We start from the raw sequence: 144,179 nt of genomic DNA, 5'->3' as shown, positions 1-144,179 counted from the left end.
TTCAGCTGTCTTTTGAATGTTGTCAGGTATTCTGCATTCCAGATGAAAGCGGGGACATCGAACAGTGAACAAAAATGTTCTGGAGATTGATTTTGTGCCTCTCTGTGATGGTACCACCAGTCGCCGCTCATTTACCGATCGTTGGCTTCTGATAGGGATGTAGACTCGTAAGAGCGAGTGGAAGTAGGAAGGTACTGAGCCTGTGGTCTGAAAGCAAGTGTCAATTCCTTGAACTTGATTGCGAGCAGTGAGTTTTAGCCAGTGCAGAGAGATTATGAAAGAGGTGTGACGTGGGCCCTGCGTTCTGGATCATTTGTAGAGGTTTGATTGGGGCACACAATGGAAGTCCAGGCAGAAGAGCATTACAGTAATCCAGCCAATAAATTACCAGGGCCTGGACGAGAAGTTGTGTTGCATGCTCAGTTAGGAAAGGCCTGATCTTCCTGATGTTGTGTAGAGCAAACCTGCATGACCAAGCTGTCTTTGCAATGTGGTCTTTGAAGGTCAGTTGGACCTCAAAGATTACTCCAAGATTTCTAGCTGACCTTGATGGTGTAATAGATGATGTACTTAGCTGGATGGTGAAATCGTGCTGTAGAGACTGATTGGCAGGGAAAACGAGAAGCTCAGTCTTGGCCAGGTTGAGCTTCAAGAGATGTTCTGTCATCCATGCCAAGATGTCCGCCAGACAGCTTGAGATTCTGTGGGATCTTCTGGTTGAAATGATGGGTAGAGCTGTGTGTCATCAGCATAGCAATGGTGATAAGAGAAACTTAATGTAGTGTAAATGGAGAAGAGAATGGGTCCAAGAACTGAACACTGAGGAAACCCTGTGATCAGTTAATGTGATTTGGATACCTCCTCTCTCCAGGCAACCCTTAAAGACATACCTGTGAGAAAAGATTCAACCCAGTGAAGTGGAGTTCATGTGATGCCCAGGGATAAGAGGGTGGACAGAAGGATCTGATGATTCACAGTATCAGAGGCAGCAGACAGATCGAGAAGAATGAGAACTGATGATTTGAAATCAGCTTTTGCAAACCGCAGGTCTTTAGTGACTGACAGTAATGCAGTCTTGGTTAAACGGCCATTCTTGAAACCAGATTGGTTGATGTCCAGTTGGTAACTGTCTACAAATGACGTGTTTAATGTGATGTTTTTAAGCAGTGGGGTTACCCGAGCCTGCATAAATGCGGTAGGGAACATGCCAGTATGGCGAGATGAGTTGATGATCTGTGTGAGTGCTGGTAAAAGTGTAGGAGAGATGGCTTGTAGAAGCTGTGAGGGGATGGGATCTAGTGGGCCAGTGGTAGGGGAGGAGAAGTTTAGATACTTCTGCCTCAGTGAGGGGAGAGAAGGAGGAGAGAAGATTTCTGGAGCTGAGAACTGACTGCTGATGGTTGTTGTTTTGTCAGTGAAAAAATTTGCAAAATCATCAGCAGTTAAAGAGGTGGTGGCGGAGGGGGACAGAGGAGAGAGTTGAATGTTTTGAAAAGTGTGCGTGTGTTTGAAGCACTGTGTATCATGTTGTGGAAATATGAAGATTTAGCAGCATGAACTTCAACAGAAAAGGATGAGATCAGAGACTGATACATGCTCAGGTCAGATGGGTCTTTTGATTTGCGCCATTTTCTCTCTGCTGCCCTGAGTTTGGTCCGGTGTTCACGAAGAACATCACATAACCTGGGGTTAGAGGGAATAGCACTTGCTTGCCTAGAGGAGAGAGGACAGATATTGTCAAGGCAAGAAGTTAAAGTTGAACATAAAGTGTCCGTTGCGGTATCCATATCAAGAGATGAGAATTGTGTGGGTGAAGGAAGAGAGGATGACACAACAGAGGAAAGATTGGAAGGAGAAAATGAGCACAGGTTTCGTCTGAAAGTAACTGGTAGAGGGGTTGTTGGTGCATACATAGTAAGTTGTAGATTAAAAGTAATGAAGAAATGATTGGAAATGTGCAGAGGTTTCACCAAAATGTTGTCTGGGATGCAGTTTCATGTGAAAATTAGGTCAAGTTGGTTGCCTGATTTGTGAGTACTTGTGGTGATGAGCCGTTTGAGATCAAATAATTCTAGGAGAGAGAGGAAGTCTGTAGTATAAGGCTTCTCTAGATGTATGTTAAAATCGCCAAAGAGTACAAGTGGACTGCCATCCTCAGGGATTGAGGACAGCAGCACATTCAGCTCCTCTGCAAAGGTGCCCAATTGACCTTGGAGGCGATAAATTACTACAATGTGGATTTTAATAGGAGTTATAACTGTAATAGCATGAAATTCAAATTATTTTTTATTGCATAGAGAAGAGTGGATTGAATTTTTCCAATTGTGAGAAATTAGAAGACCTGTGCCCCCACCCCTCCCAGACTGGAGAGGAGTGTGATAGAAAGAGAAGTTGTTAGAGAGAGCAGCGGAGGTTGCTGAATCTTCTGGACGAATCAGGTCTCAGTCAAGCCCAATATATTGAGAGTAGATTGAGTTGCAAAGGCTAGAATGAAGTCAGCTATGTTGACTGCTGACTGCTGATAATTCTTCTGCTGAAGAATTATTAAATTAATACCTGGTTCTTCTCAAATCAAAACTAATGCGGGACAGTACACCACTTAAGTGCAATAATAACTAGCAATTAGAGTAACAAAAGGCAAGTAATTGCGCCTGACCACGGACACGGACACCACCATCTCCGGCACTGTCTCTGACATGGACACCACCGTCTCCAACACGGACACCGACACCACGGTCTCTGGCACGGACACCGGCACGGACACCATCACCGGCACGGACATAAGATGGCAGAAAACGTGAATTTGACTTTTTGACAAATTTGAATTTGACTTCACAGCATCCCTCCACCACCCCAGCACCTCACTCTTGGCTGGTTTTCTATCCCAGTCAAAAGGGGGGAGTACTCTGGGTTCGGGCCAAATTCCGAGTTCGGAGCCCTCTCCTGGACAGCACGCCAAATACACATAAATTACATTTACATTTATGCATTTGGCAGACGCTTTTATCCAAAGCGACTTACATTGCATTCAAGGTACACATTTTACATTTTTGTCAGTTCTTGCTTTCCCTGGGAATCGAACCCATGATCTTGGCGTTGCTACCTACAGGAAATTACTACATCTAATTTAATGTATGTGTGAACTCATGAAGCTATTATTAAAGTTTTCAGAACATTAGTTTTTTGTTGTTTTATTAACATTAAAGGGAAAGTTCCCCCAAAAATGAAAATTGTCATCATTGAGTCTCTCAAGTTTTTATTAAACCCAAATAAGTGTATTTATTCTAGTTTAACACTAGTTTATGAATAAATAATTAAAACATCTCCCTGCTATTTTTTTTTTTTTTTTTTTTTTGACACATTCATAATCATTACTTTTACTGGTGCCTTGCGGCAAGCTTTTAGTCGATTAATGGCTTAAATTAATGACTACTGGTCAACCTTAAAAAAAACTTTTGTCAGGGGCATCCTTAGTAAATTTTGCTGAAGGACATTTTGAGCGTTGATGACACCCTGAATTCATTCCGATTGATGAATCTGAATGCAGTGTTTACATGAATGCTAAACAAGTGATCAGGTTGATGTGCGCACTTATGTTGCAAGCTTCACATCAGAATAGATTTTTTGACATGCGTACACTGCACAAATATACAGAGGTGACCGAGAGAGCTCAACACGCTGCAACTGAAGAAAACACATGCAAACAGAAAAACACCAGCAAATTAAGAAAAAGTCCTCATCAGTTTCACAACACATGTGTGCTCCAAATATTCACAACACAACCAAATACAGAAACGCGCTGCAAAAGTTCACAACATCAAGACTTCGTAAAAGGGCATAATAGGACCCCTATAAAGTGTTTCAGTGCAAGTTGCTTTCAGTTAAGACGGCTGGTCCCAGCATGTTGGTTGCTGATTTCTTTTTAAAAATTTTACTGAATGCCTAGACAGTGGAAAATAAAGGCAGATGGATGTGTCCCGGCCAGTGTTTTAATAAAAAGGAAGTTCTTTTTGTCTTAAGAAAAATATATAAAACCTGTTATTGTTTGAAAATGCTTATTTCAATATCATGATAATATCATATATATTAGGTCAAATTCCTAAAAAAAAAAACCAACAATAATAATAATTGGGACACGGCTTAATGTCCATGGGAAAATGTGGGTCCCATGGCCAAACCAGTTGAGAACTGCTGGTACAGTATAAGTGACAATTTCAGATACAGCCGTAGTGTCTTAGTGACTGTTCAAAGTCTTGTTTGTTTAATATTTCCAGTTGTAAATATTGTAAATAAATAAATAAATAAATAAATAAAAATCAGCTTGCCCATTTATTTGTAATTTTACTTATAATGGTAGTAATTCTGAGTTTACAGATTTAACCAATAAAAGCAAGACTTTGCACTCATGATGTGGCCTAATGCTGCGTGACCTTGAAATGGAATGGGAATATGACATCTGTGAAGAACAATCCTCTTCATACAGGCCTCTGGTAAACTTGTTTGGGGTCACAGTCACACCATGCAAGAAAAATCTGTTCTGTCAAAAACAAACTAGTGTGTATGTTGTGCGATCAAAAATGGATGATTTCATATTCAAATGACTAATTATCCCATGCTTTATTTTACTTGTCACTGAGTTAATTTTTTTTAATTTATTTTAATATCATTGTTACTGTGAAGATGTTTCATTCAAAAGGAATTGATAAAACAAAACTCTATAATAAATATGTGGCCAAGACACAAACTGAACAAATATATTCAAGCTCTACAACTATGATGTCACAAAGACATTCTATAGAACTCTCCTGAGCAAAAGTCCCCACAAAGACAAAATCCTGAGGTGACTTTAATCAGAGTTTGAGGTGAGAAGACTGAATACATTTACAGTCCTGAGAGAACATGGAGAACATAAGAGCAAGAGCCTTTGACGTGTTTGATGAAGCACGTTTACTGGGCGAACACACTGACATGATCATCAAGTCAAATGACAGAGAATTTCAAGTGCACAAGATCATCATGTGTGGCTGCAGCTCCTACTTTAGGTGAGAAGAAGCATTTAAACTGCAATTGTGTGCAAATTACCTAGAAAGAATTATAATCATTCATATAATTTCCACTGCTAACATCAAACTGTTGAAACTGCCTAAGCTGTCCAAATATATAAATGCATGAAAATGAATGAGTGTATTGCCAGAAAAAAAAAATTAACTACGGTATCTAGGAAAAACCTTTCTTGAAATGTAATTCTTCATTTGAATGGAATTGAAGTGACAATGAATGGTGAAACTAATCTGAAATTAAAATGTAAATAACGAAAAGTTATTTTATTTTTGCTCATTATTAATGCCAGTATTTCTTTGTCAAATGTGTTCACAGGGCTCTTTTCTCCAACAACTGGAACAGCCCAGCACAACAATTCTGTGAAATTAAAGGAATATCCCAAGACATCATGCCTCTTATTATCCAGTATGCGTACACAAGATCTGTGCTCATAACTCAAGAGAATGTGTTGGAGCTCTTGGTGGCGGCTGAAATGATCTTAGTGTCAGGTCTTGTAGATTCCTGCTGTCAGTTCCTGGAGTCACAGTTATGCCCAGAGAACTGCATTGGCATCTGCAAGTTTACAGAGGACTTTTACTCCTGCTCAAAGCTTCGCTGTAAAGCAAAGCACTACATCCTGCAGCACTTTGAGGAGGTTCTGCACGTATCTGAGGAGTTCCTGGAGCTCTCCCTGGAACAGCTTGAGGAAATCATTGATGAGGATGAGCTGAATGTCAAACAGGAGGAGGTGGTTTTTGAAGCCGTCCTCCACTGGATTAATCATGCACCAGAAAACAGGAGGCAACACATTGCCGTGCTTCTGCCAAAGGTAAAACAGAGATTTTTGTCTTGTTTTTATTACAAATATCTTAAAACTCTTAAAATCGAGATACATTTTGTGCTATTATTTTAATGCTAGTTAAATGTAAGAAATTTTGTTTTGTGGTTTTGCCATTTTGGAAAACCTTTTTCGTTGTTGAACACCATATAACTGCTTAGTAACAGTAACAAGTCTCTGAAAGTCTAAACTCTCCCTTGTGCTTCAGGTTCGATTGGGGTTGATAACATCAGCCTACTTCATCAATAATGTAAAGTGCAATGCACTAGTGATGGAGAATGAAGCCTGCATGCCTGTTATCATCAATGCAATGAAGACTTTGTTTGACCTCAACATGGATGAATCCACCAACTCAGAACTCATGCATCAACTGACACGTCCACGTCTGCCCTCATCGATCCTATTGGCCATCGGAGGATGGAGCGGCGGCAATCCCACCAATGAGATTGAGGCATATGATGTGAAGGCAGACTGCTGGGTCAGTGTGACTCAAGAGGATGAGCGTCCCAGAGCCTATCATGGTACAGCAGTCCTGGATGAGTTTGTCTACTGTATTGGTGGTTTTGATAGTGTGGAGTATATCAACAGCGTGAGGAAATTCAGTCTTATCACTCAGACTTGGCATGAGGTGAGTAATGCTGTAGGTCAACATGTAACTTTAATTTAGCACAAAACAGTATTGTGGTACAGTGATGGTACCGGATTGCACTTTGATATGGACTATAGTGCTGAATGATGTGCTGTACGCCACATTACTTCAAAGAATACCACTGTATTACAATATTACATGTCTAAAAAGTGGTAAAACCATGATACATTTTTTGTTTGTGTTCCAGCAATTGTTGTAGCTTATAATAATATAATATAATATAATATAATATAATATAATATAATATAATATAATATAATATAATAGTAGAGAAACATTATCATGTCAAAAAAATACCATTACAAAATATAATAATAGTAATACCATTGTATTTATTTGCAACTTATAGGACAGAACCAATGAGATGGTGTATTGATGAGTGTTCGCACACTGATGTATTTGGTGTGTTGTAGGTGGCTCCCATGTATGAACGCCGCTGCTATATTAGTGTTGCTGTTCTGGACGGGCTCATTTATGCCATTGGTGGTTTTGATGGACAACAACGGCTTAAAACAGTAGAGCGCTACGATCCAAACACCAATCAGTGGACAATGATGGCACCCATGAATGAACTGAGGAGTGACGCCAGCGCCACCTCACTGCAGGGCAGGGTAAGAGCACTTACCCATGATTCCACACTCTTCTGCTGGAGACTCTTAATGCCTGTAAAGCATGAAGGAAAGGGGAAATAGAGATATGGCATAAGGAATAGTGTTAATATGGAAAGGAATATCATAAAATTTACTGTGTTTTAAACACTGGTTTTCTGATCAATCTGTGATGATTGTGCACAAACATCATGCATGTTATTTTTGTGTTTGTCAGATTTATATCTGTGGTGGTTTTACTGGGAACGAGTGTCTCTTCTCTGCTGAGAGCTTCAACCCTGAAACAAACCAGTGGACTCTCATCGCTCCCATGAGTAGCCGCCGCAGTGGTGTTGGTGTGATCGCTTATGCAGATCTAGTGTATGCTGTGAGTATTAAACACATATCAGTGTTATAGTTTTAATCTATGATAACCATGACACAAATACAGAAATATGGTATTATAGTATTACAATAATAATGCAATCACAGTTTAAAGGTTGCACTTATATAAATGCATGCATTGATGTGCATATACAACTGCACAGAATACATAAATAAAAAGTGTATTTATTTAAAGGTTGGTGGTTTTGATGGTGCCAGTCGTTTGCGGAGTGCGGAGGCCTACAATCCGCTGACTAACATCTGGAGTGATGTTGCATCAATGTCCATCCCACGCAGCAACTTTGGCATTGAGGTGAGATGCGGACAGTTAATATCTGTATCTGGTGAAACTATGAAATAACATTACAGTAATGATTTGATGATAATGAATAAGCAGGGAAAACATTTATAAGTGGAAAGTTGCACCCTAAAATTGTTGAAGTCTTCAAAGATCAATGTGTATTTTTTTTTTACTATGTTTAATTGAAGTGTTGCATCTATAAGATTTATTCATGTCAAGTTGAAGACTTTAGCTGAACATTATTTATTTTCCTATTTACCTTCCTCAAAATCCAGGTAGTTAATGGTCAGTTGTTTGCTGTCGGAGGCTTTAATGGATTCAGCACGATCTCTGATGTGGAGTGCTACGATGAGAAGACAGATGAATGGTAACTTCCACAAACACTAAATCTTACAGATCATTTTACACTGCATTAGATATAAATATAAGTCTATAAGTCTAATACAGACTATATTTCATTGCATTCCTTGCATCTGTTTTCTATACAGGTTTGATGCAAATGAAATGGCCATTTCCCGCAGTGCTCTGAGCTGTTGTGTAGCATCAGGATTGCCTAACATGGCACAGTATGCTGCCCTACGAGACACCGTACAGACACAAGACGAGTCTGACAGTGAATGATCTCCTTCTAGCAGATCTGACAGTCTGACTACAAATGGAGAGTCATGTTTCCTGAATAAATGCATTCAAAAAAAGAGGCTGTATTCTAAATGTTAAACTTTCTCTCAGGTGTAGTTTTGTTCATTTAAAAAATGAAACCTTGCAAGGGATCTCAACAGCTCAACAAACCAAAATATAATATTGAGAACTCTGTTTACTGAGTAAACTATTTATTGCTTTATTAAACTTTTTAATTATCACTGTCATTTATTGGCTTCTTTTATGTGATTGTTTATTGTGTATGATTGATTAAATTCATTAATAGTCTTTGTTAAACTCTGTTTGATTGTGTTTTTATTCCTATAGGCATAATCTACCCATGTAAATATAACTATTGTGTTACGTTAAACAGTCGAGCCTATACAATAATTTTTGCAGTGTCATTATTGACTTCTGAAAATAATAATGATGATGATGATGATAATAATAATCATAATAATAAGCATTATTATCATAAATACACACACATGCACACAGTCATATACATTCTCAGTCTGAACAATTAACTATTTAGGCTATCAATAAAATATAAACAAACACTCAATATTAGCAAAATATTCAACAAGGCGTGAATACAGATATCTGCAGAAGCACCAAATCCATCAAAATTAGCCTATGGATTATATATTTCTACTTCCATGTGACCCAATTTTCTAAACCAAATATATTTCATATCTACCTAAATGTATATGAAACATGAGTAGAAGGGTCCCATACTTGGCTGTAAAAGGCCGTTTAGCTCCATCTAGTGTTTGAGATATTACTATGCATTGGCACTGTTTTGGTACAGACTGACCTCACTTTCTGTATTTTTAAATTGGTGGAGAAAACCATGAAAATGTTGTGGTTTCACAGACAGGCAACATCAGCTTGCTTAGAGCTCAAACTTGTCTTCCTGAACAAGTGCAGTAACGTGAGACTGCAGTAGGTCAAACCTTCTCCCTGGAGTTTGTCCCATTGTTGGTGGCTGGACGACCCCTCCTAAGAACCAGCGCCAGCATCATGATGGATAAAAACAAACTCAGCCGTAGAGATACTTTGAGAGCCTTTGGGCATCCAAGCTACCATCAGTCCATGCTTAGAGGTAGGAATGGGTTTGAAAGCATTAATTCTGTCTAAGAGAGCAGAGCATTCAGAAGATAGACTCCAGGGCTTTGTGCTGTCTGGAATTAAATCTCCCGGGACACGCAGAGTCTGACCGTACACCAACCGCCATTGTCTTTGAGGCCAATGATACTGCTTCCGGCCACCTGGTGGTTCGATCCACATTAGTTAGAAGGTGAGTAATCCCCAGGGAGGGGAACAGTGGACCCACCAGGTTGATGTTAACATGATCATAACATTGCTCTGGTACCATAGAAGTTTCCAGTGGCGCTTTGATGTCTCTCTTCACTTTATCCCGCTGACATGACACACAAGCTGAAACCTAGTTTCGAACATCCTTTTTCAATCCATGCCACACAACTATGTTATGTGTCAAACACATCTGCTATTTTCAAACTTGACATAGCTGTTCTGTAAGCCTGCACCTCGGGGTCGGATTGCTGGTCAGCTGCTAACTGGCAAAATCCATACTCATTCTGCTTGCACAGTGGCCCTGGAAATCTGCCACGATATTGTTTTTTCCGTCTATGTGCAAGATATCCATCATGATCTCTGATATGAAGGCCAGGTGGCGTTATTGTCATTATGACCAGGGCTCAGAAACTTTAGATATAGTATGAACCAAGAGTTTATGACCCACAAACGCTGTGAAAACACATCCTTCCAAAAAGAAACAAAAGTGTCTTACTGCCAGGTCCAGCGTGAGCAACTCTCTGCTCATATGAGCGAAGCTGCCAACTGAAAAATGCAAGGTGTTGCCAAACACCATCTACCAGCTGTTTGTGTACAGCACCCACCCGAACAGCAATCGCAGATGAGCTAGGTGCTCTTTCCTAGAGGCACTGGAAACTACAATGTTGTCCAAGTACAGAAATAATAAAAAAGCCAAGGTCTAGTAGGATGGAGTCCATCATGCCCTGAAAGGTTTGTGCTATATTTCCAAAAGTGAGTCCATGAGTCCAAAAGGCAAACTCGGCCATGGCAACAGGCAATTTCACTGGATCTAATCGACGGGCCCGGGCATGAACCTGTTTCTGGGATGTAGAGATACATTTAAATGACATCCCGTTCTTAATCCGTAGAGTTTAATATGGAGCTATAACAGCTTGAACTCTTCTGGGAAGGTTTTCCACAAGGTTTAGGAGTGTGTTTATGGGAATGTATGACCATTCTTCTAGAAGCACATTTGTGAGATCAGGCAATGATGTTGGACGAGAAGGCCTGGCTTGCAGTCTCCACTCTAATTCATCCCAAATGTGTTCTATTGGGTTGAGGTCAGGACTCTGTGCAGGCCAGTAAATTTCCTCCACACCACACTCGCTCATCCATGTCTTTATGGACTTTGCTTTGTGGACTGGTGCGCAATCATGTTGGAACAGGAAGGGGCCATCCCCAAACTGTTCCCACAAAGTTGGGAACATGAAATTGTCTAAAATGTCTTGGTATGCTGAAGCATTAAGAGTTTCTTTCACTGGAACTAAGGGGCCAAGACCAACCCCCTGAAAAACAACCCCACACCATAATCCCCCCTCCACCAAACTTTACACTTGGCACACTGCAGTCAGGCAAGTACTGTTCTCCTGGTAACCGCCAAACCCAGACTCGTCCATCGGATTGCCAGACAGAGAAGCATAATTCAAGACTTGGATGCAGCTGCTCGGCCATGGAAACCCATTTCATGAAACTCTCTATGCACTGCTCTTGAGCAAATCTGAAGGCCACACGAAGTTTGGAGGTCTGTAGCTATTGACAGCAGAAAGTTGGCAACTTCTGCACACTGTGCGCCTCAGTATGTACTGACCCCACTCTGTGATTTTACATGGCCTACCACTTAATTGCTGAGTTGCTGTTATTCCCAATTGCTTTCACTTTGTTATAATAGGCTACCACTAACAGTTGACCGTGGAATATTTAGCAGTGAAGAAATTTCACGAATGGACTAATTGCACAGGTGGCAACCTATCACGGTACTACACTTGAATTCAGTGAGCTACTGAGAGTGACCCATTCTTTCACAAATGTTTGTAGAAGCAGTCTGCATGCCTAGGTGTTTGATTTTATACAACCGTGGTCATGGAAGTGATTGGAACACCTGAATTCGATGATTTGGAGGGGTGTCCCAATACTTTTGGCAAAATAGTGTATGATGTATGACACCATGGCTGGTCACTGCTGAGGAGATTTTACAAAGTAAAAAAAATTACAGGAATTTTTACCCAGGAAATTTACAAAGTTGTCGGGTGAACTCGCAGTCATCCGTCAATGTGCTGGACAGAGTGGTTGTGAGAAAGGTGCTCCTTGAACCGGGTAAGACTTTGAAACCTTCTGCCGTGCCACCAGGGCTGCCAACTCTCGTGCACTGAGTGTGAGACTCACGCAATTGACACTTTTCACACGCTCCCACGCCACACATCCATTTTCTCACGCAGAGAAAAATCGCGAAGCTAAGAGGACACTGACACCGACAGACAAGACAAAGCTGGTTACTTTTGATACGAAACAAATTCCCAGCTCTCAGATTCTGTCAATTTAATTATGAATTTCAAACAATAAAATACCGTTTTGGCACTTGTATAAATGGGACATGACAAATCGCTGTAGCGCCTCAATTCAAGCGACTTGTGAACCGATCATCTTTTACTCTACTACTAGTTAATAGTAGCCTATATAAACACGAATGAACAATAGGTAGGCAGGCCTATGTTGAAAGATACATTAAAACTTATCAAAATGTATATGCCTCATTATGAAATGTCTATGACATGTATATGTCTATGAAACAGCTGGAGAACAAATAGGCTATGTCACATAACGTTACATTTAACGTTATTACCTCAGGAAAGCCCTTTAAAGGGTTAGTTCACCCAAAAATGAAAATTCTGTCAGTAATTACTCACCCTCATGTTGTTCCAACCGCGTAATACCTTCGTTCATCTTCGGAACACAAATTAAGATATTTTTGACATAGGCTGCTATTGTGTCCGAAACTTGCTGGCCCAGAAAAGTTATTAAAGAGATCGTTAATATAGTCCAAGTGACTCCAGTGGCTCAATCTTATGTATATCAAGCGACGAGAATACTTTTTGTGCGCAAAAACAAACAAAAATAACGACTTTATTCCACTATTCATTTCCTTCTCTCTGGACCTCTAGTTGGTTTGCGTAGTGTTTTTGCGCAGCGCGTCCATGTTACACGTCACCACGTAGGCTCACTATTGGCCGACGCCAGTCATGTGTGTGATGCGTGATGACGTGCAACACAGACGCGCAGCGCAAAAACACTACGAGGCCCAGAGAGAAGGAAATGAAAAGTGGAATAAAGTCGTTATTTTTGTTTGTTTTTGCGCACAAAAAGTATTCTCGTCGCTTGATATACTTAAGATTGAGTCACTGTAGTCACTTGGACTATATTAACGATATCTTTAATAACTTTTCTGGGCCAGCAAGTTTCGGACACAATAGCAGCCTATGGAGGATTCAGATATGGCTCAGATTTCATCAAAAATATCTTAATTTGTGTTCCGAAGATGAACGAAGGTCTTACGCGGTTGGAACAACATGAGGGTGAGTAATTACTGACAGAATTTTCATTTTTGGGTGAACTAACCCTTTAATGACCACAGCACGTTAGTTGGCTAAAATGAGCAATAGCGAGGAGTAGCCTATTTTACTAAATATGTGCACTATATTACATATTTATTATAATTTTACTTAGGCTATATCATTAAAATATAATTACGTAGTTATTATAATAAAAAAAGGATCATATTTCATTTGAGTTGTTATTTTTTTTTCTTGAGAAAAATTAACATGTAGGCATATACTGTACGTAATTTATCCAAATGAATCGATATTGAATCAAAATCGGAATCAAATCACAAGAATTGAATTGAAATCGTGAAATTTGTGTCAACCAATAATTAAATCAATAGCCTCGTTGTACCATGTAAACATTGTAACATGTTGTCACTTAGCTTAATAAAATTCTGTTTAGTTAACAAATGTTTTGACAATCACAATACTCTTTTTTTTATCACAGAGAGAGAGACATAGTTTTGTATTGTTCTTTTGTATTGTTTCAATGAACTTGTTTTTGAAGCATATTGCATGGTGTGGCCTCTGTTTTTGCTTCTTTTAGCCTACTAATTGTTACAACTCACCTCAGCATTTGTTACAGCATACCCCAGCAGCGGGGTAAATTGTAACAAAGGGACACCATGTATTTGACATCAATTCATGAGGGCTGTTACACTTTTACTCTTGGTTTATTTTGGGGTAAACAAATGTGGGTACCCCTCTATCAAAGTTTGAGCAGTCTTCTTTTTTTTCTTTTTTTATTCAGTGAGTTACAGAAACTGAAGCAAAGTGTTGCAAATTTACCCGGTCACTAGCGCGCACAGAAAGCCCACTCAGTCTCACATATAGCATGTGATCATGAATTCAGTTCTCTTTAGTGACAAAATGTGCTTCACGGTCAGATAGGCCAACACTACATGGATGAAAAGCGCATGGCAGAACGAGTGAAGGAGGCGCGCTGAATGAAAATGCACATTCACTCTCTGACAGCAGATGGCGCTTATGGAACAGTAGAAACCAAAAGCAGCCGTTTCCCCGGGGCTGTAGGCTACTTTCTGTTTCTGAGCAATACTTCAGTGTTGTAAACAGCCATTTAGATTTTTGTACTCGCAATGGTTATCTGAGCACCAAATACTTAATCGGCTATTTATTTTTAAATGTAAACATTTTTACATTCTAATCTGGACTATAACATGCCCTAGACCAGGGGTTCTCAACTCTGGCCCCCGCGATCCACTTTCATACAGCGTTTAGCTCCAACCTCAATAAAACACACCTGAACAAGCTAATCAAGGTCTTCAAGATTGCTGGTGTTTCCAACGTATGGTTTATGTTACCCTAATCCTAACCTAGCTTTCTTAGCCTGTTGGTTCCCAAGCCCTAGTTTTTATATTTTTGGATTAGCTTGGATCTAATTCCATACCAATTGTTCTCCTAAACCTACCCATATTAGCCCCATGGATTGGGAACTGAGTTCTCTTAATTCGAATGCCTTTTACTCTGGGCCCGATTCCCATTTGGGAGAATCTCCTTGTCAAGAGTATGTTATAGTCTAATATGCATCGGCCCCTGCCCTTTTCCTCAGTATCTCTATTACAAACCTCCCTTGACGAGTTCTAGACAGGGTGGAGTTGTTGTCATTTTCAACACCTAACCCTAACCCGAAGACCACACATACACACTACCCCATCCTATACAATTCAAAGGAACCAGTTAAAGGGTTAGTTCACCCAAAAATGAAAATTCTGTCAGTAATTACTCACCCTCATGTTGTTCCAACCGTGTAAGACCTTCGTTCATCTTCGGAACACAAATTAAGATATTTTTGATGAAATCTGAGCCATGTCTCACTCCTCCATAGGCTGCTATGTGACCGAAACTTGCTGGCCCAGAAAAGTTATTAAAGAGATCGTTAATATAGTCCAAGTGACTCCAGTGGCTCAATCTTAAGTATATCAAGCGACGAGAATACTTTTTGTGCGCAAAAACAAACAAAAATAACGACTTTATTCCACTATTCATTTCCTTCTCTCTGGACCTCTAGTTGGTTCGCGTAGTCTTTTTGCGCAGCGCGTCTGTGTTACACGTCACCACGTAGGCTCACTATTGGCCGACGCCGGTCATGTGTGTGATGCGTGATGACGTGCAACACAGACGCACAGCGCAAAAACACTACGAGGCCCAGAGAGAAGGAAATGAATAGTGGAATAAAGTCGTTACTTGTTATTTTTGTTTGTTTTTGCGCACAAAAAGTATTCTCCTCGCTTGATATACTTAGGATTAAGCCACTGTAGTCACTTGGACTATATTAACGATCTCTTTAATAACTTTTCTGGGCCAGCAAGTTTCGGTCAGATAGCAGCCTATGGAGGAGTGAGACATGGCTCAGATTTCATCAAAAATATCTTAATTTGTGTTCCGAAGATGAACGAAGGTTTTACGCGGTTGGAACAACATGAGGGTGAGTAATTACTGACAGAATTTTCATTTTTGGGTGAACTAACCCTTTAACATATTTTCACAATCATTTAGTCATTATTTAGAATAGACTTTATGCAGATTTTACTATCCTTGTGGTTACATTTGGCCCCCACAATGTAATCAAAATCAGACCCACACACATAGGCTATTCATATTCACATTACCCTATTTTGTATCAAATGCAGGTGTGTGTGTGTGTGTGTATACTTTAAGCATGTGTTTAAGTGTCTGTGCTCATATCTCATAATAATTCAAGGCCGCTCTCCAACACAAGAACAAAAAGAATAAAACATCCTCCATTCATAGCCACCTATTTCATCTCACCCGATTCCGGTTCAGATTGATGTGACAGATGCCCTCAGATTGCTTGGAGCAGATTATTTACACCCTCCTTTTCAACTCCAAGTATAAATGTGTTTCGCTTGCCTATGATACTTTGACACATTCAAATAAATAGATAGGGGTCAGAGGTCAAGGCTTGGGATTCGCAGACCTATCCACCTCAGCTATTCTTTACGATAAAAGATGGCTAATCGGCTACACTCATGTCAGTTATAATGCTGTGTTCCAGAAACATTAGGATCAAGGGATTTTCCCATTTCCAACTTGAAAATAATGGAATGGCTCTCTAAAGGCCCATTCACACCAAGGACAATAACTACAGCTAATACATGTTTTAATAATTGTTATTATCCTATGGAAGTCCACACCACAGCTATAATGGTAAAAAAACGACACAGAGGAAAGATAATATTGGAATCACTTTCAAAATGATTTGTTTAGCTGATGAATGATAAAAACATTGACAGCCTATAAGAATCCAATCATTTTGAGAGCTTGAGCAGTTAAAGCAGCAGACGACTTAGACGGTATTGTTAGAGTTATCTTTATAGTTATTATACTTGGTGTGAATGGGCCTTAAAGTGGGCATGCAACAGAAGTTGTGATAGTATTTGGTGGATCATGCTGGATTTTGTGCTTTGTAACTTTGCAGATTGTTTACATGCACAAACAGCTATATATACGCACAAAAGGAGAGATTCAATAAAAAAAGGCATATCGGCTGCCTTTTAATTAGGCATTTGCATAATGACTGTTACTTGTATTGTAGTTTTGTCTGTTGATTACTCAGATTACAAATTCATTTGGCTTTTATAAAGATGACATAGAAATGCATAATTCTCAATCTGAACTGGTGAACAGCTCAGAATAGAACATTGTGGGTTGTCATCTATAAATGATGATAATTACGACATGGAATGAACGCAGCATGAGTTTATAACATTTTTTGCTTTTTGAAAGCTGTTTTTAAAGCGAATGTGAAGATTTCTTTTTCATGTTTGTGACATCTGTTTTTGCCATATTTTGAATAAGAACACGTGACCAGTGCTGGGTATCTGATGACATTTAAATTACATAATTAGATTTCCAAAAACTAGTACTTGTAATTAAATTATATTACATTTTAAAATACTAATATATTACATTTTAAAGTAATCAGACTACAGTTACACATAAATTTGATTAAATTGTATTGATTTAATTTAATTAAGTATTTAATTGATTAAATACTATTGATTAATTGATTATGCTATTCTCACACTGGCAGTAAATTATTCATAGCCTAATTCATTGATTCTCCCAACTACTACTTTTTTTATCTTTTAAATGTTCCTTTCTAAAAAATGATATACGGTACGTTCAGAAGATCTTCCAGGTTTGTGAAATTGCACACACAGACCAGACACTAGTCATGTGACTATCACTGATCACTGGATTTACAAAAATCATTGAGTGTTTTCTCAACATTGCAACACTGCATATCTAATCAGCTCCTGACAAACACATTAATTATTATTTGCATTATTACTCAGTGAGTCATTCAATGTATTACTGTCTTTGGAAGTTTGTCTTTCAAACAGATTAAAATGTACAAATTCTCATCATTTCATATTTACATGCAATGCAGGGATTCCCCAGCATTTTGTCAGCTGAACCTCTTTGACCTTATATATCTAGTGGACGTACCCCCTGAGATTTTAAAGGGATAGTTTACCCAAAAATTTTAATTCTGTCATCATTTACTTACCCTCAAGTTGTTCCAAACCTGTATGAATTTCTTTCTTCTGCTGAACGCAAAATAAGATATGTTGAAGAATAACAACAACTCAACAACTTGAGGGTGAGTAAATGATGACAGAATTTTTATTTTTTTTGTGTTAACTATCAATTTAAGTTAATAAATTCGGTCAATAATAAAATTAAGTTCACTGTTCTCTGGTGTTGGTTAATGGTCACATCATGATATGCAGGTACAATCTTTTTTAGTAAGCGTTTTATTTTGATTGTTTTTTAAAAATGTATTTGCATTTTAAATTTGTATGATTTAATTACTTAATATCTTTTCATCAAACTCACAAACCCCCTGCAGGTCCATCACAAAGTCTAGGAAACTTTAATGCAATATTTTAATGTAATATTTAATGCACTACATGTTGTTGATAACAAAGAATGGAATATATTCTCTTTCTCTTTGTATTTTTATATCAATATGGTACATGATTATCCTGTTCAAATCAATGTGATAAATGAGTTAGTCAAAAGTAATCTAAAAGTCAAAAGTAATCTAAAAGTGATCAAAAAACTCTCTACAGAGTTCACCTGCATGTGCAGCGAAACAACATATCACTGACAAGCAACGCATATTGAATTGAATAATAAATGATGCATGAATTATAGTTTTAGATGTTAATAACTCAACATTTGGACTAAAATATATGTTTTCCAATTAAAGCTTGTTGTCTGGACTAAGCCTGCTGTCTGCAGCATTACTTTTGTAATACATCAAGCGTTCAGATTTAAATAGGTTAGTAGTTTATTCGAGCTCTGGGCACATTACGACTTCCATGACCTTACTGTAATTCTCGTTCCCTAGAAAACCGCAATTTCTCATTCCTGCTCACTATATCCGCTGCCCTCAGCTGCACTACCTGTAAACTAGCATGTTTTCGCTTGTGAGTGTTTATGGATAATACAGTCTACAGGGGTTGGCAGCTCATTACTCCACATTGCAGTCATGACCTATAGCGTATTAGTCATATACGAATTGCAGCAGTTGAGAATGGGGGTGGTGTGGGGGGGGTGTGGTTGCCCTAAAGCAATGGATTGAGTAAACAGTGTTGTTGCTGACAACATGGGTACCAATACCAAGCTGCTATTATAGTTTGACACCAGAAGAGGTTAATGACCTCACCGATGGCTATTGTGAATATGCAAACAGACAATGAGAACTGTTAACAAGGCTGGCAGGTTTAAATCAGTGCATTTGACTAGTCACATTTCAGTTTCTGGCTTTATCGAATTTGAACTATGACCTGTTGGGAATATAAGGATTTTTAATGTTTAATTGGTTTTAATTCGACTTTTAAAAGACACAGTACTACATACTTCTATCACGTGTCACTTTAGAGACATCCGGAAATATTGCTGTTGGTGTCTAGATGCATGTTCAGTCAATACCCCAAGTTTGATAGGACTCAGTCAAACATAATTTCAACTCAGGAAACTGGAAAATTACTTCCACAAAAGACACATTTTCTGATAGACCTATAAAAAAATGTTAAAAGCATTTTTCATTTTAGCTTGAAAAAGGATATTTAAAAAGTTACAATTTATCGATACTTTTCTTAAAATGAATAAATTTTTCCTAAAAAGAATCAATACTTTTTTGAATACTTTTCTTAAAAATCTATACTTTTCTTAAAAAGAATCGCTACTTTTCCTAAAAAGAATCGCTACTTTTCCTAAAAAGAATCGCTACTTTTCCTAAAAAGATTCGCTACTTTTCCTAAAAAGAATCAATACTTTTCCTAAGAAGAATTGCTACTTTTCTTAAAGTGAATCGATACCTCTTCTAAAGTGAATTGATACTTTTCCTGAAAAGAATCAATACTTTTGGTAAAGTGAATCGCTACTTTTCTTAAAGTGAATCGCTACTTTTGGTAAAGTGAATCGCTACTTTTACCAAAAAGAATCGCTACTTTTCGTAAAGTGAATCGATATTTCTCTTAAAGTGAATCGATACTTTTCCTAAAAATAATTGCTACTTTTCCCAAAAAGAATCGCAACTTTTCTTAAAGTGAATTGCTGCTTTTCCCAAAAAATAACCGCGACTTTTCCTTAAAATGAATCAATACTTTTCCAAAAAAGAATTCTCCAGGTAATTATATCCAGTGCTGTGAAAAAAGGCTATAAATCTCCACCTTCAACATCCTCACACGCAATATAGCCTACTAGCCGGAACACCTTCTTTATGTGTACAGATGTGACGTAATGACGCAAAGACATGCTTGAATTTCCCACGGAAATCCACCAGTACCACTGGAATTAAAAACATTATTACAAGCTTACCGTTTTGATCGAGCTAAAGCAAGCAGATAGTTTTGAACACTGGCTGGTTATGTACTTGCTCAAAAATTTATTTGGGATAATTTTTAACCTAAAAAAGTTACGGAATGCAGTTTTAAATTGAATCGATACTTTTCCTAAAGTGAATCGATACTTTTCCTAAAGTGAATCAATACTTTTCCTAAAAAGAATTGCTACTTTTCCTAAAGTGAATCGCTACTTTTCCTAAAGTGAATCGATACTTTTTCTAATGTGAATCGATACTTTTTAAAATGAAACACTAACAATTTAATAATAAAACAAACACAAAACGTAAGTAAAAACACACACATAAACAGAAAAGTCCAGGCCTGGTCCTCTCTCGTCCTACACTGTCGTCGCTCTCTTATTTTATGCTTACGCTCCTCTGTGGTTTTGCGAAAGCGAAGAAGTGTTGCAAGATGGTCCCGGCGGAGAGAGCATGCTCTTATGTGCGCTGTACCAGAGTTTGTTTAGAACTGGACCGAGACCACCTCTTCAGCTGGTTCTGAAGAGTACAGTACGGTTGTTTGGTCCGCACCCGAGTGCGATTGCTGTATTCACACCTGCCCAAAAAATCCGCACCAAGGGGGGAAACGAACTTGAGTTCGATTTAATCGAACCAAACAATACAGGTGTGAATACACACTATTTTTTCTTTTCTAAGAAGGCTGGATGGATCATCAGCTGTCTGTTAGTAACTCAGTCTTGTTATAGGCCTACTATTGAAACTATCGTGGTGCAATTACAAATAACTATGTGGTGAGAAAACGAGAAGCAGTTGGTTTTCACGCTTGCATAGATGAAATTTGTCTAAATGAACATATGAAATGTACATAATTTCTCAGCACTAATTAAAGATGATTTATAACGGTAGAATAAACAATGAGCAGATGTTAGATTACAGTTTGATGGCATTGAAGTGATTTAGGTTGGTAGTTATTGTCATTATTATTCAGTATAATTCCATCACAGTCCGTACTGTGGTGTGGGAGTCTGAAAGGCCTCAGTGGAGCGTTAACACACACATATATACACACGCGCACAATCTCGCTCATAGTATGTGCAATATATCAGTGGTGACAGGCTGAGAGAGATGTGTCTGCTTCTTTATTAGAATGTGTAATTGATTTACTGACCCTTGTATGGGCCATAAGACACTATCATTAGTCACAGAGTAGGAGTTAACACGCGTGCGTGAGGATATGTGTCCGCAGTGACGCTTCGAATGTGTGTGTGTGTGGAACGGGTTCCAGCATAGGACGTTGGACACAGTCATTAGTCAGACCGGACTCTTTCCCAGCAGTGACACACTGGGGAATCGGTAGAGAAATTCTGCACTAGCGAGGATGGATTCAGCCCTCTGTATCCCTCTGTACGGCACTTTTGTGAGTGTGTCTATGAGCTTGGTTCAGTTCACAGATCTGAGAACAGTGCTTCACTGCATTAATCACAGAGTCTTTTCACTTAGCGGACACTCAACATTAACCGCAGACTTAATAAAAACACTGCCAATAACGAGCTTCTTGATGTAATGGAAATGATGATAAAAGAGCATGAAGGACGGCTGTTTATTTCCCAGGGTTCCTGGTTGTCCCTGATCGTTCTGAAGCACCTGGACTCAGAATTCCTGATTTAAGTCTTTAAGACTCTTGATATCATTAGTACTGCTCTACCAATCATTAGCCCTCTACCTTTGTGCTATGGACATGAAAGATAGCTCAAATCATCAAATGTGGCTTTCTGAGGAAAAATGTATCAGTGTTGGGGGTAACGCATTACAAGTAATGCGAGTTATGTAATCAGATTACTTTTTCCAAGTAACTCGTAAAGTAATGCATATCTTTTAAATTTGCAAGAAAATATCTGAGTTACTTTTTCATATAAGTACCGCAAGTTACTTTCAGTAACTAATGCCGAGTTCAGACTGCACGATTTTCAAAGTAGTCGGGTCACTGTTCTTTTCACACTGCATGACTATCCAGGGTAACATTCAGTTGCTGGTGTGTTCACACTGCACGATGCATCGGCGACAGGAGGTTTCACACTGCATGACTTTCAGGAGGAAGAATCGCCGACAACTTCTGTCTGGTCCACAAACTACGTTTCGCAACCACACACACGCGAGAAGTGATAAGGAAATAACGCAAAATCCAGCGTGCGTAAGACCGCAGTTCTCGCGCGAGTTTGAAATTGTTATTAAAAATGATAGCCTGCAAGAAGCTTGCGATCCAAATTACCTGTGCACTGATTTGCAGCGAAAAGGGGAAAAAGAAAAACATTATGCATGAGGAAATGGCTGGGAAGACAAGGGGAGCAAGGACTGTGTGTTCTGCAAAGAGAGTTGGGGGTAAATAAATCATTTTGCAATGTGCTGCTGTTGCTGCTGTTCAAGCAAATGTTTGTGCTTTGTTTCTGTTTGATATAATTGTAAATATATCTATTAAAATACTGATATTGTGGTCTATAACTCCTCCCCGAACTCCCCGCTGCTCTGTATATTGCTCTCTCATTGGCTGTCGGTCATCGCCGATGTAGTTTTCAGTCAGAACACTTCACACAGCAGGATTTTGAATCGCCGACAGGTCCAGATATTTAGCATGCCAAATATCTCACGGGCGTCGGCGACTCGTCGGTGATTCTCTCAGATCGCGTCTTTGCTCATTCACACTGTGTGATTGTCACTCGCGTGAACGAGCACCGATTTGCCTGTGATTTCGGGCATTTGTCGGCGATTTCTCAAAACCTGTCGGCGAGCCAAAATCGGGGCTAAAATCATGCAGTCTGAACTCGGCATAAGCAACACAATTAGTTACTTTTTAGTGAGTAACACACTTTTTTTAATGCATTACTTTTTAAAAGTAACTTTGCCCAACACTGGTTACTAAGGTGATACAATGCACAATATTAATCTGAAAATACAATACCATTTAAAAGTTTGGGTTTGGCAAAAAAAAAAAGTTTTTGAAAGTCTCTTATGCTCATCAAGGCTGCATTTATTTTACCAAAATACAATAAAATACTAATATTGTGAAATTTTGCAATAAAAAATTACAGAGTGGGTGGTTGATATATGTAGATATATATGACAGATCTAAGTAATTACAAAGTCACATTCACCTTTTTACTGATTGTACTGTGCGTGTGTATGAGTGTGAGTTTGAGTGCATTTGAAAATAAAATATGCACAGTGACTTTTAACTTTGAAGCAGCTGGCTCTATCTCAGCCGGTCCTGCCTTTATCGTGTTCAAACACGATACATAATTCAATGCATAATTTACATTGATGGCAAATACAATCACAATATATATTTTATTATTAACAACACTGATACACATTGACTGCGATATCAAACCAGCACAGCATGAATATAAAATACAAACTGCATACAGGGAACTGAAGCTGAATTACAGGCTGTTTGCACACATTATGGCATATCTTAGAATCGGAAGTCAATATTATTAATCTCTCCATTATGAATACCAAATGAGAATCGAGCAAATCTCTAAACTCACAGGGATTACATGCAAGTGTAAATTTAAAGGAAGATGATGCATCTCAGGTGTAGAGTTCTATGTTAAAATGTTTTGCACACATTTTCACTTTAGATAATTTTGTTCTCATTAAAATGTTTTAAATAAGGGAAATAACACTAACCTTAGTAACCATCAAAACACAGTAACTGCATAGCAACACCCTAGCAACCAACCAGAACACCCTAGCAACCATCTAGCAACCACCCAAGTCAACCTGGCTGTACTGTCACATGCAAGAAGCACTCAGATTTTATCCACAAAATCTAAATTTACATTTGTCTTCACATTTAATTATTCCAGATAATTACATAGTTTGACATTTTCTCATGAAAATGATCTGTAAATATATATTTTAGATTTGAAGTAAAACATAGCAAGCAATAAATTTAACCGAAGTAGATCAATCTCTTAGGGATTAAACCGCATATTATGCCAAAATGTTAAATTGCACTTTATCCATTTAAAATGGACATTAATTTGAAATCTTCATGCTCCCGTAATTGCCTAGTAGTAAAAATAAGATATGAATCCATAAAATATGGAATCACAAAGCAGCTTCACAGATTAACATGCAATAAACGTTAAACATGGTCACAAAAGCAACAAACAAATAAAATGTCATTCTGTAAAGTCTGAGGGGAGAGGAGGTTCCTGCAAATATAAGCATAATCATTAGTTTGATATCACTAAGGACAACCATCTCGTTTAATATCCTTTAATGAAGCACATAAAACAGAATGGCGTTTCATAAAGTTGGTCTATTGGAAGGTCACCATGGAAAAGGATATTTCCAATATCAGTCTCTTGCTTGGATTTTATCCAGTTGGGAGGCGAGCTGGCATCCAAATTTTAAGCCTGGCAGTTATTTTTGGCATAAGTGAATATAGTATATACTGTATTAATGCCTAGTATGTTAGATATTTAGAAAAATAACTAAAAAAGTCCACATTTCAGGAAATGCAAAGTCTCCTACTGCTCTAATGATATGTTTTGACAACTCGGTGACAACATCTCATTTCATTGTATTTTTTTTATAAAGGTCATGAATAATGATTGAGCATAAAAAAATGAACACGATTGTTTTTCTAAGAATTGCGCCAGTCAGAATGGCACTGAAGTGAAACGGGCCTGATGAATGTGTCATGTGTGAGGTGAACTCCGTAAGTAATGACAGACGGAGGAGATGGAAGTACTCAAACCAAAACAGGCCTTTTTAATAATTCATCAGACATTAAATAATCCCTCTGACTTTATCAATGTTTCTCCATCTCTGAAAGCGCAGGATGACCTTTGGAAAATGTTAAATCTTTTTTATACGCGGCAGTGATGAGTCTGGCAGGAAAGGTTGAAACCTAAACAGTCCGTCAACTACAGGAAGTAGCCTACACACAAGAAATATTCACGCACACACATTCTCATGTGCTGACAGCCGAAGCTCAATCACTCCGACATAGATTCATTTTTCAGACTTTATAACGTGACAGCTGTCTGTCTTTTTCCAAAACTTAAAGTTACATGGAAGTCGAAATGCACTAACTGCAGAAAGTCTGAAACCTGAAGTTTACAGCAACGTTTTCTGGCTGACAGTATAGTCTAATGTATGCTTTTTAGCTATTTATCTACACACAGATCAATTAATGCACAAATAGGGAAAATAAAATTGGCAAAATACATTATTTATTTAAGTTGAGCAGAGTGGGGAATTTTTAATCAAACACTGCAAAACAAGTTTGCACAATAATGTGAAGTGGCCTACTGCGTCATGGGACATGCAGTTTTACAATTTATGTACGGTCTCATTAACTTGTAATTATGCCGGTCACATGTGAATATTGGCTGAATTTAAAGTAGGCCCATCACTACAAAATACAGAACACTTAGCGTAGAGTGTGCGGCGAGACATCCAACTATTTTCTTTGCTGTACATTTAATCATAATGGTAAATGAGATTCTAAGGGAAGCGGTAGTCCTTGGAGGCAAAGCTCTGTGTGCTTTACCATAAAATCACTCAAGCTCTCATCCTACCCTTCTCTCCCTTATCACATAAACATGACGACTGGGACTCCCTAGAATAGATAAAGCTAACGTTGTTTCATGCAGAGTGTTCTATTGTCCAGGTTACTGAACTTTAATCTTCAAATGCAACCGCACAAACTTTGAAAAATGCTTAGAGCTATAGAAACCGCTGGATATGTGAGTCGTCTGCGGTTGTACCTGTGTGTGTGTCTGTGTATGTGCAAGAGAGAGATAGAGAGAGCTAAAATGATGAAAAATATGACATTCTAAAGGCTACTGTGGTGCAGGATATTTAGACAGCCTTTGTCCAGACCAGCAGCCTGCACATTTATGGGTGGATATTGAATAGAGGCATGTTTGCATTTCCTTTGTGTACCGAGTCTTTGAGCAGCTTTAGCAGATCCTGGAGTCAAAATCCTAACTGAAGACTTTCCTGTTTTGTTTCACTGTTTTGTGTCCATCTCAAAATACGATGAAACATTTCAATTTAAAGTTTCCTGATAAAATTGGTGATTAATAGATGAATGAATTTGCTCGATTAAATCTTTCTCTTATTAGTTGGCTAGACCCTGGCTGCACTATGTTCCAAAGTTTTTTAATGTTTTTGAAAGTAGTTTCATAAACTGACCAATATTTTTATTTTAATATTCATTTGAAATGTAATTTATTCCTGTGTTGCAAGTCAGAATTCTCAGCACAATTACTCCAGTCTTCAGTGTCGCATGATCCTTCAGAAATCATTCTAATATGCTGTCACATTGTTTTGTTCAGTTTAGTCTTAGTTTCCATTCTCATAGACCTTATTCACACCAGCGCCATCTTTGATTTTTAACGGGAATGAAAGCAAACGAGAATGTGAGGGATAGACATACATCTCTCCAGAGGGTTGTACTGTTATTTAATGTGTTTTTGGATTGTTCTACTTGCGAAACATTGCAAAAATATCTTTCCAAGACATTTCAGTCGACAAAAAACTCGACAACATGAGCTCTGGAAATTATATATAAGTGATCTGGGAGCTTAATACTGCTTTTTACAGCAGATGTCATTGAGAAGATGGTAAGTATATTTGTCACAGCCTTGCTTTCATACCAATCATGGCACTGCTCTGAATAAGGTCTATTGTTTGTCTTGATTCTCGTCACCCATCAATTGTTATAGTTTTTATTTATTCTTACACCTGTTCCCTGTTGTTTGATTACCCACCCTCTGCATTTAAGCCCTAGTCGTAGTTAATAGTTAAAGTCCGCGTGAACCGGAAGTTGCAAACGACTTTTCTCCAGTGTTGTGACGTATTTCCCAGTGAAACGGAATATTGAACAGAGGGCAGGGTTTTACTCTAGCGCTCCTCCTCTCCATCTCTCGCTCATAACAGACTAACGGTTTGAGGGGAGTGGTTAAGCGTTTCCCAAACCAAGCCGTCAAGTCTACGTCATCAGGGAAGGTCCTCCAATGCAGAGGGGAGGGGCATTTTCAGATTTTGATTAAAGATTACGAAGCCAAAAAATTTTTTTGTGTGGATTGACTTGCATGGATGAATTGTTCACCACAAAACGATCAATTTAGGCAAACAAAGTAAGTATGGTCAATTTTGATTTCATGTGGACTTTAACAGTAAGAATTGGAGCCTAATCTAAAGTGTGACCAATGTTATTTGATCGTCTTTCTGCATCACGCATCTTTGTTGGAATCATCGCTACAGCTGACCTGTGACATATGCTGATTTGGAGCTCAAAAACATTTGTGCTGCCTAATATTTTTCAGGATTCTTTAATGAACAGAAAGTTCAAAAGAACAGCATTTATTAAAATATACATATATATATATATATTTACTGTCATTTGTGATCAATTTAATGCATCCTTGCAAGATAAAAGTAGTCATTTCTGTCAGTGTACTCCTAAAAATGGACAACTTTTCACTAATATATATCTGGGAAAATAATAAAATACAGATGACTGATCCCACACTACAGGTGTTTCACACTGCCATGTTTCAAGGCTTGGCTCTTCAATTTGTCCTACTCAAACTTCTAAAAAAATTTCAATACAGGAAAGAAACTGACAGTAAATAGAAAATATACCTGGAACGGTGCACAATGGAGATTATGCTGAATCGCAGTGTTTACTTTCATTTCAGCAGAGAAGCTCTTTTGTTTCCTTTCATTTAGCGTGATCCTATTAAATATTCTTCAGTGTCAGGTCATCTGCTAGACTATTTACTGGAGAAATGAACAATGATGGGTGGTTGGAAATTGCCTAGAGAAACTGGGACACAGGCCATCCACTTCTATAGAAATGTCATTAAAATCCATTGTAAAGAATCAGTGGGCAGTCAATAATGTAAAAATACATTTATTCAGATTAAAGTGACTTTCAGTTCACAGTCAAATATAAAACTGGCTGTCAGCTATTAGCAGCAATGAAACATGCGCCCAAATGAGTATACTTCTAGGAATACAGTATTGTGAATATGAACCAAATTAAGAATATGTTGCCATCTTACAATAGTAATACACATTGCCAAGGCACAAATGGACACGTTCAGCAGATGAGGCTTCTACACAGATGAAGGTACCAACCTCTATTTGTGCCATATACATCGATTTGATCCTAAAACCATGCTCCTTATGACCTCTTAACATCTCAGAGTCACTATCAATTCAGGTGAGGTAAGCATCAATATAAACATACATTGTATAACTATACAACTATAAGCATATTTCAAATGATTAAATATTGATTTTCCTGTATGAAAGTGTAGCATATGACTTTTTGATTTTCTAAAAGTGAGCTGTTAGTTTACAAATGTGATAATCTTAATATATCTACAAGATAGCATGCAGAGAATGATCTCTTACTTTTACAAAAGGAATTTGGTGCCCCTGCTTAGGAAGAATAGATCAGTTTTGCAGATCGCTTTAAGAAAGAATTGTATTGGGTTGAAAGAAACTACTACTTAAGAGCTGATAAAATTTTATTCTAAATGTTTTCAGTAGAGATTTTGATTTAATTTACACCTATAATTAATAATACCTTGATTAACACTTAAGTAATTGTTTATTTATATAGCTCAAATGTAAAACACCACAATAATAAAAAAAGGCATAAGCACCACAATAACAGGAAAAGTTGAGGGAGAAAATGGTATAATTATACATCTTATACAATTGATATTTCATCATTAAACCTTCCTTCATTTCAGACATTGGTGCAGTTTGGAATCTGTCTGGTCCTTAGCCGCTCTCCAACCCCAAGGCCTCCTAAACACACACACACACACACACACACACACACACACACACACACACACACACACACACACACACACACACACACACACACACACACACAAAGCAGAAATTCACAGTAATTGCAACCAACAGGCAAGGGCAAATCTGTGATCAATGCTTTCCACCTCAGTGTCATGGGATCAGTCCTTGATTACTGTGAATCAAAAACACTCATAAGACAATCACATTCCCTGAGAGCAGAGTAATAAAAGTAGAATGAATGAATTAGGGTCCATCCACTGACCTCACGCTTACAAACAACAGATAGCCACAAAACAAGCATGTCTCTCCCCATGCACCTTGAGCACCAAATCACATCTTTATAAACATTAAAGTGACAGAAAATGACTTAAAAGTATATTTTTTAAAAACTGTATTTTCAGATGATATATGAAATGAAAAGCCACTCAAGTGTACTTAAAGAGAGCACACTTTCATGACTGTTTCTGAACACACTTAAGTAAACTTTAAACAAGTAATAAAAACTGTTATAGTACAATTTTCTCACATCATGGGATCACAACACTAAGAGATAGTAAATTTTTTCCTGGATTTTTTTTTTTTTTGCGTTCCCGAGATTAGACCTTCCTTAACATAATGCCGAAAACCCGAAGTCTCTAGGTGGTCTGGTTAAGGCGTAGATAGAAGTGCAAGATTGGTGCGCACAGACAGAACAGAAATCATGAGTTAACAATCGCAATTTTGTCCGGTGGAAAATTGCGCTAAAAAGTGCACTTTGTAATAGTCAAGTACATCGTTTTTAACATACATCATGCTTTAAAGAACACTTATTTTGTAGTGTTGACTAACATACTAATGCACATGTAAAGTATTTGATTATAATTTTAACTGTAGTGTGTTACTTGATATTACATTTAAAGTTCATATAATTTAAATGTACTACATTGCAAATTCATCATTACAAATACAGTGAGGAAAATAAGTATTTGAACACCCTGCTATTTTGCAAGTTCTCCCACTTGGAAATCATGGAGGTGTCTGAAATTGTCATCGTAGGTGCATGTCCTGCAAATAAGTATTTGCAAATAAGTATTTGAACACCTGTCTATCAGCTAGAATTCTGACCCTCAAAGACCTGTTAGTCTGCCTTTAAAATGTCCGCCTCCACTCCATTTATTATCCTAAATTAGATACACCTGTTTGAGGTCGTTGCATAAAGACACCTGTCCACCCCATACAATCAGTAAGAATCCAACTACTAACATGGCCAAGACCAAAGAGCTGTCCAAAGACACTAGAGACAAAATTGTACACCCCCACAAGGCTGGAAAGGGCTACGGGGAAATTGCCAAGCAGTTTGGTGAAAAAAGGTCCACTGTTGGAGCAATCATTAGAAAATGGAAGAAGCTAAACATGACTGTCAATCTCCCTCGGACTGGGGCTCCATGCAAGATCTCACCTCGTGGGGTCTCAATGATCCTAAGAAAGGTGAGAAATCAGCCCAGAACTACACGGGAGGAGCTGGTCAATGACCTGAAAAGAGCTGGGACCACCGTTTCCAAGGTTACTGTTGGTAATACACTAAGGGCCCTATCTTGCACCCAGCGCAATTGACTTTGTACACCGACGCATGTATCATTCCTATTTTGCACCCGCGCAAAGCGCGCTTTTCACTCCACAGAAGCACGTCGCTAAACTAGGGAATGAACTTGCGCTCCCTGGGCGGTTCAGCGCAAAAAAGGAGGCGTGTTCCGGCGCAAACGTTCCTTCGTGCTATTTTGCAGGTTTAGAAAACAATTGCGCCACTAAGCAGGAAAAAATAGTTTAAAGTCAGTGGCGCGTTGCGCATGTTATTCATAAGCTATTTTAAGGGCGCATGCTTGGCCATAATCAATGTAGCGCGTGCACTACGCGCACTTTGATTCTCTCATCTACACACAGAAGCAGCAGTTTTCATTTTTGCAAATCATACATTATTACGATAGATAGATAGATAGATAGATAGATAGATAGATAGATAGATAGATAGATAGATAGATAGATAGATAGATAGATAGACAATTTCACGAGTTCACATGTTAATGAAATCTGATGTAATATTATAATGCGTATTTGGCTTGCTGTCCGGGGGGAGGGCTCCGAGCTCGGAATTCGGCCCGACCCCAGAGCACTCCCCCCTATGAATGTATAGATCATAGGTATCTATGAGCAGACCCATCTGAAAGTGAGGTGATGGGGTGGTGGCGGGATGCTGAGAAATTTGTCATGAGACAGGAGGTAAGGAAAGGCTTTATTTATACTGGCTTCTTCTTGTATTGATTGGATGATTACCTGAACATGCTCCTCCCGAACTTTGTTACATAAAACTTCATTTATTATAAAAGCATACATCTAGCTTACACATTTACCCAAATTATCATACGCCTTTTTAACCAAAGTTAATTTGGGCGGGTTTTTCCATCCCCAACGTCCCTGACGAGAGCGTTGCTCTCCTTGGCTGTGAACTGCTCCTGGCGCGCGCCTGGCAAATCCGCCGTTATGATAGAAATCTGCTTTAGAACAAGCGCGCCTGCTCTTAAAGGGAATGTGAGATGACGCTCTGATTGGTTTATTTCACGTTACGCCCAAACCACACCTATGAATAATGAAGCTCTTCAGACCAACCCATTTTAGATTTGCGCCTGGCGCAAGAGTCATTTATCCCGCCGGGAAAATAGCAACAGCGCCAAGACCCGCCCACAAAGTTACTTGCGCTTTGCACTTTGACACTTGCGTTTCAGATCGTTAAAATAGGGCCCTAAGACGTCATGGTTTGAAATCATGCATGGCACGGAAGGTTCCCCTGCTTAAACCAGCACATGTCAAGGACCGTCTTAAGTTTGCCAATGACCATTTGGATGATCGAGAGGAGTCACGGGAGAGAGTCATGTGGTCAGATGAGACCAAAATAGAACTTTTTGGTCATAATTCCACTAAACGTGTTTAGAGGAAGAAGAATGATGAGTACCATCCCTACTGTGAAGCATGGGGGTGGTAGCATCATGCTTTGGGGGTGTTTTTCTGCACATGGGACAGGGCGACTGCACTGCATTAAGGAGGGGATGACCGGGGCCATGTATTGCGAGATTTTGGAGAACAACCTCCTTCCCTCAGTTAGAGCATTGAAGATGGGTCGAGGCTGGGTCTTCCAACATGACAATGACCTGAAGCACACAGCCAGGATAACCAAGGAGTGGCTCTGTAAGAAGCATATCAAGGTTCTGGCGTGGCCTAGCCAGTCTCCAGACCTAAACCCAATAGAGAATCTTTGGAGGGAGCTCAAACTCCGTGTTTCTCAGCGACAGCCCAGAAACCTGACTGATCTAGAGAAGATCTGTGTGGAGGAGTGGGCCAAAATCCCTCCTGCAGTGTGTGCAAACCTGGTGGAAAAACTACAGGAAACGTTTGACCTCTGTAATTGCAAACAAAGGCTACTGTACCAAATATTAACATTGATTTTCTCAGGTGTTCAAATACTTATTTGCAGCTGTATCATACAAATAAATAGTTAAAAAATCATACATTGTGATTTCTGGATTTTTTTTTTTAGTCTCTCACAGTGGACATGCACCTACGATGACAATTTCAGACCCCTCCATGATTTCTAAGTGGGAGAACTTGCAAAATAGCAGGGTGTTCAAATACTTATTTTCCTCACTGTATGTAATTACAAATATGTTTAAATACATGACATTCAAGTTTCAATAGAAATTACATCAAAGTAAATTTTAGTGTCCAATAAATGCTTGTCAGTACATGCGGCAGTACACTTTATCCATATTTTTTAAATAATTATGAAATTACTTTGGTGTGTCAAAAAGCACTCTTTAGCTTAACTAATTGCATTTAATATATGAAACAATAATACATTTTAATTTAATTGTAAATAAAATGCAATTAAGTGCCTGAAAATCTTACGTTCAGTTCACACAAAGTGAAATTCTCTTTTTAGAAGTATTCTAAAGTGTACTTTTTTCCACAGATAGATTCCACAGAGTAGATAAATTTAACAACAACACAACAAAACCTAGAACAGGGCTGTCCAAACTCGGTCCTGGAGGGCCAGAGTTTGTCTCAACACACCTGCCTGGAAGTTTCAGGTGTGTTTAATTAGGGTTGGAGCTGAACTCTGCAGGACAGTGGCCCTCCAGTAGCAATATTAGACATGACCTAGAACATGCGTTGTGTATGGTTTGATCACTTCTCTCACCTGGGTTTTGAGCCTCCAGCTCTTTCTCCATCAGTTCTCTCGAAGGTGGCAGATGGCTGAAGCTGTTGTGTGTTCCAGTGTTCGTGGGAAACAGTGTGTGTGTGGTGTGTGTGCTGCATGACGTGAACGAAGTGGCTGTTGTACGTGTGCCGTTCTTCTCCTGTTCGACAGCACTGATCATCTCAGGCTCCTTCTCATGGGTATCCTCTGTCTCCACATGGATCCATGGGATTTTACTGAGCAGACAGAACCAAAAGTAGTGTTGTGGAAAAAAACTGGATGCACTTTTTTGTTGCTAATCCAAGTAGAGGAAACTGTTACTGATGCCAATAAATTAAGGTGATGATCATTTGTCAGCATTGGCTGGTTTTTCCAGGGCATTTGAAAATAACAGTCTGCCATAATTAGCCTAGATTTGTTGAGCAGAATTGGAGGATTTGGGAGAGGTGAGGCTTACCGTTTGAATTTGTAGATGAAGAGAATGGCCAATCCCACCAGGCCCAGAGAAACCAGTAAAAGCATGGCAGAGCCACTGGGGAGAACACTGGAGTCCACCAGAGGCGCTGCAGGCAGACAGCATAACTTTAGTTAGTCTCAATGTCTAGCTATCTCACAGTGTACTTGAAGTCTGTATATAATGCATATATATATATATATATATATATATATATATATTCATTATGTATAATCTATGAAAAATGCATTGTATGTACTTCATATTTAATTGCATGTTCTTGCAAAAAATGTATCATCTTAAATGAGTGATGGTTTCTTATAATTTGAATAGGTATTTTAGCATACAATGATGTGTGCTTATTTGAAGGATAGTGTTCTAAGGCCTCAATACTTTCCCCAAAAACCTTTAAATATAATTTCCAAAATGTGCTCCTTCGTGTGACAATGCATATATTTATTTGTCAAGGGAAACTTGTCCGATTAACTATATGTAACTATGTAATTATGGATATTATAAAATGACTAATTACTATGCTTAATCTTTCATACATTGGTTACATAGACTGATCATATTGAAACCGCTGTATCAAATACGATATAGCAAGTAGTTGAAAAACATTTATTTCAAGAATTTTATATTTATATGTAATGCCCATTTCATAATGTATTATGCCCATTAATGACAATCAAATAATTTAATCATTGCATAAAAAAGAACATTTTCGTTGAGATTTAACTGTTCTGACATTGTTAAAATTGCTGGGATTTTCACAATAACTCTTGCAATGAGTTCCTAGCAATGATTCTAAATTTTTCTTTTCTCAGAAATAATCTCTAAAAACAGAAATAAAGACAATGTGTATATGTTACTGCTATAACAACAACTGTGAAAACAAAAAAAATCGGTTGACCACAAATCTCTTTACTGTCTCTCAGAGCATGTCCATTTCAGTAATTCTAAAAACTGTCTCACTCGTTCACCACACTTACACACACACACACACACACACACACACACACACACACACACACACACACACACACGCGCGCGCACACTGCAGTCCATCCTTCAGCCCTTTGAGGGTTGACGCATGATGATTGTGACCTTTCGGCAGAATGCAGGAGGCAATCTGAACCTTTTCCTGTTCGGAGCAATGAAGACAAATGGCCGTGTCTGAAAAGGGTAGAATTATATGTGGCAGAGAGACACTCTTTATGATCCTGTAATGTCATTTCCAACTCACTATATTGGTCATGCTCAGACAGGCTCCGCATTATCAATATTAATCTAAAGTCCAGGGTAGAGTATCTGTTCTCTAGGATTTCTAGCACCAAGAGAAGTTTGAAGGATTTGACACAATGGAGCCTAAGCAAAGTAATCATTTAGTGTACCTTATATAACCACAGAAGCGTAAAGTCACCTCACATAACCACAGGCAGCGCTGTAATTTACCACAATGAGGCTGCAATTAAATGCAGAACACAATGCGGTAGACAGTTTAAAGGTGCCATGTGTAAGAATTGAGGTAAAAATATCCAAAAAATGAGCTACACGCATCAAAAGAATGAGAAGAAATAAGGGTGATGATGTCATTAAAAAAATTACAAGTTATAGTGCTGCAGAGATATCAACCTGAATTAGCATGCTAAATTACTAGCCACGGCCCGACAGGTGTCATAATACCAGTTTCGGCCATGGGAGGCGGTATGCGGGCAACATAACCACCAGCCAAACTGCAATACACGAATAACTCGCACGGCTTGTGGGCGTACTTGAACCTGATGTCAATCGTGTGGAAAGTACAGCCCACTACTACATTTCAGTTCAGGGAAGAGAGCGGAAGAATGGCTGAAGCCCTTGGCAAGAGACCCTTACCACCAACAACAGTGTTCGTGTTTTTTTACTATTAGCTATTAGTTATATCATAACTAACCTGCTCTGTCTAGTCTGTCGGTCTCCGTGTCCTCTTTGCTTCGCGATTTTTCTGTACGTGAGAAAATTGATGTGTGGCGTGAGAGCGTGTGAAAAGTGTCGGAGCTTGATTGACAGGCAATCTAACCAATCATAATCCGCCATCCGCCATTTTGTCCGACAAAGCAGTCAGGAGAGATAGCAGATTAACATGGGAGGATTTGAACTTGAAAAACGGAATGTAATGACGCCTTTCCGCGGTTTAAAACAACATTCCTTCTTATGTTCATTCATGTTTATTTGATGCTATAAATGAACTAGAAGGAAGAGATGATCAGTTCACAAGCAGCTTTAACTGATGCTCTACACTACAGCGATCTGTCAGACACATTTAAGAGCCACAAAACGGTATGTATCGTTTAAATTTCTTTTAAAAAATGACCAAATTTGAAAGGTGAGACTTTGTTTAATATGTTTAATATCAAAAGTAACCGAAAAGTAACCTGGTCTGTCCTGTCTGTCAACGTGCTGTCAGTCTCCTCTCTGCTCCGCGATGTATGTTTCACTGCGTGAGAACATCATAGACAGTATAAGAAGTGGACAGAGCCATCTCATTGGAACTCAATTGAGACAAGTGAAGCCCATTTTTAGCGATTTTTTTAGGACTTCCGTTCCTGACGCGCAGACTCAAACTGAGCTTGACGACGTAGATGTGACGTGAACAACCTGTCTGTCTTCTAGTGGCTGTGGCAAGAGAATTCTGAATCATTCCCTTCCGAATCTTGCAGAGACGGAGAGCGTGAGTAGGAGGTTTCCATGAGCTTGGAGCAGGAGAAACTTTTGCTAGGTATTCTGATTAATTATTTTGTCATTTTGCCTACACGTCCCCCCGATTGCCCGCGAGCTTCTCCTCCCGTCCATACGGTAATCTCTCTACTGTGCGACAGAGAGTCGCGTGGTTATGACGCAATCGTTAGCCTACTTTTACAAAAACTGCTTCTACGGGGCCATAACATAAGCTACAAGGTAATGGAGCCTTTTATACATTGTCGTGTTTCTTTAGAAATAAATAATGGACAAATGGAGTCTTCAAACGCCTCAGATATAAAGTTATTCGCTGTCAAAGTGACGCCAAAATGAATGGGAGTCAATGGAATGCTAACAGCAGGTGAAGTTCTGCTACAAGATGGTGGCACGCGGCCGGCTTCAACTTCCGGTCGACTTCCTTCCCGCTTGGAGAACATTGGTGTGGCTTGAGAGCAGCGTAGCTTGTCTGACATAGCGACAGTAACTAAGGGGGGCGGGTCTTTGCGAAGGGTCAATGCGTGTGTCTCACGGTGAATGCGTAAGAGTTGGCAGCTCTGGGCGCTAGCTTGGTCAACATCAGCGAATGCTGTCTGTCAAATGAATGTAATTCAAACTAACAATAAAAATGTAATATGAACAAAACGAATATGAACATATTCATTGGTAAAGGTGAAGGGGAGTAGCTTGAAGATGTCATATTTCAAAATCACTTGACATCAACCAGTGTTCCTCTGGAGTCAAAACGTCCTCTATTAGGAGTTGGCTCGGCTTCGGCTATGGCTCTAGGGTCGTTGTGAAGTTAGGGGCGGAGCATAGAGACTATGCCGTTTCTCGGTTGTTACTCTAGAGTAGACCAACTCAGTTTCTGGAGGTATACTGCCCCCATCTGGTATGGAATGTGGAGTATGAATAGATTTTTTGGCGGACATTACACAAGGCACCTTTAATGCAATTCAGAACAAAAGACAACAAGCTCTATAACCACAGACAGAACCAGTGAAATGCATTTTGTGTTCCTCTGGAAGAGTCATCTGAGAACACGGGTTGTCCTATTAAATCCTTAGGAACAGAAACTTGAGTTCAGGTCTTACCCAGTGTGAGCTGAGATAAAGACACAGTGACCCGTGTGTCAGGCTTCAGATCAAACTGGATCAGGTTCTGATTTAAAGCGTTCATGAAGACCTCCAACATCTGAAAACAAGAGGAAGATGATGGTGAGTGATGATGATGAATAGGAGGTCTAAAATAGTGAAGTGCTAATTGAAACCTGTTATTTTTCTAAATGATCTATAATGAAAAGCCTTGTATTAATCGACCAGATCATTATATTAAATATTTAATACGCAATGTTACAACATTAAAGCAGTAAATGTGTGTAAATTATTACTAAATTGATTACTAAAATCACGGTCATTAATTGAACATACACTACCGTTCACAAGTCTGAGGTCGGCAAGTTTTTTAATGTTGTTGAAAGTCTCTTATGCTCACCAAGGCTGCAATATTATGAAATATTATTACAAATATTACTGAAATAACTGTTTTTTATTTTAATATATTTACAAATTTTAATTTATTCCTGTGATGGCAAAGCTGAATTTTCAGCTATTCATTTTCATTACTCCATTCTTCAGAGTCACATAATCCTTTAGAAATCATTCTAATATGCTGACATCTTATCATTATCAATGTTAAAAACAGCTAGACTAATATTTTTGTGGAAATCAGGATTCTTTGATGAATTGAACGTTTAATGAACGACATTTATTTGAAATAGAAATCTTTTGTATAACATTATAAATGTATTCATTTCTGTCTGATTTTTTTTTACAGATCCCAAACTTTTGAACGGCAGTCTATTTGTGTTGAGTTTATCAAAACAATATTTATAAAGGCTGCAAAAAAGGCTTTATTTGTGAATAGTAATCATTCGTAAGCCACTTAAAATGTCTTTAAATGATCATATAAAATTGTTCATTCGGAAAGCCGTACCCTGTAGGTCATCACCCTATATTAGCTGAAAATGCAATAAAAAAATAGTGCTTGTTTTAGCATAAATTTTAATTATTGTCAAGTATTAATTTGACAGGAGTTTTTATTTCCCTTTATGGTTGCTAGGCATTACAAATTCAGCCCATGACATTTTTAAAGTAAGTGTATGTATTTTTCAGCAGGTTTATTCGCTAGTAATAAAGCCTGTTTTTATTGCCACTATAATTTATTTAGCCATCAGAGAATCATAATAGGTTATTTTAACAGATTGTATCAATCATCAGACCTTGTCATTTGAGGAGATCATAGCAAAGCATTTTATTTCAATGTGTGTGTGTGTGTGTGTGTGTGTGTGTGTGTGTGTGTGTGTGTGTGTGTGTGTGTGTGTGTGTGTGTGGTTCTTACCTTATCAAGCTGCTCCTCTGTGTGTGATCTGAATGCCGACTGGTTCGTCTCAGGTAGGATGAAGAGCTCAGCGGCAGTTGGAGATCCAGGAAACACAGACACCAACAACTGGTCCTTAGGGAAGCCACAAACCTAGAAAACACACACACACACACACACACATATTTTTCATCCACTAATAAACATTACATTTATCAGCATGCAACATTCATGACGGGATCTAATTCATGCATAAAAGCTAGTCAATCATTTCATGCCCGTTTGCACATTAATAATATCTCAGTTAATGTTTGCAAATCATAATAAGTCATTCTAGTGAATCTCGAGATGGTTGTAATATTTATGATATGATGTTGTGTAACCATACTGAAAGCACTGTTCAAGTTGAAAATGCAGAGGTATTGGGAGACCATTATATTTGTGCTTGAGCGACTCATTGTAATGGAGTTCTGCGGAGCAGTTCTTTGGCTCTGTTCTTTAATTGGCTGACTGGCTTTAGAGTCTCTCAGTTGCCGCATCAATATTCACTCTGAACTCCTGTGATTCACTCTTGCCAGTAGCACTACATTACCCTATCTCTCGCTCTCAGACTGAGGGGAAATCAGATGGATGCGTGAGAGCACGTAAAGCCTCTCAGCCAAACACAAACCTCGCCAGAGAGCCCAGAAAGAGCCATCAGGCTTAAAACCAGCAGCGTTTGAGAGAAAGGAAAGAGAATAGCTAAAGAGAGAGGAAGCGTGGTGAGCTATCAGCAGCCTTTCAAGAAATTTCATGAGTTCTTTTCAGTGACATGAACAGAGCACTCTAACAAGAACTGATGATGGACTTTAAGCTCAGTATACCTGAGAGAGCGTTGCCCTGACAACTCGCCCCACGTCCTGTCTCCACTCGGTAACCGACGGGTTGTGCTCTTCCAGGTTAGGAGAGAACGACAGCAGTAAAGAACGGAAGAAGTCTAGGAATGAGAGAAACAAGATGGAGGGATAGGAACAGGGTTTATTCTTTTGCAGAGAAGCTCTGCCTAAAATTCCTCTAAATTCTGAGTGTTTTCAATTCTTAGTGAAGCTAAAAATATCACATTCTGTATCTCAAAGAACACTGCAGTGTTCATGACTACAGGAGGTCTTCACCTTTGACAGTGATGATTTTCACATCCTGTAGGACTGTGCCTCCTGCCGACACCTGTACGGTGACGGAGTTAGGTCCCTCTCGTGTGAATGTGTGTGAAACACTTCCTTCCAGTGTGATCAGTGGCTAAAAACACACACATGTGAGACGTTCGGTTCAGATTTAGCTATGCAGAGAAACAGGAAAGTAAATCACAACTCTGCCTGATTTGTGAGTGGCAGAATCATTTATAGCAGAAACCAGTTACAGCCCTACATGACCAAACTCCCGCTGTGTTTCATGGTTCAGTAGTCATGCTTTTGATCTCGGGGCTTTCCGTAGATATATTGGTCTTGGAAATCTTGATCCTTTTTCCTAGTATTTCTTAACATGCCACTCCGTTTGTGAAATGTATTTGTAATAATATGGAGGGCATTGCTGATCTATTTTTGCTTGTTCTGGAACATGATGTTGGGCAGCAGCACTAAAATAGAATGACATTTATAAATGGCTTTTTAACATTCACATTCATTCAAAACAACGCGGTAACACTTTAATGCTGCCTAGTTTTCCATGGTAATGAAAGTAGTGAATACAAAAACATTGTACTTTTAGTCTATAATAGGTTAAGTTCATGCATTTACTTCACTTAAATTATTCACAAGTATATTCTTTTTTTAATATCCCTAACACACTGGAGGCTCTGCTTTTTGCCTGGCTGCACTCTTTGGTGTATATTATTACTTTATTAAACATTAAATGCAACCACAAACAAAAACAACTGGCTTATAAAACAAATCTGGACTGCAAAACTGGGAAACATTTTTGATGCATTTCAATGGAACTGTGTTCTGTTTGCATCACTCTAAAATAATCCTGATAATCAAATAAAACGATGCATAACCATTAAAAGCTGCACAACCACTTTTTGTGTTTCATATTAGAAATGTTAAGACCTGAACTGATTGATCTCATAGTGTGATTAGAAACATAATTCAGTGATGTTTGAAAGCATAATTAAATAGTGATTCATATGCCAATAATAAATCTACCCTAATTCTGCATGACACAAGAAACCAGAATAAAGTATGTGATAATCTTGAGAACATTAAGCAATAATTAAAACAGAGGCAAAAACTAAATGCCAGCAATACTGACAATATATTCTACTGTACAAAAGTTTGGAGTCTGTAAGATGTTTTCATGTTTTTGTAAGAAGTCTCTTATGCTCACCACAGCTGCATTTATTTGATCAATACAGTGAAACAGTAATATTGTGAAATATTATTCCATTTAAAATAATTGATTTCTTTTTCAATATATTTTCAAAAGTAATTTATTTCTGTGATCACAAAGCTGAATTTTCAGTAGACATTACTCCAGTCTTCAGTGTCCCACGATCCTTCAGAAATCATTCTAGTATGCTGATTATGTGCTCAATAACATTTCTTCTTATTATTATTCTTATCAGTTGAAAATGCTTGTGAAGCTTGATTCAGTGTGGAAACCACAATCGCCCCCCCCCCCCCCCTCTTTAATGAACAAAGCTGGAAAGAACAGCATTTATTTTAAATACAAATATTTTGTAACATTATAAAAGTCTTTAGTGTAATCAATTTAATTTGTCCTTGCTGACTAAAAGTATCAATTGCTTAAAAAAAAATATATATATATAAATCATAGACTCCCAACTTTGGAACGGTAGATTAAATGCCCAATAAAACGTTGCCTTATGACAAGAGATCTTAAAATTCTATCTGGGCTTTTTAACTGGGAGCATTTTCCGCTTGTGTTTTCCCAACTATGCCTGTCATTCAACAAACATTATTTTGACAGAGTTAGAATTTAGTTATTCTGTTTCTTTTGGTAGCAGGTGTTCTGCAAAGGGGAAAAACAGTGTACCTCCCCCACTTAAACGTGGCTTTGCTTTTTACTTATTAGACCTCAATCCGAATCCATCCTAAAACAGGTTTACCTCTCTGACCCTGGCAAACACAATATCTTTTGCAGAGCCTTTGCTTTGTTAGAGGTCAAAAGTAATACTGGAATAGCTGCCTAACTGATCTGGGCCTCTGGGCCACATGTATACAAATACTCAGCATTTGAACCTCTGTGCTGTTATTGAACCACCAGTAGAAGGTAGTGGTCTTGGGCTGACTGGGCCACAGCACTGCTGTCAGGTTGGCCTCTCTTCCTCTGATGACGACCACCGGTGTCGAAAGAAAGATACGCTCCACGGGACCTAACACGACACATCGGACGTGATATCCAATCAGACACAATATGAAGTCAATAACGATCACATTTAGCACCGTACACAACAGCAATTTCTGCTTCTACACATCCTTCATTGAGAGCTGGTTCAGAAATAGATAGTCTAGATGTGCAGTGAGTGGCATAGAGGTAATTTAGTGTGACAGCAGTCACTGTGACAGATAGTGTTTTTTTCTTTACAGTGATGGCAGTGGCTTCTTAAAGAAAATTCAAATTCTTAGAAATATATGAGTGTGGTCATGTACATACTAGTGATGTGCAGATAGACAGAGCTGCTGTCAGACCCCTGACTGTTCTGAGCATGTGCGGTGACCCTGAATATCCCAGCGACCCTGTACGTGTGTGTGATGCTGTCACCAAGGCGACTTATATTGGAGTATGACACTGAGATGCCATCTCCAAAATCCACATGGAGACTTGTAGACAACGAGTCACCCTACAAAAAAAACAAAAACAAGAAAAAAGCAGATATATTCTGTTTTCGAGAGACATTGAGGCTAATTTAGTGGTGCACAAACTGTGGTCCGTGAGTTGATTGGCACATAAAAAATTTAGATCTATATATAATATAGAAATAATAATAATAACTGACACTAAATAACACTGAATTAACCAGCTCATTACAATGAAATAAACCAGGTTCACTGTTAACATTTATTTTATGATAAATTAATAATGTAAGTCACAGTTATAGTAGTCAAGTAAAAAAATTATATCACAATACACATTGTTTCAAAGCAGTTATGTTTATGTTCTGTCTATAATGCATTAGTGCTTTACCATAAATAAAGTTTTACACTACCGTTCACGTTTAGATTGACGAAAGATTTTGTAATGTTTTTGAAAGAAGTCTCTTATGCTCATTAAAGGGATACTTCACCTCTGAAAAGATGAATGTGTATTTAAAATAGGTAATTTATGTAGAAGAAATGTGAAGAAATTTTTTAATTTGGAGCTTTCTAGACTGAGAAAAGCCAGAAAATGTATTTTTGGCTTATGTGGATGAAAGACAACAACTCACAGAATCCACTTGCTTCGCTGCCCTAGGAGGCCACGCCTACCGGTTAGAGAGCGCAGTTGAAAACAACAAGGTTAGGCTACCAGTGAGTCTCCGTGACGAGTCTGCCTGGGATTTTGAGATCGCCCAAAATGTCCAGGATTCGTTTTTTTTTGTTCTACAGTCGCCATTCATCATGTTTACTGTGGCGAGCAGGACGAGGCTGACGGCCGCGGGAGAATGGCGCGAGGCCGGTGGCTTCATTACTGAGACGCGCCGGTCTCGTATCTCTCACAGAGGTGCGGGAATTTTCTTAGCAATGTTAAAACGCACATCAACCGATCACTTGTTTAGCGTTCATGTAAACACTACATTCAGATTCACCAATCGGAATTAATTCAGTTAGATTGAAACAAAAGGTGTGCATGTAAACAATGAATGGCGACCGCAGAAAGCAAAAGCTGAATCCCGGACATTTTGAACGATCTCGGCCGCCGGACAAGTCAGGGAAAAGGAGGATGGTAACCCTTACTACTCAGCTTTCTCCACAGAACAAGAGCCTGCAAGCTTAGCTTCCAAAGAAAGACGGCTGACTGTGTGTACATTATGTGAGTGAGATCCCACCCTCTATGGGCGGGCTGAACACATGCGGAACAGCTCCTCCTACTGGCTGTAGTCTTTAGCCTCTGGCCAGAAAATCCTCCGATGACGCAAAATGACAATTTTTGCGTCATCGGAGGATTTTTTCCAGACAAAAAATACATAAATCTCTCCTCTCAGGGGGATATGAGGGTGGAAAGCAGGGTAATTTGAAAATACTACAGGTTTTCTACTAAGCTTAATGCTAAATCCTGAAGTATCCCTTTAAGGCTGCATTTATTTGATCCAAAATACAGAATGAATTTTCGGCATCATAACTCCAGAATTCAATGTCACATGATTCTTCAGAAATCATTACAATATGCTAATTTGCTGCTCAAGAACATTTCTAATTATTATCAATGTTGTGCTGCTCAATATTTTTCTGGAAACGTAATGCATTTTTTCAGGATTCTTTGATGAGCACAAAGTTCAGCATTTAAGTGAAGTAGAAATCTTTTGTAACATTATAAATGTCTTTACAATCACTTTTGGTACATTTAATTCATCCTTGCTAATTAAAAGTATTAGTTTCTTTAAAAACAAAATTAGTTCATTAGTTAATAGTTAATTTAATTGAAAAAATAACAAAACAGCAGTCTAGCAAATTGTGGATTGGTGGCTCAAGACAAGATTGATGAATGAGACTCCTTTATGAGATTTAGGGTTTTGGTTTTACTCTTGAAGTGGTCTCTCATGTAAAAATGTTTGAGAACCATTAATGTAAAGCACAACACCTTACTAAATGAATTACTTTGTGTGTGTGTGTGTGTGTGTGTGTGTGTGTGTGTGTGTGTGTGTGTGTGTGTGTGTGTGTGTGTGTGTGTGCGTGTGTGTGTGTGTGTGTGTGTGTGTGTGTGTGTGTGCAGCTGCTAACTCACATTTTGCAAAGCTACTCTGAAGGTGATGTTTGTTCCCAGTACAGCAGTGAGCTGAGAGTTGATGGTGCTCAGTTGTAGGCCACTTGGTGCTATGGGTTTACACTGTTGCATTCTAGGACTCAGTGTATCCTTCAGACCTTCTCTACAGTTATTCAACAGCACTCTCCTGTACCTGCACCGCCATGCACAAATACTTTAGAAAACATCTCTGTTACCAGCAGAAACACAAAAAGGGACATGTAGTTGATATACAAACAAAAAAAGTTTTACTCATTCTTATGCAGGCTATATATGGTAATCTAGGGCAGGACTGGTATTACTTCATAAACTAAACAGAAGATGTCACAAAGAGATTAATTTTGCATCTATGAATCATGCTGCAATGTGTATGTGTGCCTGTGTATCTCTGTGTATCTGTGTGTGTGTGTTACCCTGTGCTGTTGCGGAAACGCTGTCCGTGGCTGCAGGTGTGTGCTGGTAAATTGACATCATACCAGAATGCAGGTGCACATTTTCCACTGGCCTGTCTCTCAAACCCATAATCACTGCAAGGAAATCATAAAAACACATAAATTATTCAGTTTGGTTAAGCTCCTCTCTATAAGGCCACAGCAGTCTATAGAGAGAAGTGGCTTGAATATATACTATACAGAATGTACTTTACATACACTGCAAAATAAAGGTTTTTCAAGGTCTCTCTCATGCACCACAGGATTCACTAAAAACCTATTTTAAAATTTTCACTGTATTATTCGTGTTGTCTATATGAAAGCTTGCCATACATCAGCTGATTTATCTGTTTATACCGCAGCAGTTCAAATCACTAAATTGCACTCGGAGCAGGGTAATTTTTAGTATGAATTATATACTATTGTAGTATTTAATCATATTTTGAATGAGCTTTTATTTTTGATATTTTTGATTTTGCCATTTGTATTCATTATTTAATATTTCTATTTTGGCTTTATTTTTAATTTTAGTATTTTTTGTAATTCAACACAAACTTCAACTTTTATTTAAGTTTTTCATCTAATAGTTATATTTTATTTTATTTCAGCTATATTTCAATTCGAAAACTATTTTCAAAAGTTTTAGATACCAATAACAACACTGACTTGGAATTAGACTGTCAACCCTATTTTGGTATTTAATTGAAGTCATTATAGTAAATGTAGTGTAGAATATGGGAATAGAAAGCCTAAATTCAATCGGTTCATCATATAAAGTGATCGTGTCTCTTCAGAAAAATTGGTCTAAACCGCTTAATTAATATGGGTTAGTTTTACGATCTCTTTATGAACTTTTTGAAGCGTCAAATTTGTAGTTGCTTAGCTGTCAATGGAGGGACAGGAATCACTCAGATTTTATCAAAAAAGTTTGTGATCCGAACATGAACGAAAGTCTTAGACTTGAGCTGCGGGTTTACAACATTTAAACTGCTGCTGCGGATCAGGGCTAAACTCAGTAACACCAGCTCCTTCAGGCTAATCAGATCACTGCCACATTTATCATCCATTTAAATATTCATTACTTATTCATTTGGAGATAATTAATCATTTGACATTATGCTAATTTTGCGCGCCTCTCATTCGTATGTGTAATTTGCCTAAGAGCAGACGACTCTAATGGAGCCTGTGTGCGGTACAAGAGAGATTTATGTCGTCGTTATGATCAGCGCAGGAGTGTCTCTCCATGTGCATCATGGTGAGCTTGTAAAGACATATCCATCAGTATTGCGATATGATTATGAAAGGCCGATGTAAAACCAGGCTTTTACCTTGCCGCCTCAAGAGCAAACTAATTTAATGTAGCGACTGCAACATTATCATAAGCTGGACTGAGCAGACGTTTGACGAAGGACAGATGAAGAGAAAAACCTTGTTTTTTTACATTCAAATACCACTTAATTAATCTGTATAATTGGTTGGATCCCTGCAGCTTTTGTTCTCTGCATGCAACACTGAGTCCTTTGATCCGCAAGAGTTACTGTCACTCATTTCCTCCACTGGAAAAGCAGCTGCTCTGCATTTCCGCGTGTGTGCACGTATGCATGCCTGTGACTCACCACTCAAAGTCATAGAGGGTGCAGATGCAGGGCTCAGCTGAAACGACTCGAGAATACTCCCGACCCAGAGTGCAGCGTGTGCCAGGCTTCCTCTTCATATACACCTGTCTCTCTCCCATCACACACACCTCGCCCTAAAATGCACATAAATATGTCACTTATTCACATGATTTCCTCCAAAATAGGCTCGCAGTTTTCCAGTTACATTAGATGTTACACTCCTTCTGCTTAGCTAAGGATGGCTACAATAGTTTGTATGAATTTTAAAAGGAATTTCCTTCCAGAAAACAGATTTGACATGCAATTTAGGCTGACTCGGTAAAAACACAAGAGAGAGTCAAAGCTGATGGACAACATGTCACCAACATTATGGTGGTGGCTAGATCTGTTGCAAATCCATTACGACCATTCATTTCCATTCTGCTTGGGCATGAAACCCCAGATATGAAAATAGTCTCACGTGCCACCCTAATTACTAGCAAATTCAGTGCCAAAAGAAACTAATGTTGAATGTTGAGAGAACGAACAGCAAGGCTTGCTGATAAATGTGAGGTGACAACCTTGTTATGGAGGTGCCATGTCTGAAAGTCTCCGTCTGTGCATTTCCGCCCAAACAGGGAGCTGTAGTCAATCTTTATCAGCTGCCAGTCGGAGTGGTAACTAAAGTGCCCGAAGAATCTACGAGGACAGAGGTGCTTAAGTACAACAGGATTTGTTTACTTTTACATTCTTTACAGTTGCTAAGGGACCAAAAGGACACATTTTGCTATGGCAAATCTGTAAAGGACTAATAGGAAGTGTCAGTAAAACTACATTGCTGTCAGTACAAGTAAGTGTGCAGGATCCTAGTCCAGACCTGCAAAAGAAAAGATTTAATCTGATAATAACGATCCCAATCAAGTGAGGGTTCATTACTGACACCTCCTGGACTATTTAGACAAGTTTGTCTGAGAAGATGAGGTAAAATGATTCTTACGTAATGATGCGATTCTCAGTCTCTGGAGTCATCAAAACCCCGTCAACAAATAGAGGTGTAGATGAAAAGCTGAGTTTGTCCCACTGCCGGCCTTCATCCAAACTAATCCTAGACACACATACACAAATCTCTTTTCATTTCACTGACAAAGCACATTAGGTTCATATTCTGATTAATATAATGTACAGTGCACATTTGACAAAGACATAAAAATAGAAGATGCATTTGTTCAGCCATCTGAGAATATTTAGCAGATCCACAAAAACAAGTAATTGCGGAGTCACTGCATTAACATTTAATGTGGGCTGCATCTGCATAATTACATTAAAATCAAATCTAATATATGCTCATTGAAAAATATCAAGACAAAATTATTCACCATACCCCACTTGTGTTTACATTACACTCTAATCATTATTATCGTCATGTATAATGTATATTATGTCTCATTACACATTCAGTCCATTTTGCATTTCATTGTTCTGTTGCATCTCCTTATTCTGCTTTCCTTCTGTCCTTTGCATTACATTTATTATTTTGCTCTGTGTAAGTGCCTCTTCAGTGTGTTTTGTTTTCAGATCTTGTTCTTTCTATGAATATATTGTACTTTAAAGTCCCTGATTGTGTCAATGCCATTTATTCTTGTGTGTTTAGAGCCCTCCTGTTTGTCCTATTTTCTGAGCGTTGAATGTTTAAACATTACACATTAGTTATGCGCTAGTTGTGTTCTTGGGGATCTTTGTTTAGATCAAGTTAATTTAGGAGTAATTTGGTTATATACTTTCAATAACAAACTGCAGCTACCTGGCATTGCCGAGTCTGCAGAAAGTGCATTTCTGTATTCATGCTTTTAATAGTTAACAACATCTATTGTTTATACACTCCATCATTCAAAATTTTGGAGTCAGACTTATTTTAATGAAAATAATACTTTTATTCAGCAAGGACACATCAAATTGATCAAAAGTGACAGTAAATACATTTATATGTGAAGATTTCCATTTCAAATAAATTCTGTTCTTTTTAACTTTATATTCATCAAAGAATTCTGGAAATTTGTATCACAGTTTCCACAAAAATATTAAGCTACACAAATGTTTTCAACATTGAGCACCAAATCAGCATATTAGAATGATTTAAGGATTAGAAGGATTCAAAAGAAAATTGGCAGCTTTGCCATCACATGAATTAATGATATAATAGTAAATATATTTAAAATAGAAAAGTTATTTAAAAATCAAATAAGACTGCTGTTTTTACTGTATTTTGGATCAAATAAATGCAGCCCGGGTGAGCATAAGAGACTTCTTTCAGAACTGTTGAACGATGTGCATATCTTCACTTCACAATGCTTTTAAAAGCTAACTGTTTTCTGTATTTTATTGTTCAACAGAGGTAACAGTTTCTACATTATGGCATCTTGTAATGTAGAAAGGAAAGATTTTCTGGTGTGGTGTTTCTGTTGCTGTAGATATGGGTCAAAGTCACCCAAGTTGATGGCTGAACACCCGCACACACATCAGACTACTGTTCTAACATCAGCATCCCACAGGAGGATACAAATTATCTTCCGCAGCCTAATTGATCCTGACAACGTTTCAGAGCTTAGTACATCAAAGCCACGCGTGTGTGACGTGGCAGGAATAACATGTGAACGGAAGCCCACCGAATCCCACCTCTACTTCAAACCATAACCCTCCACAACATGAGCATAAAAGCCTTGGCAAACACAACCACCTGCACTACAAAGCCTTGACAGGCACTTTACGCTGAAAGGATTCCAAATGTTTGATATGATAAGACCTATTGCCTGCTGTTTATATCCAGTCCCCGTATAAAAGCTGACGTTTAAGCATGAGGGAACTTCAAAAACTTAGTCTGAATAAAAAATATCCCAAAAGATAGAGATGAACTGCAATGAACTCAAAAATGCATAATCTCTCTAGTGTTCTGTATAACATACATATAATTTGTGAAGGCAGAGCTTTTATTAATCTGTGTGTTTGTATGCATTTTATCTTACCATAAATGGCGTGTAGGTACAGCAGATTGTGTAACGGCTAATAAAGCCCCTCCGTGGTCCAAAAACCAGACACTGTGCTCCTCTTCAAAGATCTAAAGACAGTGTTTACAGAGTCAAAAACCTGCAAGGTAATTCAGCTTCCTGTCTCTTTGTGTTTTAGTTAATTTGACTGGTGATCAGAGACCAGATGCTTTTATCTTAAGACTACAATACAGTCAACAACTCTGAGCAGGTGAGCGGTTTACCTGTCTCCATGTGTTGCCGGCATCAGAGGAGATGAACATTCCTGTATTAGAGAAGGAAAGCTCGGGCCCAATGTTTCCTGAGAGGAAAAATACTGCTGTAACTCTGACAGATGTATTATTATTAACCATACATATGCTGGAGGAGGAGATTTTATTCTTTTTCACATAATAGAATATAATAGGATTCCAACAGGTAAAAAAAAAAAATCCTGCAACTGAAAAAGAGGTCTGTGATATTCTGCGCATTTGGGTAATTATGCAAACACAAGCAAAGAACATAAACAAAGCTCTATACTGCACTACAAAGGCAAAACTGTTGAATTTTAATTCATACATTTTCTCACATTTAATCAGAAACTGAGCACAGATGATCCAAATCTGTCAGTCACAAGACAGTTTGTTGTCTAAGACAGAGGTTTTTTAATTCCTTGACGCCAAATACCCCCCCATATGACGTTGCCCACATTATATTCTGTGACACTGTAAAGACAAAAAATCAATTGTTTCCAAAATTAAATAATTTGCTTCTATATTGTCACTCATGCAAATGTATGTATTTTTGTTTACAGCATTTCTGAGATAAACACATTTTTTGTGATGCATTATATATTTCATTAGTTTCTTAAGTACCTCAACACATTTTTAAATCTCTTTTTCGTCAAATATTTTGAGCCCCCTTTGCCGTCCCCATGGGGGTCCTTGGACACCAGCTTGAAAACCCCATGGCCAACGAGATCTGATTTAAGTCATTTAGGTTAGCTCAATTATGTAGTTACATTTTACCTTTTCACAGCAGTATAATATTCAATAAATAATCTATGATGTCCTGGAGAATTCCTCATGCACATTGTCTGGTGGGGTTAATGCCAGTTGGGTATGAGTGCCCTGACAGACCACAATCATCATGACGCCTGATGAAAAACATTTGGTAAAGCTGCTGGCATTGACAAAAAAAAAAAAAATCCCATATTTATAAACTCTGAGCATGGGAAAGTGATTGCGGAACAGCTGTCGGACATGACAGGCAATTATGAATGTGGAAGACACCGGTCATATTTTCTGCGTGATCTGCATGGCTAACTTTTTGAGCGTGCATCTATCTATACTCATGCAGGAAGCTATTTAGGCCTGAGTTTTGAAGATAACTTTATAATGAATCTGACAAGCAAAAGAACAGCGTGAAATGAGTTTTTGTTCCAATCATGCCAAACTCTGCAGCTGCAAAACAGAAAGATGTAACAACTTGAAATCTATGATGTGGCCACTTAAACTACATCTGCATTTAAAAGCACGCACATTTATATGCCTTCTTCACTCGAATTTATCAGAAACACTTGGGGGACCGTACTCAAGATGCCACAATCATAAAAAACAATAGAGGAAGTGGCACAGTTACACACACACCTGTGGCCACTATAATCCCTGGAGCGGAGTGTTTGGTGGAGATAGTGTCAGGTGTGTAGGGGTTTTCAGACATCTGCAGGTGAAGGTGCAGTGAGCACGACGGCTGAAAATTAGAACATTACACAGTATTAAATTATATTTCAATACATTAACATTTATCTACATAATCTCCCCTGCATCAACCGACTGTAGCATCAGCTTTCAAAAGCCGTGCAAATTAATCAGTTTCGGATCTCCGCGGCTTCTGTCCATATTTTTAGTATCCCTTACAATTAGTGTGACCCAGTTCTTGCGGAAACTAACAAAATCAAATATTTGATATTAGAGCTTCAAAAAATCATAATGTAATTACGCCAATTAGAATTCAGCATCAATACAGTGTCAAAAATGCAGTAAAACAAATGCAATCAATCCCCTAGTGATTCAAAACTATTTGCATATGCAAGTAAGCAGCAAACTATTGTTCTCACAAGTTGGCTGTGTGTACAAGCTTCTGAATTCTTGTTCTGAATTCTTCTTGGTTGTTTAAAGTTGGTAATAAGTCCCAAAATACCCAAAGTACAAGGACTGGAAAAAAAATGTTTCATCTTGTGTTTCTAAAGAATGACAACACATGTGCAAACACAGAACCCACTGTCTTTTGGTGCAGCAGAAAAAAAGAGTAATTAAGATTTTCTGAGATCTGCTGATAAGTCAACTCCAGTTGTTCAATGTATGTCTTAATTGAAATCACCAATCTTCCAGAACAGTGTAAAACATCAGTGAAAGTCATTACAAAGATACAGAGAAGGTAGTGTGTCTTAATCAAACCATCAGAAAGCACTGAATTCAGAGCTATCGTTTGGTAACTGGTGGCCACCCTCATCTCACTGTGAGACTAAAAGAGTTCCTCTTTACAGGGCTCCAGTGTAAAAATGCATCAAACGTGAAACGTGCATCAACACTGTAATGTCTTGTTTTCGCCTGACCACAGTCATGTAGGTGTGTCTGAGTATAATGCAATGTATATAGTGGGTGTATCTTCTTTTAATAAAAGTGGGAGTGGCTGTGGCTGCAGTGGTTGTGACACTGTACCAGGATCAACATTATTAATGGCTGTTTTATGTTAAATAGTATTTCACCTACTTTTATTTTGGTGATTTATGTCCTTTTTTTGGCAACGTCTACATGGAAACGTATACCTGCATAAATTTAGTCCAGCACTTCTCACCAAGTTGCAGTTGATGTCATGTCCTGTAGTGTCTTTAGCCGGAGGCTGTAGTAATCTCCATGTCTGGCCTTTGCTGTAGGTAATATATGTTTTCATCTGCATGTCTTCTTTTTTATTGGCTATGATCAGCCCACTAACACCTGCCACCTGTAGGACAGGAAAAATAATCCGAACTACTTAGATTTCCATTTCCCGTGTTCAATATAATATGAATAAAATATAATAAAATAATAATAATAATAATAATAATAATTATTATTATTATTATTATTATTTACATTTACATATATTAGTTGGTGTTCTTTGGCTAGAAGCCAAAAGAGGAGAGCGAAAGGATATCAGGTTCTACATTATTGCAGATAACCCTCTTTTCTCTTTGCATTTTTGCTTACACTACAGTTTCTGGATGTTTTCAGTTGCTCTCATTATCAGATTTTCTTCTTTCTTTGTATTTATAGTGTTTAATGTCGTAACTTCAAACATTGTTGTTTTGTGCTGCATTACACAGTTCCCTGTTCTACTTTAGAAAAATTCCTGGAGAAAGCCATGGTAATTGCAAAAGTTTTTCTAATTGCTTACAATGGCCTGGTTTCATACACAGGGCATAGATTAACCCAGGATTAGGCCTTAGTTCAATTAGGACATTTACGTAGCTTTTATAAACATGCCATAGAACAAAACATTACTGGTGTGCGACAAAACAATGGCACTGATATATTTTAAAACAGTTCAAACATGCATTTTAATCTGGGACTAGGTTTAAACCTTGTCTGTGAAACTGGGGGAATATGTATTTGTGAACATTCAAGATGGTACATTTTTTAATTAGCGAGCACCATCAGGCTACATATTCACAGACCTTGTAGACATCCACAATTAGGTTTCCTGCGAGACCGCGGGAGGTACGGAGGTTTGGGAGCGAGCGGGTGAAGTAGACTCCAGGTGTGTCAGAGATGTACAGACTGTAGGTGTCATTTTCGTTCCATTCCTGAACTGCTGCCAACACTTGCCCCTCATCTGTACTGACAATATGCATGTCCTGCATGGAGAACAGCTGTTAGAGCCACATACATTTCATCTGACAACTTTTTGTGACAGCTAGTGCTGTGTCATATATCTTACTTTGGGTAGACAGTATTTAGGAAGCTGTATGGTCCTAAAGGGCCCTCGCTGATAGGACACAAAGTATGTAGTTCTTCCTGCTGTGGTTAGCTGATACACACAAACAAGTCACAGACAGCATTTACAAGGACTTACAACAGAGATCAGCATTTTACACCAGTCAGAACTCATGCTTGCTTGTCTATCATAGAAGTGACTTTCCATTGCTCATGATCCTGTCAGTGCCATTTGCTGTGAGTAACATGTTGTCACAGAAACAGCGGTTTTCTGCTTATAAATGCTAGAGGGTGAAACTCTTGCAATTGAAAAAATGAAAACAAACGTATTGTAAAGTATAAGTAAAATAATTAAAATATATATAATAATATATATTTTTATTTTACAGTGCAGTTTACAAAATTACAATAGTAATATATTTTTGTTTTAGAAATATAATAATTGTATTATTATTATTATTATGCCCTTAAATTCCCCTTAATTTTGTAGGAATGTTTTCCAGTAGTATCGAAAATGTAACATCGATATTCTTCAAGCTGTTGTATCACAGTTAGAAATACCAGTATTGTGACAACACTATCTCACGCAATCCTTTTTACTTTTTGAAATGTTTTAGTTTTATTGTGCTTTTAAGCATTTCTTTGTCACAGGTTATTTCAGGTTTCAAAACAAAGATTATTGGAGTACATCTTTTATCTTCAAAATGTCATATAATTCAAAGTGTTACTTGTCATTTCATTGTAACTAGCAATTTCTGAGTGAAAATTGTTTTTCCCTGCGTATCCTTGTGGGGTTCTTTAACATCCACACTTATAATAAAGCTACAGCATTGTTGATTTTTTGACAATGCATAATTGCATATTTGAAGGATTAAATACATAGCTTTCTTTTAAGGCAAACGTACAACGTCAATTGTAGTCAAATTGTTGGACAAAGTTGAGACAATCGCATTATCTAGGTCTTTTAGTCTTCAAAACATTTTTAAAAAGCAATTTGGTAACAAAATCAAGCACCGCGTTAGTTCAAGCAGGCTATATAGTCAAGCTCGGCTATCAGCTGTCACTAGCCGACTGAAAAAAAAACAAAATACGCCCATATCAGCTGATTCAAATTCTAGGCACTCTACTGGCAACGCTCAAACAAGGCGCCTTACTTAAAGGGTTAGTTCACCCAAAAATGAAAATTATGTCATTAATGACTCACCCTCATGTCGTTCCAAGCCCGTAAGACCTCCGTTCATCTTCGGAACACAGTTTAAGATATTTTCGATTTAGTCCGAGAGCTTTCTGTTCCTCCATTGAAAGTCAATGGACGGCATACTGTCCATGTCCAGAAAGGCAGTACAGACCTCATCAAAGTAGTCCATGTGACATCAGTGGCTCAATCTTAAGTTTATCAAGCGATAAGAATACTTTTTGTGCGCAAAAAGTAAACAAAAATAACGACTTTATTCCACTATTCATTTCCCTTTCTCTGGGCCTCGAACTATTTCGCGTAGTGTTTCAGCGTAGCGCGTCTGTGTTGTACGTCACACGTAGGCTCACTATTGGCCGACACTGGTCATGTGTGATGCGTGTGACGTACAACACAGACGCGCTATGCAAAAACACTCACTCGAGGCCTAGAGAGAAGGAAATGAATAGTGGAATAAAGTCGTTATTTTTGTTTACTTTTTGCGCACAAAAAGTATTCTCGTCACTTGATAAACTTAAGATTGAGCCACTGATGTTACATGGACTACTTTGATGATGTCTGTGTATTGCCTTTTTGGACGTGAACAGTATGCCGTCCATTGGCTTTCAATGGAGGAACAGAAAGCTCTCGGACTAAATCTAAAATATCTTAAACTGTGTTCCGAAGATGAACGGAGGTCTTACGGGCTTGGAACGACATGAGGGTGAGTCATTAATGACATAATTTTCATTTTTGGGTGAACTAACCCTTTAAATGAAACTCAGTCTGCTTGCGTGGCTGCTTTCACTGCATGCTGCGTGCAACCCACATCCTCCCCAGCTCCTCCTTTAACTTGTGTTTAACTTAATCAATGTCATTCTGTTGCCATTGATGCATGCTCTGTTCTCAATGGGGATTTTTGCTGCACTCCCAAATTAAAATTTGTACCCAGTTACATTTTAAAACATAAAATGTGCCCAGAAGCTGCTGCTGTTCCCCATCTTAGCTTTCATGGGGCTCATGAAAAGGACGGGGAATTTAGAACAGAGCCATACCGCCAAATGTTTAAAAAAAAATAGCTAAACGTGCAATAAAAATGTAAAATGTATTTTTGCCTTGTGTATTTTCAGGACAAGTGGTCCTGACTGAACAATTGTTTTGGACAAACTTTTAAAGTGCATTTACTGAATGTTGGTGGACACAGACGCACATGTTTTATACACTCTTATCAAGTAGATAGTTCTTTTAGGTTGTAAACATTGCATTAGGGTCTAATGCTTCGATTGATCCAGTGTCAATAGAGCTTAGATGTTCAAAGAATGAGGCAGTGCGTGTGTGTGTGTGCGTGTCCACTTTTACAGGGTGAGGATGGTGCTACACTGTGTTTTTCCTGCGAGAGGTGTGGGGTGTCGGCCAGTCTCTTGTTCCTGTGCTTTTCGAATCAATATCCTCATTATTCTCTGTCAACTGAAATCCAACAGCTTCAAGCAACAAAAGTCAAAAGAAAGTCACTTGTATTGACAGAGGAGAGTCCAGGTTTGGGATTCTCACTCAAAAACCGGTCCTGTCCTCCCCTGGACCGATGTTAAAGATGGAGAGGCTGGTTTTAGTGGTTATAACTCACTTACACGTCACTGACAGAGATAAAAGGAGAGCTATAAAAAGAGTCACACAGAGATGACACACACACAGACACACACACACACTTTTGGTATCTTCCACACCAGTCTAAATCACATACACTTACGCACTTTATGAAACGCACACACTTCTGTACCTGTAAGAAGATGTATTGGTCCTGCACTACGAGGGAGTTGGTGTCAATTCGGCCACTGAATGGATACTGCCTACTCTCCTCTGAACACTTTTGTGCTCGGCAGGTAATATACTGCATTTCTGTGAGACACACACAGATTTATCAACACAGGATACGCTTGTGCACAAGAACGCCTTGATCTATACCAAATAAAAAACAGATGATCAATATCTCTCACTCTCGCTGGCACACACACACCCACACAACAAACACAATCTAGAACCTACACACAAACTTCCCACACATCTCTATGTCTAGCCAAATTAATCAGTGCTCTCCATTATCAGTCTCTCTACTAGCGATCCATCCTCACTCAGAAGGGAGAAAAAGAGGGGGTGGGAGTAAAACTACAGAGAAAAAAAGGAGAGAGCAAAGAGAGAAGGGAAAAAAGAGGCCCATACAGAAACAACAGATTAGGATTATTATCTCTTTTTCTGATTCAGGTATCACTGAACAAAAACCCTCAACATTGCGAGTTAATCACTTACAGGTCACACTTTATATTAGGTGTCTTTAACTTAAATACAGTGTACTTAGTGTTCATGTTGTATAGCAGTTTTGGTTTGGTTCTTATGAAAAGCTTTGCACAAATTATTTGGACTACTTTTAAGGTGCTTTTGGGGGCTTGACAGTGCCTGTTTACAGTCTGCTTTCACTGGTTAGACAAGATTTTGTGAGTGTATTCTGGAACATTTCTTATTTCATGTTTCATGGAAGAAAGAAAGTAAATAACTACAGAATTTGATTTTTTGTTGAACCATTCATTTAACTGTCAGTAGCATGATGTAAAAATGACAACATCTCAAATGTGTAAAGTTTAATTTAAACCAGGGGTGCAAAACTCACAGCCCATAACAGTTTAGCTTCAGCCCTAATTAAATTCACCTGATCAAGCTCAAGTCCTTCAGGTTTATTTGAAAAATGCAGGTATTTGTGCTTGAGCAGGGTTGGAACTAAACTCTGTGGGACTGTGGTCCTCCAGGAATTGAGCTTAGCACCCCAGATCTAAACCAACGAAGTCCCCGTTAATTGTGCTGTATTTCTCATCAATGCATTGCAACTTTTCTAGTTCAATAAATTAGAAAACTCCTTGGTTTGTAATAAAGATTGAGGTTACACAACTATAAATTATGTGAGCAACTAAAGATTCCATGTTTCACATGTAGAATTTAACTTCTTGGCAAAAATGCAAACAGTATTTCAGACAGTGTTCAGACACTTGAATTTGAATTTAAGTAGAAAATAGGATGCATAATTCCAATTCAAATTTAAATGCAAGGAAGCCATTTGAAAGTTTAAAAGCCTTGAAGTTTAAAAGTTTATAGGCATACAGACTTCATTATATCATCAGATGTCAATAAATTACAGTGGAAGACGACTTCAGTTCCTAGAATGCATTACAATTGCAATTCACTAAATTCCTTTTCCTGTCATTCCAATTCAGCTTCCTGTGGGGTGTGGTGTGGCCAAATGAATTAAATTTGCAACTTATGAATTGAAAAGCCAATAATTCCACATGACGGCCTATTGTCAAGGCATGAACAGATAAATTGGCCCATTAAATATTTCTGCAGAACAGAGCTTGATTACTACTGGGTTATTTCGTGTCAACTCAACCAGAGGTTTTTGTAAAAAAAAAAAAAAAAAAGGCAAATCTGAAGAAAGACTAGCATAAATAGTGATCAAATTTTTCACCTCAAATTTAAAGCCAAATTACAGAGGCGAGTAAATGACTTCAGAAAGATAGCAGCATTGTTAGATTGGTAGGTCAATTAGTAAATTCTGTTCTTCGTTGCATTATATGCCAATGGAGAATGTTCAAAAATGTATGTGTCTGTAACTGAAGAAGAAATAAAAATATCTCAATATCATTTTAGATTCTGGTCAACTTTTCTGGAGGTACCCAGAGTTAATAGACCTAAGTTTCATGTCTCTTATGGCAGTGTGGTTGCTTTCCCCAGGTCTATTAGCTCTTGGTAGCTCCAGAATCAGATAAAATAAACAAAAACCCTTCTTCCAAATTTCCCTTAAGCTGAATAAACTATTGAGAGAAAATTAATGTGCCTCATCTTGACCATTTCAGTGAATTTTTGGCTCTGAAATAGTTAAAATTGTCATGTTATTTGATAGAAGGAAAAAATATACATTTCTAGGTTAACATTAATTTGTTCCTTAAGAAAAATGAACTATATTTGGTTTTCAATCACTGAAAATGATTAATTGCAGGAGAAGTTTCCAAAATTTGGCTGATTTGACACGGAATGACCCTGTCTGAAAACTAAAGAAGTTTTTGGCACCTTCTCCATTTGCCTGTGCTTCAAATTTAGTTTGGTATAACCACGGCATCACTCATAACACATTTAAATGTATTGTTGTTGTTAAACTGTCCGTAGCTTAGGGCCTGTTGTGTTGTGTCAGGCTCATATCAATATAGCTTAATGCACAACACTGTCCCAAAAGGATAAAACATAAGCACAAGAGTCTGCCAGAACGAAGCCAGAACCATTTACTATTGAATTTACTGTTGTCCACAATTCATCTGTTCATTTTTCACTGCGACACAGCAAAAAAAAAAAAAAAAAAAAAAAGCATAGGAGGCTGGGGAGAAAGTAAGAAAGACAGGGAGAGAGAGCAAGGAAGGGAGGAAGAGAGAAACTGAAAAAGCAGGAGAAAGGAAGAAAATATTCTGAGGGGCAAAATAGGGAAACGAAAGAAAAGAAAGAGACTAACGTCCACTGTCAGTTCGAGCCTCGATGTGCACCAGGTCTGCCTCTTTATCCAGACCACTCAGAGCCCTGAAAATGAAAAAAGAAACAGACAGAAAACAAAAAAGAACAGAGGAGAGGAAAACAATCAGGAAGGGCTCCAGTGGAGAGGAGATGAAGAAGGAAGGAAAGAGAAGGAGGTGCCAGCAGGGGACGGACGGATGAGTACGGTAATAGCATGAGAGTGATGGAGTGATGGAAGAGGAGAGGGGAAGGATGGAGGGGTAGTGATGGACAGCATAATTCCACTGCTCCAGTAGGAGACAGTCTGTCTCCAGTGAATCCTTATTGTTGCTCAGATAGCAATTAATCACACACACACACACACACACACACACACACACACACACACACACACACACACACACACACACACACACACACACACACACACACACACACACACACACTTTCATTTCTTACCTCTTTTCACCTGTAACGCACACACACATTCACTATCATATCCTCTCTCTGAGGTTTTTAATCATCTTAACGTCTTGTCTTTTGTTATCCATATTTTCTTCCAAGTCAGTTTGAACACAGTCACAATCTGATATTAAATCATTCTTACAATCCAAAATTAAACCTTTCAGTAAAAATCTGATATACCACCTTTACAGAGCCCTCGTTTGATATTAACCCCATTTACATTCTCAATCTCAGATTAATATTAATCTCAGTCTGAATTTGAACATCTCTCTCATTGCATGTCTCAAATTAAACCCCTTCTTCTAAACTTCTCCATCAGTTCCAAAAAGGTTGTTTTCTTGAGATCACAATGTATTTTTCTCATGATCTCAACATAAACTCGTGGTGATCTTGACCTGAATGACTTGTTCAGCTGCAAACTGCAGAAGTCTCTGTCCCTTAAGTTGGCAGACAATGAAATTAAAGGTAAAATTGTAGCCTCAATCTCAAGAGTCAGACAGTGATTTGGAAATGGTCCATCACTGACAGACATTGAGCTATATCAGATATATATATATATGGAATGCCTTCTTGATCAAAGTAAGACCAATTCACTCATCTACGATGCAGAATTATATGAACACTACTGTTCAAAAGATTGGGATCAGTTTTTTAAAAGAAATTCATATTTTAATTCAGCAAGAATGCATTAAATTGATCAAAAGTGACAGTAAAGACAATTAGAATGAAAATATTTCTATTTGAACTATCTGTTCTTTTGAATTTATCAAATAATCTATGCATTACACTAATATGATTTCTTGCATATTAATATGACATTGATTTCTTACTGATAATAAAAAATGTTTCTTGAGAAAATCATCATATTAGAATGGTTTCTGAAGGATCATGATACTGAAAACTGCATGGAGTAATATAGAGTTAAAATATATTAAAATAGAAAAGTAAATTCATTAACAATGAACAATCTGATCGACATTAACCCAGATTGGACAGGAAGAGGATATTGTTAATTACTGGTTAATGATACCTAATTCATTAACTAATGTTAACAAATTGAAGCTTATTGAAAGTGTTCAAGTTTTACCAAAATAATATTACATATAAACAACTTCATTAATCTCAGTCAAAGTTTTAACCACTTCTCAATATCTCAGTCTGAGAAAAACACCTGTTTCAATTATCTGACCGAGATTAAACATCTCTTTCAATCCCAGACAGACGTTTACTGTAAATCACACTTAGATAATTAAAGGGCGTTAAACATTCATCTCAAACACAGTGTGATACTGAGATCCATTATAGTCTAATGCTAAACTTTTCCATTTTCCCCTTCTGCAGTCACCAAACCTGACACAGCAGGGCTTCAGTGACACAACCATAAGCAGAATAGTGCAAAAACCAGCAACAACAAAAAAGATGCATTTTATATATATTTGAAGGGAGGAATGTGAGGGAGGAATAGAGGAATGTGTGTGTGTGCAGAGGGATGTTAAACCTAGGGGTGAAGACATGTTGTTGCCCATCTCCACAGCTCATCGAGCATGTGACAGGCAACCAGTTATTGTTATATGGGACTACACCCCACACAAACACACATATACACACGCAAGCTCACACTGATGGGATTAAAATATAAAACCTGATCAAAATTCCACACATACGATAACACGAAGCACGGGGGAGAGGGAAGTGACATGACAGTGAGATAAATGGAGATAGATAGAGAAAGAGAGAGGGGAAAGAGTCATAGAAAGTGTGTGTATAAGTTTATCAGTGTCAGTGTATTGGACGTGGAGAGTGGGTTTAATATTGGATTAATTTTCAGTATGTGATACTGTGTGTGTGTGTGTGTGTGTGTGTGTGTGTGTGTGTGTGTGTGTGTGTGTGTAGGTATATTCTTGCAGTCAGATTAATTTTCAGTGTGAAATTGTACTGTAGGCGTGTTATATGAGATTGATGATCAGTAAAAAAAATTACTCTGTCTGTGTGTGTATGTAAGAGAGAGAGAGAGAGAGAGAGAGAGAGAGAGAGAGAGAGAGAGAGAGAGAGAGAGAGAGAGAGAGAGTCTTACCAGTAGAATCGCCCCGGAGTTACTCTCTCATGAACAAGAATCCACTTTTTACCGAAGTCCACTGAGCTATACAGCTACAGCCAAAAGAGAAATAGATACATTCACTGTAAGATCCCTAACTACAGCCAACAAAGGTAATTATCTCGCTCACACATAATTATCCACATTATCTGCTTTTAATTGTTCAGTAGAACTAGACCCTCTCGAGGCTGTGCGAGCGTGTTTGTGTGTGTGTGTGTGTGTGTGTGTGTGTGTGTGTGTGTGTGTGTGTGTGTGTGTGTGTGTGTGTGTGTGTGTGTGTGTGTGTGTACCCTCTGATCATGGCTATAGGCCAGTATCCAATTCTCCTGCGTAGGGTGAAACAGAAGACTCATGATATAGAAGTTAATATTGAACTTTTGAAAAGTGGCTCCTTCATCAGAACTGATAAGTAAACTACTCTCCACCTCCGGATCAGATAAAATCAGGATCTAAGGAAGAGAGGGGAGTGGGAGCAAGAATTATATTAGCTGGATATTTTCTATCTGACAGTTTTATACATCCATATCTCTGATGCATTTGAACACACTTACCTTCCTCTTATTGGTGGGACAGACGTACAGATAGCTCAGCATGGTTCTTATCATCACTTTATCCGTCAGCTTCTCATATGTTGTCCCAAAATCTACTGACCTACAAATACATATACAAAAGGTCAATAATGTGATATTTTTTATTCATTTAATTGTTTAAAAATACGGTAACACTTTACAACAAGCTCCCATTAGACAATGTTAGTTAATGTGTCACTGACCCACACAGACATTTGATTTCACACAAAGCACAAGCCAAAGTGAAAACACAAAAGGAAGAGCTGAGGATTTTTTTATCTTACCTGTGTGACACAACAGGTTTCCTGTGTCATGTAATTTTTCTGCCCTCACTAAATGTAAAAATTCAGTGCAAAGCAAGTCATTATGTCTAATATTGAAATTACATGTGAAGCAGGATTTTGGACCAATGAGATTTCACAAAGACCCTGTTTCCCAGCGGAACAGAAATAGAAACCAAACGTCCAAAATGTCTTGTTGCCATCACAGCTGGTTAGGACAAAAACTCTAAATAATGTGGACACAGGTTTAAGGCTTTTTATATTAGACGGGTACAACATCATGGGCCATGTTAGATCCTGCATCACCCACATGAGCGCTATAACTCAACAGCGCGGCACACCACAGCTGCAGTGAAGCTGAGATTTTCAAAAGTCATTGGCCTAATTAACTGAAGCTGTTGTGTATGCAAGTGTCTCCGTTCCATCGGAACTCATTAACACCGTCTCTTCTCCGGCAGGTACGACAGCAGACAGGAGAGTCTGCCGAACTCTTACAAGTATAATAATGTTAATGGTTTTAAGCCAGACAGTTGCGCGATGCAGTGCTCGAGAAGCACACGTGTAGGTGTCGTCTGAAGCATTATCTCCTCGAGTGCTCATCTCTGAATGTGCTGAGAGTGCTCATACTCTGACACTTTTACCATCGGATGCAATTACACAGCCGTTCTGAGCTGTTCAGGTTATTTGGGTTGTGTAAGCTGTAGCAGCACAGGTGAAGAGGAAGATGGTTCTCTGAGCACCCTCAAACGATGCTGAGTGCCTGGCCTAAAACGCTTCTCTGATGTTTCTGGTCTGGTCAGACTCCCTCTCTATCCTCTGGCAGATCTACCCTGTACTCAAGAGGACATTACTCCTCCTCTCAGGACAAATACGCCTGGGTACGTGTGTGTAATTTAGCAATTGCATGGGAAGGCTGGATACTTTTTAGAGCATGTATCTTTATTTTAAAACACACAAGAGTGTGATTAACTAGCTCCTCAGAATGAGCCGTGATTTGTCTTCATATTTTTTCTACCCTTTTATGCCGCCTACAGCAACATTCATTAATCATTCATTCTGTTATTACTGACATCATTTACTACAGCCTGCAAGCAGAGCTTTAGCATTCACCTCTTTTAATAACATGATGCCACCCCCCCCCCCCACACACACACACACACACTCCACTGTCTATCTCTTTCTCTCTCTCTCTCTCTCTCTCTCTCTCTCTCTCTCTCTCTCTCTCTCTCTCTCTCTCTCTTTGTTCCTCATCTCTTGCTCATCGGCTTTCCCATTCCTTTACTTTCCTCTTCCTCATTTCCTGTTTATGCCATTTCTGTTTGTGGAAGTTGGGTAATGGCTTTCTGTTTTTCTCTCTGTAAAACCCCCAGCTCACCCCCCCTCTCTGAGTGACACTCACCAGGAGAGGAAATCTCATCAGGGCTTGCAGCCAAAAAGAAATTAAACAAAGCCTTCCTTCAAGGTGATTGCAGTGTGTGTATATGAGCGTTTGTGTGTATGTGCGGGTTTGCAGTGATGGTATGCTGATAAAGGATGATGTCATACTACATATCTCCCAAAACATATCAAGCATTCCTTTTAATTACTGCAATATTGTTTTCATTATTCTTTTAATTAAAAACGACAAAAGTCCAACCAAATATCAGCTGTACTGATGATGATCACTCAGCGCTTGTGGCTACAATTACTCTTTCGTTAAATTCCATTTACCTTCGGGTGGTATTTATAGAGTTTTGTGTAAATCACAGCTTTAATAAGTGGATAAAGATTAAGCACATAACTATAATAAATACAGAGTACATTAAAACAATTACATTTAAGATGCAGAGAGGTGGTCATATTACAGTAATACTGATGATAACATGTTGTGTTATAATTTAGGCTGCTTTAAATTAAAATCTAATCATTTTAGTTTTGTCCCAAAAACTTTAATAATTAATAATTAAATAAAAGACTAAAATAAAAAAATGATCAGCTCAACATCTTTGAAACTGAAATCCCAATTGGAAGTTCCAATGTGACTGAACGATACAGTGCAGAAGCATAAAAGTAAAGGGATTATATTATTCCAGTAAGAACCAGTTAGCCATTCAAAAATGTAGGGTCTAGGGTTTTTAAATTTAATTAAAGGTACTTTAAATCGCTGTGAACTGTAGATTTCACTGGGAGCCATTTTAATGGATAGAATGGATGTGAGAAACACCCCAGTTGGGAAGGGAATTTTTCAGACCCTCTCAGACAGCCAGACAGAAATGCACTCCTGCAGTCTAATCTGAAACTTAAAAAAGCATACCAAAGTATGAAGAGCTTCTCACAACTTGTAAAAGGATAGAAAAAAAATGTCTTATGAATAGTGAAGGTTTATAAATGAGTAAACGATTGTTCTCTATGAAGTGAAGTAGAAATTAATGGGGGAAAAAATCAAAACGTGAGGTGCCAGAATGTACAGTCAGTGCTTTCTTTCTCTATGGATAAGCCTGCCTTACAGTTACCTTGCAATTCTTTTCTTTCCATTGTCTACACACTATGACAAAGAGAGAGAGAGAGAGCCGGGTCATGGTACAGAGCGTCCCAGGAGAAGACAAGGATTAAGTACTTTACCCAGGGGCATATCAGCAATGGTCAGTGAAAGTGCTTCTGAGCAGTATTTCATCACAGATCTTTGCCATTCATATAGTTCGGTGTACTTGCCACTAACGCACTTGTGGGGCTAATGCAAGAATGTGTGTTGATTTGTAATGGGCTGGAAGAGTAATACTAATTCCACAGTGTTATCAGATCATTTAATTCAGGCTGGGTCAGCAGTGCTGCAGCAGTTGGAAGGTTCACCCCTATTTAAAGAATGCAAGCTTTGTGTTCCTGCCCTTTTCCTAGCACTGATATAAAATTTCCCCTGTGCTCTCATTATACAGTAAACTACTGAGTAAAAAAGGCTGAAAAAAGTAAAAACTTGCCACATACCCATGAGGAATGGCAAACTTTACACACGGTAGATGTACAACACATGATTCTGTATTTCCATGCATTTATGATGAGCTGTTCCTTGTGTAAAAGAAGTGTGCTTGATTCTATTTAATGCGCATTTGTAGTGTACTTTAAATCTTTAAAGTGTATTTTTTTTAAACTGTACCTTCAGATAATATAATATTAACTAAATAAAAGTCCACTCAAGCACGCTTGAGTACAATTTCATGGCTGTTTCTTAACACACTTAAATACACTTTTAAAAAGTACACTGTAATAATGTCAAAATTGTTTTAATAATAATTTGTCATTCTTTAAAGTAGTACACTTGATGTTTTGACTAACATACTAAAGCACAACTATATTTTATAATTATATTATAATATATTGAACTGTCGTGAACATTTGATATTACTTTTGAGGTGGACAAAGTACACAACTTCCCTACTTGAGTGAAAGTACAGATACTACTGGTCAAATATTACTCCGTTACAAGTAAAAGTTGTAAAGACCTATTTTTACTTAAGTAAAAGTACAGAAGTACTCGTTTTTAAAAGTACTTAAGTATCAAAAGTAAAAAGTAAATGTCAATGCATTGTTTTATTATTGTTGCATTGTTGTATGTAATACTTACAGTACCTTATGCCTCTGAATCTATGCCTGCATACCCTCATATTAAAGGTGGTATCAGTGATTTCAGGCCCAAAAATATTTTTATCACATTCATCTAATCTTTCCTAACGATCCGCTAGCTGCCCGCCCCATAAGCATGCCGTCAAAAAAACGCGTCTCTGTAGGCAGCCTAGGCTCTGAGATCTGCACACAAAAACAAATGGTTTAGCCAAACACTCAAAATCAAAACAAATAGTGTTCCAACCAATAACCGACAGGGGGAGGGTGTTGTGAGGTTTTGTGCTCGTGCACGGCTGCACGCGAAGTCAGAGCTGAAGAAAAAGCTGGCTCAAAACCTCACAACACCCTCCCCCTGTCGGTGATTGGTTGGAACACTATTTGTTTTGGTTTTGAATGTTTGGCTAAACCATTTGTTTTTGTGTGCAGATCTCAGAGCCTAGGCTGCCTACAGAGACGCGTTTTTTTGACAGCATGCTTATGAGGCGGGCAGCTAGCGGATCGTTAGGAAAGATTAGATGAATGTGCTAAAAATATTTTTGGGCCTGAAATTACTGATACCACCTTTAAGATCACATTTATTTTTTAGGACACAGTTCCAGTAGTGGGGTTGAATGTGAGATTGAATAAGTCACTCAATAACGTCCACAATGAACACCCAAATGGCTGTTTCCTCAAATACTGCCATATTTAAAGTTTTTTGGCTTTTAGCATGAATATGTTAGCCTTACTGTAATCTATAAGCTAGTGTGCTCCAAAACAGTGACATAATTTGAATTTAGAAGACCAAACCCAACGTTGAAAATGAAAATCAGGTTGATGTCAGAGTCCAACATCAATTTGACACTCCAATGTTGGACACCAAAATCCAACGTCGGGTTCAGACGTCAAACCGACGTCAACCCGACTTTCATTTCCAACCAAAATGCAACCTAATGTTACTTCTTTCTACTCAAGGACCTTGACAGAAATGTAATTGAGTAAAAAGTATGATATTTGTCTTTCAAATGTAGTGAAGTAAAAGTAACAAGTTTCCAGAAAAAATAATACTCAAGTAAAGTACAGATACTCAAAAAGTGTACTTAAGTACAGTTCTCAAGTAAATGTACTTTGTTACTGTCCACCTCTGTACATTTCAAGTTAATATATATTCTATGTAGGCTACTGAACAGTTACTTTAAATGTACAATTAAAAATACATGTTAATTCATGACATACAAGTTTCAGTAGAAATGGCATTAAAGTATACTTCATTTAATTGCAATTAACATGCAAATAAGTGTCTAAAACGTTCACTTTGTACTCAAGTATATTCTTTTAAAGTATATTATTATATTTACTTATTAGGTACTCTTATTAATGGTATGCTAAAGTGTAGTTAATTTTTTATAAGGAGTACCAGAGCACTGATGGCCAAAGTACTCAGAGGAGAGAATAAACTCAGTATTTCCCTTCACAGAAAAGGCTTTACCTCCAGAGTGAACTCTCCGTCACGGTTCCCAGGTTAAAGTCGAACAGTTTTGTCAAAATCAGGATCACCTGAAAGAAAAACACGCAGACATTTTACAAATCACCAAGCAATCTCCATTTACACATCCCCAGCTACAGCACTCTTAATGTGCTACTTAAATGATAAAATGTCTGTCAGGCAGCCTCGCAGTGATGGATGAGAGTAAATATCAGGTGTGAATTTTATTATCTTGAGATGACAGCAGAATAAGAGGCAATGCACTCAGAGCCAGGACAGCCTGATGGAGGTAATGATGATCAGGGGAAGAGAAGAGCGAAAGAAAAAAACCATGATGCTGTACACATACGCTAAAAACACAAACACGCTCAAGCTGTCAAATGGCACGCTGAAACGTGGCAGGTAAAGCGCTTTGCTCTTCCCAACTGACAAAACATTCTGAGCACACACTCATAAACAACAGCGAACAAACAAGCATCTGTCTTTCCACTGTGAGTTTTTACCATAAAAAGAAAGGGATAGAGAGAGACTTTGAATCAAAAGAAGACAGTAAGTGGTCCCTTTGCGTCCGTGTCTGTGTGAGAACACAGTCTTCAGTATCGCGTCCACTCCACACACTAATGAATATTAGACTAAAAGGTCCAATATTTCATTTCACACTCCATGATTGTTCCCTAATGAGAGTTCAGTCAACAGGAGTATTGTCATTAACCTAAAAGAAAATCGAGTAATAATTCATGAAACGGATGCGGACGCAAACACGACTGTTATAGAAAAACCTATTACAGCCTACCGGTAGTCTGTGACTTTACTAACGCCGCTATACCGAGTCCTATGTTTGTGTATGCGTGTGTGAGCAACCTTCACTTTTCACAGCCCCACCTGTGACGGGACGGCTTCATCTCAGGTTAATTAACCAATCAGAAGAGGACAAACTATTAGCATATCCAAATACAGCATAACTGAAAGAGCAGGACCCCAGTCAAACTCACTCAGCTTCCTGAACCAGCAAAACCACCGTGATACTGGAACTAATTACATCTCTTTCTTGAAAGAGAGAGAGAGGGAGACCAGTGTCCATGGGGCTAAAAATGAATATTAATTTCAAAGTCGAGGTTTCTATTGTCCGTTTCTATGAGGTCAATAATATGTGCAGGGATGTTATGCAGATTTAATTACATTTGCATATAAATGGTGGGTTTGATCAGTTCATGTCCAAGCTAAGATCAGATTCAGTTTAAACATGAATGACTTACTGTCATATTACAGTCAATGTGCTGAGGTCTGTTCAGTCGCTTTATTCTTCTAACCTCAAATACATGAAAAAGCTTCACCATTACATTCATCTTTTGTTCCTCTACCTTCTGTTCTCTCCAAAATAAATGTTTCATTACATGCGAAACATGTCAACATTGTTGAAGACTCAACATTCCTGTCTTTTTTCAGCTAGAGCTGGCATGTCATAAAATCCGTATTACATGCTGAATTTTACAACTGAACATTTCCATTTCCATAATTCCCGTATCTATTTCATTTACTTTATTGCATTTTACCATGAAATATGATTATCTAAATTGCAGCTTATAGTGCTGTGTATGGCCATTTTGTTGTGCTCTGCGTGATACCATGGAAACAAGTCCTGCAAAGACCAATCAGTATCCACTGAAGGCTGCTCACTTGACAGTGACAACAAGTAGCAGTGAAATCAACAACAATAGTCGGAGTAAGAACATATGGTATTGTGCCACTAACATAGCTGATGAATCTTCCAGAGGAAGCTGACGATACTTTTTACAGCTTTTGTGACTGAAATGGCAAGACATATCACTTTAAGAACTATTTTATTTCCCCAAAATGGATGTTTACTCTGTTGCCTATGAACATTAAAAAACAGTATGAATAAGAGGTGTAACAATATATCATGTCACAATACAGTATATTGCAATACAAAAATGCAACAATATGTATCGTTGATAGTGACAATCTGTATTGTGTATAGTTCACCCAAAATAAAAAAAATGACTGTGTGAGAAAAGTTTCCAGAGTTTAAGTGTCAGTACTACATTAAACTACTATATACAATGTTGAATATAATGTATAATAATGCAATGGGGGAATATTTGTGGGTCCTCATAATGCCAAATGTCTTTTGTTTCTAGTAAAAAGTGGCCTACATTATTTTAAATATACTGTATCTAGTCAGTGACAGAGTGCAAGTATATTCGTCTAAAATAATTCTGTATTTTCACCTTCAGAATCATGAACATTTTTATTCTGGTGTCAGTATTGTCCTCTGCTTTGGGTTATCAACACTAAATCCAATCCAATATCATATCACGATTTTTTTCAGGAAAAATCATGATTCACGATTTTATCATGATTCTTTTTCATGTTGGTTTTACTATTTTGACTGAGCATTAAAGCCAAACTAATGTCCCTATTTTAAAAAGAAAGCCTTACAAGGTAACAAAATATAAAAAAGAATGGCAGACATTTAGGCCAAAGTGGCGAAGAAAAAAATATTTGTCATTATTTTCTTTGTTATTAAAGATAAGAACAAAGATACACATTACATAACAGTAGGTGCATTTAACAAAAGCCTTCAAGAAAGAAATTAAATGAACAAATATAAAAGTAAAACACTCCATAGTCTTCACTATATAAATTATACATTGATACTTATTAAAGCTACTATTAAAGTGTCTCAGACACCGGCACCGACATGAACACCGGCACGGACACGGAAATGGCACAAACACCGGCACAGTCACCGACACCGGCATGGACACCGGCACGGACATGGAAATGGCACAGAAACCGGCACGGACACCAGCACTGACACTAGGGGTGTAAGAAAAAATCGATACACTTGAGTATCGCGATATTTTATTTTGCAATACTGTATCGATTTTCAAAAACGCAATATCAATTTTTTTTTTTTTTTATACGTCCAAAAATATTCATGGTAAGACCGTAAGACAGTGGTTCACGTTTATGTTGTTTAAATCCCTACCACTAGATAGCTATGCTGAGACGCACCACTAGTGTCCTCGCCATGCAGGCTCGCCTATAACGGTGCGTGTCCACTGGACATTTTAGTATTGACAGCGGACCGGAGAAAGCTTTGAGAGTGACCGAGAGCGTCAAAAAGTTGGGCAGTTCCTTTATACAAATATCAAGCGAAAAACGCAGTCGGCAGCCAATTGCTGTGAGGTTCGGGATGTGACGTCTTGAGAGTTTAAACATATGCAAATTGTGCCGGAGTTTATGCTGGATTTAGTGCGTAAATCATTTTGTTTACAAATTAGACGTTGTGCAGTTGTTATATAGCCTATATGTTAAATATTTCATTTTGGATGTGTTTATTGTGATTATATTGGCTGGTTTTATAAAGGTTTATACAACTGAAAGGATATCTTTGCTTGGTGCATTTGGAAACAAAGCTTGTCTATTTCTAAATGTAATCGCGTGCATCGTTCACACCAAACGCGCGAATAGAGCGTCTGGCGCGAGTGATTTCAATGTTAAGTCAATGCAAAGACGCGTTTACGCGCGTCTGGAGGTCCTGCGGCACGAGGCGTTTAGCGCGGCGCGGTTCGCCTCATTCGCGCGTCCAGTTCTTTTAAAATCTTTTATCACATAAAACTTGATTTCAATATGACACATTCATTTTGTTCACTTTCATCCACTTTCATTCATTTTCGTCCAGTTCACGTTGTTGTTTTGTATTGTGACAGGGGCTGTACCTATTTTCTTTTATTATGGCCTACTTGAGCATATAAAAATTTGTTCACTAAGAACCTGTGAACCACAATCCCAAACTGGCAGTTTGATTTTCTGTGTACTGAATTGTTTACCTAAAGTAAACTTTGACTTTTATGCACATCATGTCTTTTTTAAAATATTTTTAATATATTTTACTTTAAAAAAATCCCAATATATCGCCTTATGCACAGTATCGAAATATATTGCAATATATTGAATCGTGACCCATGTATCGTGATACGTATCGTATCGCCAGATTCTTGCCAATACACAGCCCTAACTGACACCAGCACGGTCACCGACACCGGCATGGTCACCGGCACGGACTCGGACATGGAAATGGCACGGACACCGGCACAGACACCGGCTAAGGACACCCAAAGATATATATACACAACATATACAAATGAAATAAACAGTGCTTCAGTTTTTCAGCTACAGTAGGTGAATTTAACAGAAGCATTCAAGAAAGAATTTAAATCAACAACTATAAAAATAAAACACTACATAGACTTCACTGTAAATTATAAACTGATACTTATTAAAGCTACTATTAAAGTTCTCAGAGCAGTGAGTGGTTTTCTCTTTGTTTTTTGTTGTTTTATTAATAGGAATAGTTCCCCCAAAAATGAAAATTGTCATAATTTACTCGCTCAAGTTGTTTTAAACCCAAATAAGTTTCTTTCTTCTGTTGAAAACAGAAGTGATTTTATAGAATGTGGATAACCAAACAGCTGCTGGTCCCCAGTGACTTCCATAGTATATATTTTCCTACTGGGGGTCAATGGGGCTGCAAATGTTTGGTTTGCCACATTCTTCAAAATATCTTCTTTTGTGTTCTCAAATATTTGCTTTGACTTTAGACATAACCAACTGTGATTATGTAAACCTTGTGTGTATTTGAGTGTATTAACCCAATACGACTCGAAAGATAACTTTGTCCAGCAATCAAAAATCGTGATATCGCTCACCCCTATTTCTCCACCCCTCACTGTAATACCAAATTTAGCATTTTAATCAACAGTAGATTTTTTGTTAACCTTTTACCATATGTCTTGGAGTATCGCAATTATATAGTATCATGAGTTTAGTCTCGTGATATGTATTGAATCGTGACATGAGGGTACCGTTACACCTCTAGTATGAATATCTAAAAGTGTACTGTATAGATTCATATTGCACAAAAGACATTAGATGTACATAGTAAAAAAAAAAAACATGAACAACATGATCTAGTTCATTGTTTTGAATTGAAAATCAACCACATTTAGCCTTTAAGTTGCCTGGAAGGTTATGAAGTCCACATTTTTAAACATTAAACACTAATAAACCTTTCATCTGGGGCCCAGTATTTTAAAATGTTTGAGTGAAAATACATGTGTGATTAAATATTCAATTATAATAGAATAATTCAGTTTCATGTTTCAGTAGTATTCATTAAGATCTGAAATCCGTTCTGTTTATGTAATTTTCATTTAGCCAAAATAACATGTAGCCAGTGGACTGAATAACAATGATGCTTAATTGGTCATAATAGTCTTTTTAATCACAAGTAAATCGGTACAGAATCTGCGCCTGCAGAATTCCACAGAAACATTTGCAGATTTTTTGCAGAATTAAAACATACACACATCGCATGCTCATTCATTAAAGACTGGCTAATTTGATGATTCTTTCAGAAACCAGTAAAAGAACAATACTTTATGGTCAATTGAACATATTTTGCCATATTTTAATCATCTCATTAGAGATCTGACAACTGCATGTTTCCCCGCAAATAAGTACAGAAATACATATTTGACCCATTAACCACAATATTCTTATTATTTTACGGCAAAAACAACTGCACAACAAGCAGTAAAAGTGTTTCCCCATTGATTACAGTTTTCCAAGTGAGCACCCTACTAACATTATTCTGTTTTATTTATGTTGTTGTGGACCATGACATTTTGAAGAAGACTCAAGGCTATGCTCAAAGAGGACCAGAAGCCTTTTAAAATCCACTCGTGGGAAATCATGATACACTTGTAAACTTCAGCTTTTAAGCTGTAACTTTTAAAAAATGAAATAATACATAGATTGGGACAGGTTGACATTTTAAATCAATTTGTTGACTGAAAGTCTTACTTTCTCCATCTTTCTTTTGTAGCCATAGAATGTGTTTTTCTTGTTTAGAATAAGGCCTATGAGGTTTTCTAGTTTCCTGTAGCCACTGAACATAAAAACGCCAGACTATGACAACACTCTTGGTCTAACTACATGAACTGGGGGGGGGGGTTTGGCTGCATCAAAATACCAAAAAGTTGGCTTCAGTACAATACCAGCCTCTAGCAACTCAACAAAATCAACATCTTAAGCATCGCATTAACAGCCTCAGGCAACCAGTGAAATGAAACTAAGCTCTTACTGTCAAATATATTCAAGTCAGTATTTTGTGAGATTCAGTGTCAAAAATTAATAAATAATCTCATAGTTTCACCCAAAAATTAAGTGTTAGTTTAAACACTAATCCCCCCACAGTATTTTCAGCCCTTGTCCCACATTTTCATCAGTCTATTGATTTTTAATTATCATATTAAGAAAACGTGCATGTGTTCTTTTGCCTTTTTAAGAAAAAAAATTTTTATTCTTTTTGCCGCGCAGTTTTTCACCTATATTTAACAGCGCTTCATCAGAAGTACAAATACAACAGCCGTTTTTAAATCCTATCCAATGGTTGAAAATGCCTGCTGCCTTTGGGCTCAGTGATGTTGAGTTTAAATGACATGTAATATAAAGACATGTAATGTTACATTGTGATGTAATGGTGTTTTCTGGAAGGGACTAAAGAACAAAGAACTTGTATCAACTGAAAGGCAGAATACAAATGTTTTTATTAGGTTAGATAGACATAATAATTTCAGGTTATGTTTTAGTATTGGTAACATGTCCCACATTGTCCCACACAAACTTATAATCGTCCCACATTTGGTTTGTTTGATGGTGGTACCCTAGATCCATGTCTTTTGTAAACAGAGTCGTAATCTACTTGCCTTCATTTTTCTATTTCTAAACTACAAAATGAAACAGCTATAATGTCAGATTTGAAACACAAATGCGTTATAAAAAAAACACATTTAATGAATCAAGTAACAATGGCTGAAATGCCAAACTATGCTAAAGAGCAGACCATTGTTGACTGAGCCAGGTAACGAAATGTGCTAAATGACTTTTTTAGTGCCAGTATAACAATCAACCCTATTGGAGAGTAAAACAGACTATAGAGGTTCATGATTCACCAGCAGGTTTTTTGAGGCAAAAAAATGTTTTTAAATAACCTAGCAATACCACCTGCATAACCGTGAGCAAACAGCGGCAATCTGGGATTGCACACACAACAAATCAAGTAAACATGAAGACCCATTTTAAGTGGTAATTTTGATGAAGCCCATAATTAAAACCGTTTCCGAAACCCTAAACAACAAAATCACATTAACACGGCTAGATGATTAAAAAGTCTATATGTTCTGAGTCAGTTTTCGGTCAGAGACTGTTTTCAAACACTCAGATGAAATCAATTAAAATGGTAAAATGAAATGGAACTACCTGCTCATTGTTCCAATACTGAACATTCTACAAAACCCATAGAAAACACTGAATTCTCCATTGCAATACTTTTTCTCGGCAGAGCAAAGAGGCACTTTCATTGCCATTCTGCTCTCAAAGGAGTCATGCAGCACATTGTGACTTTTGTTTCTCTCTGGTGGACTTCACAGCTCATATCTCAGTATTTTTGGCACTAATTTGTTTCTGTGTACTGTAATACACCCGCGGAGTTAGTGCCAAACTGAAATTTATGCTCACAATTTAAATAAAAAACAAAGGACGGAGGAATCTTTATTCTCTCATAAATCCAGTGATCATGAACAGACTGGGGTATAATATATCAGTTTAGCTCTAGTGGAATTGAAACAATCAGTTTCAATGTGTTCTTGGAGTGTGCTGAATATCAATCCAACATTCCTTACTTTTTCATTTTACCCTCTCTTTTCATTCCCTTTCATGGTGTTTCTTCCTCAATTTGTCTTCTATTGCTCTCTGAGTATCGTGTTTAGAAGCTGCCATATGAATCAATAAACCTCAAGACATTAAAATATGTTGCAAAATGGAGGGAAGGGATGGAATGAAAAAGTAGAATTGATTTTTTAAATGGTTTATTTTAATAAAAGACAGCTGTATTATTGTATGCTTCATATATCTGGATATAGTATAACAATAAAAAAGGTGGGGATGTTGAATGGAAGTATCATAAATTCAGCGGGAGTAATCGAATCTTAGTGCATGTTTGTGTTTGTGTCCAGTGGTTTATTTGGGGCTGTAGGGTCTCATACCCTAATGATAACCCATCAAGGTAAATGAAAGACTCTCTGTATTTTGTGTTTGCGACTATGTCAGAGTTCTCACAGGATCATTAGAACTGCAGACACTCGTAGCATGAAATTGAGTTTATGGGGATAATATACACAATAGATGAATTTCAAGAATGAGTTTGCGCTTTGGGGAGAGACGCATTTTCTCATCAGTCAAATAAGCGAAAGATGTGTGCTCTCACACACATACACACCTAGAAAAGGAGAATACTTATTCATATTTATGTTTTATTAATGCTCACTGCTTTGCCTTTGGAAAAACCACAAATCATTGCATAGCTCGATTCTGCCTCGCTGGAAATTTCAATCATTTTCACACACTTCTGGATCTTTTTTTGTGTTTATTCAACAGAAGGCCTGGGGGCCACACAGGACCATAATAAAACTCTGTACATTATCCTGTTCCTTAAACTTAATCCTCAAGTACACATCTGCATATGAATATACATGAATATAAATGACCTTCATAGATATCCCTCAGAGATGATCCTCACTTAGAGCGCAAGCAGGTGCACATTTCCGCACACATTCATACACAACACACATACACACGTTGTGCACAAAGTTTCTGCTGAGGGCAGCAGCCTTCATAACGCTGGCAACAGCTGGGAGGTTTATCTTACTGCATGATATAAAAAGAAACCTTCATGTAAGCATACACATAAACACACACACACACGCATATATAAATCTTTATGTGTAACCAAACTTAGAAATTTTGAGCATATGTTCAGTTATACGGCTTTATATTGTATTCTTGTACTTGTACTTTTTGTTTTGTTTATTTTTGAGTGTTTCTACAGCTTAGAGAACTGGGCAAGTGTTTTGGTTGCAAAACTCCTTGAATCTTAAGTCATGTTCCATGCTCCATTTTTCAGACGAATTACTGGCACATGAGCTTCTGCCAACATACATACACATGCATAACCATAAAGCTAGTACTAGGGGTACTGTGTTTTGCTATGATAGTGTATTCACAGATGTCCTCTTAAAACTCATTTTTGAGAAAGGTATCACGTGAAATAAACATCCATATCTTAATTAAATTCAGAGCCGTTTCACTGTCAACAAACAACATACAGTGAGTTGAATTTCAATAAACATTAATACTAATGACAATGGTATTCCATATGCACGGACTGCACGCATGCATACTTTATGAAAAAAAGTACATAATGTCACAGGAAACCCATTATAGAAAACACATTAAACTGCCAGTAAGAACAAGTAAAATAGCTAAATAAATGCTTTATGAAAATATCACTCTAACATCAACTAGCTGTCAAAAAAAAAAACTATTACAAACACAAAGCTGAAAGGTTTACCAAATGTGTGATTTACTAACGAAACTAAAGCGAGATAAATATAGTTTACCCAAGAAAGCTTAAGTAAACATATGAAAATACATCAATAATTCTCTAAATGTACTAACTTTAGACTAATGTGCAATGTTTCTAAACTAAAGCACGTGACAGGACTCACAGGACAGCTTGTATGACTGAACAGGAATGTGTTTATTTCTTATACATTTAACCACCCATATGAGCATTTTGATTATTGATGTACATACTGACACAGACTTAAAATTAAATTTCTTTGTGGGGCATTTCTAACGAAACACAGTGGACTAATATTGAACCCAGAGATCTGGACTGGAGTTATTGGTTTGTCAAGACTAAATAAGAATTAAAATGTTTCAAAACTACGTGCCTATACTTCGTTCTTGGTGCATTTACTTTTTTTTCTGCTATGGACAGATAGCTTTGTTTGGAAGCCATATGGCCATATGTCGAGGCGCATGTCATTACCTGCCGCAATGTGTATGATGTCCAAAACAGTTATTAAATAAATGCATATAGGGTGGATCGGCACTGATTAGCCTAATTTTTACAACAACAGAGTGAGGTCTTCACAACTGTACAATTTAACTTAACATACAGTTCAGTGCATACCTTTATCTAACCTCACATATAGATTATAGGTGGTCACTCCCTTTCTGCCCAATTGAACAACATTGAAACAATGAAACAACCCTTTCTGCCAACAACTGAATATTTCTTTTGACAACAACTGTGACATGCGACTGATTACAACAGACATTAATGTAGACTTGTTCTCCTCAGTTAAAAAAGTTTATATGGCAATCATACAGCATTGGACTTTAATTTGGAACAGTAAAAATATACAATTAATCATGCTGTTTTTAAAACAATGTATTGTTAAAACACTTACATGTATAAGTGCTTAAACAAGAATGCAGGTTTTACACTCCAGTGGAATGACCTTATTAGACTTTCATTGTAAGAGCATTACAATGCGTAAATAAATGCAATTTAGTTTAACAGAGAGACAAGTCAAAATTATTTTCTTAAAACAATCCAATTTTAGCCCTTTAGTCTTCAAACTAATGCCTTCAGTGACCATTTGATGTATAGGGGGTGTATCTGCATGTAAAAGAAAAAAGCAGTTAATAGAATCTGCATTTAAAGAAGTAAGCCTTTTCTCCTTCACAAAATCAATGTGCTTTTGAGTGTTTCTTTGTTCACAAGAATAGGACTGTCTGTCCTGTGAGACCATGTCACCTCAAAGATAATAAAACCACTGAAGAACCCTATGAGATACAGATCTCAACTATTCACCCATGCAGAGAAGGCCAATGCTAACCCTACACACAATTGTCTTTAATGTCTTTAATGTCTAAAAAAAAAAAACATGTAAAATGTAAACATTTCTAATGAAAAAAAAAAGAAACACTAAACCAAACTGATGCATGAGCCAAGATAATCAAATTATACTGATATTAAACTGGTGTTAGTTGTTCAGTAACACTTTACAATAAGTTCCATTTGTTAAAATTAGTTAACTACATTAATTAACATGAACTAACATTGAAAAATGATTCTAAAGCATTCATTAACCTTAGTTAATGTTAATTACTAAAATTAAAAGTTGTATATTTTACCATTAATTAATGGACCTGAGGTGACATGAACTATATGAACAGCTGTATTTTTATTAACTTTAACAAGGGATAATAAATGCTGTAACAAATTAATTTCTCATTGTTAATGCATTAAAAAACGGTTAACTAATGGGACCTTACTGTAGAGTGTTACCAGTTCTTCTATATTAAATAAAAAAATGTATTCTAAAAATACAAATCTATAGTAATAGATTTAGCCTAAATTACATTTGAAATGACTTTTGAATACAGGGTAAAAAAGGAAACCACTTTAACTGGCTACTTAATATTTAAGCAATGCTTTTCATATTTAAGGCGTACAATAGCTGAATTATAGACTGATATTGTAATGCTCCTAATTTAATCAAGTGAAATTATTTATTTTAAGGAAAATCAAAGTAAACTGCACCCCCTAATGGTTTTGTACTAGTGTAGAGTTACTTGTGTAACAGAGCCTACATGTAATATTTATCTATAGAGCATTTTAGTTTGTTTAAACAACAACAAAAATTACAGAATAAGGCTGACAATTTCCTCTATAATGAATGCTTGCAGCACATCATCTGAACAATGAGCAAAAACAAATGTTAAGAAAAAAAGGGAGAAAAGTATTAATATTTTGCATTCTAATAAAAAGTCAGTTGTTAAAAGGATAAACAATGAGCTGTTTAGCTCCCTGAAAAACATGCTGTGAGATTATTGGCCCATATAAAGTGATAAATATTAATGGCTCCTCTCCACAAAATGTTAAACAGAGGTGTTAGTCATTTTTAAAAGGATGTAGCCTTTTAGAGGAGATTTATTTTTCAGACCTGACACAGAGCATTAGCACAAGCTGTCACTGGGGTTAAAGGGCTAGAAATATGACTGAAAGTTTTGCCACTGAGGTAAAAATAGATTGAACTGAGCTGCCATCTGAACAAAGTCAAAACAAAGAGAATGAGTAAAAAAAAGTTGCATCATTAGCATTAAAGACACCGAAGGGTTTTACTTTGACTTGAACGTATCTCTGCTCCCTCTGAACACCGTTTCTGTGATGTCACTTCCTTTCTGTGGCAGAATTGGGTTATAATAGCCTGCTCTCTAAATTTTCTCTGACCTCTATGTTTTGCTTTTTTTTTTTTTTGATCTGACTTCCTTTGTTTCTTTGGCTTCCTTTGCTCCTCTCTATGTCTTTCACAGCCGTTCTCCAGAGTCTGGATACCCACTCGACCTCCGCTGCCTCTGCCTTTAATTAAAAAGACAGAGAGACAAGCTGACTCTCTACAGACCAATAATTAGACACACACACACGGACACACACAGGTCTCAAAGACATTCACAGGCATACACACATCAGTGCCAAACACATATACACACACAGAATCACACACACTCTCTCTAAAGACCAATGACAAATGCTCTCATCTCTCATCTCCAGGTCACTTCTGACACTTGCTCTCTACATCCCTGGAAAGTGTACAATGACCACAATTAATCTGCATGCTCATTAATATTCAGTACTGAGACAAAGCCTGGATGGCTCATAATGAATAAATCCGTCACTGCGAATCCCATTGGAAGGAAAAACAGGTCACTGGTCTGCATACATTTGAATGTGAAGGGTACATGGGCGCTTTCACGTATCTTATTATTATTGAGCACATTTTATTATTGAGATATACAGTAGCCCCAAAAATGTATTTGGACACTTAATCAACTATGTGTCGAAAACGCTTCTATATAATAGCGTTTATTTTAAAGAAATATAGTTTAAAAATTTTAAGCAAAACTTTTCACAAAAATAAGCTTGTTACATTTTAAATCAATAAAGATATAATTCAGAAAGAAGACCAAACTGCCTTCATACATCCACTAAAGTTGACCCAAATTGAAACTCAGGGGCAAAATAAAATATAGCCTAGTTTATAAAATATATTGCATTCTTTTTTCGTTAACTATTTACATTAGCTAAATATTCTTATTTTTACTGTTACTTTAATGCATATTTAGTTATTTTGATTAGATAATCATAAAGCGCACTAAATGAAAGTCAAAGCAAGCAAGAAAATTTGAGTATATGGGAATGTGCCCTGTCAGCACATACAACTTCATCTGGGAAAAAGAAAGCATAAATCTTACATGTAGTACATAAATTTCAATCACTCTTTATAGTCTAATATTATTAGTATTGTATAATTATTAATATAGATAGAATGTTATAAAAAAAAACACACCACATGAGCATGATTTACCATTGAGTTACTCATGTTCACTTTGACAAATGAAAACAAAGAGAAGGGAGGTTATTTGAAGTCATTTAAGCTGTTTGTGCTTCATTTTCTTATCCATATATAATGTAAAATTTTCTAGTTATACTGTTTTTTTTTGGATTCTTTTGAGATTTGGGTTTATTGTGATTTTTGGTTGTAACTGCACCTGAGTTTTCATACATTTTGCACTTTTGTAGGCTCTATGCATGTCATGGCATGTCACGGGTATAAAGGGCTATAGAAAGACCAAGGACATATTTAGCACATTCAATATACAGATTTTATCTTCTTATAAATCAGAAATATGATGTTCTTCCCACCTCTGAAAATCCATTTTTGGTCAACCTCGACTTTAAAGGGGTGGTTGAATATGATTTCACTTTTCTAACTTTAGTTAGTGTGTAATGTTGCTGTTTGAGCATAAACAACATCTGCAAAGTTACAAAGCTCAAAGTTCAAAGAAAATGATGATATTTTCTTTAAAAAAAATTGCTTTTAAGGACTACAACAAACAGCTGGTAGGGACTACACGATATTCTTCCCTGGTTAGTGACATCACGAACCCCCCGGGAACGTGATTTATAGATTATCAAGACAGAATATGCTAATCAATGACTAGAAGATAACTAAGCTACATAAATTCATCAACTAACCATTGAGAAATGTTGTCTACATGTTGTCACTTCTTTTTGAGTCTCTCTATCTTTCTGACTCCGGTTTGAACATAAAAGGCTAAACGTTTTTGAAATTTTCAGTGCATGTCTGTGTGAAGTAAAAGGACACAAGCTCTTGAAGCTCCGCCCTCTGTGCTGGGAGCAGCAGCTCGTTTGCATTTAAAGGAACAGACACAAAAACGGTGCGTTTTTGCTCACCCTCAAAAATAGCAAACTTTAACATGCTATATAAAAAATATATGTGGGCTATTTTGAGCTAAAACTTCACATACACACTCTGGGGTGTATTGAACATTAAAGATTAATTTTACATCTTGTGAAAAGGGCATTATACCACCCCTTTAAAGAAGCAGCATTTACAGATAAATGACTGAATTGGCAAAGTGTTGTACTGCAGTCCCCTTTACAGAAGTGACAGTCAGAAATTTGAACTTGACTGAACTTACCATCACCACCACATTTGTGAGTTTCAGCAAATATTTGAGTGATGGAGTTTTGCAAATGTGTGCATATAGCAGGATAACCTGAAAAGAAGATCAAGAGTATCACACGTCTAATTATTTAGGTTTAAGGATGACTTTAAGGAACCATAATATTAAAAGATTGTCAAGCTTTACAACAATATTTTTTACAATGACAAAAGGAAGAATTTTAAATTGTAGATATTTATAATCCTTGGCTTCAGAAATGTTAAGAGTTGGGCTGGTTTTTTTTTTCACTTTCCCTTGAATTTGTCCATAAATCTCTGTGCTGAGCAAATGACAAATTATTTTAGCTTCAAATTTATATTGGTACTGGATATTCGTATACTTTGGAATGGCTGTGTCTCATAAATCATAGGATTTTAAAATGATTAGTAAGTGACACAATACATGAATCTGTAAAACATGGAGTTTAACAAAACTATATTCGCATTGCTCTGGTAGATTCTAATAATGATTATGAGATTTCAGGGTTTGAGAGAATAAATCCTGAGATTATGCAACCAGCTCTGCACATTAGGTGACAAATTAATGTGCAGATTCACTTGATCATGATTCAGGTAAATGGATATGACTTGCTGTCTGGAAACAGTTGGACAGAAGCTGTAAAATCCCCACCTGGACTAGTAAGTTTTGGGAAGTTATGGCGGTGGCTAATATAAAACATATAGGTAGGCTAACTCTACCTTAGATTGCATGAGCATTCATTCAAGAACTTCATTTTAGTATTAAAGCATACTGTAGTTTGTTGAAACTTCTATCATTTTTCATCATCTTTGAACAAATGAAAGAAAAGGGAATACTGGAACAAAAACATTTTTAATATACAGTTCAAAGGTTTGGGAACAGAAAGATGAATAATTTTGTTCAGCAAGGATACATTAAATTGATCAAAATGGATAATAAAGATTTTTATTATGTTACAAAATATATATATATATATATTATATAAATGCTGTTCTTATGAACTTTCTATTCCATCCTGAAAAACAGCACAATGGTTTTCAACATCGATAATAATAAATGTTTCTTGAGCACCAAATCCGCATATTAGAATGATTTCTGAAGGATCATGTGACAGAATGTCAGAATAAAGTATTCGGTCAGAATATATTATTTTAAAATTATATAAAGGTTTAACAATATTGTATAATATTGTTTTACTGTATTCTTGGTCAAATAAATGCAGCCTTTGTGCACCAATGTTCTACACATTTTTATAAACTATTGAAAAAAAAAAGTACTTTTTTGAATAAACTTTTTTGAAGTGCCAGCAGTGACTTGCCGCAAAACTAAAACACTGACTTCCTCTCAAACCGCCCTAATATTGAAAAGTCCTTTAAAACTAACCAGGCTTGATGTGTCCCCGAGTCAGAGTGTGTACTGCTACAAGCTCAGCCACTCTGCTGCCCTGAGATAGATAGGACACAAAGACACACAGGTCTAGAACACACACACACACACTTTGGCTGTCACTCCAGAGTGAAATTGTTGGAGGATGTGTAGACATTTGGATGGACAGCCAAACTCAAGGACATCCCTCATGCTCTCCGCAGGCCATGTGTACTCGCATGAACACATGCGCACACACCCTTGCAAAATTTCACATGAACGCATGCACAAGCCCACACTTGGACATAGTTGACTGCTATCTTCCTGTAGGGCATCAACAGAGCATCAACATGAAACTCGAGCGCTACAGACAGGCTAACAAAATAAACCCTGTGCAACCTATGATTGTACAGCCATAATCTGCGATTCTCTCACAGCAGGCCGGAAAGTTTTTTTTAAACACTAAAATCACTGCTTGATCGCAATCAAACTCCCATGGAGAGACTTCCCCTGGAGATGTGCTTCCTTAGCCACATTTGCATAAGATCCGTTTTGTCTAGACAACGAAATACACAAACCCCACCTTTACAATGATTTCTTGCTCTGCGGGGGCTCCTCTCAGAGAAAATGTCAGCGTGGACTTTGGAGGGCAAACTATGGATCAGGACCCAAGGGCAGGCGTTGCAGGGGCAGCAAAATTATTCTCTTGCATTTCCATCATCTTTATGGATTTTCATTGATTGTTTTTACAATTGAGAAAGCGGCCAAACAGCCTCTCAGTTGCCGTGAATCAAAAGTGAAAGCTTTCAGCTTTCAGTGACATTAGGCCTAAGAGAGTATGCTTTCAGCAGAACACACAGTTTCTTGCACACACACACACACACACACACACACACACACACACACACTCCTCTTCAGGAAAACTGCTGAACGATGTGGATCAATTTGGTCGCTAAAGCCACTAACATCAAAATAAAGCAAATCCTTGCATGCAAACGTTACTCTATTTGAAAGGCGTAAAACACGAGCCAAGTAAGTTGCCAAATGAGTACCATCATAAAAAGCAGACTGTATCTGCGAATGGCAGTATCCCTAATCTGTGTTCACTATGTGCCCTACTCACCAAGTAGGGGATATCTGTTGAAGTTCACTTCACTTCACAAAATTCATTCATTTGGTTCACCCTGCAAAATCATCACAGATAGATGAAATTTGAGTTTTGCATATTAGAGGAGTTTGAGCAATGATAAAATAATTTATATCTGTAAATAAATACAACAGAAATGACCATACTTACATTTAATATACTAGCGCATATAATACATCTATTTATTTAAATACAAATATATTAATTTTTAATATCTGAAAGCGTTAGACTAAGTGATAAATGTATGTTGCATTGTTATGAAATTAAATGTAATTTGGTTATGTTAAAATTGAAGAATCTGTTCATCATATAAAGCGATCATATTTCTTCACAAGGCTTGGATTAGACCGCTTCTGTTTCATGATGCTTTTATTATCTTTTTAAGTTTCCGTCACCTGGACTTTTAATGGAGGGAAACCTTCGAAGATTAACCAAAGTCTTATGGGTTTGGAACAGCATGAGGGTGAGTAAATGTTGACAATTTTCATTTTTGTGTGAACTATCACTTTAAGATTGCAGAATTAAGGCAGGCTGGGCTGTAACAGTAAAAAGTGTCATTATTATTATTGCCCAATGCATCCTTGTGTGCAAATAGAACTGTGTGTGTGTGTGTGTGTGTGTGTCAGGGATTGAGTGAGGTCCAACAGAGGTGTGAAAGGCCAGACATTAGCTTTATCACTTGTGTGGTAATAAGACAGAGTGTCTACAGGAAGCAAAAGGAAAGGCTTCACATTTGATGAAAACTGGCATGACAGAGGGCTTCATTTGTTGCTTGCCGCTGAGAGGCTACCGGTGTCATCTCTTCTCATGCTAACATCATTTCCTAAACGGATCTTTTCAAACTACCATATGGGCCTCATTTTTCATTTAACGTCATGATTGTGTATGATGTTTTTTAACGTATTATTGAGTGCGTTATCCTTTAAACAATTTGGTGGTTCATTATGGATGGCAGTGTCAAATGTGCCAAATCAATACAACAAATGTCTCTGTGCAATGCATAAATGTGTGTATGTCAGGGTGAGATAGTGACACACAGGAAGAAAGAGTTTGTGTGGATGCTATCTTTTCTCTGACGTTCAGTTTGCATCTGTGGCTTCGCAAAAACATCACTCATGCGGTTTGGTAAAAGATACACCGATGGCATCAGCAGAAGGCAGAAACGCACACACACACATACATAAATTCTGCAGGTATTACCCTGCCAATCTAAAAAGTATGCTGACAGAGTCAGTCATTTATATTTCAGATGAGGCACAGAAATTGTGAAGGAAAAGGAATGAGTTCAGGTTACCAAAGATATAAAAAAAAGGCGTCACTCAAACCACAGCAGCATATGGAGAAATACAAGCAGAGGACCCAGGGTGCTAGAGCAGATGCAGCAAATAGATTATTGATGAAAGAAATTGATTGTTAAAAAAGTAAAGTGTAGCAGGCAAATAAATGACAGTCATATTAAAGTAATATTAATTCATTCTTCTGAATTGTACACTGTGTTCATTTAAACTGCATTTCTGGCAGGTTCATCTGAAACATCTGCATCCCAGAACAGATGCCCTAATGAAGAATGGGATGATCTGGCAAATCAGACTAAAGCTGTGTCCGAAATCCTGTACTTTTTCAGTATGCAGTGGATCAGATAAAGAAAAAACTGCATCTTTATACTTCTTCCACCATGTTGACATTGTCTTTTGACCTATGATTTAACAACACCCGCTTTAAGTGTTAAATATGAACAATTTATCCACAAGAAACAACTTTCTTATCTACAGCACTTGGCTCACAATTCTGAGACAGTTTATTGTAATATTTCTACTTCTCTCAGCTCCTGTGGACTTATGGGACAGAAAAGTGTCCACTAGCTGCACACTTCAGTATCTAAGCAGATGCAGTAGGTCATCCGGGTATTGCTTGCCTAGAGTTTCATAAATACTACACATTCTGGCATTCTACTCTTTTTGCACAGTGTGTAGTAAGGAAGTAAACATATAAGTACGGTTAATCGGGTGTAGGGCATGTTTGGAGAGACTAAAAACAAGAATTATTGTATTGTTTATCACATGAAATCATAAGGCACAGTAACAACACGCAGTAAAAAATCTTCAGTGCAATCTTTCCATGCAAAACTTCAAATCTGCCATTTAAATAAAAGAGTTTCAGAGAAAGTATAATGACAAGCAAAATGAGGCTATTATGATCATTCATCAAAATAATAGAAAAATATATGGACGGGTGTTAAATGAGAACCAGTGGCTTCCAATAATCAATATAATTATTTATGGAAAATAGACATTCATTAAAGAAATTAATGCTAAGGGGAGACAGATTGACTGTTTGATTGATTTCATTCATGGATTAATTCGTGGTCTGTCAAATGCACGCGTATTTGCACGGACTCTTTGGATGATACGGCTTGGTTGCAGTCTCTGTCCGTAAACACACAAGAGAGGGTTTTCTTTATCTTTTTTTCTTAATTTTTTTTTTTTTTACAACAAAGAAAGAACGGTGTTGAAAGAAATGGTGACGCGTGCACGGTTTTGCAGCTGCCACGCACCAGTCGTGTGCGTGAACTACAGTCCATCACAATAAAACAACAGATAAAATGACCCAGTTGCTCAGTTTTAACTTTACAAGTATAATTATGGCTCTCTAAAATGTGATGCATGGATAAAGTTTAAACTCACGCTGCTGTTGTGTCCGGACCACAGCACCATGGCCTGGTTATGAACAGAATCTCCAGACAACGCAAAGGTGGACGTAATCAGGTGTGGTTCATTCTGCCTCGGACTCTTCCCGGAACCGTCAACTCCTCCGGTACGCCTGAACTCGAACCGAGAACCGGCCGCGCTGTCAGACGGAAACAGACTGCGCTTTTCCCTCCTGTTTACTTTGATTTCCTCAGGAAACCTTGTTGGATAAACTTTTCCGTCTTTTTCCTCAGCTGGGCTCGTCCGTTCCGCTTGGGATACGTGCAAGTTCTCCGGTGTCTCTCTCCAGGACACAGAAGGAGACTTTATGTGCGCTTCAGGGTAAAGTTGAGCTCCATCAATTCCCCACTTCCAGTTTTTATCAGTGCTGCCGTCCGGTACACTTCCAAAATCACGGCTGACAAAAGCTGTTGTCTGCACTTGTGCCTCATTTCGGCGTATTGGAGCTAAGCACGAGGTGCAAGTGATATCTGCGCGCGCTGGGAGCGGCACGAGAGCGCAGAGAAAAAACAGCGTCCAGTACGTCCAGCTACACTCCGTCATCTTAATCGTCCTCACTCTCATTTTCACCTTTTACACCCTACCAAGTCCACGTAAGTTCCCTCAAAATCCCAACAAAAACACCTAAGATAACTTTTCGCCACGGTAGTGACGTTGAGGGGATACCTGTATAACGGTGAACGTCTCTGATGTGCGAGTTCGGTCGGATGTGAGCTGGGTGTAGTTACCGGAGGGGTGGAGCTGCTGAGTGACACGCGCTCACTCACTCGCTCCGGCTTGGACCGAGCTCGGGAGCAGAGTGTGTGACAGGTGCGCGCGCGGGGTATAACGATGGCCCCGAGGGTATCCGCGAGCAGAGACATCTGGAGCAGTCGAGACGGCATCTTTTCATATTAATATGTAAGCAGGAAAACAGATAACCTCGTCTGCTGTCACATCACCGAGAGGCAGATTTTAAATACAGAAACAGCGAAATGAAAACCACTGATAAGTCTTCATTTTAAAGTAGAAGTCAAATTGATTTACTGTGAAACTGATCGCTCTTAAAGAAACTTTTGTTATTATTTACTCACCCTCATGTCCTTCTGTGAAACATATCTTGTGAAGAATCTGTATATGCACCTCTTTTCCATACAGTGGCAGTTTATTGTAACCACATCGGTCAAGCTCCAAAAATGAACAGAAAATGCCACAAAAGTTGTCTATATTAGGCTATACTTTTATATATGATGAAAATTAAGATTATTTCCTTCTACTGCAGTTATCTAATTTCACTGTTCTGAATATTCAAAGTGGAGACTCAAGAGTTACTTTTTCAACACACAAGCAATGGTATTTGGCTTAAATGATGTAAAAAATAAGGTGAATTTAAATGTAAAAAATGTTAAATGAGATTTCAGAGCTTCGGTGGAGCTAATAATTTTTAACAGCTTACATTTGGTTCTTCGCAGTTTTAAAAGACTTGGGGTGTGTTTCAAACAACTCACAGTCAACATTCACATTCAAAAATGTCCACAATGCACCAAAAATAAACATTGTACTATTTTATTTAGTTTGCTTAATATGTTCACTTAGAAATGTTGTCAGGTTTTCTTCAGTCTTCAGACAGAAATGTAGAACAATTATAAAGTAATTAATAATAATGTTATAAAGTATATTCATGATAAATGAAACTTGATACCATATCTGCCCTGGTGTGTAGCACAGCAATATTGTTCATAAACACCAGTAATGTTTTAATGTGTGATATTGTGTTGCAGGAAATTGAGTAATCAGTGTCCCAATTTTAAGTTTATCAAGGTGCTTACTGGTGCCCAAATTAATGTTTACCATAGACCGATTGACAACATAAGGATTTACTGTAGAATGAATCACATCAGAATGTATAAGTCATGTGGATTTTTATTTTATTTTAGTTTTTTGTAGCCATTATAAAAACTGTCATTGTAAGGAAAATATTATTCAAAAATTATTTTTGTGTGTTTCATTGAATAAATAACACCACATGTTTGTATAGAAGCCAGTTTCTGCCTATAGAAATTAACATATTAAATTGTGATAAAGTTTAAAATAAGAAATTAAGTCGCAGATATACTGTAAGAGAGAGATACATTTAACGTGTACATTGAGATATATGTGGCTTTCAAACACTATAAGAAAAAAAAATCCTGCAAAAAAAAAAAAAAACAAAAAAAAAACAGAAAAGGTACTGGTCATTTTCTGCCAGGACATAATCTGTTAAGTTTACAGACATTAACTTTAACCCTAAAACACAATGCAGTACGTAATTCAAAATAAGGGTAAAATACCTGCACAAATCAATATGGAAAATTCTTATACTGTAACACAGTACATTGCGCCCTACTGGGACTTTTCTCATGTGTATGTTTGAAATGACATCAGAGTGAGCATTGCATTCATGATTCATTTAAAACCTGTCGATAGCATGATTACAGAGAGAAACAGACATTAAGGGAGAGAGAGAGAGAGAGAGAGAGAGAGAGAGAGAGAGAGAGAGAGAGAGAGAGAGAGAGAGAGAGAGAGAGAGGAGGGGGGGGCAAAATATGTCTTTCCTCTGTGTTGCGTGTGTTTGAAGCAGGAGGTAAGGAAAGCTCTTTATGCAGTTTAGTTAAAATATGCAGACACACACACACACACACACACACACACACACACATATATATATATTGCACAAACATGCATGTTCAGCCTAACATGAGGAAAGTCAGAAATATCTGGTCTATTTTCTTTTTACCATGATTAAGACGGTCTGGACATCACAGAAAACCCAGAGGATTTGCGTAAGCTCCATGGCTTTATTTTCCAGCCCTCTCAGCTGAACTCTGACCCTGCTAACAGCTAGAAAGATTTATTGAACTGTATTGCAGTTCACTGTCTTAACTCATCAACTTACCTACCTGTTCTGTCGACCTGATTTAACTTATTAGCACATTCAAGGTGAATTTTATATATATTGAAAGTTATATAACTTTTGGGAAATAGCATATTTTTTCCAATATGGTTACCACCCCGTTTCACAATCTGGCTTTGTACCTCTTAGCACAGAAAATCCTCTGTCTAAAACAGAACATTTTAAATGTGCTAAAGGTGTGTGTCATTTTGCATGAATAATTGCAGCATCAGCGTTTTTAATGTGATTCCTTCCACTTGTTGTCTTCATAAATCATTTGTTTGTGTTTTTTTAAGCGAGCTTTTTCCTGGCGGAATGCCCAGTGTATTCGCAATGTGAAGGTGACTGACGGGAATGTTTTGCATGTATTGGATAATTGGCATTTCACTAATCACTTATTGCTGTGTCAATGCTTTGTCAGATTTTCAAGGGAAATAAATCAGTAACCTCTTCTTCTGTGACATTTTTACTTTAGGGCAGCCTCTGTCAGGATTATGATTCCAGATTTCCAGCCTTGAATACTCCACTCGTTCGCCAGCAGCAATTTTTTTTTAAATCATATGCGACTCATAGCTCTTAGTCCTCTCACATCCTCAGTATATCACACTTCTGTCACACTCAAACACAAACAGACACAGTATTCTCTACAGTTTACCATATACTGCTGCAAAAATCGCTTAGTGTCACATTCTTCAGATTGACGTATGTTCGTGTACATTCAAACGCATGTGTATGCAAGGACTAGCAACCTCCAGGCAGTGTCCCATTTGCAGTGTTCTCAGTCCATGCAGGAGCTTGTTAGCTCTGACACTCCGTATGAGATCTGACAGACACTGAAATGGTCTCCTCCTGCACAGAGACACACACACACACACAGAGACAGATACACACACACGCACACACACACTTATGCAGACATGTGAAACCCAGGTGAAAAAGACGTAGTATTAAATGTTTTCATTGTAGTATGTTTATAATACATTTGTATTCCCAACATGCTTATTTGAAGTGCATTAAAATTATATTGAATTGCATTTTAATAGAAGTACATTGCTAATAAATATATGCTTAGTTACACTTTTACTGTAAGAAATATGCTAAACACAAGCATACTTATAGTATACTTTTTAGAAATATATTACTTGTAATAAATATATGCTTAGTTACACTTTTAAGAAATATGCTAAACACAAGCATACTTTTAATATATTTCTAAAAAGTACACTACAAGTACTTTGGTAATAAATATATGCTAAGTTTCATTTTTAAGAAATATGCTAAACACAAGCATAATTTTAGTGAAGTTTTAGTATCTCTGATTCATATATGGATTAGGTGATGTTTTTTGCGATCAACTTTTTGAAACGTGAACAGATTTGGTGAATAGTTCATCGGAGGGATATAAATCTCTCGGGTTACATTAAAATATGTCCGTTTTTCTTTCGAAGATGAACGAAAGTCGTAAATGGTTTGGAAATACTGAAGGGTGAATCATGACAGAATTTAGAGTTGTTTGTTTGTTTGGGGTTTTTTTTTGGGGGGGGGGGGGGCTATATCATAGAAAACGTAGTGTTGTTTTTATATTTACCCAGCTTCTTTACCCAGTTTGCATGGCGTGTGACATTTGGAACCTCATTATATTGTGATTATAAGATTTGTATTACATTAACGTTACTTGTCTGTGCCAGTCGTATTTTTGACACAAAGTGTAACAGCACGTCTTTTTCAGTGCAGCAACATTCAATTTGACCAACCCAGAAAATTGCATTGTGATGCTTATTCATTTATTGATGTAATAGTCATAGTGTACTTGTAACACAGGTATAACTGGAAATAGCATTTTACTGATCTTTGTCATAATGTATTTTGTTCAAGAGATTATATATGCTGCTGTACTTTTTGTAATGTACTCAACAAGTTAGTATATTAAAGTTTTCTTGATTTCAAAGTCTTTGTATGTCTTAAAGGAGAACTCCGGTCAATTTTAACATTGAGCTCATTTATTTGTAAATTTGGAGTGCTGTCAATACAGAGAACAACGACAAAAAATCGGTGTTGCCTACACCATGTTATCCTCTTTATAAAATTTGCACCCTGTTGACTTCAATGGGGCAAGTACTTAACCTGCTTTTAGCCTCTTAACATCCTTGATGTGTCATTACAAGTGCACAGCTAATGTGAGTGATTCCTTCAGAGTGATCACGGGTGAATCTGACTGCAGTAGATGTGAAAGATATTAATAAAAATGATGTTATTTCAGCCAGCGCACATACCTGTATTTACATCCTGTTTTCGGTCAAAGTCCATAGTAATCGATTGTCGAGTTCACACGCATAGGTTTAGTTACCTATGATCACGCGCGTGAACTCGACAATCGATTACTATGGACTTTATATTTAATTATTTTTGCACCTATATCATTTTGAATACTGAATAAAACAGCTTTATTATAAACTATTAGTGTAATGCTACATTTTTAATGAGCTGAAATGCTATTTAAATGTTCTTGAAGTACATTAAATGTATTATATCTGTAGTTATATGAAAGTATATTTTGAATGAACTGCAGGAATACACTTAAATGCACTAAATGTACTTGAAGTGGTTCAATTTTAGCACAATTTAATATATTAAAATATAGTGCAAAATTGATATTAAGCATATCTTTAAATAAACTTAATATACTTGAAATTGTTTCAAAATAACACATTTAATAAGCACTATAGTACAATTTAAATTAAGTATGTCTAAAAAAGCACAATTTAAATATATTTCCTTTTCACCTGGGAAGAGAGTGCTGCAGAGCTTTTATCACTGCAGTTGCCATTGTGTGTAGTGGAAAACACACACACACACACACACACACACACACACACACACACACACACACACACACACACACACACACACACACACACAAACACACAAGCACTTTCATTGGTCCTGGATGGGCTTCTCAGTTGCACAGACAACAAAGACAGAGAGACCAGAAACTGACATAATGAAGCAGCTACACTTACACTGGTTGGATATATTTATCTTTTTCTTTTTTTTCTTTTTTTTAAAGGAAAAGGAAAGGAAAGGGAGAGAAGAGCAATGAAATTCCTGACTGTCCTTAAACTGAATCATCCATATTAGATTAATTGCTTTTACGAGGACAATGTACTTTTTGTTCATTACGGCTCATTATCTGTGCAGTGTTTTTTTCTCTTTATTATGGCTCTCCTCTTTATCTGTGTAATGTTCACAATCAGAACAAATCTCCGGATTTCAAAGACAATTCAAAGAGTCTCAAACTGTTGACGTGATGAATTTTTAAAATGCAGAGCCTGGATTTTGTTGGTAAACACATGGGCAAGAGTCTCCAACAAGGTCAGAAAAGGTCCTCCGTGATCAACAAAAGCCTTTGTTGTTGCAGAACGGAAAATAGCGTGTCAGAGGCAACATTATAGACTGAGCTTAAGAGCATTTTTTCTCAAGTGAAAGTCTGAAGCTTAAAGTGTTAGTTCACCCACCTGTCATTATTTACTCACTCTCATGTCACTCCAGCTGTATGACTTTTTTCTTCTGTGGTACACAAAAGGAGTTTTGACACAGGTTTATGCATTTTTTTTCATATAATACAAATGAATGGAGATGGATGCTGTCAAGCTTGTGTGCTATTACAGTTCTTCAGAAGCCATATGATATTTGACGAACAGACATAAATTTACTGCATTATTTGCTGGAAATCTTCCACCCTGATGTTTTATAAATGGAGTTTACATGTCAGTTTGATGTCAATAATGCTCACATGTCTTGTAACCAGTTGTGATGTATCAAGGTTTAATATGCTGAGAGATTTTTCTGTGAATTATTTAAATAATTAATCAAAAAGGCATTCATAAAGCTGTAGAAGATGAGTCAGCTTGAACATGCTCCCTGACATCTTGCTTTTTTCTATTCCACAGAAGAACTGTCAAATTCACTCAAACTGATTTGGAATGACACAAGGGGGAGTAAATGAAGACACAATTTCCATTTTTGCCAAACTATCCCTTTAAAGTGTTAGTAGTTCACCCAAAAATGAAAATTATCCCATAATTTACTCACCCTCAATCCAGGTATTTATGACTTTCTTCTCTGAGACAAAAACAAACGGAGTTATATTAAAAAGTATCCTGGCTCTTCTAAGCTTTATAATGGGAGTGAATAGTAACTGAGATTTTAAAGCCCTAAAAAGCTCATCTATCCATTATAAAAGTAATCCATACGGCTCCGGGGGGGTTAATAAAGGCTTTCTTATAACTTTATAAACTGTAATCACTAGCTTCCGGTAACGTACGTCCATGCGTTCACGAGAGAGTTGAGTCCTGGCGTAGGATGTAGGAGTAGCGTGAGCTTATGTGAGAGTAGACGCCTCTTGCGGTTAAAGCAAATAGGGCACAAGGGGTGAGATCCTCCGACGTTTCTCTTTAAAAAATCTCATTTTAGACTTCTAATTCGTGACCAGGGTTTTGTTTTGCTCCTCTGCACTTACAATTTTGTCAATAAGTCATATGTCAGGTCAGAGGTCACTCTTTTGCAGAAACTAGACTTGCGTACAGAAGCCAGTGATTCTAGTTTATAAAGTTATAAATATGGATATTTTTCATACAAAAATGCATCGCTTTGCTTCAGAAGGCCTTTAATAACCCCCTGGAGCCGTGTGCAACACTTTTACGATGGATGGATGCGCTTTTTGGGCTTGAAAATCTCAGTTACTATTCACTCCAATTATAAACCTTGAAAGAGCTTGGAAAAGCTTGGAGTGTCCTGACATTTTTAATATAACTTGTGTTTGGCTGAAAAAAGAAAGTCATATAAACCTGGGATAAATAACATTTTTGGGTGAACTAACCCTTTACAGTGCTTGACTTGCACGTAGAGAAACTATTGAGAAGTGTTCAATGAGAGCCAGTCAATTAGTGAGGTTAAAGGTTTTATATAGTTGTGCTCTTCTAAAACCACTGGAAATACATCAAGTGCTCAACAGCTTTACGATCAAGTATTCCATTTGAAGTGTAAATGATGAAGACATTCTGAAATGAACAAATTACTCAGACAATCTGATCCATTTCATTCTGATGTTTCCCTAATTGTTAGAGGTCAGGTCATTTGAAAAGCTAAAGATGCTCCATTTACACTTACTTTTAATTGTACCAAACGTATTGACATTGTCATGGCAATTAGTGAAATGTCTTATTTTATTAAGTCAACAAGATTAGGAATAAGAGTAACTCATTGGTACCTCTTACAATAAATCTTATGTTAAATTCACTAAATATGAAAACAGTGACACATCTTGAGGGCAATAAACACAATCAGTCTAAGACCATCATTTACAATTACGCTGGAAAATTAACTGTTAATGAATAATGAAGACCCTACATACACAATGTGGTTTGTCTTTAATGGGTTTTGGAATCATTTTCTCTGTGTTTTAATGTTTACTCTCTTTCTCTCTCTCACTTCTTTTCTTTGCTCTGCAATTACAGCTGCAGCTTCGCCACACAAAATCTTAATCAGAGAGCAGCCTATTCATTTATATTCGGGCATCCATGCATATTACCAATACAAACACTTGCACACACACAAATATTCACAGGTCTTTATGGCTCTGCTGAGTGCATTTGTTTATTGCCACTGGAAAGCAAACACCATCTGTTAATGAACAAACTCTCTGACCCACTTAGTTTCATTCACTCTCTTTGAGTCTTCCGCATGCGCTTGCTCCAGACAGACAGAGGTTCATAAGTGTGTCATTTGGGGCAGAAAAGAATACTATTCTTCAGATACATAGAATAAAGTGAATTAGTTTGTGCCGTCTAATGTTTTTCCAAGGCACAGCATAAATCAATACTATCAGATTGACTTTGGCTCTTTGGGAAAACAAATCAATAAATAAGTTGTTTTCTATATGAGTCCCTTAATAGACATAAATCAAAAGAAGAGCCTATGAGATGTGCAATGGATTAAAAGAGAGAGAGAGAGAAATAGAGAGTGATGTCTACCTCTCTGTTATTGAAAGACCAGAACAATATTTGTAAGAACCATAACTCTGTATATTTGCATAATAACCATACATTCAAATAATGACAATGGACAAAAAAGGGTTTATAAGATGCAGTGTACCCCCAGGTTATATATTCAACAATGTTGGGAAAGCTACTCAAAATTTTGCTTACTAAGCTACCAACTAAACTGCAGAATATTAGCTAAACTAAGCTGGAAGCTATTGTTTAGAGAAAGTAACCTTTTTCACTACATGGCAAAAGTAGCTTCATATTTTTATATATATATATATATAAAATATTAAAAATAGATTGCTGTAATTTGGTGCAATATTTATTACAAAAAAATAAAAAATAAAAACTATGTTGGCGGTTGTGTTAATGAGGAGAGAAAGTGAGAGGTAAAAAATGAACCAGATGCCAGGCGCATACTGTCAAATACAAACTACATCTAAAAAACTATTCATATGACTCAGCAGAAGTTTATCAAAATTGGCTTTCAAAAAGCAGCTTATTGTGGCAGTACCATATCCATCAGATGCTTATACAGTACCAGATGCAAAATCATGTTTTTTTGATGGCACATGGTGATGAAATAGTTATTTTTGTTACTTTAAAGGTCCCGTTCTTCGTGATCCCATGTTTCAAACTTTAGTTAGTGTGTAATATTGTTGTTAGAGTATAAATAATATCTGTAAAATTATAAAGCTCAAAGTTCAATGCCAAGCGAGATATTTTATTTAACAGAAGACGCCTACATCGAACGGCCGGTTTGGACTACATCCCTCTACTTCCTTCTTTAATGACGTCACTAGAACAGTTTTTTGACTAACCTCCGCCCACAGGAATACACAAAAAAAGGGGGCGTGGTCTTGTTGCGCTCCCACGGAGAAAAGGAAGAGTTGCGTTTGTAGAGTGTGTTTGTCGCCATGTCGTCGAGACGCTGTTATTTTCATCCCGGAGTCCAATCACCTTTGTTTGGCCTTCCCAGGGATGGTAAGAGGCGTGACCTTTCCGGGCAATGTGCGCTAAGCTGCTGTCAAATCACAACACAGAAACCACTGGCACAATCAGAACTCATTACGTATTTCTGAAGGAGGGACTTCACAGAACAAGGAAGTCATCAGCCCATTCTTTGGACAGTGAAAACAGCGGTATACAGATAAGTAAATTGTGTGAAAAATACTGTTTTTTTTACACGCGAAACATGAACACATGTTATATTGCACACTGTAAACACAATCAAAGCTTCAAAAACACACGAAAAACGGGACCTTTAAGTGCTTTTGTGTTTTTGATTAATTGGAAAATGTTTTACTTGCACTGTTGTTCTTCATGAGCAGCACATACAGGTGTTGAACCTAATGAAGACCATCTTAAGTGGTCCTCTTAATAACCTCTTATAAAAAAAAAAAAAAAAAAAACGCAACTTGATCCTACAGAATTAGTCAATTACAGGCCGATCTCAAATTTACCCTTTTTGTCAAAGATATTAGAAAAAGCCGCATCCTCACTTTGTTCCTTTTTAGAAAGAAATGGTATCTGCGAATAGCCTGGCAAGCCAGACCTACATCAAGATGTTAGGTCTGGAAACTCACCATAGTCACGGCTCAATCCGAGGGGCGGGATAAACGCCTGTCTTTCAAATTCCCTCTGCACGCAATAGAGCTGGTAAGTCCCGCCCATCCGTAAAACCCCGCTGGACCTCAAAGTTGAAAAACCGTCAATGCAAGTGAATGGGAGAAAATAATTATTTTCTGATCCCGTTTGAATTGTGCCATGAATGTGAACATATGTTGTCTGTGAATTTTTTATATAACTCTCCATGTTACGAGTTTGACAGTATATGGTATGATTCTTCAGCTAGCAGTTGTGGAAAAGACATAACGAGAAAGACTACATGTCGCCTATGTGACGTCACCCCATAAAGTTGACTTACCCGTGGTTTTCACCAACTTCAACGATTTTGTCCTCTCCCTGAAAGAAGGCGGTGAAGTGCACCAAAGACACAGCCATGTTTAGCAGGATCCGTGAGCTAGTGTCCGTGTGCTAGTGGTGTTGACGTTTCAAACGCGTCGAGAGTTGTAGTCCACAAAGTGCTCTCACACAAAGTCTAACCGTATCAAACTTCTACCCGCTAAATTGTATCATTCTTTACACGAAAAGTTATATAAAAAATTCACAGACAACATATGTTCACATTCATGGCACAATTCAAACGGGACCAGAAAATAATTATTTTCTCCCATTCACTTGCATTGACGGTTTTTCAACTTTGAGGTCCAGCGGGGTTAGCGGAAGGGGCGGGACTTACCAGCTCTATAGGACAGCGCTTCAACCAACCAGAGCGTTTTCCCAACAGCGGAGCTTAGGCCCCATTTACACGTACATGGTTATTTTGAAAAACGGAGACATTTCCCTTCGTTTGCGCCCTTCGTTTACACGCAAACGGAGGATTCGCCAATGAAACCGATTCTTTCTAAAAACTCCGGCCAGAGTGGAGATTTTGAAAATCTTCGTTTGCACGTTTGCATGTAAACAGAGAAAACCGGAGTTTTAGGCAGCGACGTCACAGAATGTGACTATTTTCGGGATTCTGATTGGCTAAGGTGGGCTTGAGCTTCTCGTTACACTGCCACCTACAGGTTTGACATGCTCTTGACAGCATATACACAGGTTCGTGTGCACGATGTTATTTTTGAAAACGAAGAGGGGTGAAATGTCCGTTTATGAAAATAGCCACCTACGTGTAAACGTAGCCTTAGTTGATAGATTCAACTTTTGCCATATCTGGCTGGCAAAACGACGAACACATCTTCCTTTTTTTAAGAATGACTTAAGTGCCGTTCTTTGCTCTTTTCTCAAAGAAAAACTTAACTCCAAGTCCTCCAGAGTCGCGGCCAAAGCTGATTCGAAAGACCGTTGTTCTCCATCAGCAGCCGCCATTCTTTGTTTTCAAGTAGCAGCAGCCAGGTAACCGTCGCAACTCTGTCGTGTATGTTAAGCCCGCCCCCGCCTACTCTATACACAACGTGATTGGCCTGACCCAATCTGGGTTTTTGCAGCGAGAAGGTTTATTGAGAGTTGCTAGACTACCCTTGCTGCGAAATACATTTTGCTGCCGCTAGGGTGCGTCTAGATTTCTAGGCTAATCTGCGAAGATTTTCAGTCAGGATTTAGACCGTACCATAGTAATAAGACAGCTCTCAGAGTTATAAAATTATTTGCTCTTTACATCTGATCATGGTTGTATCTCTCTACTAGTTTTACTTGATCTTAATGCTGCATTTGATACCATTGCCCACAACATTCTTTCAGATAGACTCGAAAATGATGTTGGCATTAGTGGAATTGCATTAGCATGGTTTCAAACCACTTCAGTGGTTTGGGAAAAGCACGTAAAAGTCCTGGCAGAAAGTGATGCACTAATATTTTGTTAGTAGTACCAGTTTTTCAGTTTTTCTTATATAGCAGCTGGTCTGAAAAAACAACAAACATTCATATTTCGCAAAAAAAATAGTAATAATAAATTATTAATAAAACCTAATTGTTCAGGAAATCCTAAATAAATACACAGCTTCATTTTGTAAATAAAAATAATGTTAATGTAATGTTGCACGTTATAATAACTAATTGTGTTTTAGATGCATTGGACAATGTTTTATAGTTGTTTTAAGACAGACAAATGTCTCCACCACATAGATTTTAAACAGATTTATCAAAGACTTTAGACCTATCCACCTAGGAAAAAACTAAACAGTGAGCTATTTATTTATGCAAACAACAACTAAAACTTACCAGTAAGGTAACATCTGAGGGCAGATCTTCATCTCTTCGAGTCTGCTTCGACTTCGACTTGAAAAGCTTGGCTCTGATTGGTCAAATGTTGCTGCACTGAAAAAGACGTGCTGTTACACTTTGTGTCAAAAATACAACTGGCACAGACAAATAACGTTAATTTAAAACAATTCTTACCTAGCATCACAAAATAATGAGGTTCCGAATGTCACACGTCATGGAAACTTGAAGAAGCTGGGTAAAAAAAAAAAAAAAAAAAAAAAAAACACAATAACACAATTCTGCTCACAAAAACTCTAAATCCTGCCATCACTTACCCTTCAGTAGTTCCAAACCATTTAAGACTTTCGTTCATCTTCGAAAGAAAAACTGATATATTTTAATGAAACCTGAGAGATTTATAACCCTCCGATGAACGATTCACCAAAACTGTTTACGTTTCAAAAATTTCATTGCAAAAAAACATCACCTTAATCCATATGAATCGCGTGGATTCCTCCAAGTCCTCTAAAGAGACATGATCGCTCTATACAATTTAACAGTTTAAATGTATACTTATCACAAATCTAATCACATTCAAGTAACATGTACACAGAGATTACGCATCATAAATAAATTTGTGTTGAACGGCTCTGTTTATCAGATATGCTGATAAACAGAGCTGTTCATCGCAAATGTATTTATGATGCATTTCAAATAATATGATGTTCAAATCCTTGTGGGAATTTCAGTAGTACAAACGTATAATAGACAAGAGCATTAGCCTTACAAGTATAAAGTAAAAGTGAACAATATATTAATTTTAAGTAGGCCCTAGGTTATTCTTATTGCAATGCTTAATATTAGTTGACAAATGTGTATAATACATTATAAGTTGGTACATTGTAAATGTAAAAAATGTCAAAACATTAAAATGATAAATACATAAATATTGTAAATATATTGCAGTAGGCCTAAGCGTTTATAAAGTACATATATTTTTAAACCCACTAAAAGCTTAATCATTTTGCTATGTTTCATACACAAAGTACACATAAAATATACATTAAGTAAAAGAGTAACATAAGTATGTTTTCTGTAAATACACTAAAACTTCACTAGTCTAAAAGTATGTGTTTAGCATATTTCTTAAAAGTGTAACTTAGCATATATTTATTCCCAAAGTACTTATAGTACACTTTTTAGAAATATATTAAAAGTATGCTTGTTTTAGCATATTTCTTAAAAGTGTAACTAAGCATATTATATTACCAATGTACTTGTAGTATACTTAAATTATTATATTAAAATGCAATTCAATATATTTTAATGCACTTCAAATAAGCATGTTGGGAATACAAATGTATTGTAAACACACTACTTGAATTTCAAGTATATTTGTAATATATTTAATACTATGTCTTTTTCACCTGGGAACGCATCCCTGAAGTGTCAGCAGAGATTGTGTCAACTAGACTCTCATCAAAGGCATCATTGACACGACAGCCATCACCACTGATCCTCAACAAACCCGTCTCCATCCCGGTGTGATGACTCTGATCTTAAATCAGATGGAACTGGATAATATTTTGATTGTTCCAAACCAATCTGACTTCTGGCCTATAATGCTGCTTGAATCATAATCATACACAGTTCGTTCGTTGGCCAGAGGAGAACTCTGAGAACTCACATACAGGCACATGCCTAGAATGCCTATGCATAAATCCTGCCCTGCAGACAAGCAACTTCATTGCTGAAGGGAAAATGTAATGTTGTATAGTCTTTGTCAGCAGTACCCTACTGCTTTATCAATAAAGTAAAGCTCCCTACTCAGAAATGTAGTTAAACTAATTGTAGTGACGCTATTGACCAACACTGATAGTCACTGTTTAAAAAGGGCAAATATGTAAAACTCTTGGAATATTATGAAACTTTAAAGAGATATTTCACCCAAAAATGTAAATTATGTCATTATTTACACACCCTCATGTTGTTCCAAACCTGACTTACTTTCTTTTGCAGAACACAAAAGAGGATATTTTGAAGATTGTTTAAGGTTCAAACAACATTGGACCTGATTGACTTTAATTTTTTCACAGAAGAAACACATATTGGTTTGGAATGACATGAGGGTGAGTAAATGATGACTGAATTTTTATTTTTGATTGAACTATCCCTTTAAATCTGAATGATCAATCTATGCAAAAACATTTAAACATTTGCCCAAATATATTATATCACAAAGCATTGGTGAAAATGTTATTTTAGCACAAGACACAAAGCAAAGCACTGCACAAGATCTTTTGGAACAGCTCCCGGCAATGTAATGTGTCCTGGTAAAAGTCCTCATTCTACCTGTCCTGATAAAAAGAAAAAAAAAGAAAAATCGATGGATTCAGGCCCTAGAGTCCAGATCAGTTTAAACCAGTACATGGAGAGAGAGATAGGACAGTGCAAATGTCAGTCTTTTAGTCCCTCTTTTCCACTTTCTAGATATCAGGAAATGAATAGCAGAGAGTCATTTTAAGTTCACAGGGCCGATAAAGAGGCTTATAAAAAAAAAAAAAAAAAAACGTAATGATTATTTAAACAACAGGGTGTTAAAAAGACAGACCCATCTGTTGCGTCAGTCTTTAATCAGTTTAATCCAGTCTTGAAATCGGTTTAATCCAGTTTTAAGACTTGAGGTTGAGACGGGGGAAAAAAAACTGTTTTTAGAGCAGATGTAGCAAAGTCTTCCAAGTTGCACGGAAGACTGGATTATTTTGTCATGCACTAAACAGAAACCTTTCTCATAGATGTAACGACTGATGTAATGGATGCACTTCAGCGCCTGAAGGTCTCCTACTCTCATCAGAGAAGTAATGGCTAGTAAAAAAAGCTACCTTGAGGGAAAGGTTCTTGGCCTCAGCCGACTCCAGAGGTTCGAAGGGGCCTGAACAGCCCGTCGGGAACCACTGCCAGGTCCTATGTGGGAACCCTGGTACGAGCCGCAGGTCTCATCCTCCAAGCCCCACGGAGGAAATGTACGTCCAGCTGATGTCTCCCCAGAGGCCCATCACCCAGAGGAGCGTGGAAAGCCGCAATGGCAGCCACGTACACCTTGAGTGTGGACGGGGTAAGACTAGCTGAGAAGCGATCTTGGAGGAACTCCAGCACTGAAGCCACCAGGCAGTTAACTGGGCCCACCTCAGGCTCTCTACACCAAGTGGAAACACATTCCACTTTAGGCCGTACAATCTCCTCGTGGATGGAGCTCTGGAACGGAGTATGGTCTCAACCACTCCAGCTGACAGGCCAGCCTCTAGGTACTGAGCCCCCTCAGGGGCCAGGCCCAAAGTATCCACAGGTCTGGTCGAGGGTGAATATTAAGCCCTCGGCCTGTGGAAGCAGATCCCTCCTCAGATCTGCCAAGGCTGGCCTGCCAGGAGTGCTATGATGCATGAAAACCATACCCGGGCCAGCCAGTACGGGGACTACTAGAAGTAGGCTGATCCCGTCTCGACGGACCCTCTCCAGAACTCCCGGAAGCAGAGCGATCGGGGGAAAGGCGTACAGGCGTAGCCTCGGCCATGTCTGAACCATGGCATCCAACCCCAATGGAGCTGGATGGGTGAGAGGAAACCACAGTTAACAGTGGGATGTCCCTTGAGACGTGAACAAATCCACCTCCACTGGGCCGAACCTCTCACATATCGTCTTCACCACCTCGGTGTGAAGTCTCCATTCCCCGGGCCTCAGCCCCTGCCTCAACAGGATGTCTGCTCTCTGATTCTGGTCCCCTGGGACGTGCATTGCTCGGAGAGATAACAGTTTCTCCTGGGGCCACAGGAGGATCTGATATCCAATCTGGATAGAGGGTGCGATCTCAGAACCCCCGATAAATCAAGTAGGAGACCACCGACACAATTTCTGCGTGGTGGCCTCAGAGGTCTGGGAGGAAGCTCCTCAGAGCCCTGCCATCCATGACCGTGCCCCAGCCGTCGAAACGGCTTTCCGGCAACATGACACTCCCAGCATGGGGCCTTGGGACAGAAACCAAGCTTTTTTCCACATAGATAGGGAACGAAGGCATCTGCGCGTAACCCTGATCATGCGGAATGGGTTCCCCCTCTGGGAAAACACCTTGGTTTTCAACCACCACTGCTGGGCTCTCATGTGCACGCTGCTGCCAGGAGTCCTAACACTCTCTGAAAATGTTTTACTTAATTTTAGCTTAATTTAAGTGATGGCTTGGCCTAGCTTTATCCTGGTCATCGTGGCCAGGACGGACTCAATCCGTGCAGGAGACAATTGTGCCTGCATCGTGACCGAGTTCCACACCACTCCCAGGAATGTGGTTCTCTGGGCTGGTGCCAACACGCTTTTTTTTCGTGTTGAGTCTCAACCCCAGGCTCTGGATGTGGGCAAGGACAACATCTCGATGGCGAACTGCCAGCTCTTGTAACTGGGCCATAATAAGCCAGTCGTCAATATAATTTAGCACCCTGATACCCTGAAGCCTCAGCGTAGCTAGAGCTGCATCCATGCATTTGGTAAACGTGCGTGGGGAGAGAGCTAGGCCGAACTGAAGAACCCAATATTGGAATGCTTTGCCCCAGAAAGCGAACCTCAGGAACTTCCTGTGAGATGGAAGGATGGAAATGTGGAAGTATACATCCCTTAGATCTATCGTGACAAACCAATCCTCAGATTTGATCTGACTCACGATGATGGGAATAGTGAGCATCTTCAACCTGAATCTCCTCAGAGACCAATTCAAGTGCCTTAGATCTAGAATTGGCGCAACCCCCCATCCTTTTTGGGAACTATGAAGAAGCGGCTGTAGAACCCGGACTCCCTGTCTGGAGGAGGAACACGCTCTATGGCCTCCTTTACCAGCAGGGAGTTTACTTCCTGTTCCAATACCTGACCCTGCTCTGGGTGGACTGCAGTCCACACCACCCTGCTGAATTTCGGTGGGCGGAATCAAACTGCAGCCTGTAATCCTTCTCTATTGTGCGCAGAACCCATGGAGAAATATTTGGCAGGTCTTGCCATGCTTTGAAATATTCGATTAAGGGAACCAGCCTCTCGAGACTGATTTCGGGTATTATTCGAGATTCGTTCTTGATCCCCTGAAGCGGCTCTCCGACAGGGTTTGGTCGAAACGATTCTCGATGTGCGGACGTGAGCGCTGCCTGGCCGCAAGCCTGTGGGGCAGACAGAGCAGCGTGCGTTTGCTGGAAACCGATGTGTCCCGAAGCGCATTTGACGGCGGAATACAGACATCGATTTCCTGAGGGCTCCAAAGGGCGTCCCTTTGTAGCTTCCGTGTATGCCATCACATGTTACGTCATGATGCAGGACTGGATTAGTTTCATTCATACTTTAGATGTGTTACGCTAAGGGCGTTCCCCAAAGTGTTGTATCAACACAGTTCGTGTTCCCTCGAAAGGGAACTACTAGTTAATGTAACCCCACCTATGTCTCCTATCTAATTAATCCTCATTTAATGACTCACACTTTACTGTACATCGCCTTCTCACAGTGTGTGTTTGTGATATCTATCTGAATATAAATGGACACAAATGGCAAGGCCCACACTTGAGACAGAGTCATAAATCCTCCCAACAGAGAATTTCCCGCTTGAAAATTCCCCCTTTCTTATTGGTTGAGCCAACCCTGAAAGGTGGAACCTTTCTCAGTGTTTAAATGGCCTCTACACAAGCCCTCTGCTCTCTTGGCCTTCTCTTGTACGTTCGGGTTGCTGTCCTGCGGGGCCGCAGCAGGCCTTGACTCACAACCAGCCATGTGCTCATTCAGGAGAGAGAGAACTCTCTCAAACACAACAGAATCAAGGACAACATCAGGAGTTTGGCACAACTTCTTCATTCAATGCATAAGAAGTCCATCACAACTCAACTTCCTCCCCTCTCCTGGTTGTTCTGCGTGGCCTCTCCGGCCCAGGGCCGGCAAGCCACCATGTGTGCTCCAGCCATGTACTCATGAAGAGAGAGAGAACTTCCAACCAGAATGGAGTCAAACAAACCATGCAAGTTCATCACCTCTTCTCTTTTTTTCAATCCAGAAGAAATCAATTGAGACTCAGGGGACCATCAAAATCCTTCTTCAGAAACTTCACAAAATGCTTTCACCGCAAAGGCCATGCAAGTATACATTTAATGAGGTGTTCTGAAAATAATAAGATGATGCTTCTTTTCATAGTTAAATGGATATTTTCCATGTTCCATTTCCGTGTATGTGTGTTTAGATTAGTTATGTTTGTGATTTAGTTAATAAAACTTGTGCACAATACGTATTTGGTTCTGATTCTTTGCTTGCAACAAAGTTTATTTTACGATTTAGATTGTGACTACTGGCTCTTAGTAGTACTGTACAGTAAGAAAGACATTTCCCTCCCCTGGAAATGAACATTTCTTAGAATTAATAAACAATGAACACTGAGTGTTCACGGGACGAACAGGTTGATTGATTGTAATTTTTATTTTACTACATTAAATTAATTCTATTAACTGTTCCAAATATTCATAATTAATTATTACAAGTTATGATTGATTATTAATATTTATTTTGACATAATTTGTTACATAGAGCTTCATTAGTTTACACTGTACTTTTTAGTTTGTCTAAGGTTAATAGAGAAAATGCAAAAATGAGGAATAGATTTCAGATTTGTATTTTTTGTCTTGCATTATGAATTTACTTTATTCCTAGATTTTCCTAAATTGCTAGCCTAAAAGAGATGCCAGGTAAGCTGTCAAACTTAAAAGCAAGCAAAAATCTGTGCAAATCATAACAATAATTAATTTAAATGTCCTCTGGTCCATTAGAAAGCTTGTGATAATGTACAGACTGCTCCATGTACTGTACAACTAATAGGAAGTCCTTGAATTCTTTTATAATTAATTTCCACAAATACTCTTAAAAAATGAACTCTTTAAAATGAAAAGTCAGATTGTGTTCAACAAATGGTCAGTGAACAGAAGTATGTTGCCTTCGGATAATGTTGATTGTCACCCTGATGGCACAATATTATATGAGCAGTTTGATTTTTCTGTTTATTTTAGAGGTTGCCGGTTTTACAGTTTTAAAACCTGAAGTATATATTTATATACAAAAAATACTCCAGAATGGGTAACAGGGCTTCTGTCTAAGGAGATTTGAGATCTGCTCGAGGATGTCTTAGGTCTTACAACAGCTATATGAGAGACTGTCTTGTGCAGAAATAATTCTCTTTCATGTCTCTTTCTCTCACTCCTGTGAATATGAGAATGATAAAAAGTGAGGATGAGAGAATCGTATGTATGTCTGTGCTGTGGGGGCGAACATTTATTTTGCAAAGACCATATTACATGTGGGTCAAGATCTGTTGATTTAAAATTTAAAATCTCTTAATATTTCACTGTGGGGGTTTTATTTTTGCTGATGTTGTTATTGTAATGTTTACTGTGACCCCGTGCCATGCTCTGTAGGGCTGTTGCTCAGTCTGATTTCATATGCCTGAGATAACAGACACTACACTTACATTGTGCATGAATGTTGAGTGAATGTTTGTGTTTTTGTCCCCCTTAGAGTGATTATTGATGAGAAGATGCTGTTAAAGAGCATATGAGTGGGTGGGGGGTGGGGGTCATCTAAACTTTACATTTTTGTCTTGGGTTGAAGATCCAAATGCAGCTTTATTGGGACAGAATCGTAATTCATTTAACTAGACAAAATGTCAAACACACGGGCAAACAATGAGCAACAGCGCAGAAGACACAGGAAAATGGGTAATCCAGAAAACGGGTAGAGAATCAAAAAACACACGGTAAACCAGGATAACGCTCAGAAATGCAATGTAACAACATACAAAACTTTGAAAAATAAGAGTGAATACACAGGGCTTAAATAGGCAAGTGTAAACGAGATAACACACAGGTGGAAGTAATCAGAGCATGATTAGTCCAGGCAATGGATTATGGGAAATGTAGTTCATGTTGAGATAAAGCAGATGGAAGGAATGTCCTCTGGTGGAGATCATGGGCGCTCCAGCTGGTGGTTGTGACAGTTACATTAATATATATATATATATATGTTATTACAATTAATTAAAAATAATTTCAGCAGATTTAGCTAAAACATGACATTATACAATTTTATTTTAATTAATAAATTCAGTCGAGAAGCTAAAGGGCGAAATACACTACTTAACATTTTAAAATCTGAACAGCTTTTAAAATACCAAGCATCATACGCTTTGCCGACTTTGTATTTAACATAAATTACATAACTTTCTGTAGGTTCACACACTAACATATTTTCAAGTCGTTTTGAACACAACAAACTCGCACAAAAACACATGCTTTTTATTTTTATTTTCACAGCCACGTGAGTGTTTCTAATATAACGCCTGAGGGAGGGACATCAAATTCAACATCTTTCTGTCTTCTGACCAGTGTAATCAATCTTTCCGTATTGAAACTCTTGTAAGTATCTTGTAACTCGCTCTGCGCAGTGCTGCAGGTGCCATATTAGATCCAACAAAAAGTGCCATCCTGCAGATGGCACGTCCCAGTCTCTTCGTCCAGACAGTTCTTCTTAACTTCTCCGCTGTGGACGTATGCCATTATATAAGGCGACTGCTGACAAGATGCAGCGTTAGTTCAGGGCATGTGTAATAGCAGCCGTAGACAGACAACATTAGACAGTAACATGAATAACAGATGGAGCAGAGTGCTGTTATGTTCTCTCGTCTAAATTCCCAAAACACCTTATACTACACTCTCCCTCCCTCTCTCCCCACCTCCCTCTGTTTTTCCCCCTTCAGTCTTCCTTTCAATCCGCGTAAAGGGGATTGACATGTTACTGCTCGAGGATGTCTGAAATATTACAACAGCTATATGAGAGAATGTCTTGTGCAGAAATAATTCTCTTTCATTTTCATCCACTGACTTTACGCCTCTTTCTCCCACTCCTGTGAATGATAACAATAGAATACGAGAGTGTCTCCTGTATTGTGGGGGAGAGAATTTATTTTGCACTGGCTATATTATATGTGGGTCAAGATCTGTTCATTTAAAATCTCACAATATTTCACTGTGGATTTTTTTTTTAGATGACGTTATTGTAATGTTTACTGTGACCCCGTGCCATGTTCTGCAGGGGTATTGGCGAGTCAGGATTTAATATGCCTGAGATAACAGACTCTATACTTTGTAGAAAGATAGTATGGTGTAAATAAATATGTGTGAATGTGATCGTGAATGATTGTGTCTTGGGACACATAGAGAAATTATTGATGTGCAGATTATTTTAGGCGACAGATGAGTCTCATCATACATAATTACATGCAGTCAAACATTCACACAAACGCACACACATACTGTAAAAGAACATTATACAGATGCACTTGCACTTATATCATATATAATTAGCCTCATTTAAATGACCAAATGTTCAAGTACAGCCTGACACTCATCTGACTTGACATGCGGCCACACACACGCACTTACTTGGGACTCTCAAGGGATTTCAAAGTACTTTTGCCTTATCTGAACTCTTTGTACACGAGTCAGGACATTTAGCAATGTATGTTCATTAAAACACCACAGATCCGTGCATGAGAAAAGCCATGATTTATCTTAATTCAAAATTTAATATCAAGTTGTGTTATCTTAGTATTATGTATGTAAAGTATTAATTAAGATTTTGAAAAAATCTGCGGGAAAACCTCGGGATAAACAAAAACACTAAAATTGGCGTATACGCCAATTTATGGCATCTATAGATGCCATTCTTCTTATGATGTAACGAGTACATCAGGATTTATGGGAAGTGTTCCCAGTTCCGGCTGACCTGATGCAGCCTAACATTGAATTATAGAAGTCTATAATGTGTTATGTTTATGCTAGGTCAAAGAGATGTGTTTTTAGTCTAGCTTTGAACTGACAGTGTGTCTGCTTCCCAGACAATGGTAGGAAGACTGTTCCAAAGTTTTGGTGCCAAATAGGAGAAAGATCTACCGCCAGCAGTTGATTTTGATATTCTAGGTATTATCAACTGGCCGGAATTTTTAGATCGCAATAGACGTGAAGGACTATGCATTAAGAGCTCGCTCAAGTACTGCAGAGCTAAACCATATAGTGCTTTGTCAGTAATCATATTTTAAAATTTATACGATGTGTAATAGGGAGCCAATGCAGTGTTGACAGAACAGGGCTAACATGGTCATACTTCCTGGTTCTGGTAAGAACTAGAGCTGCTGCGTTTTGGACCAGTTGTAGTTTGTTTATTAAGTGTGCAGGGCAACCACCCAGTAGAGCATTACAATAATCTAGCCTTGAGGTCATGAACGCATGAACTAATTGTTCCACATTTGTCAATGAGAGCATATGGCGTAATTTAGATATATTTTTTAGATAGAAAAATGCGGTTTTACAGATACTAGACAAGTGACTTTCAAATTAAAGATTGGTATCAAAGAGCACACCCAGGTTCCTTACCAACGACGACTAATACAAATGTGTCAGTCATTGCTTTGGTAATGCAAGAGTTTACAGACGGTATGAGATGTAAATAGTGACTGCGTTATGGAGGATGATCACATTTCTCTTTTAATTTTGTTATTAACTTGCATTTACTTTGCTCAAATAGCACACTTGGCCAGCTACAGAGAAACTGGCAGCCATGCAACAGACAAGTGACAAATCCTGATTGGCGACGTCACTTCATGCATTCTACCAGCACCTTTTTTTGTGAGAATTCCGAGTGAGAATTTGTAATCATGCGCGAAATATGCTCAAGTGGAAATATAACTGTAACTGTTTCTTACCGTTCTTAGAACCGTTCGGCCCAACGGTGGAAAAGCGACTCGAGACTGAGCCAGCCAGCGGTCCCAACAAGGCCCTAAAAGTACTCTGAGGGTCATATGCAGGTTATAGAAATCATGTAGAATTTTAAAAGACATTTTTAACTACTACTTAATTTCTAGATTTTTAAGATATATTATAGGTATTACGCAGTAACTTTAATGTTTGTTTAATGATAGTAATACAAATTCTACCGAGTTACTGAGAAAATCGAGTTTTTGTACTGAGGGTTCTTTGGGTTGGCTGAAATCTTGAGTAGGTCTGTAAGGTTGAAAACCCAGAGGATATAAAATATCATAACCTTGTATAAAAGCAATAACCAATTGAAAAGTCCTCACCATGAAGGAAAAACTAATGTGTGTGCATATGTATGTATGTGAATTTTCAGTATTTATCAATCTCTTTTAATCTTTCTGTCTGTTCTAAATAGTTGAACTCTTCAGAAAGGACTTTATTCATATATATTTCTCTAAAGGTTTGTTTAATTGGCCTCAGAACCGACTGATTGAGGCGATGTGTTTGAAGGCGATACTGTTGTCTTCAAACTGCCTTAGAGACTGACGTCAGAACCCGACGTCGGATAGAAGTCATAACCCGACGTCAGTTTGATTTACCCGATTTTCATTTTTAACCACAATACAACGTCTGTCCAATGTTGGAGATTACAGTTTTTCTCAGTCGCTTTGGTGCATTTCTCACATCACTATTTACATTTGCACAACAGTTAGTTCAACCTCCACAACATTTAGTCATTTGTGCACATCCTAGTAGCAGTTTCTCATTCCTTCCAACAAATTGCAAATGCTTTTGGACATGCATCAGTTGCTTTCATACAACTCTCTGCTATTTGATAACATTATCATTTGCTTAAGTCATGTCAGTCAAAATTAACTATACTTGTGAATACAGAATAGTCATTCCATATAAAACTAATAGTCCTCATTTCATTGCTTGAGTCATTACATACAAAAATGTTGAACTAGTTGTCAAAATCTGTCATAAAAAAAAAAAAAAATCCTGAAAAAGTCTCCTAAATTGAACAATTTGCAATTGAGCAAGAGATGATATTCGCTGGGATGTAGATGAAATTATGTGACCAGACAGAGAGGAACGTCTGGATGTGCATGAATGATTACAGTCCTATGTATGTTGTATGTTCAGTTCCAATACAGTATATAGGCCTACTGCAATATTGTGTACAGTTGTGCACAGCTCTACCCAAAGGGAGTTTATGTTTGTTGTAAATAATGGTGTATTTTTTCTTTTGCACAATGCTGTGAAAAAATTAGAATTGCAAAGAGCATATGCAGTAAAAATGTGAAACATACATATTCAGTGTCTTGTACTCAGTTACCTCATAAATACAGTAATGTGTAACTTAACTGTATTTTTTTCAAATGGCTGTGCAAATAGTATTTAGTGCTGTATTGAGCATTTTCAGGCAGTGTCACCAAGATCTGACTTTCATCATTGGAAAACATTTATAGAGTAAACTGTCATAATGAAAACATGTCTAAGCCATTTGACTATCTTGTTCATAAACGATGGTGTCAGGACTTTTCATTTTGATGACACTGACACATTCATTGACATAAATACTTGCTTTTGAGGAATGGGCTATCCATTTTGAGCAAGTGACACGGTTTTGCAGGTTATCAACTAGGTTTTGCAGTTTGTACTAATTGTTTTGAGAACTGCATTAACTGTTGTGCAAATGTAAATAGTGTTATGAGAAATGCACCAAAACGACTGAGAAAAACTGTAACGTCAATCATTCTGACATCAACCTGATTTTCATTTTCAACGTTGGGTTTGGTCTTCTAAATGCGAATTTTGTCATTGTTTTAGAGCACACTAGCTTATAGATAACAGTAAGGCTAACATGTTCATACTAAAACCCAAAAAACTTTAAATAGGGCTCTTTGAGGGAACAGTCTGAAACCATTGTGGACGTTATTGAGTGTACTTATTCAATCTCACATTCAATCCCACTACTGGAACTGTGTTATAGAAATAAATTTGATATTGATATGAGGGTAAGTAGGCAGGCATAGATTCAGAGCCATAAGGTACTGTAAGTATTACATACAACAATGCAACAATAATAAAACAATGCATTGACATTTACTTTTGATACTCAGAGGTGGGTAGTAACGAAGTACATTTACTTCGTTACATTTACTTGAGTAGTTTTTTGGAAAAATTGTACTTTTAAGAGTAGATTTGAATGTGGGTACTTATTACTTTTACTCGAGTACATTTCTAATGAAAAAACGGTACTTTTACTTCGTTACGTTGGGCGACGTTCCTCTCGTTACTTTATTTTAATACAATATGTGTTGTTAAATGCGTAAGTGCGATGTATCTTTTTTCTGGGCTTGAGCGATGCTCAATTCACAAATGAATCACTCTTTTGAGTCGATTCTGTTCAAAGACTTCATCAAACAAGTTGGCAGATCTGTCTAAATCGGTTCGCGAATCAGTTTGAATGAACTGTTCAGTTCCTGCACGCACTGAATCATCTGAAGCCCTTTCAATTCACACTCGACTCGGAGTCGTAATAGTCGGGGAGCCAAAGTCTCAAAAATGGGTTGAACCTGACATGGTCTGTTATACTTTTTATTTGTGTTTTTTCTGTTAACTTTGACCCTAAGAACCAATAATTGGAGGGTCTGCTCTGCCGGAAATATCGCGAAAAAAAAATTGTGGCCATTTTAGTGTATGCACCCTTTATTTTTTATCAGAAAAATGTGAAAAATGATTTTTTCCCTCAAATCCTCAGTGGGTTTGGTAGGCTGTCAATAAATGCATTCCAGATACAAAGAACACATTTGCTGACAACATCCACTGAAAAAATAACTCTTAAAACACATTTCTACATGATTTTGCATCAATTTAATGCAAAAAATTAGGCGTTTTCTCACTTTTTTCCAATATTTTCATCTTTACTTCATTGGCAATCAACTATTCCCCCAAGTTATGACATCAGTCAATATGTCATTCTTTTCACCAAACAGTATACTCACTCCACAGAAAAAATCATAAAAATCCAACCAAAATCAATGGATCTGTCATGATTTCACTAATAGTTGATCAGCAGGCTCAGAACCTCAATAGAATTGTAGGCTACTCTCAAAATTCCGAAAGACATGTAGTCCATGAGCCAGGGAGGTTGATCGGTATCATCGGGGGAAAAAATGCTATCATTGTTATTTGGCAAGGTATACACCCCTAGTATTAGAAAAATCACTATAGCAGTGCAGGGGTGGTAGCGAAATCACTTTTTTCAGCTCATGAAGTTACTAACCCCCTAAGATAAATTCCGTTTTTGAAATCTGGTGTATATCTGGTTTAGGCTCATGCTAGGGATATTGTCAATATTCTATAATATGGTGCTTGGTATCACTGGAAAGGGGACCTTTTAGGCTTTCATTTAAGCCCAGTACTGAATCTGTCTGACAAACACAGAGGTCACATGACTTCTTTAAACCAGAAATAACACACATTTTTTCACAATTTCCGCCTAAACTAAAAATCCGCCTAAAATCGCTGTGCCATGAAAGAACACCACGGACACAAAAGTCAACAACTTCAATACTCAAGGCACTCTGATGACTCAGAAAATGTATAATATACCCATACTATTTATTTGTGAGAGCCTTAAATTAGACTTGTGCAGCCAGCACAAGTCTTCAAAATAGAATAGAGCCAATAGAATGGACAAATAGAATACCCTAGTCCAGGGCCAAATGTTGTAATAAAAACACTTGTAATTGGTGTAACAAAATGTTTCTATCATGTATTTTGATATTCACCCACTTTCAGTTAGAATGTCAGAATGTAGCTCATGCACTGAATGTTGATGGATTTTGACAAGGTTTTGTCAGTTTTGTGAAAAGATTGATGGAATCAATCGCTGTAAAAATCTGTTATTGTCTATCCATTCTAAAAGTGCATCTATCCATTCTAAAAGTGCATCTATCCATTATAAAAGTCCATCTATCCATCATAAAAGTGCATCTGTCCATTATAAAAGTCCATCTCTCCATCATAAAAGTCCATCTCTCCATCATAAAAGTCCATCTATCCATTCTAAAAGTCCATCTCTCCTTTATAAAATTGCATCTATCCATCATAAATGTGCATTTATCCATTATAAAAGTGCATCTGTCCATTATAAAAGTCCATCTCTCCATCATAAAAGTCTATCTCTCCATCATAAAAGTCCGTCTATCCATTATAAAAGTGCATCTCTCCATCATAAAAGTCCATCTATCCATTCTAAAAGTCCATCTCTCCATCATAAAAGTCCATCTATCCATTATAAAAGTGCATCTCTCCATCATAAAAGTCTATCTCTCCATCATAAAAGTCCGTCTATCCATTATAAAAGTGCATCTCTCCATCATAAAAGTCCATCTATCCATTCTAAAAGTCCATCTCTCCATCATAAAAGTCCATCTATCCATTATAAAAGTGCATCTCTCCATCATAAAAGTCCATCTATCCATTCTAAAAGTCCATCTCTCCATCATAAAAGCCCATCTATCCATTATAAAAGTGCATCTCTCCATTATAAAAGTCCATCTCTCCATTATAAAAGTGCATCTCTCCATTATAAAAGTCCATCTCTCCATCATAAAAGTCCATCTATCCATTCTAAAAGTCCATCTCTCCATTCTAAAAGTCCATCTATCCATTCTAAAAGTCCATCTCTCCATTATAAAAGTCCATCTCTCCATCATAAAAGTCCATCTCTCCATTATAAAAGTGCATCTCTCCATCATAAAAGTCCATCTATCCATTCTAAAAGTCCATCTCTCCATTATAAAAGTGCATCTATCCATCATAAAAGTGCATCTATCCATCATAAGTCCATCTCTCCATCATAAAAGTCCATCTCTCCATCATAAAAGTGCATCTATCCATCATAAAAGTGCATCTATCCATCATAAGTCCATCTCTCCATCATAAAAGTCCATCTCTCCATCATAAAAGTCCATCTCTCCATCATAAAAGTCCATCTCTCCATCATAAAAGTCCATCTCTCCATCATAAAAGTCCATCTATCCATTATAAAAGTCCATCTCTCCATCATAAAAGTCCATCTCTCCATCATAAAAGTCCATCTATCCATCATAAAAGTCCATCTATCCATCATAAAAGTCCATCTCTCCATCATAAAAGTCCATCTCTCCATCATAAGTCCATCTATCCATCATAAAAGTCCATCTATCCATTCTAAAAGTCCATCTATCCATTCTAAAAGTCCATCTCTCCATTCTAAAAGTCCATCTCTCCATTATAAAAGTCCATCTCTCCATCATAAGTCCATCTATCCATTATAAAAGTGCATCTCTCCATCATAAAAGTCCATCTATCCATTCTAAAAGTGCATCTGTCCATTCTAAAAGTGCATCTCTTCATCATAAAAGTGCATCTCTTCATCATAAAAGTGCATGTCTTCATGTTCATTTTATGAAGTATACTTAAGTCATTTTCAGGTATATTTTTAAGTATACTTTATGTAGTAAGTATACTAATATCAATGTGTACTTGTAGTAAAATTGTGTACTATTTCAATACTGCTTGGGACTAAATTGGCTCACTTTTCGTATTTTTAGTATTTGTAAGAGTAGTAAACTAAGTACACAACTAGGTTTCTCATTTGTAATGCATCTGTACTACAAGTGAACTTATAAGTATACTAGTTTACTGTTTTAATACAAGTAGTACATTTTTTAGTTTATGAAAGTACACTGATGTGTACTCTCAGTAAACTACTAGTTTCGTAGTTTATACTGCAAGTGTACTTGTAAGTTTTCTTTAAGTAAACATAACATTATACTTTGCACTTAACATGTAACATTATTATTTTTGCACTTGAAAAATACCTTTAACTGTACTTTAAATTTAAAAACATGTTATTAGCTTCATGCATCCTTTTTTAATCTTAACACTTGAATGTCAGTAAGTTTCATAAAGAAAGGTAACATTTTAAACAAAAAAGTAGAATTAGAGTAAATTGATTTACACGACCAGTGGACTAGCCTACAAAAGAGTTAACACAACTACAAGACAAGTATACAGTACTTTGAATTCTTAATTATTCTTTTAAGCAGGGTTCACCAATCTCGGTCCTGGAGGGCCGCTGTTCTGAGGACAGCGGCCCTCCAGGACCGAGATTGGTGAACCCTGCTTTTAAGTATATCTGGATCAAAAGATTGAGTTCAAGTACAGGCCAAATATACCCGGGCCCGTATTCATAAAGAATCTTAATGCAAAGAGTCGCTCCTAGTGACAAAATTCTAAGAAAATTCTTAGAAATGTGGCCGTTTACTCTTAAAATTAAAGAAAAAAATCCCAGTAAAGAAAAAGGTAATTCAGAAAGCATCTTAACCCTTAAAAGAGGTCTTAAGGTCAAAATTGTTAGGAGCACGGACGAGGACTTTTAAGAGGCTGAAGACTTTCTTCAGCAGAGGAGAACATGGCAGAAAGAAGAAGGAGAAGAAATCTGTTGCAGACAATGGATGACAGTGAGTTAATAAGACGCTAAAGATTAGATCGTGCATGGATCATGTTTGTGACTGATCTTAGAGACGCGCTAACATCTCCGACACCGCAGAAATGCAATAGCGCCAGAAATGAAAGTAATCACTACATTACGATATTTGGCAACTGGGAAAATGCAACAATGCAGCAGTGTGTAATGTACACAGTCGCATGTAATTTCAAAGTGAAGGCTTAGAATAGACAAATCACAATTTTTTTCCTTCTTGGACTACCAACCAATCACAGTCTTCAAAAGATTGTGTCATACATAGCAACGGGGTCAGCCCCGCCTCCTCACTAAGATGAAAGTTTTTGTCTTTTCCTTGCTCAGAGTTGTTCTCAGATTGGCCCCGAATCGCTCTTAAGCTAAGACTCCTACGTAAAAGTTTTTAAAGGAAAACTCCGGTCAAATTTAACATTGAGCTTATTTTTTTGTAAATTTGGAGTGCTGTTAATACAGAGAACAACGACAAAAATCGGTGTTGCCTACACCATTTTATCCACTTTTTAAAATTTGCACCCTGTTGACTTCAATGGGGCAAGTTTTAAACCTGCTTTTAGCCTCTTAACATCCTTGATGTGTCATTACAAGTGCACAGCCATGTGAGTGATTCCTTCAGAGTGAACGCGGGTCAATCTGACTGCAGTAGATGTGAAAGATATGGATAAAAATGATAATAATTCAGCCAGCGCTCAGATGGCTGTGCACTTGTAATGACACATCAAGGATGTTAAGAGGCTAAAAGCAGGTTTAAATATTGCCCCATTGAAGTCAACAGGGTGCAAATTTTAAAAAGAGGATAACATGGTGTAGGCAACACTGATTTTTGTCGTTGTTCTCTGTATTGACAGCACTCCAAATTGACAAAAAAAGTGAGCTCAATGTTAAAATTGACTGGAGTTCTCCTTTAAGCAAAATTAAGAGTTTTCTGAGAGGATTCTTAGAATCTTTATGAATACGGGCCCTAGACTTTTCTCTCAGTATACATCAAGTACACTGAAGTGTAATTTTAAGTATATTTCTGAGAAGTACATAAAATGTAGACTGAAAGTATACTTTCTTATTTTAAGTTTAAAAGAAGTATACTTAGTGTGAAAAACACCAAGCTTACATTAGCTACTGCTACTATTCCCCACCAATTCACAAGCACAAGAGAAAAAGTATTTTGTACTTACATTGAATACCCCTGGAACTCAATGGATGTTGATTGAAGATGGTATAGTTATAGTGTTTTTATAACCAGTCAACTGAACCAACAATCTTTTCACAAAACTGACAAAACCTTGTCAAAATCCATCAACATTCAGTGCATGAGCTACATTCTGACATTCTAACTGAAAGTGGGTGAATATCAAAATACATGATAGAAACATTTTGTTACACCAATTACAAGTGTTTTTATTACAACATTTGGCCCTGGACTAGGGTATTCTATTTGTCCATTCTATTGGCTCTATTCTATTTTGAAGACTTGTGCTGGCTGCACAAGTCTAATTTAAGGCTCTCACAAATAAATAGTATGGGTATATTATACATTTTCTGAGTCATCAGAGTGCCTTGAGTATTGAAGTTGTTGACTTTTGTGTCCGTGGTGTTCTTTCATGGCACAGCGATTTTAGGCGGATTTTTAGTTTAGGCGGAAATTGTGAAAAAATGTGTGTTATTTCTGGTTTAAAGAAGTCATGTGACCTCTGTGTTTGTCAGACAGATTCAGTACTGGGCTTAAATGAAAGCCTAAAAGGTCCCCTTTCCAGCGATACCAAGCACCATATTATAGAATATTGACAATATCCCTAGCATGAGCCTAAACCAGATATACACCAGATTTCAAAAACGGAATTTATCTTAGGGGGTTAGTAACTTCATGAGCTGAAAAAAGTGATTTCGCTACCACCCCTGCACTGCTATAGTGATTTTTCTAATACTAGGGGTGTATACCTTGCCAAATAACAATGATAGCATTTTTTCCCCCGATGATACTGATCAACCCCCCGGCTCATGGACTACATGTCTTTCGGAATTTTGAGAGTAGCCTACAATTCTATTGAGGTTCTGAGCCTGCTGATCAACTATTAGTGAAATCATGACAGATCCATTGATTTTGGTTGGATTTTTATGATTTTTTCTGTGGAGTGAGTATACTGTTTGGTGAAAAGAATGACATATTGACTGATGTCATAACTTGGGGGAATAGTTGATTGCCAATGAAGTAAAGATGAAAATATTGGAAAAAAGTGAGAAAACGCCTAATTTTTTGCATTAAATTGATGCAAAATCATGTAGAAATGTGTTTTAAGAGTTATTTTTTTCAGTGGATGTTGTCAGCAAATGTGTTCTTTGTATCTGGAATGCATTTATTGACAGCCTACCAAACCCACTGAGGATTTGAGTGAAAAAATGAATGATTCCACAGGACGATATTTTCGATTTCATTTCACTCAGGTAATACATTTTACAACCAAACAGATTATTACGCCATGATAGCACTTCTAGAAAGTATGACATTACCCGTTTTTTGGACATATACATTAATTTATACATTAAATAATCTACCATTGCCCACAGTTTATGAACACCCGCCATCCCGCGGTAGTTTGTGTGTATTGTTGCGCAGTGGCGTGCGAACTCGACTTGAAAACAAATGCCTTTAATTGCCTGCCGTAGACACAGTTAACCAGTTTAAACATGCTTGCAGAAATATACATTTGATTATATTTTGGAGAACCGACAGAAGAAGATTCGTCGATGTACTTTTTTTTTGTGTGTGTTCAGATATTCAGTAGCAGTCATGAGCGCGAGCACATGTGAAGAGTTTTAACTCTTTCTTCTCTGTGTCAGTTGCATGCCTTTGAATGCAACACTCTACAGATTCACTTTATTTCAACATTGTCTACTAATCCAAATGTAGTTGTATAAGTTATATTACTATTATACAAACCAAAGGACAGGCAATGATTTTCTTTTTCGGGCTACAGATGGGAGAAAATGCTTTTTGTTGCAAAGAGAGCCAGACAGTCTACTTATGAAAATAATAGTCATTTAAATAAAAATAAAAAATTGAAATAATATAATTTTATATATATGACGACTTCAGATGCAAAAGCCTCTAAGTACCATCTGAAATTTTCTTCTAAAAGAGCATTTTTATCAAGCTTGTACGTTTATGTTCAGTTATTTCACTTAAATGGCAATGAAAAGTACCTATTAATTGTCATTAAAGTGAAATTACTGTACTTAAATATACAAGCTTTATAAAAATGCTTGTTTTAGAAGAAAGTTTCAGATGGCACTCAGAAGCTTTTGCATCTGAAGTCTTCTTCATATATATATATATATATATAATCCGAAGTAAGTTACTCGCTACTTGAGTAGTTTTTTCATTGGATACTTTTTTACTCTTACTCAAGTAACTATTAAGATTATTACTTTTACTTTTACTTTGAGTAAATATTTCTATAAGTACTTGTACTTTTACTTGAGTACAGTTTTTGGGTACTCTACCCACCTCTGTTGATACTTAAGTATACTTTTAAAAACGAGTACTTTTTTTAAAAAAAACGGTCTTTTACTTGTAATGGAGTAATATTTGACCAGAAGTATCTGTACTTTCACTCAAGTAAGGAAGTAGTGTACTTTGTCCACCTCTGCACCTCTGTTAGGATGCTGTCTTGGCAATAAGGCAGCATGATAGGTTTTAGACCTTTAACATGTTATCAGATTCAGTGAGGTGGATGTGTATTTTGTATCCGCTATTTCTCAGTCTCTATCATTCCTGTCCCCTGTTGTCTGTGTGACATCTCACTCAAGTTTCAATGACTATTCAAAATATTTTTTTAAACCTTTAAATAATCTCTCATATTCTACACATACATTGTAGGCCTGATAAGCTGCCAATCCAGTCCGAAGGCAGTAAAATAAAGAGCAGACTTTGATGTTCTTTCTTCTCCTTATCTCTTCTCTTTCTTGTGCGACTTTTGACAACAATTTCAACGTGCGGTGTGCCGCTGGACATGAGAAAAATCATACACTATGGAACAGGAAACACCGAAAATCAGAGAGGAAGTAGCTCTGATGGAACTTCACAGCCCTGAAGGAGAGAATGAAAGTACGGAGAGGTTGTGTGCGCCTGTGAGAGACAGAGAAAATGAGTGTGTGTGCGTGCGTGCATGTGAGCGGGAGTGTGTTGGTCGGCTCCTGACGTTCAGTCTCTGAGTGGATCTGGGAGATCAAACGCTGGTGAAAATGAATCTCTTTATATGTCTCTGAGGGTAGTGAGAGAGACGCTCTGATCAAGGAGTGTGAGATGTCTGTTGGTCGGATCAATAACAGACTCATTATGGTGCCAATTTTACAAAAATTCCACCGAAACATTTTTAGAACATTTCTTAGATTATTCAGAATGTGGTGCTTTTGCTGAATATTATGAGTGTTTGCTGAATATTAATAATGAATAGATATTCTGTCATTTTTTACTGTCATTCCAAATCTTTCTTCTTTTTCTTTCAGAAAGAGGAAATTTGGACGATGGTTTCCGTGTCCTTTTTCATGCAATTACAATGAGCATGGTCTGAAGCTTTCAAAATGAAAAACGATCATGAAAGTATCATAAATGTAGTCCATATAATGCATATCCATAGCAGAATAGTGGAAGCAGTCTTGGCCAGCAACATGCAGTGCATGCCCAGTGTCTATTTGGCAAAAGAGAAGACAACAGCCTTTTTTCTTTGTTTTCTCTCAGACAGGTAGCACTGTTTTGAATTTTTTCACCTTTCTACTGTATAGGCAGCCATGTTTTATTGAAAGCCTATTTTGCCAGTGGTGGCATACCCCTTCAAATGCATGGGCCATTTTTTTGCTTTTGCATTCTTTTTCGAAGCTTGTAAGCTTTAGTCTCCATTCATTTTAATTGCATATAAAACAGTGACCAGTATGAGTAAAAAATGACATAATTTACATTTTGGGGTAAACCATCCCTTTAAAATGATATAGTTAATGATTTTTGAAACACCGCCGTTAATAAATCCATGGCACATCTCTTCTGTGAACGCCATATAATGAGCGAGAAGCCTGGCCTTTAGCTCACTATAGCTAACACTCATAGCTTTCATTTCTGAAAATGTCACATGTTCAAAACGGGCACAAAACAAATTGAGGTCTGTCGTTTAGTTGAGGTCTGCGCTGAAAGATCCAGAAAGAAATGAAAGCAAGTGGGTTCCATTGATCTTTCGCGGTGTGAATGAGAGGGAATGATATTATTATGACCTATCCTTCAGGCCGGCCAAAAAAAGAAAGAAATCATTCAATCTTATCCACACACATGCCAAGACACAGACGTGTGTAGCCCCGTAATTTTCGGATTCTTCTATTTTGCCGTCAAGAATGAATTCCGCGGGTTTATGCGTAAATCACAGTTCTTCTCTCTTTGATATAAACATTAAAGTCTTGATCTGTCAGAGCCTGAGGGGATGGAGAAGCTTACCCACTCATTAAACACCCATCTGCAGAGTATCGCCAAGCATTAGGATTACTTAACTAATTTCATGACAATTTAACAAATGAAGTTACGGATGAAATATAAATTAGATATTAATATAGGGTAATGTCTGGAACTGCTCGTTTTGAGTCATTTGGAAAGAACTATTTCTTTCTTTGAATGTGTGTGTGTGTGTAGACGTGTAAAACACTCCTGTGATCAACGAGAGGCTCAGAAAGCTGCGGTTCCTTAAAGCTGGAGGTATTTTGTAGCTTTAGGAGGCTCATAGTGTCTTTGAAGGGCTCTTCATATGCTAATGAGGGAACTTTAATCAAGGGTTCTCGTTAAGGTCTCGTTTAGAGCTCTTGTGGGAGCTCGTTAAGGTAAACCTGCCCCAGGATTACACCTAATTAACAAACTCCAAACCAAGCAGAAAAATGACCAGCGTGGAAGACTAGCAATGGGTTTGTGAATGCAAAGGGGAGTTTTTCTCTAAATGTCTACTGAATATTAAGCTCCGTCTCCCGGGTGTTGTTTGAAATGCTACCGTAGTTTTATCTCCATAATGACTCCATCAAATAACCTTAGCTCAGTGTTACAATTTCTCAGCTCCCTATAATCGTCTGGTTCAGGTGAGTTTGAGGGCAATAAAGGCAGCTAATGTTTATATGTTTTTCCCTTGTTATTTTTATGCACCTCGAACGCGCATCCACACGCATGCGTCGCTCGGTGGGTTCTCACTGTATGTTTAAACCTCTCACGCCGTGGCTAATTCTGACTGATGTTCTTCAGCAGCACTCAAATATGTAATTAATTCAACTGAGCCAATTAAATCCTCCAGACTTACATCTATAAATGTGTGCGTATGTGAGACTCATTTTTGCATTAGACCCTTGGTCAGCATTACCGGAGCCTTTGATTTTCTAGGACTCCATGATCACAGGTTTAATTTATCCTAGGAATTTCGACTTTCTCCGGTCGGCTGGCTTTGCAACTGATGGATCTGCAATATGACTGAAGCATAAAGTAGAGGCAGCCGATCGCCTCGGGCCAACCTGTGGTGAGACTGATAAGATGGCTTACATATGGTGAATCGTAATATCTCTTATGTACGCATTCAAAAACAAAAATCAATTAGCTCACATCCCGTAAACACGTGTTTTAAATAAAGCACACCTTTAATTGGAGCCTGATAGTTTACCCATGAATGTGAATCTTTGTACCTGTGTGTCAGTTGGTCTGTGCACCTGTGAGTGTACTTGTGTGTGTTATTGATGTAAGAAACCCAAAAGACTTTTGCTAATCAATTCTTGAACCTTGATATTTGAGGTTTCTGCTATTAGAATTCTAATCACGATGACTGTAAATAAGCACACAAAAGTCTGATTTCTGGGACAGAAATTCCTCACACCTCTCCATCCCCTCTCACTCTCTCTGTATCGCTCTGTTCTCTCATCCTTGAATCGTTTCATCACCTCATTCTTAGAATTCATCTCACACATCATTCATCTCTGGAAAGGGAAAAATAACAATATACAAATATATTTATGTGGCGAATTCTCACCCTGAGAGCAGTGAACCAAAAGCATAATATCAAAAACCGGTGACAGCAGCTAAAAAGCATGAATATGAAATGGGTTTATGCTTACACATAGCACTGGTATAGTGACACCAAATAGCATTTCATTTGGTTAATTGTGTCATTTATGATGCACAATGATGTTCACAACATCTGGCTCTCAAATGCTTTTGTGCATCATTTAAATGCAGACCCAGTCTTTTCATAGTGTGGACACTGTCAGTAGAATTGTGTTTCAGTTTTCTTTAATTGAATCATTTGACTTTTTTTAAAACTTATGTTTCATCCAGCTACCCTGCCGTAAACGTTTGAAGACGTTAACGCCGTCATTTCTTATTGATCTCTCCATGTCTTTCTCTCATACGCAGTGAGCTGCCTCTGACTTCATAGGTGTGTTCCCGTCGTGAAGACTGTTACAAAGGGAAGGCAATTTAATTATGCTTCTCCTGAAGATACCTCATTTGGCCAAATTCGAAAAGGGCGTTCACACTAACAGTGATTTGCATTGTCAAAGGCACATTCAATCATTTTTAATGAGATAAATGCTTATTTAAAAAGAAATAATTGAACAACAGTCCTCGAATTTGATTGGCTGATTTGCAGCACTGGGACTTTTCACTGTATCACTCCACTTGACAGACAGACTGTAGAAGCTGTGCGTTATCAAGGAGGGATGTACAGTAACTCTTTCTGCAGGTTACTAATGTATTAACTAACATTACCTAACAATGAGCTACAGATTTGTTACAGTATTTATTAATCTTTGTTAACATTAGTTAATAAAAATACAACCGTTCATTGTTTGTTCATAGTGCATTATCTAATGTTAACTATGTAACTTTTGATTTTAATAATGTATTAGTAAATGATGAAATTAACATTAACTAAGATTAATAAATGCTGTAGAAGTATTGTTCATTCTTAGTGCATGTTAATAACGGAAACCTTATTGTAATGTTTTACTCATAATTTCCCAAGTATGGCAACAAGTGTCTTAATGAGTGAGTCATGAATCATTCACTGGACTGATTATTTCAGGAACAAAACAAGTAACTGTCATTGAGTCATTAGATCATTCATTCAAATGGTTCATTCAAAAACAAAGATCTTTATGATTTTTAAACGTTCTTTATGATTGAGTCACTGGATCAATCAACTCTTGAAATTAGTTTTTTGAAATTAGTCATTAAATTCATACTTCATTAATGCATGTAAAGATATGTATATCTTCCAAAAGATTTGTATTTCAAATAAATGCTGTTCTTTTGAACTTTCTATTCATCAACGTATTTATCATGGCTTCCACAAAAATATTAAGCAGCACATCTTTTTTTAACTTTGATAATAATAAGAATAATCATTGTGTTTCGTGAGCAACAAATCAGCATATTAGACTGATTTCTGAAGGATCATGTGACACTGAAGACTGGAGTAATACTGAAAATTCAGCTTTGACATCACAGGGATAATTGACATTTTAAAATATATTTAAATAGAGAACAGTTATATTAAATTGCAATCGTTTTTCACAGTATTACTGTTTTAACTCTATTTTTTTATTTTTTTATTTTTTGTCAAATAAATGCAGCCTTTCTTTGAAGAAAAAAAAAACTTTTTTAAAATCTTACCAACCGCAAACTTTTGAATGGTAGAGTTAGGTTACTTGGTTTTAACTTCCTGTTTACTGAACTGCCTTTTAAAAATAATATTGCAGTCGGGCTGTTGGTTTGTATATTTGAAACAGAGTTATTCTCTAACCCCCTCTCCCATGGCTTCCTCCTCTCCTCTTTATGCTGCCTTTAATGGACAGAGAGACAGAGTGTTTTGTTCTTCAAATATTGCTTCTAATCCAGGAGGCTTCTTGTGGACTCAGATACAATACACTGTTGTTCTGCTGTGTTGTCTGAGATGGTGCTATGAATAAAAAGATGCTTTTTTGTGAGTTTATATTTTTGAGTCTGTGTGTTTTCCATTTGGCAAGTGATGTTTAAATGGATGTCAAAAGAGAAAGCAGATGAAATGGTGCACTCTCACAGCACATCATGAACAGAACAAGTAACACTAAGTGTGTGTACACACACAAGTTTGTGTGGAAAAGACAGCAGGGGATGGAGATTATCACTCTTTGAGAGTATAAACAGAAGAAAAAATAATTCACTTTCATTCGCTAACAGCAGAAACACAAGACATACAGATTATATTATGATAGAGTTCAACAAGCCTGCATTTTATAACATTTAAGCTGTTCAGAGAGGAATATCAGTGTTCTGCTTACTGTGTAATTTATGATACCAAGTAAATCTATCAACTAAATCTATCTATCTATCTATCTATCTATCTATCTATCTATCTATCTATCTATCTATCTATCTATCTATCTATCTATCTATCTATCTATCTATCTATCTATCTATCTATCTATCTATCTATCTATCTATCTATCTATCTATCTATCTATCTCTATCTACCTACCTACCTACCTACCTGTCTCTGCAGTGCTTACACTCTATACGTCCATCAGGGCTTCAGGGACATGGGTACATCCAGCAGTATTATAGGACCATGATTCCTCTTGGTTTCATTGGAACCAAGATGTGTGTGTGTGTGTAAACCCAGCTTTATCCATTACAGAACTCATTGTGGTGGAGGCCAAAGGTTCCTCCTGCAGAGAGGGGGTGTAACCTGTTAAAAGCAGATAGAGAAAGACAAGAGAGGGAGAGAGATGGGAGCTGGTGGAGGGGGCTCTGTTTGTAATGAGCTTGGCGTGTGTCCAGTCTCAGAGCTGTGAGCTTAAAACTCTCCGTCGGGTTGAGTGAGGTTTCAAGGTGTGTGTGAGTGTCTGTCCATGTGTGTGTTCATGTGTGTGCTTAAGGTCCAGGGGTCTGATCTCATCTCTGAATTACAGAAACGCTTTCTCCTTCCATTCTATCCCACCTTCTCACGCGGTTCCCCCAGCTTTTTACTCTCTTTTTCCAAGACAATTACTCTCTCCTGTCAGGACAGACCCTCGTATTTCTGCCCTTTTTTAAACTGTGCATTTCACCTGCCTGCTTGTCTGTCCACATGTCCATCCTGAAGTCTCCCTGGCGGATCGCTCACTGTGCGTAATTGTTTCTCGCCTTTTTGTTTTTCCTTCTTCGGTGTCTGTGTTTATGCCCATGTATGTCCTGTCATCTCTCAGTCAAGCTCATTCTCATTTCCTCCACCAGTGAAATCACTGAGCCGCAAACAAGCCGATCTTAACAAGAAAATCTAAATTCACACCCACCCCCCTTCGCTTATGAGAGAGAGAGAGAGAGAGAGAGAGAGAGTACAAAAATAATGGAAGAGAAAAAGATGACAAGAAGGTTTTATGTCATGTAAAATGAGAGATTTATCCCACATTAAAAGAGTTTGCAGAATTTCCCGTCATCATGCCTTCACTCTGATCAGACCTGTCTTATCTGTAAACTCAGTTTAGAGAAGCATTGTGGGCTTTGAGATAAAAGAACTGACAGGGATAATCTTACACAAACACACACACACACACACACACACACACATTCTTTCCAACAGCCTTGACAACTCTGGGAATTTAAAAAATATATATTATTTCATTATTTCACGTGTTGACTCATGTACAAATCTGACATGTTTATTTTTCCTAATGGAACATTTCTCTGCTCTGTATTTTCAGATAAGCTGTGTGTGTGTGTGTGTGTGTGTGTGTGTGTGTGTGTGTGTGTGTGTGTGTGTGTGTGTGTGTGTGTACCCAACAGTTAAGGCCTTTAAAGTTGCATTGCTTTATATTGACCCAAATTTCCTGCCAGTTTTTTGACGATGCCTTGAAGTGAAGTGTGTAAATAAAAGGCTGATGTCCTAATGCATAAATGCACCAGTAAAACTTCCATTTTATGGAGAACAAAATGTAAAGGAATCACAGTCGCTCTCTATCTGAGGCTATGAAACCTGTATTTTATGAGCCAACCTTGGCTGTACGGACAAGATGGTTAGTGGTTGTGATTGATTATAGTTTATCTCTTATCTTTCTGACAGCTCTCTCTCTTAGTCTTTCTGTCTTTTCTACTTATGGTTCTTTTACCTTGAAGCTTTAAAGACAGGGTGAGAAAAGGCTTACAGGTAAAATGCCAACATTTCATACACCACAACATCAAACATGCTCTTCAGGAGGAATCCCTAAGGGGAACGTCACCTGCCAGAAACAGTTCAAGCAATGACACCACACCGCTGAAACACAAATGAGACATGGCATTCTAAGTTGCCTTCAACAAATGCTAATAAGAGAACACACACAATACTGCCGTAAAGAGGTCATTGAATGAGATTTTTCATTTTGTATTTTCTGTACAGATTTCTGGTCTGTGATCATTTGTGTCCAAAGGGATAGTTCTCGCAAAAATGAAAATTCTGTCATCATTTAGGCCACTAACCCTCAACCAAATTCTTCTGTGAAACACACACACACACACACACACACACACACACACACACACACACACATATATATATATATATATATATATGAATTACAATGAAAGTCAAAGGAGCCCAATGTTGTTTTGGACCCCATTCACTTTCATATATGGAAAAAAAAACATTCTTAAAAATATTACACACAAAAAACGGTAGTGTATACAAGTATACATATGACCCCTTTAATATCATTTTAGTCAATGAACCAGTTGTTTGAAGGATTTTAATTATATTAGCCAAATTAGTTTGAAGGACTTCTAAATTAGTTAACATACATACAACCATTTCTGTCACAAACATGTCATGTTTGTCCTGCAAACTACAATGTTTAAAAAAAAAATGTTTATAAAGTCTCAGATGCATTTCCTGTGATTCTGAGACACAGATGCCCTTTACCTGCCATCACTCATACGATCAGTATCGTGCCTGCTAAAGCCTGTCTGGGTTTTTGTGTGTGACTGTGTATGTGGTTTTCATTTGTAGATGAAAAAGCAGAAAAACCCTGTAAAACAGTTCTGTCTGTCATTTCAGCACTGGTGAAAATAATATTTAACCAAATGCATTTTATGCAAATCTGTTATTAATCATTTTGTGTCTTTTCATACTGCAGATCCTCTCTTTATGGGGTATTTCATTGGATATTTAGCACTCGGTTGCTATAAACACTGTAAATGTCACATTTTGAGTTTGTTTTTTGATCTGTTCTTTTCTTTTCATTAGTTTTCACTTTGTTCAGTTCATGTTTCCCTGTGTCTGTATTCCTGTCACCTGTTCATCTATTATCTCTTTAGTCATGTCGGCTGTGTCTCGTTTCTTTGAGTAGTCCCTGTGTATTTAAACCCTGTGTTTGGTTCAGTCAGTGTTAAGTTCTACGTCGTTTTATGTTGGTTGTTCTGTTCCTGATCCTTGTTCCTATGATTCTGTTTTGTGAATATTGCCGTTTCTTTCGAAATAAAGACTGCTGCACTTAGATCCTGTTTCATCTCTGTTGCAACCAACGCTGACAGTAAATTATATATGAAACAGCTTGCATTAAACAGTAGTATGCTATGCAACATGACCTATTACATACGTACATGTTTAATTCAATGGGTGAAGTTGAGCATTTTGATTATATGCTCTGGTTATCTACTGCACATTTGGACAAATGTCATTCTATACATTTGCATACTGCAAATAATAATATAGTAGTGTAGCGGATTTCACCCAGCACCACATATGAACCACTGACACCAGGCTCTTCAGGGGACCACGTCTGCAGTTTATTAAAGACATGCAGGACAGGAATTAAGCATCAACACTCTCAGTTTTGTTGTCTCTGTCTCGCCCAAATCCAAAGCTTTTCTATACAACATGTACTAATAGTCTCTTTTCGTTCATTTCATTTCAAAACATGTATCACCAATTACATACAACACAATCTTAGACACACATTCAATCAAGCAAATAGATATAATAAATGTAATAATAAATGCATATGATAAAATGTTCTATACATATATGAAAATACATATAAGTATGTTTCAATCTAACATCACAATGACATATGATCGTATAGTGGTAATATTTTTGTTGCAATATGACATACCTGCAGTTTATTAAAGACAGGACAGGAATTAAGCATCAACACACTCAGTTCTGTGGTCTCTGTAAGGAGTGTGAGAAGATAGAAAAGTGAACCCCTGCCCCCATTAACACTGTAACTGCATCTGATATCAACTATTTTGCACCCTTTTTTAATTTTATATATATATATATATATATATATATATATATATATATATATATAATATATATATATATATATATATTATTTTTTTATCCCTTTTGTTTTCATTTTCTTAAAGACAACAAACATGCACAATGACACCAAAATATAGTAACTATACATGTAAATATCTAAATATAAATATCTAAATATACTTTTTAAGCAGTACCATTGTACATGCTACATTGAGCTAGGTACTTGAATTAGAACAGATAAGCTGACCAAGAAATTAAAATAATGTATAATCAGACAGTTAAATTAAAGTAGTTGTAAAACAAAAATAATAAATAATAATAATAATAATAATAATACACATAAAGCTTGTTCAGTCCACCTTTAAGAACTCTCTAAGCTATTCCACCAGAAAGCTTGTTACTATATGAATATATATATATATATATATATATATATATATATATATATATATATATAGGCCTATATATATATATATATATATATATATATATATATATATATATATATACAGTATATATATTATATAAACTTGAACATGTTAGTTTATAAGACAGTGTGTAATATTATGTTTTTAAAAAAGTATTTAATAAGCTACTCAATCAAAATAGTAAACACAAGTACAAGAATACTTACTTAATTATACTTTTAAGTATATCTCGATCAACAAGTATAGGCCAAATATACTTCTGTCAGTATAAGTCAAGTATACTTGAATACTTGAAGTATAATGGAATTTGAAGTATATTTCTGAGAAGTACATAAAGTATATTTCTGAGAAGTACATAAAAACAAGTAATAAAAACTCAGTGAGTGTTTTAGCGCAATTTTCTCACGTCATGGGATCACAACACTAAGAGATAGTAAATCTTTTCCTGGATTTTTTTTTTTGTGCGTTCCCGAGATTAGACCTTCCTTAACATAATGCCGAAAACCCGAAGTCTCTAGGTGGTCTGGTTGAGGAGGAGATAGAAGTGCAAGATTGGTGCGCACAGACAGAACAGAAATCATGTTAACAATCGCAATTTTGTCCGGTGGAAAATTGCGCTAAAAAATATTTTAAAAGAAGCATACTAATAGCACACTTGAATAAACTTCTTTTTCGTAAGGGTATGGATGAACACCAGTTGTTTGAAACGGCTTTGGCCGCTACAATGAATGAGTTTGGCTTTTTATCTAAAACAGGAACAGAAGACAGCGCTCGAATCGTTCCTTTGCAAGAAGGGCGTTTTTGCTGTTTTGCCGCCCGGATACGGAAAGAGTCTAATCTACCAGTTAGCTCCACTGGTAGCTAAGCGTATGGGGTTTATTGTTGTGATTGGTCGTAGTATTATCCAATTGCGTGCAGTGTGATTTTCAAATGCATGCTTGGTGCCGCCCCTCGAGCTGGCCGATTTTCATTAGTCGTTGCCAGACCATTAATCTTTCAGATAGGTCTGGATTTCCAGGCTATGTACTGCAGGCCCTGAGAGTGAAAGATCTACCCTTGAGAGTAAACACTTCCACACCAGGCACTTAACATTAAAAAATGCAACGTAACATTATGAGACCAGACAATGTGACACTTTTCCTTGTGTGCATTTGGAAGCATCACTTCTCTGATGTTAAGAAATTCATCCAGCCCACAACACAAATGTGCCTCGTGGTCCGTCACAAGCCACGACTGATGTTGTTTATGTATGAGGTTTATGAACAGCATGTGCACTAAAGCATGGATATGGTGCAGGCTAGGGGTGGGTGATATGATCAAAATCTTTATCACGATATGAGTAATTTGATTTCAAAATAACGATATATAACGTTATAGATATTTTTTAATATTTTATAAATAAGATATTGATATAAAAATTCTTGTCACAATTTTCAATATTACAAAAAAGAATACTAGCCTACTGAACAAGAAAGCAGTGATAAAATAAGAACAAAACCAATTACAAGCATATAGGAAAATAAACTACAATAAACAAAGACACAAATTAAATAGACCTACCTGAAAAACGTCAAGCACCAGAAATAAGAAATACTAATCAAATGAATAAAAACACTGTAGTCTTCACTGTTTAAATTAAAGTGAGAGATTTTCTCTCTTTTGGTATTTGATTAACATCAATGACACAGACGGCAGCAGCAGTGTCGGCGTCACCAGGGGGCCCGGCCCCTGCTACCTCGGCCACTGTGCCCCCTCCCCTTTGTTCGTCCACCCCACTCAGCCCCAGAGTGGGCACCATGCGCAAGGCAGGCTACTGCCCAGGGAAGATTTCCCACTTAGAAGTAGCCTATGCGAGTGGATAGGTGTGTCAAATATATGGATTAAAAACTAATTGTTTTCATTTTGGTTTGTTCTTAGCAAAATAGTAATAAACTGCATATACACAATTATTTATTCATTTAATTATAGTCTAATATATTAGATAGCCCAAGCATCATGTTTGTGATTTTTTATTTATTTGTCATGTACGATAGATTCTGATAATTAAAACAAAAATCAGACTTGTGTGTTTATGACATCAATTACTGCTTTATTTGTTCAGAAACAGAAGTACTGTAGGCTAACTAAAAATGTTATTTTTGTATTTTACTTTTCATATTTTTAGTATAGGGTAGGCTATAGCAAAACTACAGCACTTTGCATTAAAAAAAAAATCAGCCGGCATGCCTTCAGTTGAAGAACACCCAACTATATATTATTAAATTGTATATAAATTCATTTAATTATAAGTTTCAAGCATTTCTTTTTCCGTTTTATTCGTTACATTTGTTTCTGAATATTGCTTTATTTATACTGTTTAGATCAATCAATAGGCCTATTCAGCAGCGGCTCCGTCGTGGCCGCCTAGGTCTTCAGTGACTCTCCACCTCATCGCCTCTCCGTCTGCGCTGTGGGCTCCACCTCTGTTACCATTGGCATTTTCACCTCCAGTCATCCCCAAGGTGACGTCGAACATCACACCATCTGCACGCCCCTGTTCAAGGCCATCCCCAGATTCATCCACCATCCTCACCACCCTGGACTGTCCTGTTATCCATCCCCCTCCCGGATCTTTACCCTCCAACATAGCGTCCTCCAGTCTACCTGTTCTTACTATCCCTTCGCTAACTCCAAAGTCGTTTTGCACTGTCTAATCTGTTGTCTTGGACACTGATGTGATTTGTTATTCAGTTCAGGTGTGTGTCTTTAATTATCCTCATTTAGATGTGTATTCAAGTTCCCTTGTTTCAGTTCAGTGGTGTCGGGTCTAGTCAGTGTTACGGTTGTGTTTGCTTGCCTGCCTCTACCTGTGGATACTAAAGACTGTCTTGGATCTTCATCTTTGTCGTGTGTCACAGCCAGAGCGTATTCTGCATAATCTCATTGGTTTTTAAGGATTCTCAATGAGAAATGAGTTGTGCATCGAGTTTTGAACAATGCACCAGAACTGCAAATTGTGTGAAGGGAACAAGAATATGTCAACAGTTTTGCAGAAATGGTATTTGTTCCCAGGACATTAGCATGAGCAATGCCTCGGTGTATGGCTTCAGTCATAGTCTGTATCCAGTTGAAAAATACTGTAAGCACACAGATATTTTCCAGGCACTTTGCATTTATATCAACGCTTAGGAGAGCGTTCCTCAACTGGTGTTGCTTCAGGATCCAGATTTAGGGCTTGGATCTGCTGTTTGTGAACCACTGGCTTAAAAAAAATGCCAATTATAGTTTTTAAAAGATAGTAAATCTATTAAAAGACATTAATCTTCATTGGAAGGGCATGGCCTCACTCTCCCTGTTAAAGTGCCAGTCTGGGTACCTGCATGCGATGCTGTCATAACCGGTTGAGACTGACTGCTTTGATATTTATGACGTAGGCTGATGAAAGAGAGAAATCGGCACTCTGCATGAGTGCTGTGTGTGTGTGTGTGTGTGTGTGTGTGTGTGTGTGTGTGTGTGTGTGTGTGTGTGTGTGTGTGTGTGTGTGTGTGTCTATATTGATTGCTGGGCTCTGATGGGTTCGCTGTTGGTGGTCTTCTAAGACTTAGTACACACATCTCTGTTAATAAGGTCATACTGGCCACACAAGCATACACACACACACACACAGCACTCATGTAGAGTGCCGATTGCTCTCTTTCAATGTTGGGTTTTCATGCTTTATGGGGACTTCATACAGTATACATAGTGATTTTTATACTGTACAAACTGTATATTCTATCCCCTAAACCTACCCATCACAGAAAACATTCTGCATTTTTTTACATTTTCAAGAAACATCACTTAGTATGATTTATAAGATGTTTTCCTCATGGGGACCAAAACATTTCCCCAGAACCAACCACACACACACACGCAGACACGCAGTCATCTCTGATCCACAGCCTTATACAATAACAATATATACAATATAATTTAGTTATTTGTAAGAAAAACAAGATAATTCGCCTTTGCCAGCAGCACATAGCTATTCAGTAGGCTATTCAAATCAAATGTTAGTCTTCCCCGCCTGTTACATTTTAAAAGATTCAGAGGGTATGTGTACAAGTGCAAATTCATGATAGACACAATGCAGATGAGTATCTTGGTGTTCTGCTCAAAGTCACGTTACAGTGAGAGTCTCATGGAGCTGGTTTGTGGTGACATTTAGGCTTGTAAAAATCAAACTCTGGCTTTTTAACGTGAATTTTTGACCCATGCTCTTTTCACTTCGCTTGCTGTCAGATAGGCTAGTTAAACCGTTATTTGCTGAGAGAGAGACAGTGAGAGAGAGATGTTCCTAAATTGTCTGAAAAGATCAAAAACAAGTGCTACTGGAGAAGAACAGTTATTCATCTGCAAAATGTATAGGCCTACTTCATATTCAACTTCACATTCTGAGAAAACAATTATTGCTTGTAGGACTAACACTGCTTTAACCATATTCATGAGTTGTCCGTAGTACCATAGAATTTGTTTAACTGTATACATAATAATCATTATAATAATCATAATAATTAATTAAATAATTAATTAATTAAATATAAATAAAATCAAATAAATATTTAAGAAATTTAACATGAGTTTAGTATTGTCATTTTCCCTTCATTTACACATAAAGAAATTAATAGTACTTTAAATTATTATTATTAGTTTTAATAATAATATGTTTTAAGAAAATTATATTGTACAGATATAGATAATAATAATATAATCATAATAAAAATATATACAGTCAAATCCAAAATTATGTATTTTTTTAGCTTATATAATTTATATAGCCTAGCATGCAGGGTGTCTAAATTAAATTTGGTTTGACTGTAAGTGTTCTAAATAAATAAAAAATATATTATTTATATTAAGTGTGACTTTAGTATAGTAATTTTTCCTTAAAGGTGCATTGCGCAAGTCTCTGAGTTTTTGCAGAACTATGCCCCCTTCTGGCGACAAGCGAAACTGCAACCAGAGTTGTGCACGCGGTTACGTGGAGTTTGCGTTGGGGTTTGGGATGAACTAGAAGCCGGTCTTTTTGAATCCATCTTCTACTTTTGCCAAAGTCGCTTGAGTTGTCTTCGCTGATGCGGATAATGGCGGCGAATACACAAACCTGCCAGACATAGCCAGGTGAGCGTGAACGCGCATGACGTCACGCCCAGTCGATTCCGTCCCGAATCCCTTGTATTTATTTTACTGTACAGGATTATAGAGGCAATCACAGAGATCATAGAAGGGCTCATTCAGCCCATCAGGCAATTGTTTAAGCATGTATGGGTTAGAAAAACGGGTATTTTTAACATGAAAAGTTGCTTAATGCACCTTTAATTTAAAAAGTTTACACAAAGAAATTAAGAGTCACAAAACTCAGTGTCTGGACTGTAGTCTCCGATCCCATCTCCTGATACTGCAACTTTTCACTGCTGTCTTTCTCTCAGTCTCCCTCTCTTTCTCTCTGTCTAACTTTCATCCCTTTTACTTATTTCCTCTTCCTCTATCTCTTACTCTTAAGCTTCTGTATCTGTCAAGGCCTCGAGAGGCTTAATCAGTGTCAGAACGGCCTTCACCAGAGCCTCCAGCTGTGGACATATTAGTTTACACACACACACACACACACACACACACACACACACACACACACACACACACACACACACACACACACACACACACACACACACATTCCCTCACTCACTCACTCACTCTCTCACACACACTCACACACACACACACACACACATGTATATATATATATATAGCTATATATCACGTCTTTTGTTTCCCTGCAGAGGAAATTGTTCAAACTATCTGGACACAGAATTAGACTGTGTCTGAGAGGGTGCTGGGGGGAAGCATAGGAGCAGAACATCAACAGAAGACACACACACACCATATGCACACATAATTAAGTATCAGATAATATCTAGTCAGCTACATGAATAAAATTCTGATATTTTGCCAAAGTTTGCTCTTGGTAGAATCAACCAATATTGTTGACGATATTGATGCATAAAATGTATAGAATATTGATGCATATAATAGTAAGAACAGGTAGAATTGAAATGTGAACGGCCAGATGTTTAGTGAGAATAGGGCACCCTTCAGTGGACAAAAGAGAAACTGCCGTGTCGGATAAGAAACGTCCTGTGGTTCTTTGTTGCATATAAATGACAGTTGAGGTAAAACAAGTAAACATGACTGAACTTAATTTGTTTAATTGTCACGGCTGTGTAACAACATACATTTTAGTTTGTTGGTGCACCGCTTAAACCACTGTAGAATTATTCGAATGAGTCTTATGAGCCGATTCTTTTTACTGAATCAGAAACATCCAGCGGGACCAATGAAATCTGAATCACTAAATTACTCTTATGACGCGGTTCTTTGTTTGTCAGTGGAAAAACATGTGCTGCGTTCGGAACCACATTCTAATATTACTCTATTTTACAAAATATTTTGATGGCAGAAATAGTAACAGATGTATGTGTGCTGTTCCGAATTCAACTGTCTGTCACTGCAGTCCAGTCACACAATGAAATAACTATTTGGTCCTTAGTTATGAGTGAATCAATCCAGGCCGATCAATGTAGCTCATTTCATGAACAAATGACTCTAAGGAGCCGGTGCTTTTGAGTGAATTAAACACATATACCAATGTGTATGGCAAGCCGTTTTAGCTTAAATTGTACCCAGCGTTACTCGTCGTAATTGCATTTTTACTAGTAAGAATTAAATTTGAGAGCTCTATAATTCAGTTCTTACTAGTAGCAATTACAATTAGAGAGCTCTCTTATTCAATTCCCAGACAGCATGGTAACATTGATTCAATGTTGAGTTTTGATCCAAACCATCATTTTGGTTGACATCAAAATTTCAATCTTTAAAGTGTGTTGGATCAGCATTGAAATTTTGATGAAAGGGAACAGCACACATGGGTTAAGACAGTGACATTGAACTAACAGTGAGTCTTAGTTTATGAGCACAAGATCTTGCAGGCATGTATCTGTGCAAAACTCCTCTGGGTGTTTCCCAATTAGTGGGGCGTTTCAGTTCATGATGGGCACTTTCAATGGTGTTACCTCATTTGCTCTAATACACTGGGGGTTTGGTTTAGGGGTGGGCCCTCATGATTTTAGCAAGTCTTTTGAAAAATGGTTGAAAAACACGAATTGTAGTTTGAAAATTGGCACTAATTGGTACAGTATACGCCCATTTTGGTTTTGCATGTGGGCTTCTCAGTGTTAATTGATGCTTCCTTAGAGAGAAAACGTCTCGGGTTACTGGATGTAACCCTGGTTCCCCGAGAGAGGGGAGCGAGATGCTGCGTCTAATATAAACGCTACGGGGAATGCCTTCGGCATGCGTTATCTGAAGCCACTATACAACTATTCCAATCTGGATTGGTGCGCGTCATCGTGCGTCATGACGTTGCATGTGACGGTGACCCGGACGCTATATAAGGGTCACAGGAACAAGGAAATGACAGCTTCGAAAAGGTTCAAAGCAGCTGTTCTCAGGGCGCCCCGAAGGTGGGGAGAGGGGACGCAGCGTCTCGTTCCCCTCTCTCGGGGAACCAGGGTTACATCCAGTAACCCGAGACGTTCCCCATCGTTTCGGGGAACTCCCGCTGCGTCTAATATAAACGCTACGGGGAACGAGTACCAGCTAGCCCCCACAGAGAACAGGCGCCCCTGGTGTGAAACATCTGGCACACTCAGAGGCGCTAATGCCAAGAGTTGACAGATCCCACTAGACTAAGAATCATATTCTTTATTTGGTGTAGTAAGGGAAAGATGCCTCAGCAGCTTCAAAATTGAAATACAACCTGTATAATATAAGCAGGCCTTTTCAGGCCCGCCGTCTGAGTCAAAAGGTCTCCCCTAAATGGTAACTGCCATGGGGGGTCTGCCAGGAGACTGACCAGGTCGGAAAACCAAATCCGTGACGGCCAGAACGGAGCCACAAGAATAATATCTACTCCATACCTCCTTACTCTTTCCAGAACTCCAGGGAGCAGAGTCACCGGGGGAAAGGCGTACAGACGTCGCCTCGGCCACGTCTGTACCATAGCATTCAAACCCAAAGGTGCAGGGTGCGAAAGAGAGAACCAGAGCGGGCAATGAGAATTCTCATGAGAAGCGAATAAGTCCACCTCCGCCTGGCCATATCTCTCCCAAATGAGCTTCACCACCTCAGGGTGAAGCCTCCATTCCCCGGGCCTCGGCCCCTGCCTCGACAGGGTGTCTGCTCCCACATTTTCAACCCCAGGTATATACATGGATCTCACAGAGAGAAATTTGTCCTTAGACCACAGTAATATATGATGGGCTAGCTTGCACAGAGGTCGAGACCTCAAGCCCCCCTGATGGTTGATATAAGAGACCACTGATACATTATCAGACCTAACCAGGACATGATGGCCTCTGAGGCCTGGGAGAAAATGCCTAAAGGTGAAAAACACTACCATCATCTCGAGGAAATTAATATGCCGAGAAAGATGGCGGTCTTCCCAGACCCCCCGGGTGAAACGGCCCTCCATAACCGCACCCCAGCCTGTGCGGGAAGCGTCCGTGGTCAGAATTTTTCTGTGACCCGAAGTCCCCAACACCTGGCCTTGAGACAGGAACCATACATCTTTCCAGCTGACTAGAGCACGAAGGCATCTGGACGTAACTCTAATCGTGCGGAAGGGGTCACCTCTTGGGGAAAACCCCCTGGTCCTGAGCCACCACTGTAGGGCCCTCATGTGGAGCAAGCCGAAGGGAATTACCACTGAAGCAGCTGCCATAAGGCCCAAAACTCTTTGAAATCGTTTTACAGTGATGGCCTGACCTAGCCTAATCGTCTTGACCTCAGTTAAGATACTCTCGATATGAGTTTGAGTCAGTTGGACTCGCATGGCTTGCGAATCCCACTCTGTCCCCAGAGATGTTGTTCTTTGCTGGGGAGACAAGGAACTCTTCTTAACATTGAGCCTTAACCCCAAGCACTGAAGATGACGCAAAACAACATCTCTATGTTGGATTGCCAGGCTTTCTGATTCTGCCAGAGTTAGCCAATCATCTATATAATTAAGAATGCGAATCCCCTGAAGTCTCAATGGAGCAAGGGCTGCATCCATGCATTTCGTGAACGTGCGAGGACATAAGGCTAGGCCGAATGAAGAACCCTATATTGATAAGCTTTTCCCCCAAAAGCAAATCTAAGGGACTTCCTATGATAAGGAATGATGGAAATATGAAAATAAGCATCCTTAAGATCTATCGTCACAAACCAGTCCTCGGATCTGATTTGTTGAACGATATTAGGTATAGTAAGCATCTTGAACTTAAATCTCCTCAGAGATCTGTTCAAAACCCTAAGATCTATTATAGGACGAAGTCCACCATCCTTTTTAGGAACGATGAAATACCGGCTATAAAAACCGAGTTCCCTCTCCCGAACAGGGACAACCTCTATCGTCTCCTTTGCTAAAAGGGAATTAACTTCATCTTCCATCACCTGGCTTTGATCAGCAGGAACCAAAGTGTGCAATACCCCCTGAAAATGAGGTGGTTGAATTTTAAATTGGATCCTATAACCTTTCTTAACTATATTCAGAACCCATTTCGATATATTCGGAAGGCCTTTCCAGGCGTCTAAATAATCTGAAAGTGGGATTAGTCTTTCTGGGCTAGTCTCAGGCGATAAAGCAGATTTCACAGTGACCTGAAGCAGTTTACTGGCAGGAAGTAACTGAATCTTTTTCTTTTCAGCAGACCTCAAGAGGGTCGAATGAGACAGGGTTTTTGATAATGCTGTACATTCGTTAGAAATGGGTGTAACCAGAGTCGGGTTACATCGATTTCCTGAGGGCTCCGTGGAGCGAAGTTTTAAAAATGTCACACGGAGGGGGACACCCTCTGAGGCCTGCGGATCCCGTCATGGCCTCTTGGCCGAAGCCTTCCTGCCCTGAATGACGGTCCTCAGATCCGCCTTCTGAGCCAGGTTTTCGACCGAGCGAGTTGCCTCCGGAGCCAGGCTTTTTGCGGGGGTATCCGGGAGGCAACACTCTCTTTCTGCTGTTGGAGATGTGAGGAGCCAGAGGCGGCTCCCTCACGAGACTGCCCCCTGGCGGCAGGCTCGCGAGGTTTGGGATAACGGCGGGGAATCAGCTGTTTAAATGCGACAGACTGCCTCCTCGTCTCCTGAAACCTTTCGACGACGTTATTAACGCCGTCGCCGAAGAGGCCACGAGGAGAGAGGGGGGCATCGAGCAGACAAGCCCTGTCCTTGTCGCCGATACCCGCTAGCGTCAGCCACAGGTGCCTCTCCGTAGCCACCAGTGCTGCCATAGAGCGACCGATAGCGCGGGCCATCTCCTTGGTGGCACGGAGAGACACGTCTACCGTACGACGTAATTCTCGAATATCGTCGTAGGAGACTTCCCCACTCTCATCCACTTCTTTCAGCAGGTCGGCCTGGTACGCCTGAAGCAGCCCCATAGTGTGCAGGCAGCCACCAGCCCGACCCGCCGCCATATATGCCTTCCCCACCAAAGCTGATGTAGTACGGCAGGGCTTGGTGGGGAGCGCCGGAGCCTGCAGGGATGATGCCGCGTTGGGAGAGAGATGAGAGGCGAAAGTCTCCTCTACCCGCGGCATCATCCCATAACCCATCTCCCTCGCTCCCATTATATCAGAATATATATGCGTGTTGGGACCGGAAACACGGGAGGAGAAGGGTTTATTCCATGTTCTCGACACCTCGGTGTGGAGATCATGAAAAAATGGCAGGCTACGGCGTGGAAACGTTCATCCAGCTTACTTTTAACAGCCGTTTCCTGCACCTGCGGTGGCCACTCAATATTTAACTTTGCCACCGCTCTGGTCACAACCTCCAGCAGCTCCTCGAAAGCAGGGGAATGGGATGGCGGTGTCACACATTCCTCTGCCTCGACGCCCACAATATCTAACTCCTCGGAGCTAGATAAGTGAAGCATCGGGTCCGTTTCAGGGACGGGAGAAGCCGCAGCGCGGGCTCCCGAACCCTGAGCGGGACAAATGGATTCAGCATTGGAGTGTTGAGAAAGGACCTCGGTCGTCTCAACATCCATTGCTAAATCCTTCTGTGATCCCCATGAATGCATTCGCCGCGCTGCCTCAGCAGACGCGGGTCCTGATCCACGGGGAGCACGTGGTTGGCCTGACTATTTATCGAATAGAGCCAGGTGGGAGCGGAGCTTTCTCAGGGGCAATTTTTCACAATGCTCACAGGCAGCACCCTCGAGTGCTGCCTGAGCATGCTCCATTCCCAAACAAACCACATAAAGAGCGTGAGTATCCCCCTCACACAAAAAGCGTGGGCAAGGAGGTACACATTTCTGAAAACTCTTTTCCGTCATAATATATACTCTTTTCAAAGACAAACAACACAAAATAGAACGAACAGTGACACAGAACGCTGCTGAAGAACAGAAGCTGTCATTTCCTTGTTCCTGTGACCCTTATATAGCGTCCGGGTCACCGTCACATGCAACGTCATGACGCACGATGACGCGCACCAATCCAGATTGGAATAGTTGTATAGTGGCTTCAGATAACGCATGCCGAAGGCATTCCCCGTAGCGTTTATATTAGATGCAGCGGGAGTTCCCCGAAACGATGGGGAACACAAGGTGTGTCCTATACGAAGTCTTGTGTGTTTGACATGCATGAACTCTCTGAGTTTCAAACAATGGTGCATATAATGTATTTCTGTTTTTAGCATGCTTTTTACTTGCATTTTATTTATTGTTACTAAATCTACTAACATACATTAATTTTCAAAGTAAGTAAAGTGTTGAAATAAATTGCATAGATAGCATGGGAACATTGATACAATGTTGAGTTTTGATCCAAACCATATTTTTGGTTGAGATTGACATTTCAGTGTTTAAAGTGTGTTGGATCAGCATTGAAATTTTGATGAAAGCCAACAGCACACATGGGTGGAGACAGTGACATTGAACTAACAGTGATTTGTAGTTTATGAGCACAAGATCATTCAGGCATGTATCTCTGCAGAACACAAGTGGGTGTTTCTCTATCAGTGGGGCGTTTTCAAACCACAATGGGCATTTTCAATCGCTTTACCTGATTTGCTCTAATCCACTGGGGGCTTGGTTTAGGGGTGGGGTGGTTTAGCAAGTCTGTTGAAAAATGGTTGAAAAACATTTATTGTAGTTTGAAATTGGCCACTGATTGGTAAACGCCCATTTTGGTTTTGTATGCGCACTTCTCAGTAGTCTAATGCTTCCTCATTACAGAGAAAACATAGGTGCATCCTATACAGAAGTCTTGTTTGTTGAAGCACCTGACATACTTACATGACTTCTCTAGCACAGTTTCAAACAATGGTGCAGCTACATTCTTAAAAAATGCACACTGTTTTAGTAAAGTTTATTACGAGTTTCCTGAATAAAGTTCTAACGTCATTTAACACATTTCTTGAAGTGCAGGAGACATGAACATGAGCAAGAAAGTTACAATGCAAACATAGCCCATGTCTTGCATCCGTCAGTGCTTGCATGCAGAGCACATTGCTCCTATAGTAGGAATGAAGGCCGACGAAGATGGACAATTAAAAAAAAAAAGAAGCACCCTCCTGATAATGCTGACATTGATTATAGAGCTGGTAAGTCCCACCCATCCGTAAAACCCCAAGTGGACCTCTAGGTTGAAAAATCGTCAATGCAAGTGAATGGGAGAAAATAATTATTTTCTGGTCCCGTTTGAATTGTGCCATGAATGTGAACATATTTTGTCTGTGAATTTTTAATATAATTTTTCATGTTAC

At 38.0% G+C, this 144,179-nt stretch overlaps 2 protein-coding genes across 2 annotated transcripts; one reads left to right on the top strand and one right to left on the bottom strand.

The window, feature by feature from the left end:
- Positions 1-4,899: 4,899 nt before the first annotated feature.
- Positions 4,900-8,420, top strand: LOC308679945 (kelch-like protein 10; the record flags this gene model as incomplete). Its single annotated transcript, XM_081347821.1, has 8 exons — positions 4,900-5,042; positions 5,377-5,869; positions 6,087-6,506; positions 6,941-7,138; positions 7,353-7,502; positions 7,695-7,811; positions 8,075-8,166; positions 8,288-8,420. The coding sequence occupies 8 exons, from the start codon at positions 4,900-4,902 to the stop codon at positions 8,418-8,420; spliced, it is 1,746 nt and encodes a 581-aa protein (XP_081203947.1).
- A 20,365-nt stretch (positions 8,421-28,785) lies between these two features.
- sorcs3b (sortilin related VPS10 domain containing receptor 3b) lies at positions 28,786-88,075 on the bottom strand (the record flags this gene model as incomplete). The annotated part of the gene is made up of 27 exons (XM_081347820.1): positions 28,786-28,859; positions 33,100-33,335; positions 33,557-33,662; positions 37,366-37,465; positions 38,672-38,803; positions 39,514-39,626; positions 39,802-39,925; positions 41,887-42,020; positions 42,302-42,488; positions 44,570-44,741; positions 45,001-45,114; positions 46,635-46,768; positions 47,195-47,312; positions 47,611-47,718; positions 49,634-49,725; positions 49,879-49,955; positions 51,283-51,385; positions 52,493-52,639; positions 53,352-53,531; positions 53,615-53,704; positions 56,562-56,680; positions 59,331-59,395; positions 61,869-61,942; positions 62,180-62,338; positions 62,441-62,540; positions 67,805-67,872; positions 87,509-88,075. 27 exons carry the CDS (start codon positions 88,073-88,075, stop codon positions 28,798-28,800), a joined length of 3,681 nt encoding a protein of 1,226 aa, XP_081203946.1. The 3' UTR covers positions 28,786-28,797.
- Positions 88,076-144,179: the final 56,104 nt, after the last annotated feature.

The sequence above is a fragment of the Scardinius erythrophthalmus genome (genome assembly GCF_964197995.2).
Source record: "Scardinius erythrophthalmus genome assembly, chromosome: 19".
NCBI lineage: Eukaryota > Metazoa > Chordata > Actinopteri > Cypriniformes > Leuciscidae > Scardinius > Scardinius erythrophthalmus.
The sequence above is the reverse complement of the archived record's forward strand: the minus strand, read 5'-3'. Positions and strand labels throughout refer to the sequence as shown.